Genomic DNA, 142,841 nt, shown 5'->3' on the forward strand with positions numbered 1-142,841 from the left:
TCAGCTAAGGAGGAAGGGATGGGGAGTAAGAGACAAAGAAAATGGGATATTAATTATGTTTCCAGATGGTACTGAGCCGTGAGATGCTGCAAAATTATGGATGATACTGGAACAGAAAAGTAATACAAAAATACCTAGTAAGGCTGAAATTACAGGCAAAACGAGATGCATTTGGGACAAATACACAGCTGCGTATATACAGAAAGACACACAGAAATATGAGTACTAAATGCGAAGCCAGAAAGGAATTGAATACAATTGCAGTTTGCGATACAGTGTGGCACCACAGGTACACATATGCTTGAGTCTGAATATGTCTTATATCACTGCAATTTTCTCATATACAACTGAAGCCTATGCCTAAGTATTTTATTAAATAGGAATAGTGTGTCTACTAACATAATTGAAATCTAGCACGGATTTAAACCGGTTTCTGAATGAGGGCTTTTGTCATTAAAAAAAAATAATAAAGCCATTGCCATAACAGCAAGAAATGCAGAGGCACTATCTCACAAAGCCCCACAAAGAGGTGTTGACAGGTTCGCTGCCCACAGTTTCTCAGGGCTCTGGCAAGACAATTGTTTTTATTCCAAGTTCTGAATGAACAGAAATAGTAGTGAAGCAGAAATGGGAAACAATAAATGAAATATAAGATGAAAAACCTGGCCTAGCTCTCTCAAGAAATCACCTTGAATGTTTTTCTATTGCTTTAGATTGCAATAATGAGTGCTATACTACTCCCTATGTGTGCAAACTCTGGAGATAACATTCTTAATCTGGCAAAACAAAGACTGTGTGAAATCATCTTGGGATGCAGGTAGGTACCCTCTTTCAATTAAAATAGGTGTAAGAGATGCAAATCTCCATCTTAAAGGCAAATGCAAGTTTCTGAAATACCTGAATTGTCTGCAGAGTGTCAGTTTGGTCGATACCATACTGGGTACAGTGTGCACAGAGCAGATGCAAGCTTCCACAAAGAAGAAGTGAGTGTGCAGAAGCAGGCTAGGAAGGAAGCTTCCCCACCACCAGACCGAGCCCCACTGTGTGGAACTGACGGAAGCTTTGGGGCCAAGTATTAGGATATGAATAACTGCACTGAGGTGGCTTCCTGTATTCCAGGAAGCAGAATTCTGTCCAATCTTGTAAAGGAATAGAGTTTCATGAAAGATATTTGCACAGTAGGTCTAGCAAAACGCAACCAAAGCCCTGGTGGGATGGAAGCGGTGGCATAACTGCAGTGTACGCAGTCAGGAAGGCCAGGGTCACTGAAGTGGGATGGGGCAGGGTGCATATTTCGGCCAGGAGCAACAACGCTGAAAAAGCAGTTGAGTCACAGCTGAAGAATAATGCCATACAGGCTAAGGTAGCAGGAATTCGGGGGAAGTTAAGCATATAAAGTGCTCTGTGCAGTCATGGTTAGTTTTCTTCTGGTAAATGCCCCATCACTGCAATGTTTTCTGCAGTGGAGCTGCACAAAGTGCCTCACTCCACTGTCACCATCGCTCCCTAACTGGAACAGCTGTGTGCAGCCATGCCAAATCCAAATTCTTGTGCAAATCCAAAATCATCTAAAAAGCTGCTACCGCAACACATTTAAAGTTCTGTACAAGTATTAACTAATTAGCCATCCTAATGTTCCTGTGAGACAAGCTGGTCAATTGATGATTCCAGTTTTCAAAGAGACAGTGCTGAGGTGATGGCATCTACCTGGGTCCCATAACAGGCTGGTAGGTTAAAGCGTGGAATCTTCTGTAATTTCAGCTTGCTGTTGAAGAATTAGGGTTTTGCTTCACTTACAGATACCCTCCCCTCCACAATGTAAATTTCTTGCTTTGTGTTTGTAAAGATCCAGGAATAATTTGAAAAGTACCTTCGGTGTATACATTTAGGAGTAGGGACAGTCAGAGATGACAAGTAGGGGTACAAATCTCTTAAAAGCGGGAAGAATGCTATTTTGCTGCGGCGTGAAAGACAACCGCAAATCCATACCGTCACCCGAGATCAATCACTCGTTACTGTGTGTAATTGTGACTACTACTAAAGACTGATAGAGCCATTAGCCAGCATCTCCAGGTGACTTTCCTCCCAGCTTAGCTGGTTTGAAGTGTTAGTGGCTCACTGCTTCGGTGTGGGAGGCCCCTCGGCATCTCTCCCTGCATCCCACCTCCCTCCTTGCGATGCTTCCCGGCTTTCCCCATCCTGCGCAGCCTGGCCCAGAGGAGGCAGGCAGGGTGGGGAAAACCTGGCAAACACCCCCTACCCCCCCTGGCAAAAACCCTCTTCCCCCAGCAGACGCGATGCCCCGCCGTGCTGCTGCTGCCCCCTCCCGGGGCGCCGCGATGCGCGGCCCCTTTAAGGCGGCGCGGGGCGCACTGTCCCTTTAAAAGGCGGCGGGCGGGAGGCGGTGGCGGCCGGGGCTATCGCCTGCCCGCCGGGTTTTCCCCCCCTTCCTGCCGGCTCGGCGTTCGCAGCCGCCCGTTAAAAAGAGGAGGCAAGATGGCCGAGCTGGGCAGCAAGGGGGTCACCGCCGGGAAGATCGCTAGTAACGTCCAGAAGAAGCTGACCCGGGCGCAGGAGAAGGTAGGGGAGAAATGGAGGGGGGGCACGGCCACCGCCTCCCCGGGATGCGGGTCCCGGGGCTGGTACCCCTCCCCGAAGCAGGGATGCGGGTCCCGGGGCTGGTACCCCTTCCCGAAGCAGGGATGCGCCTAGCAGCGGCGTCCCTGCACACCACCCCCCCACCCCCCCATACCCTCCTCTCTTCAGGGGCTGGCAGCTGCTGTCTCCGCCGGAGGATTTGGGAGCCCCTCGGCATCCCGAGGATGCCCCAGCTGTGGGGGTTTGCCATCCGCCTGCACGCTCGGGATCAGCAGGAACATGGCATCGCGTTCGGCTGGGAGAGGGGAGGGAGGACAGGGCGCCGCACGTTTGTTTTAAACGGGGAGATGCTGCGTTGTTTCGGCAGGAGGAGAACCTTCTTGCTGGGGTGGTTAAGGTTGCGCTTTATGCGGCAGTTCCGCGAGCAGCGCTGTGTTTTGCGGTAGCGCTAAATGCGTAACCTGGAAGAGGGTGAGGAAAAGGAGATGTTGCTTCCTTATCTTCTGACAGCACAGCATGGCAGTTGCTGCTTGTTTTACTGACCTTGAGCTCCAGGTTTTGGAACGATGGCGAAGCAAAAGCCATACGGTCTTTAAAGATCGTGCCCCTGTCTGCTGAGGGAGGGGTGGTTTCTGAATCCCGGGAGCCCGTTCGCGGCTCTCCACCCACCCCTGTGCCAGCAAAAGGTGCCAGGAATATGCAATGGATACTTTCTGTGTTCATCTCTCTGGCATGCTCCATCTGATGCCAGATGCCTGCTCTGCGTAGGGATTATCAGACATTTTACGAAGGGACATCGATCAGCTGCTTTTATCCCAGACACGCTCATCTTGGTTTTCAGTGATTTGCTGTGAGATGACATTGACTGAATAAGGACTGGTGCATCTTCGAGGGAGGGAGGGTGAACAGATCTGCCCACTGCTGTTCTCATGCCGTGGAAGTTATCTTTAGCAGATAGATTTAATCTGGGAGGTTTGGGATTGGATGCAGCGCTGGCCTGAGCCTTGTACCAATCACCGACGCTGTTGCAGAATGCTGCTGGGTCAGAATGGCAGCCCCAACCTGTTGGGCCCAGCATTGCACATGCTGCTTCCACTAATTTAAGCTCATTTACTGGACTGGGAGCATGATTTGAACTTGCCTGACTGCTTGAGGAAAAAACCAACAACCCACAAGTGAATAGCCGACGTAGTATGGAGCTGGCTGCAGCACCGAGGTCCTGGCCTCGCTCCCCGTGCCAGAGGGAGCGTGGCTGCGTCCGTGGTTTTCCCCCTTCCTGCAGTTCCAGGGGGGGACAGGACAGGGAAGCTGTCTCCTGGTATCTAGTTCACCCTGAACTCGTCACAGATGCTAAATCCATTCTGCCTTAACCACCAGATGGCAACCATATTTTTAGTTAATATGAAGGTAGGTGGTGAAGGCTGAGCTCCTTGGCCGGCTAATGGAGTTATTGTATTTATCGGTGCAGCCTGGAGCCAAGTGTGGCCTGCCAGGCCCTTCCCTGGCTTCTTATCGGAACGCACGCAGGTTCTTTTCCTAGGGAGAGTTTTCCACAAATTCCTCTCAACTGGAGATCCAGTTCACTTCCTTGCTTATTCCCTGGTGGTGACTGGGGATATGGGAACTATGACAACATTAATCATCAAGAGTTTAGCCGTGTTTTGCAGGTGATTTGCACAATCTGAAATCAGTGGTTTGTCTCTTAGCAGAGCTCCTTTCCCTCTAAGGAGCGAAGGAAAACAAACCCCAAAGCACTTGCTTAATAACACAGTTCTAGCTCCTTCGGCCATTGTTATCCTAGCGCAAACAAAACAGCTTTGCTCTCTGGCCTCTAAAAAAGAAAAAAATGGCATTGCTTGCTTCATCTTCTGACTTGCCCCTTCATACTGCTACAGCGTTATCTCCAGCAAGTCCTCTGTTGTGGAGTGTTAGCTGTTTCACCTGTGTGTCTAAGGGACAGACTTTCACTGAGGCAAACTTGCGGTAACTTTCAGCTGGTGAGGAAAGATACAGCTCAATAGAAAGTGACAAGGGAGGCACCAGTCGTCATGGCATTACACTGTTGTGTATATATACTGGTCTTGTGGTATTTAGTTTTAAACTGTGATACTACCTTTAGTAGGAAGAGTAAACCACAAGATAAAGATCAGGTATTTAAAAAAATAAACAAAAACATAAGCAAAAGCGTGCAGAGGTAGATCTGCATACATAACAGACCAGGCACTTTAAAAATGTATGAGGTTTTTGTGAAGGGATGCTGACTGAGGTTCAGCTTTCCTTTTTGAGGCTTAAACAAGCTGACAGTGTTCCTTTTACGTATCTTCTTTTGATTTGAATCTAGGATAAAAATTCTTCCCTTCAGAGTGGTATCTCCCTCCCAACTTGAGCCCTGAGGCTTTGACTTCAGCAGTTTCCTTCATGGTGAATTTAAGCCTTGTGTTAAGCAAAGAATGATGTCTTTTTGTTCAATGCAGAATTCACACTGAAACACTGTACACATCCTTTTTTCCCCTTCTGAGATGGCTATTATGTAAAGTATGCAAGATATTCCTTCAGAAGTACTGTTTGTTTTGAGCCTTTCAGCAAAACTGCTGGCTATTTTTGGAAGACACTTTCTGAATTCTACAGGAAACATGGGGCGGAATGGTTGACTATGCTGTTTGCGAATGGGCTCTGCACCCTTATAACCTCTCGCTCTATCCAGCGGTAGCCTCAAGTACAATACTTGGCAATAATTTGCCCATTGTCTGGTGAAATGTATCAATTAGTTGATGGCTCTGTCCAGCGGAACCCACCTCACAGAAGGAACCCATGCAACTATTGCTGACTAATATATTACCCTTTGCAACTAACAATTAGGAGATTCAGTCTGGAAATCACGCTTTGTTAATCCTGTAGTTAGCTGAAGGATTTTCAGACCAAGATGTTGAGGTCTGAGCCTTTCATAATTCTAAACTTCTTAAAATAGAGGAAAATTGTAATGCCTGCAGTGTCATGATGTCTTGGAGAGACCCTAATGTTTGCAAGCTCTTTCAAACTTTGCCAGTAATGATTTGAAGTTGTTGGTTTTTTTCCTCTATGTCTGTAATCCGTCATTTTGGTTAAAGTTTATGTTTCTGCTATGTGATCACTTTTTATCTTATATTTGACATTTTTAAAAAACCTCCCCGATTTCCACAGTTCCCATTTCTCTCAAAGAGTGCCCTGTTTCTGGATGTGTCAGCCTGCACATGCACAAACATTTCTGCTTTAAACAAATTGAGACAGTGTCTTGGTGACTTGATGGAATCCTGACGTGAGGGTAACTCCTCTGCAAAGCTGCAGGATGAGGTTGATCTTGGGGAGCAAGGGGAGCAAATGGATTTTTGTTATTTGGCTGGCAGTGAGGGTCCTTGTCAGAGAATCAAGCGCTTTGCTTTCCTCCGGCACATTAGGCAGAGATTCAGAGTGGAAAAGTGTTATTGGCTATGCGGGCACTGATTGACCATTTAAATTGCGTACAGATTAATAGGCGCATGAGATGAATTGTAAAGTTGACATTGGATAGTGACGTTTTTCCTTGGGAGCTTTTTTGTGTGGAGAGGAGTAGAAAGGGATGAACTCCCCTTTCTAGACTCAGTCTGAGTGTGGGAAGATGCTGTTCTGTAGGAGTGGTGGTGTCTTGCTTTCCTTTCATTACAAAGCTGGCCAAAATGAGGAGTCTGTTCTGTGACGTGAACAGGCTGTCATATTTTTTCATAGTTTTACTCTGATGTACCAACAAACCAAGGTATCCCTTTTTCTCCCTCTCTGTCCCTAACCAAAGGGGAAGGCTTTGTTCCAGGGCCTGGCAAAGTTTAGTTTGCCAAACTCCCTTGTGTTGGGGGATATCATTTCGGTTGTAGACTCTGCTACTGGCTTGCTGTGTTGCTGTGAGATGTCGCTTCTGCTTTCTGTTCTTGGCTTACTTTATCCCACCGATGTGTTACCCACATACATGCTTGCAAAGTCTCCCTGGTGAAATCTTCTGTCGGAGCACAGTTCTGTTTTCCTCTGGCTGTACAGCCCAAGGAGGCTGGGCTGTAGTCCTGGTTTCACAGGGCTAGTGTGACTGTAGCTGTTAGTAGCTGGGTTTGCTGGTGCTTATTCCCTGCCTGCTACAGTGCAAAAGAAGATGTACGTGCCAGTAAACTGGAGGCTTCACTAAAGAATTTGCAGTCCAGCAAGGAGAAATAACTGAGGACACTGCCCCTGAAAAGGAAGGTGCAGGACTGCTTTTGGCAGGCCAGTGTCCTGCAGTCCCGGTGCATTTTACAATTAATTTTTCTCGTGTAACAGTTGTAGTAGCACAGACTGTGTCCAGAAAGTATCTTTTTGTTTCCTAGAACCTTAGGCTTTGTGTCTTTCCCCTTGTAATCCCTTGCTGGACATGAAGCTGTGATTTAGGTGGAACAGGGTTTGCAGAAGGCATGGCTTGGGTTTTGAGTTTGCCCTGATAAGACTGTTGGGTTTTTTTTTTTTCCCCCTCATAAGACATGGTCCACACATGTCAGGCAAGAACACCTAGAATGAAGTCTCAGCTCTGTTGAAGCAGCTGGGAGTCTGTACCAGTGAGCAGCACCTAAGAACCTTAAACCAAATTTAAATAGCAGCTGTCTGCAGGATTCAGCTGTCAGAGGCTGCCTGATCTGTAGAACCTCTGCTGATGGGGGGAGTGGCTTTACTCAAAAAATGGTGGATGCAGAAAGCTCTTTTCCTGAGAAGTATTGCATCTACCTACTTGGGAGAGGTTCCTTACTGGTTTTCCTTCAGAATCCTTCTGTCTCTTCCAAGCTTGTGTGTTTTTTACTTGGCTTTGCCACCAAACCATCCTACCCTATGCAATCTGTCTTGTGCCAGTGACGTACAAATTGCCTGAAGAGCTACAAGAGTTCTCTTGCTGATCTGGCGTGAAACTTCATTTTTTTTCCTGGAGGACTCCCCAGCTGACAAGGAAAGGGCTTCTTACTTTATACCTGTTAGCTTGCTTTCTCAAGACTGCAGGGCTTAGGTGATGGGCAGAGTCTCAAAGGTACTTTGTGCCTCAAGGTTGCTGAAAAACAGGCACTGGTTAGAGGAGAGAGATCTGAATTAATGCCCCTAATGTACAGATGATTCCAGTATGAACTCAGACTGTATTACTGGGTGTCAGATAATCTGCATGGGGCAGGGAGGAGGTGAAATAGGAAACCAGGCTCCACATGTTTCCTTGCCCGGGGGATGTTTGGCAGGGGGCTTAGAGGGCCCTGCTGAAGGTGCTCCTCTGTCTGGGAGTTGGCAACAGATTTCTTTTAAGAAGCAGAATCTCACACAAGGGTGAATTTTCTGATTGGAAAAGGCCCAGCCCTGTTCTTGGTCACTTTATCTTGCCTGTAAGTTCTAGTGTTACAGCCAGCACCTCTTCAGTGCAGTTCTTGTGAGATCAGGTTCATAAAGCAGGATCTGGAAGGTCTCTCTTTCAGTGAAAAGACTTTTGATGAGGCTCTAGGCAGGATAGAGTTAGTGTTACAGAACTCATCTGCCAGGGGATGCCATCAAACTTGTCTGCCCTCTCCCTCCATCATGCATGCTGTTAAGCAAGGTTTTGTGTTTCCAGGCACAAATGTTTTTGCAGCATCGCAAATGCTTTTGGTATGTGACTAGCAAACGGCAGGTCTGGCCAAGCCGTTGAGGAAAGCTGTGGGCAGCCCGAGGTGTTCAGCATATAGCTGCGCTGGGGTCTTTAGGTATAATGCAAGTTTTCCTTTGTTCTGCACCCTTTGGACAGAGAGACGAGACCCTGTTGCTTGGGTCCCAGTGTGTCGTAAAACTCTGGTTTTGGGACCTTTTGGAGTGCCAAGAGGGTAGCTTAGGTTAACAGGTATTAGACTGGCTATTTTTTTCCACTGTTCTGATGGTGACCAGACACCTGAGCTGCCCACTGTGCGAGTTCTGCAGCTTTGCAAGGATCGTTTTACAGTCCCAGTGGCCTACCTGTATATGCAGGGATCAGACTGTCTTTCCAGAAGTGCTGTACTGGCAACTTGACATTAGTGTGAAAATAGACTCAGTGTGCCCAAGCGGAACAGACTTGTAGTTCTGTCTTCTTCACCTGGCCACAGCTCAACTCCCTCAGTCGGCTGGGAAATTCAGGGTCTGCAGACCAGCTGTTCTGTTGTGGGGTAAGACTCTAGTAATGTTGACCAGGAGACTGTGCATTCTCCACCTCAGAGCAATGAGATGGGAACAAACATTAAAATATTAATAAAGCCTCCTTGGAGAGCTGCTGGCAGGTGGAATGGTGCATCAAGGCTCATTTTGACATGAGCTTGTGGTTTAGCATTCTCTTGGGGGACACTATATTTGCTTTTCTCCAACAACTGCAATATGGAGTGTGTGAGTGTCAGCAAACCTGACATTCATACTGCTGAGTTAAAAGGGGTCATCTCTCACAGAAAGGGGTTGAAAGAGAAAGTAATTTATGTTGTCTTGATAGTTAAAATCAGTTTAAAATGTGGTATTAGTTGACTATTTAATACTGTCAGAACAGGAGTGAGGAACTTCTGCAGATCTGCCTGAACTGTTGGCAGTGATGCAAGGGATGAATAAATCCTGGCAGGTGTTTTTTCAGCAGGTGCGTGCAAGTGAGTGATGGACCTCAGACAGTTCAGGTTTCCCTTGGAACATCTCCTGGCTGTTATTTACTAGCCTCTGAAGCTGCTTGATCTTCACCAAGCTGGCAAGTGCTGCAGGGCAGGTCTTGTTCCACATTTCTGGAGAAACATTGGAAATACTGTTATTAGCAGAGAATAGGATTAATGAATCTTTTGTTTTAGGCTACACTTTCATTATGCTAACTTGCTTGCATAGTTTTGTTTCTTAGCTGCTACTCGGAAAGTAAGTACATCTTTAGATTTGTAGTTCTGTGGTCTGAAGGAGCATAAATAGAAACTGTCCAACCAGTGGGTTGTACAGTTGTTTAATTAACTTTTTTCCTTTTTCTGCTCCCCCCCCTCCCCTTTCCCCCCTCTCCTCCCCTAAGTTTCTCCTTCATTATGTTGGGAGCTTGCATTCAGGAAGGGTTTGGATGTTGGTTGTATTTTGAGGAAGACTTGGAAGCCAGAGCTTGGGGCATTACACAGACCTAGAGAGAAGTCCCACAGAATCACTATGAAGCAGCTTTATGAAAATGAGGAATAGGTACTGTGTTTGCTCAGACCTCTGCAAATACACTTTTTCTACCATTTAGGCTGTGCTGGAGTAAACTTTGCTGAGACCTGTGGCTGGCAGGTTGAAGTTTTGGAAAGTCAGCATTTCCAGGGGGTGCAGTTAGGAGAGTCATAAAAACCAGACAGTGTCGCCTTTCTTTTTGTCTCTTTCTTTAGAATAAAAAAGTCTGGGTGGCAGTTTGTTCTTAGTAAAGGCTGCCAGGCAGGATGGAGAGTGCAAACTTTACCAATAAGGAAGAACAACTAACCCCTCTGTGGAAACCACAGGCTGCATTAAGTCTCTTGATGATACACAGATATCAAAGTCTGAAGTACTGGTCTCTGCAAGGATTTGTCATGCAGATTCAGTAAGCTGGTAACCTGTCTGAAATGATTTATTTTTTTTTTAATTCTTCATTGATCACGTTTGGGTTGTTTATTTTAAGTGGTTTAGAACTTTTTGTTAAACTTGCTTTAAGAGCTACAGTAGTTACTCGGTTCTTTTCGAAGTTGCCTTTTCAGGAGGGAGTATAGAGCTGAAGTACAAATGTTTCTCACTGGACAATTGCTAATACTCTGCTTTGAAACTGTATTAGACATAACTGCAATGCTTGTTTGCCAACAGGGATGGAAAGGGAACTTCAATGGTACAGTAACTACAGTGTTTGAAAACACAGCTAAAAGTGTTTACACTTTTTTTTTTTTTCCTTTATGCTACGTGGCTTGATTGCACATTTTATCAGGCCAGAAACAATAATGCACACTTTAACCAACCCAGAGCTGAGTTTGAAGGTACTTGCAGAGTGAATTAGCAATTCTATCCCATTGAATTTATTTGGAATGGTGCCAGCGACAGACGTGAACATCTACCAAATAAGGTATAAAGACTGATGTTTGAAGAAAACTGAGATCTCTGCCTCTTTTACTATAACAGAAATGCTGGTTCTGTAGCTGTCTAGTACTCTTGTAGGTAGTATTACCCATTCCTCTAAGTTATAGTAAGTCTTTTGATCCTAGCAGCTCCAGGAGTCTTGAGTGTGGAGGGACCAGCCTGATTTCCATTCCTACTTCCTCAGCCATTGTAGGGGAAAAAATAGTGTATTTAAAAACTACAGGCAATTTCTTTCCTGGAATTTGAATGTTAATCTTGTTAATTTTGAATTTTCAAGCAGTTGAGCCCAGTGTCTTGGGGAGATACTTTCTTCCCCCTCTGTGGGTACAACATGGTCCCTCTGGTCTTAATGTTGATTCTAACACGAGAGACCAAAAAGGGGATTCAGTTTTTGTGGCAGGAGGCAGCATGTTCCAAAGGATGCTTTGGAAATATATTTTGGAGAAATTCTGGTAAGAGGAATGGCAGGCTCTATGAGTAAAACTGTGCTCAGGAAAAGTTTAAATGCATCCAGATGGAGAAATGTACTTGGATTCTGCGTCAAACACTCCTTAAAGTATAGGTTCCTAGGCAGTGGAGTGAAACAGCAATTCTTCTGTGTATTGAACTTTCTACAGTAGGAGAATACTAGAGATTTTTGTCTTTTCTGTTCAGACTGAACAGCCAGTGCAATACTCCAGGCCTAGCTGTGTGTTAGTAAACTTGAGCTGCTGAAGGAACATACCTACTCTGATAACATTTCCCTCGTCATGCATACAGGCAGCATCATTACTTGTCAATATCTGCAGTGTGATTGTATTATATATTACCAGAAAAATAATTCCCTATCATGAAACAATTCTAATATAAATATTGGACAGTCTCAGTTAATTAAGATAATTCTGGTTTGTTTCAGTAAAATTCTCTATTCCAGAAGACTTAAAAGCGTTTGGAGATGTTTTTGCAGAGGTTTGGTAGGGATGGTTTTGTAGGCAAAGGTGCAGGGGTATTTTTGAACAGTGAAATTTTAATGAAAGTACATAAGCTGAAGAAATTGGAAAAAGAGGTTGGCTTTCTTTGGGGAGGAAGAGTAGTTGTATGTGCAGGGCTGGGAGAGGAGAGTTTGGAGACTGACTGTAGTGTGATGGGAGGGATCAGAGAGGTGATGCAATCAGTTGATCGCAGAGCCCTGTAATGGTATGCTACATCTAACTGCTCATGGTTTGGGACTTGCCTGTGAATGGGTATCAAGAGTGAGTTGCTAGTCTGGAACTTTTTGCCAAGCTGAAGCCGCTTGCTGTCCTTACTCCGTGAGGTGTTCCCTTGGTGAACATAAACAGTTCAGGGAGGGAGTGTGCATTATCAGGGTCGGATACCTTGCGATGAGGCTGTGGGTATAATAGGTGAAAAGAGCTGTGTCGCTGTGCTGGATGAAGGTGATTTGACTTAGAGCTGCGATGGTTTTATCTGGATCATCTCTTAAGCTGTCAGTCTCAAGGGTCCAGCTGAGAGGAGGCTCTTTGGGGACCACACTGTAGAGCTTTTCCTCACCAGTGTGAGGCAATGTGGTCCAGATTCTCTGCAAGTACTCTGGCAAAGAGGTTGGTGGGCTTACACCCGTTCACAGCAGAACTTGGCCCATCAAGCCCAGTCCTAAAACCTGCTGTTACTCATCCTTCCATCTCTTTTGAAGTAGAAGCAGTCCTCTCGGTCGGGTGGAAAGGAGGAAGAGCTGTTTTCAAAAGCTGCTTGGGAAGACTCAGTAAGAGCTGATAATCTGTGTTGCTACATACATTCCCATTGCGATGGGACAAGCCACACTGTAACCCAAACTGGCTGTGGAGGGCACTGTCCCTAAATCTCACCATGTCTGATCCCTTGCAGCTGTTGCCCTCTGGCCCAGGGATTCCCAACAACTGATCCAAATGTCTGTGTCTTTTCCCTTTACTCCATCATGCCTGTTACGTGATCCAGATCCATCCTGCATTTGAGAAACTCCCGTCCCTGTTCAGCAAGGTGGTCATGAACCCATACAGGAGCTTTCCTAGCCTCTTAAGGGCTCTGCAGCCAGCCTGTCCCTTCAAGAGTCCCTCTCTCGCATCGTTCTGCCTTATAAGAGCTCCTCTGCCCCTCTCCCTCCCAGCACACACCTGCTCCTTTATCTCTTTCTCCAGCTGAGGCATGGCCCCAAATGCCTTTTGTGTTTGGTTGCTTCATTTTGCATTAGGTCCTGCGTAAAAATAAAAATACTTCTTGTAAATGTATAAACATTTAAAATTAGTGTTGCAGAGGAGGAGGTGGAGGACTTGAGAAGGGGGATTTGTGCAAACAGTACTATTCATGCTATCTATTCCTCTTACTAGTATTACTGTTGGCTATAGATAGAGTTTAATTAAGCTATGTTAAATGCTTATCCAAGTAATAGATGTTGATGTTGCTGAAGTCCTGTTGCCTGGAATGTCAGATTGATGCCAGCTAAATTAAGTGATGCCTTTTGGCCTTATTAACTACAGAGCTGCAATGTAGCTACTCTCCAGCTCCACAGTTGTGGCCACTCTTTTTTGGTCTCTGATTTGGTGCTGCTTAAGGCTGGGGCAGGCAGAAGGTAGGGTGGAAATTTACCTGTTTTCTTGCAGACTGTTTTTTACGTTCTGCTTCTTCGTTTTCAGGGTATTGATAGCTGAGTATTCTCCCCAGTCTCTAGTTTGCTGGAAAGCAGCAACTCTGGGGAATACAGTGTTTGCCTGCTTTGAATAAGAGCAAACCAAGTAGGGAAAAATATTGCTCAGGAAGTTATGAGTTAGGCATACAACCGCATATGGCCAAGATGGCTTGGTTGCACAAGCACACTTGACAGCTGTGTGTTCAGTGGTCTGATTCTTGGGCAGTTATGTGGTTGGGTGGGAGACGTGCAGCTCATGTACCCCAGACTTGACAAACCAAGGCTGAATGACCAAGATGACCCTAACAGCCTGTGTGTCTTCTGGTGAAGCTGTGAGCTTCCAGCACCTCCGGTATCAGGCCACCTGCTTAAGGTGTCAGGGTTGAAGCATCTGAAGTTTGAAAACTCTAGCTGAAGCTCTTCAGTTTCTTAATCTCTCACACTTCTCAAGGTAGGTGCCTGCTTCTGGCTTTGGGTTTGTTCTGGTGGAAGAAGCCACCACTTTGAATGGTTATCCCACTGCCTTGTTCCCGCTTGGCACACCAGCTGCTGGAGCACTTGGTGTGAGTCTCGTGTCTACTTGCCTGTAGGTAAAACCTATAGGCCAGCACTTTCAACTGACCCAGCTACTCCCACGGGGGCAGCAGTTTCACATCACTCTTAAACCACACCTACTACTGAGATGTGTCATCTCCAGCTGCTTCTTTCCCCTTCCTTTCTACATGCTGCTGCCCTCTTACCACCCTGCTGGTTGTGCTGCTTTACCTGTTTTCCAAGCCTCTCCTCACACATAAGTACATCTCACAGTAAGTTCTGGATGGGGGACTAGAGGGGCAGCAACAAGTACAGGGACAGGGGAAGGACTAGCAATCCAGGCCGCTCAAGAGCAGATCTGCCCCAAGGTAAGGGTAAAGTGGGAGTAAGCCCAAGTTTGACCTGGTGCAAGTATGGCTGAATTGGCAGGACTGTGGGGCACTGGTGTGGTGCCTGACCTGGGGCATTGACCTCTTCCCCAGCTCAGCTCGACTAGGCCTATAGCACTCAACTTCTTAATCTTGTGTTCTCTTTCCTTTGTATTCTGACTCCCTGAAACTCCCAACTGAAGGATATAAAGCAGATGAGATAAAAATTGAAAGTGAAGTCTAAATGGTATTTACCAGGGTTTGCTTTTGTTCTCAGAACCTTGGGTGGTGAAAAAGCAGAATATTTCCATCTTCTTCTTAACATAGTAACAATATAATTTTATTATATAGATTATATATATAGGCTCAAGAGTAAAGGGTAGGAGAGGGAGATATCTATACTTTATTCTTAACTGCTAAAATCTTTCATGCAAAGGAAGAGATACATAAAAACAAGTATGTCATCCTAATAAACTTCTGTAAACCAAGGTAAACTCATGTGTTTATAGAAGGGGAAAAAAAAAGTCCACGTAAGAACGCAGTGAGTTAGACCTGGAAAGTTGAATGTTTGGGGATGGGTGAGGGGGCAGGACCATAGATATATCTAGGGAAGAACAAAGCAAGAAGTAGTTCTTGTTGTATACTGTTGGTTATAGGTGAGAACCAACCCTTGAATTTGTGCTAGGGTACAAGCTTAGTGCACGGGCTATAGCTGTTCGACAGGGCAGGCGTAATGCAAAACTACCTAAAGAAGAGGGGGGGGGGGGGGCGGGGAGAGAGAGGGACAGAGAGGAGTAACGTAGCAGGACTAAATCAGCTAGTGTAGCAGGAGCCTTTAAAAGGAACCTGGTTTTGAAGGTGCTTGGCTAGCCTAGGGTAGGCAGACAGTGACGTGCAAGCATATGAGCGTAGCACAGTGACTGCAGAGACCAAGCTATGAAGTGTCAGTGAGAAAAGAAATTGCTTTTCTGTACCGTCTGTCACAGCACTAATGCTGCTGTGTTGTGACTTAATTTAGACTTGAATGATGCTAGAATCTAAACTGCAAAAACTGTGGGTGGAGAGGGAGGGAGAAAAAACCTAAAATGTTGAGAATAGTCAAGGGGCTAGGATCTTCATGTAAAAAAAAGTCCTGGAATGTCAGGATTTGGGTCAGTGCTGTATGCACACTGGGGACCTCAGCCACTTCACCAGCTCCTGTCATGTCCCTCTTCTAAGTGCCTTTCTGTGGGAAAGGAGATGGTTGGTTTGGAGCCTGTGATTCCTTATATAAGAGAATCTTTCTGCTTAACTGATTTGCCATGTGCAAAGGTGGTGAGAGATAATGCTTGCAAAACATCCGGAGAACTGAGGATTTATTTGTGTGTTCTGGTAAACATGCTGTAGAATTGCCTTGAGGAAAATAGCTCTTGCATCCTGGAGATGAACTGTGTATTTTCCTAAACTGCCAGTATGGCTGTTTTCTTTTGGAAAGCAGTCCTTCTAAAGACGGATGTTAGAAGTATGGGAGGTGCGTTAATTTTCTTTCGCAACAATGAATACAGATTTTTAAGTTCGATCTTTGCTTTTGCTCAGATTTCAGTTTAGATCAAACAACTAATATTCACTTATTTTCACGTCCAGCTTTTTGTTGCTGTGGTGTTGGGCCAGTCTCCCACATTCACTTATTTTCACGTCCAGCTTTTTGTTGCTGTGGTGTTGGGCCAGTCTCCCACTTGCACTAGCCTTTTCATTGCAGTGAGAGCAGTTTCAGAGAGGTTCATGCTACATCTCAGGTCATTTCTGAAAGCCATTTGAGGGATTTTTATCTGTATTTAAGTAAGCACATCCTTAGTGTCCTGTCTTAACAGGTAAGGCTCTCCCATCATCCCCATTTCATTTTGTTTTGGTTTTAACATAAGAGGCAGCAAAAATCAGTTGTTACTGTCAAATGAAAAAACTTTCTTTACCCTTGCTTCCTGGTTGAATTTATGGTGAATCTCAGAGCTCAGGCTGACAGGCAGGCATGAAAAATCTTCTCCCTTACCCCCTCCCAGCCTGCTCATGTGCATGGTAAGCTGACTGTGACTTACTGCACGTAAAGAGGAATGAGGAGTGAGGCTTCCGCTGCACAGATTAATGAAGTCTAACTGATTCTTTTTCTGGGGAAAAAAAGAAAGCAAACTGATACTGCAGTTCCTTGCCACCTTAATTTAATTCCATGGTATTTGATGGATGCTAACAGTAGCTTTCCTTTTCTGCTGGGTCATGTTGCACCAGTGTGATTTCTCTTGCAGTGGGTGCCAAAGCATCTTCTTCAGCTCTTGCTCAAAGGTGAGTGCTACCAGGGAGTGGTTAATGTTCAGAAAGGCAGTCTGTTGTGATGGAAAGAGTCTGAGTGACTTCTTCAGTGTCCCAATGTATCTTTGACAACTGCAGTACAGTATGGATGCCAATGACCTGAACAATTTACCAGGGAAGGAGGAGAAAATGATGCTGCTAGCACTTCTCAAGATGACTTTCTTGCACACAGGAATAAATGATTCATCCAAAATCACTCTTAAATTAGGTGAGAAGGTGCCAGGGTGTTGGGGGAGGGAACACTTAGATTCAGGACTGCAGTAAGCTGCTATCCAGCCAGGTATCCCCAGATATGCCAGGAAATATTTCAGTAAAAATGCCCTTTCTGCAGTGCTCATGTCCTGTTCTAGGGAACTGACTCCTTAAATGGACTATTTGGAAGCTCTGGCGCGTAATACTCCCGATTACATTACCTGCAGGGTCACTGTGCCCTCTAATGCAGCTCGCAGCCAGAGAGTGGCTTTGCCCTGTCATAGTTACGTGCTTAAAGAGCATTACTCTGATTATCCAGGAGGACAGATTAATGGGAGTTGATGGATAATTGGAGGAAGGGAGAGGTGCTCTGGAGGTGAATTAGAGTTGGCAGACTAGTTACGCAGAACAGTGCAGTCTGCTTGTGAAAAAGTAAACCCAAGAAACAGGTCTGGGGGAACTGTCCGGCCTTGAAGAGCTTGAAGAGGCAGATAGCAAAGTGCTGGTGTGGGAAACTGGGTTATTAAAATTGTTACTAGTGAGTTGTGGTGGTGTTTGAGGTGCTCCATAAAGTCTTCTGGAAAAAAATGTGGAAAAAATAAAAGATCCTTCTGTCCTGCCTGTTCTTGCCAGCTAAATCAGAATTGCTCTAAAATCTGTCTTCTAGCTCCAGCCCTCTGCCATGGTGTAAGAGGAGTGGGGTCCTGCCTGGTGGGACACTGGGATCACAAATGGGAGGCAGTTAGATGTTGCACAGCAGCCTGATCTCTGTACCAGCCATGAGTGGTCAGGGTTGGTGAGGAGCTGCCTGTCTCTGTGGAGGATAGAGGTGGCCACGTGGTGGCAGGGAATGAAGGAACGGCTTGAACATCAGAAACCTTTTGACGTTCAGTGTCTGATAACAGCAGTGTGTCAGGAGTTGTACAAACTGATGAGGGAGGGAATGGAAATGTTCTCCGGGTCACAGGAGAAGATCTGATCACGTAGAAGGAATAAATGTGTTTTAGGGAGCTGGACAGGAACAGGATCCAACTGCAGTAGGGATAATGAAGAAAGAGAAAGAGTGAGGGCTGGAGTGGGGCTTCCAGAGGAGGAAACAAGACTTTCTGCAGGGGAAGTAACACTAGTGCCAGTTCTTACCTGAAAAATGTGACTTTTTTAGTTAAGGAAGGACAGGAAAGAAAGGGATTGTCAAATAAATCCCTAGAGAGTGATGGTCTGCCTTGTCTTTCTGGAGATTGTATTTGTAGGGACTGAGTCCTGCCCTTGGGCAGGCTCTTAACACTACTGCTGACCTTGGCAGGGGCTGCATGTGCAGCACTAACCGTGTCTGTCCCCAAAGCGCTGGAGACACAGATACGAGTGCTCCCTGGTCCAGCGAAGCAGCGTAACACAAGTTGGTTTCCTGTGTGAGTTAAAGTTTCACCATTATGAATGGGGCTGTGAATGAAAACTAGGACGGGACAGTGGAGTGGCAGGCTTTGGAAATGAGGTCCTTCTTGAGAGCCTGCAGTACCTGTCTGCCAGCCTCCGGTGATGGGCAGCACGGGGCAAAGGAACAGCTGATGGCTCTGAGGCAGACACCCTGCAGCACGCTCTTCAAGCCCAGGATGGCATGAGTCTGAAGCCAGTCATGTTGCAGATGTGGAAGGGTATCAAAAACATCGATGGATATTTTTAGCCAGAATGAGTAGGGGCAAGGGTTGAAGGGGCCAGAAAAAAAAATAATAATTGGCTAGTCTTGTGTTTCCAGTCTCCTGATGCTGAGGAACCAGGTGTCCCCTTCAAGGGATGACTAATTCCTTGTTTCATGGAGTGAAGAACAGAAAGCAAAGCACTCTTTTCCCTCGTCAGATGAAACAAGTGCTTGTTTTTGGAAGTGAATTTCTCATGCTCTGGATCTTCTGCCTTCAGAGCTTCCTTCTCTGTTCCCCCTTGAGCTGTTAGTGGATCTGGGGCCCTAAGACTTGTCTTTTTAATGTAAACCTCAGTTCCCTTGCACACTGTAAAATGAAAGACTTGACTAATGTCCTTTTCTCTTTACTAAAAAAAAACAAAAACCGACCAAAACCAAACGAACAAGAACTGGGGAACCCTGCTCAGGCAGAGTCCATTTTCAGTTGCTCTGGTTTGTTATTGTTCAGTTGCTTATCAGCGCTGGGCTGTAAGCATTTATCTGAGCTTTTCCTGTTCCCTCCCTGCTCCCTGCCTCCCCCCTGTAAGATAAGATCTTTTCTGTGGTAAAGCAGCTGGGGAAGATGCAGGCTGGAGAAACTTGGGGTCTGAAAGGTGTGTATGCTCTTGTGACACGCTTAAGCACTCACCTGTGAAGAATCTCTGGGGGATGAAGGTAAAAATATGGAAAAGGGTGTATGTAGTGAGAGAACAAATCCTTCCTTCATTTCTTTCCCCTGCTGCCACCTTCCTTAATTTTCTGACTAGTAACCCTCTGGCAATATTTTTTATCATAGGACATTGTCCCCAGTGGTAACGGTAGCTCTTCTACTAACCCCATATACATGTACCCACCTGGATAGATTTTTAGCATGTTATCCTGAAGCTGTGGCCAGGATAAACAGAGATGTTAACGAATGGCTGTAAACTTGAGGAAGGTGTATGAAAACAGAGTCTGTTTTCATGGTGACAGGCTGAGAGATGAAAATTCATGTATAATGCTTTCTGCTGCCTTTGCTGTCTGGCTCTTCTGCTTCCTTACTAAAATCCCTTGATCTGCTTTCTGTTCATTTGCTGTCATTCTCGCTAGTGTTTCTTCTAGCTGTCAGTCAGGAATGGCTTGGATTGATTTTGCCATTCGTGTAAAGGGAAAAAAAAAAGGTGCAGTTCGGGATATCCTTTGCTGAAGTCAGCTGTGGATGCTCTGGGAGAGTCTTGCAGCTGGGGGAAGAGGAGGAGGAGATGATGTGAGGTCAGTCAGTTCCCCTGTCCTTGTGCTTTGCCCATGAGGCATGCTGGACTGATTTCTCTGGGCTTCAGAACTAGTTCTAGCTAGTAATACATGGATGACAAAAAAATGAGAGGCTTGGAGAAACTTTTGTGTATTTATCTGTGTTAGTGTATCTTGGGACTAATATCTGTGCATCCTGGATGCTTCAATCCTGTCTCTCTTAAGCAGTAAATTCCACTTTTTCTGAAAAAAATTCACGTGTGGGAATGTTCTTTTGAACCCTCTAGACTAGCTTTCACTGTGCAGTTGGTGTCCTTGCTTTTCAGAAGGAAAAGACACTGCGTAGCTCAGATTCAGCCTGTGCAAAGCTGACTCAGGGTTGCAAAAGCAAAGAGTTTTTCATCCCACCTTCGCTATTACCCAGTTCTTGAAACCTGGAAGGCTGAAAGAGAGCCAGGAACACAATCAACATTTTTATCTCCTCCAGCAATAACTGGGCTTGCCTATGTGTCAGAAATTTTGCAAGTGTGTGCTGATAACACAATGGTAAGGAACAATGTTCAGGAGTTGGGAAATCATGCACTTGATATTTATTGCCTCTTGTGGGCCATGTGAGAATACTAGCCCCACTACAATAGAAAGTAAAGGTAATGATATGGAAAGGCATGATGATTTGTACAAAACCAAACACAAAATTTGTGATAAAGGCAATTTTTCAGTGCAGTTTTTCATGGTTTTGAAGGGAACTGTGACAGTTTCGCCATTCCTTCGGTAATAAAGGTTAATGTTTAGTATTGACCTACATGTAATTTAGGGTTGCTTTTACCGCTATTGCAGACTCCTTGTACAGCCACAGGCAAGTTGTTCTCTAGAGGTCTCATTCTGACATCTGCACATGATAAAAGAGAAAGTGATTCTGTGTTGGGGTGAAAACAATAATCCTTGAATACATGCATACGTGCAACAAACCATTGCGCATAGCCTGCTCTCCTCCTGACAGTGCTGTTATAATGTGGGTGAGACTGCCCTGCTCTCTGTAGCAGAAATTTATTAGGCTTACATTGTCTGCACTGCTTGAAGATTGGCAAAGACCGACTGCCTGCTTTCAGCCAGCGTTTTTGGCTTATTTATGTCCCCACTCTGGAGTCTGAAATGAGAAAGCAAGTGTTTTGTTTTGTGCTTGCAGTGCACTGGGGCCGTACCAGTGCTTTTGTGTGATGCACCTGTGTCTTTTGATACAGAAAAAGGTTCTGTGTTTTGGAGGAAGATGCCCTGTCATTTCACACACGCCAGCAGGTGCATGTGGAAAAATAGGTGCAGCTGGATACTTGTGCTTCACAAGATATTGGTGATCCGCTCTGATTGTGTGCATTTCTCTCCTGTCATCTGCTTAGCAAAGCACCTAACTTCTGGATAGCATCAGCTGCACATTGTTAAAAGTTCCTCCTTCCAACTCATCTTCTTTTCAATCCCACACAGTAATCTCCAGCCATCACCGTACCTGGCAAGAAGCCAGGTGCTTAGCGGCCTGGATGCCCTCCTCAGAAGGGCTTTCCCAGTGAGATCCCAGGGAAGCCCTAGCAGCCTAGTCAAGTTGCTTCGCTCCTAGCTCATTTCTCTTGTAGGACAAGGCACCCTTGCTTTGGCTGTATTCAAACAACTTAGTTTTTGTATTTTCTGTCCTCTAATTCTAGAGCGGTGAAAACACAGGCAACCTTTCCTCTTCCAGGCTAAGGCTTACTTCTCAAGATCCATGTTACTCCACAAAAACATCTGTTTATTCATTGTTCTAGATCTTCTTGCTGTAATTTTTCTTTCTCTTCATGTCTTTAACATTTGTCTGTGGCAGCTGTGTGATCATACCAGGACGCAGACGAACCTGCCCCTTTGTTCCTAGCCTGCATTTAATAATAGAGCTGTGGTTGTTACTGAGGAAATCACATATCAACGTGCAGTGGCTCTTCTCTCATCCAAAAGTTTAGTTAAAGATTTGGGGAATATACAGTAGTCTCTGTGCTCTGGAGTGGTTGTATGGAATTAGGGACCCTGGATACTCAGGAGTGAATTTCCTGCTCAGTAATACCAGTTACTCCCAGTACTTGCTGTACCTAAATGAAAGGCAGGAGGTAGATATGACACTGAGTTCATGATACCCGTGAAATTTCTGGGTTCTGAGTTTTGCCTTCCTGTCAATTTTCCTGGGAGCATTTGATGCATTCTGGTACACAATCCAACCAGTTTTGGCTGCCCCAGAGCTGGATGATGTTTCTGTGGAGTGGCTAGGTAGAAGCTGGGCACACAGAAGTGGCTTGAAATTTTGCCATTACAGATTTGTCTCTGTAATTTTGCGTTGTACTGTATGTGGCTTAGAACAGGAGTTTCTACACCCTCCACCCCCCCCCCCCCCCCCGTGAATCTTGTTGAAGCACTATAGAAAGTGTGCAAAAGCAAGGTTTGGAAATTACTCTTGGTGAGTGAGGCCAAAGTTTTCAGTAAATAAACTAGCTCCTAAAACACTTTGAATAAGTTTGTCTGAAAATGTGGCTGACGTATCTGCATCTTCCTTTATAATTAAGAGTTGAAACAAATTTGAATTTACAAGACCAGAATTTACCAGTTTATCTCGAAATAGAAAAAGGCTTGGCTGTGAGTCTTCCTCTTTAGAAACGGGACTGAATTTTTAGTTCTGTTGAAATATAAGTTTGGCAAGTCTAAAACCTTGGTGTTTTCCAGGGACTTTGTGGATAGAAATGGGACACATTCTGTTTAAACTGCCCAGCCACTGAATGTGGTTCATTAGCCAAGGATCCACCCTCACAGCCATATGACTTAGTGAAAACAATGACCAAAGGCTTTGTAATGGGGCATAAGTAGGCACTGCTGCTGAGAAAATCAGTTCCACCCCTTGTGAGCCAGGCTGCGACATCAGGAACCACTGGTTAGTTTAAACCAATCTTTTAAATTGAGGTTTGTTTCTTAATCCTGTTAAGCGTATGGCCTCTCAAATTCTTGGGTTAGCACAAGGGGAAACAGTGATGTAGAAACAAGAAAGAGTAGGAAATGAGACTTTTTCAGTGGCCTTGTTGGGAAAGCTTTAACCATCATGAAACTGTGGCCTCTCCAAAGACTTCTCTGTGTTTTGTCAAATTCTCCAAATTTTCTTTTCATCTCCTGAGCAGAATAGTTCCATTCTGGAAATGAGCATGGAGAAGATGCTCTATCCCTCTGTGCTGGAGAATGTACTTCTAAGGAAGGTCCTGTTGTTTCTTGCAGGAGATGAATTGGATAGAGCAGAGCTTTCACCCTGGAAACTGAGCATCAGATCTCTCACCTGGAAGTGATTAGGTGGCAGAACTCTTGAATGCTTTGTGTATGTATAAGTTGTCTACAGAGTTTGGCTTCCACATCCCCTAGCCAGTGCCTGAAGGTTTTTAGGATGGTACCTTTCTTAAGAGCTGGGGTCCCTTTGACATGCAGCCCCCCTCGGTGCAAGTCAGAGGTGCACAGAAGGTAGGAGCAGCCCAGCCTGTTCTTTCCCATCCTGTCCTGTTTCCTAGCATTGCTGGAATCAATCCCTGTTGATTCTGGCATAGCCGTGCTGAAAGCCACCAGGGGACAAAGGCTCCTTTTGTTGGGAGCTGCAGCCAGGCGCATGGACGTGCTTCTCGGCACTTGCCTCTTCCTGGGGTATCATGCAGAGTTTTTACTGCCTCCTGGGATACGTGTCCCTCAGCTTGGTGTCGCTGCACTGGCTGGGGAGTGTTTCCTGTTGTTAAATTCTGGGAGAGTGAGGAGAGAAAAGGCGTGAGTAAAGTAACGGTTGCGGTTTGCACAAGAGGAAGCTAAATGCTGGGTGAACATGACCCTTTATAGCCAGATGCGGATAACAAACAGTGAACCAACAGGGACAAGTGGACTTTGTTCCCTGTTCTCTTCTACCTTCCTCTTAAAGACACTTTATGCAGCTAAATCTCAGCTGTATGGGTCTACCCCCTGCCCCAACCTGGCTTTGTGCAGGCAGTATGAGCACTTAATACTTTCAAAGCTCTGCCGGCTGCACATCAGTAATACTGGAGTGCCATGGTTGCTGGGGGGAGGAGTTGGAGGAGCAGGCTGGGATCGGAGGCATGCGATGGGGAACACCCAACTGGTACAAGAAGTTCTCCTTTCTCAGGTTTGTTTCCTCTCGATGGGAGCACTCCAGTTCCTGTCCTTGCTTCAGTATGGTCACCGAGCTGTTGAAGCAGGGGGAAGTGTAACTTGTGGCAGGATAGGATCTAGCAGGGAGGTTTTATTCTGTGCCCATGACTGGTGGGAAAGGGAGGTGTCAGAGCATGTCTCTTGCCAAAGAGATCTCAAAAGCTCATGTTTAAACTTTGAAACACTGTCTCATGCCCAGCAGGTATCCGCAGCATCGTCCCATGTGGTGGGGAACTGGGCAGCGGCTACAGCAACTGTTGATGGCAGCCTCCATGCCTACACCTCGTTATCACAGGTGATAGCAGAATTATTTAGGTGGTGGCACTTGCCTCATGGGAATGAAGGCACAGAGCAGTGTTCACATACCATGTTCATTTTCCTGAGCTATTAGTGTGGATAGCAGCAGCCGTGGAACACTTGCTGGTTGCTGTCATGATTCATTTTTATTAAAATCATGCCAAGCCAAAATTAGTACATAGGAGCTGCCCAGGAGGCTGATGTGACTGTACTGGGAAGACATCTGTGTGGGTTGGTACGCGTCACACTGACGCCTTCTGTACCACGGAGGGAGGTATGTCTCTGCCGGCTCCCAGCAGTTCCCTGCAGTCGAAACACATGTGTCGCTGAATGTGAGGGTTCGTGGTGGGTTGGGAGCCTTACTGGGTGTATAACATGGAATGCGCCGTGTTTGCACAGCTGTATTAGCAGACCTGGTGTGGCTCTGTGTTTAGGGATCAGGAAAGGGATGTTGCTGTGTTTCCCCAACTCTGCCTGGGAATTACAGAAAACGGAGAAACCTTTATAAGGTTTTTGTAAAGAAAACTCATCACTATAGTTCTTTTGGTTTTTACCCCAGTCACTCCAGGTTTAAGTCTTTATTCATGACTGGCGTAGATTGTCTTGTGTTAGTCTAATGAGCTGCTTGTTGTTTTGTCAGACACAGCAGGTACTGGCTCCTGTTGGAGGGGCTAGACCTGACAGACTGAGTTGTGTTGAAGGTACAGTTGTTTCTTCCATCCCCGTAGGTGCATGGTCTGGGAATGTGTTGGTGGGATTGAAGGAAGGTCCCTTAAAGCCATGAGGATTATACCTCATGAAAAAAAGTCTTATTCAGGCTCTGGATGAACTAGAGTAGGGCTTGAAATCCTTTCTTGAGTCACAGGGCCTTAATTTTCTTTTCCAGGGGTTTGGCCTTCTCTGTATATGCCAAATATACAGCTTGCTTTCCATGGTTGTTCTTCATGGGCCTTGAAGTCTGCAGACCATATGCTGAAAATCACACAATGTTCTGTTTATTGCCAGATCTGTAATTTCAACCCAGTATCTTCTGCCCTTGCTGTCTAACTCCCTGTGCTGTTTATGCTTTGAGGTTCTAAGCAGTGAGTAATACTCAGGCAGGCACCTATAGTCCTTCCACATGTACTTGAGTTGTCCTCAGCCAGCTTCTCTGAGCAGAGAGTTTTCAGCTTCTCCCTTTTGAAAAGGAATTTAATTTCAAAGCTGAAGACTGTGCATGTGGCGCTGATTCTGTGTGTGTCCACTTGAGCTCTCTTCCCCTCCCTACTCTGAGCCTGGATCTTGAGTTCATCTCTCTGTACACGAAGCTGTTCTTCCAATTCACGCAAGCTGGCTGGTAAATATGAGCTTTTCCTTTGTTTCACCTTGCTCCTCTCCCACCTCCCTTTGTTTCGGGTGGCCTGTCACCTTGTGATTAGGACTTGGTGGAAGCAGTAGCTTACCTCCCTTTGGTCAGTGTTACAGGTGATTCTTTTGAAAGTTACCGTGCTGGGAGCAGCAGGGATTGATGGCTTCTGCAGCACATACTGTGTCTGGTTACTCATTATGCAGGGGGATCTGAAGGACAGACTGCCTGTCTTTCCACTGCTGCTTCCACTGCCAATTTATTTTCCCCCTTGGAGATATCTCTTCCCTTCTTTTCCCTAAATTCTTCCCTCCTGGTTCAGGTAAAAAGGAAGGAGAGCGCAATGGAAGTACCAGCTCTGCTGGCCTCTCATTGGAAGGAGGTTTTGGGATACAGAGCTTGGCATGGCTTGAACCCTTGGCAGCAATAGCTCTGCAGAATAGCCTGGTCCCTGGGAAAGGGTGCTTCAGAGGTGCTATCCTGATGGAGCCATGGGTGCTAAGTCAGCCAGGGATCAGGGTGAAGGCAGGCATGGAGTGGGATGTGTGCGACAAGGGAGGACAAACTGACTTACATGTAATAATCTGGAATAAAAGTTCTTAAAAAGTTGACTTTACTATAAAGATTCAATTTGGTACTCCCTGTTCCAGAGGCAGAAGCTTTTAAAGAAGCTATTTGGGAGGCTGATTATTACCCAGAGACATGACTGTCTGGAGACGGTTAATGTTTAAGTGATGCAGGTTTTAAAATGGATAACTTGCCCTGTTAGTTGTAACAGCATTTACACGAATTCTGTTAGATAAAAGCACAAAAGCTTATCTGTTCCTTTCTTGCTGTCTGGCTTTCACATTAAACTTTGTGACGATGATGGTGCAGCAGAGTGAGTTGAATGGAGTGCTGGAATTTAATCATTCCACTGGTGAATATGCCTCAAGGTCACAGCTTGGTGCTTTTGTCACTGTGATGGTGAACTGGCTTTTCTTTTTCAGTACAGAAGATGAGCTGGTCTCTGAGCACAGCCTGACTGGTTAGTGAACGCGGTGGCAACGTATCAGATATGAGATAGAAAGTATACTACACCTTTTGCTCTTGTTCCAATGTATGTGATCAGATCTTTCTTTGCCCTACAGTGCCGTCATGTCTCGCAGCAGCACTGCACAGCCAGCGCCAGACTGAAATGAAGTCTGGCCACCTTCTCTTAGGGCTAGCTTGCTGCAAGGCTCTGTGGGTGGCTGGGACATCAGTGTCTATATCGCTGCAGAGTCTGGGACTAAAAATATATCAGCGGTTTCCTTGGTCTGACTTCAGTAGATTGCATACTTGAATCCTCCTTGGTCATCCAGTGTAGTGCAGGGTTGTCTATTGCATGTCAGTTTTAACATGTTGAATATGAAATGAAAGGTGAGAGGCTGTGAATGCTCTTTAGATATGGGGAGGAGCTTTTCTGGTTCAAGCACGGTTTCTATGTTTGAGAATTTTGGGTGGAGTTTTATGGCTGGCAGCTGCTGTGGTTTGTGTCCTAGGCAGGAGGCATGCTCATACACCAGCTCCCAGATAGTCGGACAAGTCGGTTCATCAGCATTGAGACAGTGTTCTAGCAGCCATTGGGCCAAATAATGTATGGCGATCCATTTGACATGGTAAATCATGAAGGTCTGTAGTTGTGAAAACACCCTCTTTGCTTGTAATGCAGAGCAAAGATGATTTACAGCCTGTGTAACCTCAGATAGTTGGATAGAAGCATTCAGATCCACCTTGAATCTATGATTTGCCCTAGTAAACACATGCCAAACTAAAACCTATGTGACTTAAGCTGTGTAAAGTGGAATTTCAAGGCACTGGCTCTTGGGGCTCTTGGGGCTGCAAAGGGAATCTAGAAGTTGTTCATGAAATACTGAAATCTTGGCATCAAAGACTGATTTAGTCACTGGATATAGATACCTTTCTGGTGGTGCTCTCACAGCCTGTGTTGAGTAACAGGGGGGGACTTCACCCAGCTGTGCAGGTGGTGGTGATACAACCAAGGGTGGGCAGCAGCGAATGGGCATGACATCCACTAAACAGCAGCGATGTGGTTCAAGAGTCTTGCTGTGACCCAGAGACTGATCTTGAGTTTTACCTGGACTTTGTCTCCACTGCTTCCTGGTAACCCTTTGCAAACAAACTCTTGGGCAAGAGGAGATGAAAGCAGCTAGATGCAGTTCTGGCCTTCTTTTCCCATGAGTGCTGCTAGCTATAAAATAAATGTGCTTTAACCACAGAAGGTTAGCAAAGCCTTTAGGCTCTGGACAGACATCTGATTTTATTGTTGGTCTGTATAACAAGATTAACACCAAATGACTCTAAGAACGAGTCAGGTTGTCTTTAACCTTCTGTGACTGGTTTATTATGAAGGCATTTTCGTTATCCTGACAGAATGTAGCTGAGAACTTTGACAAAATCAGGTCTTCAATGACAAGTGTTTTCTGTAGGAACTCTCAAATCAATTGAAACTGAACATTGAAAGGGTATTTTTATTTTTTGTTTACATTATTTTTTTTAAACAAAAAGCTGAAAATTCCCACAGAAGACCCATGAAAAGGATTTTGTTGAAGTTTTTTGTGGGAGAGAAAGCGATGCTTTCTCCTTAGCTCTGTGGTGAACCCAGAGGTGGTCCTGAACTTCCTGATTGAGGGGGCAATGGACATCACAGCTGAAACTACAAGTTATACCAGATTTTCTTCTGGAAGCCAAGTTCCTTTCTGACTCCTGGGCTGCTTTCACTCTTTTTATCTACATATACATATATTTCGCTATTTGTATCTACAGGTTGCAAGCTGCTAGCAGTTCCTCCTGTATGAGGACTTAGTGTTCATAGTATTAATAAGTATGTGAATCTACATAATTAAATTAAATATATGCTAAATAGCGTGTGTTACAGCACAGACATTGCTCTTTCTCTTAACTGCTTCTGTGATCATGGCTGGCCTTTATGCCACAAGTACACAGGGCACAACGGAGTTTGCTCCTATTGTAGGAGTGGGCTAGGGTTCAGACTAGAATACCTTTAATTTGTCTGCATTTCAGGCTTCCAGTAAACAATACAACTGGCACAGTCAAAGGAATAAAGTCGAAGCAACCCTGCAAATGTTAGTTTATATGTCACCTTATAAATGTTCTGGAGTTTTCCATATGTTGAAGGGAAACTAATGCTTTTTATTTTTTATTTTTTTTAATGAGAAATATTAACCTATGTAAATGCCAGGCGGCTTTAGCTTCTTAAGTACTTGTGTGATGGAGTGGGAAAGGAGGTTGTATTTTAAAAGTGGAGATCCTGGCTTGTTAATGAAAATGTGACTAGAGTTAATAATTTCTACAAGGTAACTTATCCTCCTTGTAACTTTGTCTCTCCCCTCTTGTTTATTATCTGACTGATAAGTTTATGGTTCTTCATTATAACAGCTCAAGATGTTTAAAGAGGACTTAGATTTGCAGAGCTTTTGCAGGAGGGAACAGAGAAGCCCAGACTCTGATCCCTGAATTTCCAAGAGGCCCCTTGACCACCTCTGGAAAAGTGCTAAAAGCGAGGTCAGCTGTGCAGGAAGGGTGAGAACTGTGGGCTTGACTCTTTTATGTAGGAGCTGGAACCACTTATAACTGTGGCACTACTTTCGTGTACCAGTTGTATAGTAAAAGTGTGCGAGGATGGATGAAGATCACAGAGCAAGAGGGAAGCCAGGAGAGAGAAGCTTGGGTGGCACCACTTGAGCACATGGGTATCTTAGCAACATTGATGGTTCTGGCTGATACTTGTATTGGTCTTATGATGACAGAGAAGGATTGAAGGAATTACTATGATGTCTATAGACATGCAAGTGCTTTTTAATGGATGATCGTTGGGTGCTGGCTAAACAGAAGGATAATGACTAATGTGGTGGGCAGGGAGTGCTCAGGTGTTGCTGGCTGTAGTTCCAGTGATACACATGCCTAGGGACCAGGGTGTGGGATATACTTCCCCTCCTTTAGGTACTACCCAGATTTGCTCCATGTAGGAAGCTAAAAATCACACCTCCTTTTCAGTTACCCTGCTTTTTCTGGAGGGGCTGTTTCTGCTTCGCCTTAAAAAGGTCTGTACTGGAATTTTATGTCCATGGTGTATAACGACCTCCCCTTTACTGGAAATTTATGTCCATGGTGTATAATGACCTCCCCTTTTCTACATCCTTTCATGTCTGCGGTGCAAACAGAAGTGAGTGGGCTGGGTTTTGTCCACAGCACTGCCAAAACTTGGAATCATTCATCCAGCAGCAATGGGGTCGCTCCCAGATCACCAAATCCACCTGTTTCCCAATAAATCTTACATTCTCAGGGAGAGATGTTGAAAGACTGCAGGTGCAAGGCTGCCTCCCTCTCACTCTGTAATAAGATGCAACTGGGGGGACAGGTTGTCGAAAAGCAAATGTTGTCCTTTGTGGCACACACCTGAGCGATGATGCAGGTAAGCTGAGCACTGGCTCAGCTCGGTCTATGTCTGCTGTTCTGCTGACCAGAAGCAGGCACATTGATTCATAGATAAAACATTTTTGTCTTCCATGAGTTATGCAGGTCCGCTTATAATTTCAAGCCTTTCTGAACGAGGCTGTAACATCAAGTTGTGGTGTGTGGAGCAGGGCCTTGGGAGAGCTGCAGATTGCTGACAGTTTCCCCGGTTATTAATGGTCAGAGCAAAGGCTTGCAGGTTCTGAGAATAGACGCTGCGTTTGCTTTAGAGGAGACAGCTGACAATGGTGTTTGATACAGCAATATGTCTCTCTTGACTGACAGTAACACAAACTTGCTCTCCTCCCAGCCATGGCTTAAACCTGGTGACATTTACAGCAGAGTTAACTTATCTGGTCTAAGTTTAGATGGTGATTTTGTGTTTGACTGCATGTGTGTGCTCAATAAGATAAGAAAGCAGAAGAGGGCTTCTGCAAATTGAAATGGAATGGGAATTTTGAACCACAGCTGGATGTGAAGGAGGAAGGCATTAAACATGCATGGACTGGTTGCTGTGGATCTTTGTTCAAATATCCAAGTGTGGAAGGGTTGCTATCTACTTTTGGCACTTTAGTTTTGTTCTCATGAAATATGCAGTAAATATTCATAACATGGTCTGTTTGATGGGGTGCTTTTGGTTGTTTTGGGGCAAGCTGCAGTTGGAATTGGCTGGTAGCCTTTGGTAGCCGTAGCCCCACCTGTGCACAGCTAATGACAAGTATTGTGGGTGTATGTTCATAAGCCATCTGGAAACAGCATGTGATGTTAACTGCTCTGACTTCATCTCTTGCCATGCATCTGTGTTACTCTTTCAAAAGCTTTTCCTGTTAATGAAACCCCTCGCAAGAGAAAAATCCTCCTCCCTCCCACAGCAGACAAGCCTGGGAGAACAGAGCTGGCAGCGTGCTTCTCAGCACTGCCGTGAAGGATGAGCAGTCAGGGAAGCCTGCCCCATTTGATCTTCAGGCAAGTAGTGCTGAAGCACGGTGGAGTGACAGAGCAGATTGTTGTCCAGTGATGGCTGAACCAGAGGTGTCCTGAGCTTATGCATAACTTCATGCTGTTAAATGGCAGTTGAGTGGGAAGAGCTTTTGGTCACTATCACTTAGAAGCCTACTTCAGATGAATGACCTAAAGGGGAATGGTTTTGTTTCCCATTACAGACCTTTGGTAAGCCTTCATGCTTTCAGGAACATGACTTTCTTCTGATACTGTCTTCTCTGAGGTCTGGCAGCAGGTCATATAACCTAAATAGAAACAGCTGCCTTTTAGACTCGGCCCTGAGGGCTAGACACTTGTATCCTCCACTAGATGTATGAAGGAATTGCACCTGTGTTCCCCTGGCATTACCATGAAAAATGGACTATGAAAGCTGGTGAACTCAACGCTTTGTGAACATCATGAAAAACTTCTTGGCCATGTCTTTCTGGAGAGTTAACATTTGACTTCAGACAGTGCTAACAATTACTCAGGCAGAAAGGTCTGATGGCAAAAGCAGTGTCCAGAGAGGCAATCTGTATGAACAAGATGAACCCATTTCAGAGCAGCACTGGTGTTTAGAAAGTGGGTTTAGCTATCCATTATAGGGAAGGAGAGCTCCTGGGGCTGGCTCCTTCTTCATCTAAAATGGAGGTGCAAATGTACAATATGAAGGCAGAGGGACTTGATTACATCAGCCCCTTCAGAACTGCTCCATCACGTCAGCAGTCCACATGTCTTTGCATCTACCTTACCTTGTTTCTGAGTTCCTTGTCAGGAACAATTGGCTACCTGTGATGGATGGGTGGAAAAAGATTTGCTAGGAAGGCTTTTCTTTTACCATTCCTTTGCCTTTCTGTTTCTACTTCCCTCACTCCCTGCTCTTCAAGTTTGCATAACTACACTTACATAAACTGTGCTAGCAGTGTTTTACACTGTCACTTGATATTTGTTGAGTGAGCTGTGTCTTTTGTCTGCAGGAGACTTGGGGATTTTCAGTTCCATGTACTTTGCAGCCCTTCTGCCCTTTGCTATGCTGGACACGTGGTCCAGAGTCATTCTTGTTAGTGTGATAACACATTAATACTACAGCAGTTCTGAAGGACAAAACCCCAGGATTGGGATCCTGTAATCAAACAGACCTGGAAGAAGAAAGGACACTTACCTTGAAGCTGCATAAAATGAGCGATGGTGCAAAGCAGACCAAGTTTGCAGCTGCACTGGTGCAGTAGTTGGCAATCCTGGTTGCCTGGATTTGGGATTTTCTAGGACATGGTGTACAGGTGCAGGTGAGAGGGAGGAGTAGGTTTATCAGGACTCCTGTGAATGAAAGGTGCCAAGCTCTGCTAATCTGATGAATCTTATTTCAGTAGCTACTTATGGGATAGTAGTAAAATCCCAAAGTATTCCATGCAACTTCTATAAAGATATGAGTGGTAGATTTGTACTGCCTTTCTTGGAGGAAGATGGAACAGGAAGCTTTTTTGTTTCCATACCCCATCAGATAAAAGAGGTGTTTTGAGCCATTTCACAGTAGCTGCCTAATGTTCTCCTTGAAGTCTTTTTCAGCACGTTTTAAACAATCACCCCTGTCTTGTTTCCTGGACCTGTTTTTAATGCTGATGAATGTATGGAGCATAGCAAGAATAAAAGAAGTCTGAAGATCTTTTAACAGATCCCCTTCCAATTGATTTACAAAGTTTCCTCAGTGTGCCTTTTCCCTTCTCCTTTGCAAGTGACAGCTCACGTCCACTTGTTTGTAATATATTCAGCATCTGTCGACACCCTTCCAGCCTGGAGCTTGAGCAGAGAGCCATCTTGTCCAAGGCTGGTAACTGAGCTTGGAGGCTGCTGTCAAAAATAAAACCTGCTGAGCTTGAATCAGATCTGGTTATCTGAGAACTGGAAACTGCATGAAGGACAGAAGTGACTGAATTGATGATTAGGAGCACTTAATGCTTTGCCTTGGCTAGGAGATCTTGATATGAAGGTTTGAGAGGAGAGGAAGAACATGAAAAATTGCTTCCTTGAAGTGCTGTGTTTAAGGATTTAGCAAACAACAACAAAAGCTGAGGCTGTAGCATACAAAGGAGCCCTCTCTTTTGTGTTCCCCCTGCCTCTTTTTTTTTTTTTTTTTTTTAAAAAAAAAAAAAAAAGGCAAAGCACCCTGAGATGCCTCTTGTACTCTCCAGCTTCATGTGCCAAATGATATACAGATGCAAGGCAACACAGGCGCACAGCAATCAATCCCTGTTGTCTGGTGCAAGTGTGGCAGAGCTGCAGCACAGCACCCTCTGCCCTGCGGTAACGTCAGCCTAGCTGGGCTCTCTGCTGGCCTTTACATCTTCTGCAGCTTAAGAAGAAGACACTTGAGAAGTCTGCACTGCCTTGTGTAGAGGACGCGGTTGTGATCAGCTGGGAAGATGGGGGCAGCTGAACTCATGTCATTGCCTCCTGTGGGAACACATACATGACTGGTAACATGGGGGTGGCATCCCCTTTCACACTGCTGGTAAATTCCTGCCTAATGCAGGCAGGACAGTGAAGTGTGGAAGGGCCCTTCCACAAATGGTGATACCAGGCAATGTGTCATTTGTAGTGTACCTGATACAGGTATGCTGGGGGTCCTTGTGCCCTTCACCTTTGATTTGTGCTTTTGTGAGAAGAGAGTGAAGCATTTTTGGTCTCACCTTTGGAGTGATGCTGCCAGGCCAACCAGGTGATCTTGGCTTAGTTTTTCCATGGTATCTTCCCCCTAAAGATCTCCAAGTTCAGTGTCCATCTTGCTGGTAGCTAATAGAGCAAACCTGCCTGATGCGGGTGTGTTCACAGTAGCTGTTGGAAGGACAAGGCTTGTGCTTGGCAGCCTGTTCTTAGACTCTGAAGAAAATCTGGGGACTGGTCATATGACTTAAAAAACTGCTGATTTGTTCAGTCTTTTCAATGTTGACCTTTGAGAGGGTGCTACTGTAGGGTCTCATGAAAGAAGGCTTCCATATTGCCCATTTTAACAATCCCTGCAAGCATATTTCGGACTTTTCCTGGGACAGCTAATAAAAAATAAAAAACTACAGAGGATAACAAATAACATAATAACAGGGGAGCAATTCTGTTTGTGACTTTTTTTTTTCCTTCCTAAAAAAGCCCCTGAAAAATAAACCAAAAAGCTTTATGTAACATTTTAGGTGGAACAATGTGCTTGTGAGTGTAACTTTTAAATATATCCCAGGGATATTGGGAAGACCTGAGTTTGTGGTTTGGGCGGTTTTGGTTTTGTATTGTTTTTCTGTTTGTTTGATTTTATTTATTTTCTTTAAAACTCAGCTGGATCCATTCAAAAGTACTATGAACAATTGTTTTCACTTAAAGTATTATCTGAAATAAAAGCAAGAGTATGCATATAGAGCTCACCTGTTTCTTCAAAGATCTTGTTATTTATAGACTTTTTGCCAAAGCTGGTGCCACAAAAAATTGACTGAGCCCCTGGGCTTAGTGTACACTTGAATATCATCTGTATCTCTTTCCTTAATGAGTCTGTATGAGGCTGGAATTAGCAGATCAGCTGCACCGTACTTCCTGTGCCTTTTGGTTGAAAAACTCTGATTTGCAGAACAATTCCACTGCTGTTTTGTGGAAAGCCAAGAATCAACCCCTGAAACTTGCTGAGTTTTAGATATTATTGCATGGAGGAAGTAGTGGTGAGCCTTTGGAACAAGGTTAAGGACTATGAATGTTTTTAAAAGCATCTCTACTGGCTGGATATCTGTATAGCACTCATTAAACTATCTGGATGCCATCATGCTATGAGTCCTATATAAGAGGTATAGAAATAAACAATCTGTTCAGTTTCCTGGTGATATCCTGGGAATTTGGAGAAAATACTGAAGAGGACTGGGTCACTAGATGACCTTTCTGCATCAAAGCAAAAAAAATGCTCCCAAAATACCAACACTACACTGCTCCTTTAACCCATATGTATTGAAATACAGGCAAATTTCAGAAGTCTTTGGATCGTTTCACAGTTCAGATCCTTCTAATCTATAATGCAAGACTGTTCATACGGTAGTAGCAGGAAGCTGCTGGGGTGTTGCAGGGAGTAGATGGCTTCTGGAGGCAGGACGGCTAGGTGATAGGTTTAACTGTGGTCTCCTTCCTACTTGTCTAATGCTAGTCAAACAGCATTGGATATGAAGTACTTGTATAGTCAGGTTGGGAGGATGAAAAGGACTGACTGTCTTATAGTAACCTGAGAGTTACTCCTGCTGAAAGTATGAAGTTTTCAGAGAAAAGTGAGATAGAAGCTGTTGGCTTGTTGCTCTTGGAGTGCTTCAGGCAGCGTGGTGATTAAAGAAGCAAAGGAGTACTCGGACCTTCACTCAGAAGAGAAGAGGATCATGGAAATCAGTCAGAACCACCCCAATTCCTAACAAAACCCCAGTTGTCTAGTGGGTATTAGCTAAAATGCAAGTTGCAGCTGTGTCTTGTTTTTTATTTTTAAATGCACAAGCTTTGGACAGTTCATTCTAGTGTTCAGACCTGCTCCCAGGCTTCCCCATAAGTAGTCCAGAGTTACATGCAAAAAGGGGGGGGGGGGGGGGGGGGGGGGAGGGAGAAAACTGAATACACTTGGAGACTGGAGACTTCAGGGCTCTCAGTGGGTTTTTAACTTACTGTTTTCACTATATGACCACTTATTTCTAGATCATGAGGATTTGCCTGGTTCTGCCTTTATTTGGAGGATCTGTCTTTCTGAAAACTGGCTGGATAAGTTCTGAAGACTGACTGCATAAAATAAGTAGAAACACTTTGGATGTTGTTGGTATTATTCTGTATAATGTGCCGGAATATTACGGCTTTGCCTTCCATAACAGTCAGTGCTTATTAACATTGAGGAACCCATGAAAGGTTTTTCATGGACTCACCAATGTTAATAAATGCCGACAAACCTTCAGTGCAGCTGGTATAGTCTGTGGACAGATGAAACTCAATGATAGTCTGTGCACAAGTGCGTTACTACAGGTCTCTGGACTGTCCCTTCTCCAGTGTCTTTTGTTAGCAGCCACCTGCAGTGGTTCAGGTTGGTTGGGGTCCTGAAGTCTGGGTGAGTCGTACAGAAATATACATGTGTGAATATATGCAAGTTTAGAAAACTTGAGTAATGTGGGTACCTGCTCAGTGACTGTCATAGCATATAGGATTTTGCCTTAAAGGGGATGAGAGTGCCTACATACAGAACGTCAGCTCCTATCTTTGTTTGAAGCAGTTAGATTTAACTGCTTGAAGAACATGACTTGAACTTGCACAAAGGTGCTGCCTGTCCTGTATGCAACAGGTGGAAAGGCTGTGTAGGCAGTATGTCGTGAATTTTGGTGGTGAAGGAGAAACCTCCAACCTGGGTAGGTATTCAAGAACAAGCTTTCTGGAATTACTTTCCTGACTCAGGGGAGCAGGAAACAGAATAAGGCTGGCAAAATTATTCTCTCAATCCTCTGAAGTGGTCATACTTGATTTCTGAATAAGGAAATTTCAGCTTTCGGAGGAAAATGCTCTGCTCAGGAGGTGGTAGTCCTCAACAGACTCCTTCCTCTAAGAGGGAGGGGTTTTGCAAAGAAGTTTGTGCCAGCCAGGTGTGGAGCTTTTAGCCTGTCCCATTGTGCTACTCCTTTTCTTTCCTCCTTCTGCTTACTTCAGTTTTCTTATTGACAATATACTATAGTTAGAGACAGTGTTAGCAGATCCTGGTAATGAAGGCTTCCCTGACTGAGTGGCATTAAGGCAGAGAAATGTCAAAGCCCAATTTAGAAAAGTGATTTGATCACAGGGTGGAAATGGAAAGCAAAGTACTTGGTACCTCCCTCAGTAAAAATTGAGTACGTCAGAAGGGTGGGAATGGACAGGGGGAATCTGCTGCAGGCTCTACTCCAGAAACAGAGGCTCTTTATGCTGGTCCTCAGATGCTGGTCTTGCTGAGACAGGGAGTGAGTTCAGCAGATATATTGCAGATGCTGAGAGCAGTAGAAACAGAGGAAGAAGTAAGCAGGGTAGTGAAAACCATCCTAGCCTTTTTCCTGGTGTAGAAGATTCTGTAGGGATTCTGGCCCCATATCTAGAAGGGCTCTTTATCTTGGGCACAAGGCTTTACTCATGGACACAGGAATTTTGACTTGCAAAGCAAGACAGCAGTTCTTTAACAACAGCCTAGGATAGAGTTTCTTGAGCTTCAGGTGCAGCCCAAGATTTGCTAGACTTGTGGAGTAGTATGAGAGGAATGTGAGTCTCTGGACCTTGGCCACTCCTTGCAATTTTGCTGCCTCTGTGTTGTGCCTCAACACCATTCCTTATCTTTAGGCTGTGGGGTGGACACGGGAGACTGACCAGTGTGCAGAGTTAAAATACCCAGAGCCTTCTCTCTCTCCACTTGTTGGCTGTCCTGGGCTGAACAAGTATGAAGGTTAGACCCAATTCTTCTCATTTCATTTACCTATGCTCTTAGGGCACTTGATAATGATATACTGTGTATAATGATGTAGTGTTTGATAACCAGTACTATGAGTGACGTGAATCCCTTGTTCGACAACCTGTAACTTGAGAAAAGCATCCTCAAAGGAAGCCAAGCACAGGAGGAAGCATCTTATGAGTAGAAGATTTCGCAAGCTTGCTCTGATTAGTCTTCATAGTGAATATCATTAAGTAATGTAAGTACCTTTACGGAACAGGGAACGCAAATACAAAAATTATGTCCTCCATGTCATAGTACTGATTAACATGTTTCTACATGTTTTTGTTTTTGAGATGTTTTAGTGCAGCAGCTAGCTGAGTCTTTGCATCCATTTATGGTGGATACTAGCTGCCTTGCCCCATGGAGAGAAACTGAACATGATAACTTAGATTTGCTTGAGGTCTTGGGTGAAGCACACAGCGCAGTTAGGCATAGCTTGTCCCCATAGGGCCATTGCTACGGGCTTGTATGCTGTAGTTGCTTCGAGGAAGGTCTCTGATTTCAGAACGGGGTTGGCAACTGCTGCAGCCAAACAATCCTCTTTTTATGCTTTGTAGAAAAAGGGGTGCAACATGCAGCTTCGAAAATGGGACAGGTCCTTTGTGTACTCCCTTCTTGGGGATATTACTTATTACTGGTGATTTAGCCTTATGGATAAACTGACCATTGTTCCAAGCCACCAGACTTGAAATCAAGTCCTGCACCTGCTGTACTAATTTCTACATCTTGTCCTGCACCTGGCATGATCAGAAATAGGGGTGTATTCTTAAGATGCTGACTTCAGTGTGGTGACACTTGTTGCCATGAACTTTCTCTGAGCCTATTATGGGGAAGCAGGTTTCTCCAGGAAATAATCCAGGATAAGAAAGTGAAGCTCCTTTCTACCCTGCCCCCCCCCCCCCCCCCCCCCCCCCTTGACTATAGAATGAGGGAGAAAGACGAACCTTGTAAGGCAACCCAGTGTGAGTAATGTTAAACTCAAGAGGTGTGTCCTGAAGGTGCAGATCATGGTGAGGCTGCTTTTTAGTAGCTGTCAGAATCAGCTGTTTGAGTTGAACCTTCAAGGCAATGCAGTGTGACTTTTGCTCTGACAGAAACTTTGCAATATAGTGCCATTTAGGGAAAGTGGCAGTGGCACATGTTTCTTTGACCATAGGCTATACATGCTGTTATTACCCAGTCATGCTTCAATGTATATTACACTTTGACTGTGGTATGGAGGAAGGAGTGAGGTCTTTTTGAGGAGGATGTTTATTCACAGACAAAGTAGTTGACCTCCTGTTGCTGTCCTCTTCAGGATCTGAGAAGAATAGCTTTGAAATGTGGACTAGGATCAGTCTGGCTTAAATTACACCTGAAATGCTTGTCTTAACTTTTTAAAGTCTTTCATTAGCAAGGGATCTCCATGCAATCTATTGTGATGATGTAAATTCTTCACTACCAGCATATTTTTTGGGGATGTTATGAGACTTCAACACCCCAATGTGACCAGAAAATTATATTTTTAGGTGTTTGGGTTTTTTTTCCTTTTCAGGTTGGGTTTTAGAATATGGCTAAGCATGCACATCTCACATACTTCAATTAGAGGAACACCTGTGAAAATCAAATTTAATGTGTCTTGAGCTGAGCACTCAAAATTTGTCATCTCATCTCTGTACTACTTTCACTGTTGCTAGCTGGAGGTGCCAGGGATAAATTTGTTAACTCTGTGACATGCTGAACAAACACTCCTCTTTACAGCTGGATGGATGTGACATTGGACATGGCTTTTCTAGGTCATTCAGGAAGTCTCTAACAAAATGCTGTATTGAACCCTGATTGCCCAGTGATGGAGGCAACGTCCTGTCTTTGCAGGATCTATTGAACCTTGTTAGCAAGTAAGAAGCAAACAAGAACTGCTCTGCGCCAAGTGTGACATTGCTTTTCCCATCTTCCAGTGATCTGAGGGTCTTGCTGATTGCTCAGCCACAGGAATAATTTCCTCAGTTTAAAATGAAGCGTTAATATGTTTGGAGTTTCTTCCTCTCCACCCCCATCCTCCTTTGTCCAATTCTTTCAAAGAAAGACTTAATTGTGCCAGGCTTGCATGAGGAAAGCCAGGCTGCCCCCAAAACCAGCTGAAAGGCAGGCATGGAGGGCAGGAGGATGTGCCCTGCTCCCAGAGAATGTCAGGAAGGAAGCAGGGCTCTCACTGCCACTCTTGCTTTTCTCCCCAAGCCTGAGTGCAAAACCCAAATTACTCCATGAGCATAAATCTACTTTGTTAAACAAGTCACAGTTCATTTGAGCAGAGAAGAAACCAGGCTTAATAAGATAAAAAAGCTTATGAAACTTCCTTTGTAAGTCAGGTGGCTTTGTGCTTTCTATCAGACTTGGACACTGTTTTCTTCTGCCCCTCTTCAGAGTACAACGTCTCCCGTGGAAGAACAGGCAGCAGCCTGAGATCAAAGGTTTATTTGTTCTGTTGCTAGTTGACCCATTGGCACATGCCAATTTGTTGCAATTCAAAATTAGTCACAGTATTTACTGGCTCTGTGCCCAGTTGGTAGTTGGAGATTATGCAGAGCTGGCAGACAAAGCAGAAGTCAGAGGCGTCGTTTACGAGGGGTGGAGAGGTCAGGAGATGGAGTGATTTAGGAGTATTGGGCTCGTATCAGTAAGATGTAACCACAGCCCCTTCTCCAGTACAGGGGGCAGTAAGATGTGGACCTGCAGGGCTCAGCTTCTCTGGCTGTGGGCTTAATGACTCCCTCTTCAGGGCTGGACCACCCTACCTTCAGATGTTTCTAACGCAGATTTAGCTCCTGTTTGGGATCCACAAGCTGCATTCATTTTTTGCCTTCCTACTTATCACTTATGTTCTATACACTGGTTGTTGGCCTGGGTGACCCATATTCTGTGAAAAGCAGAGTTTTATTAGGTTACTGGTTCACATAATGGGTCTATATGGGGTTTGCTGAGAATATTTGGGGTTTTAGGGCTTTTGTTGTGGCACTTAAATTTCAGAAGAGAGTAAGGGAAGGTGTTGAGCGATAACTGTGGATGCATTAAGCAACTGGCCTGTATTTCTCATATTACAAAGCATAAATGTGAGTCTGTTACAGTTGCTTTTTAGAGCAAAGCAGAACTGCTACTTGTCTGATACTGCTTCTTGATGCTAGCTGCTGCTGCACTGCTGACAAGTATTTGTCCTTGATGGTGACTGCTGTTCTATGTCAGTTTGGTGGTCACAGGACTGATCTCAATTTCCTTAACATCCGGTGCTCAAAGCAGAGCACTAGAGAGAGACACTAAGCTAAGCAGTGTGTGAGGTTTGCCTTTCCAGGAATGCTTCCTCCAGTACACCTGGAAAAAAAAAAGAAGGTAAACTGCAGCCAGATACGGTGCTTCCTTTTGAGTCCTACAAAGCTGTGGTATTTAGGTAATGCCCACTCACCCTGTGAATCTTATGGTCTTGCCTCTGAGAAAAATCTGCAGCTTGGATTTCCTTAAGTAAACATTCCATTTTGCTGGGAAAAGTTGCTGTTTTTTAAAGGCTGTTTCATGCCTTTACTTCTGACCATTGCTAGCAGAATGGCGGGTCTCTGGTACAGAGGATTTCTGGATTTTTCTGTTACTTCTGTGTTATCTCACTTCTTAAAGTATAGCAATTCAAAGCTGACTGCAGATGGTTCTGCCTGCAACAGCAGATTACAAATACATCAATGACATGAGAGGAATGTGGTAATTTACTTGTTTGTTAATAGCATCTTGCCTCATAGGATCTTAAAGTGCTTTTAAAACTTCAGTCAAACTCTAAATCTCCTTGTTCCTTGCTGCTTTAATTCAAATACAGGGAAAACTGAGGCTCCTTGAGTAGAATTTGGCTGTGTCTGGAGATGCTGCAGTAGCTGGTCACTTGCTTGTGGTCCTAGTTCATAATAAACACAGAGCACCTGAATATCTAGCTAATTGTTGAAAGAGACTTGCTTTCTGAGCGACACTGGAAAATGATGTCCAGTGCCTGAGGCCAAAAAACATTGGCTAGGATCATACCCTCACCCTGCCATGGTGAGTCCATAGCAAGCCAAGACTGGAACCCACAGCAGTGCTGGAGGTCCCTCTGAAATCCATCCCACAAAGTGTTTTGTGGGATTCATACAAAGTATTACCCGCTTCACCCTTGCTTGCACTATCTTGAAATGGTCCCTATCTTTACGCAGAGCCAGGACGTCTCAGGTCAAGGGCAGTCCAAGGATCCTAGCCATGGTTGCTTCTTAATCTTTTAAATGCCATATCCATGCCTGGTGTGGTTTGCCTCCAGACAGCAGCTGACAGATCACACCATCTCTGATCCGCCTGAGATTTGGGAGCTGCAGCAAGGTCCTGACTCCTACCCTGGTAAATCTGCTCCATTAATAGCTATCAAAGAGCCTGAAGTTTCCATCCGAACTTTATCTGGCTTTGCAGTGAGCTGGGGGATTAAAGACCATTGCAAGGGAAGGGAGGGAGCAGCCATGGCTCACTCGGAATAGCCTGACCTATGACGGCACATACCAGCCTGGGGAGGGGAGTTGTCCTGTGAGCTCATGGGTTATTAGCAGTGAGCACAGACGTGCCTGCAGTCAGCAGCACACCCAGGGCCATCTGCTCCGTCCCTGGCTGGTTTAGGGGGTCCAGAGGGATGTGGTAGCACAACATGCCTGTACAGGTCTTTGATGGAGAGCTGGGAGCCGGCTCGAGGGCCAGCCTTGTGGAGCCGTCGTTTTATGCTGCTCAAGTGGTTTAGGGTTTGACCTCTGGGCTGTTTGTGTGGGGCAGATGTGTTTTGGAGTGAAAGCTGTATGAGAAGTTGTCCCCTGCCCTGCTGCAGCCAAGGGCTGTTGTCTCTCCACTGTCATAGCAAGTAATAAAGGGATCAGAGAGGGCTGTGTGGCTGGGACTCGCCTACAGGGCCAGCAGGTGTGGGGCACGTGCCTTCACCTACCACATTGGGGAACAGTATAGGAAGCAAGAGCAGGTTTTTTTAATGTAGCCAAGGATTCACTTCTCACAGCCTCTGTCTTGTAACTGGTTTTGTTTTCCTTGCCTTGTTCCACTGCTGGCATCCTCAAATCCTCTGTTTCGCGCACCCCATGTCACCACTGTGGAAAAATGTAGGGTTTCTTCCTGCACCCTCCCCCCCCATTCAGAGCTGCTCCTCAGCTCAGCATCACTATTGCAGCAGGAGTTTTTTCCTGAGAGATAGGCTGAGAGCTGGAGCCCCTTCCAGTGCCCAGCATTTTGCAGGACTTGTACAGAGCACCTCAGTAAGTGAATGTTCCCAGCTGGCCGGATGATCCCAGATTCAGAGTTCATGTGCCTCAAGGAGCAGTGGAACTGCAGATTAAGTTCTTGGACATGTGGCAGCCACGCACCTGCTTCCCACAATGAGCAGTCTGTGGGTGCTGCTCAGTGTTTTACACCAGGAAGCACTGTGACTACTGAGGCTGTTCTAAACCTTTGACCCTGGCGACATATTCTGGATTCTTCAGAGTTAAATGGTCTCCTTCCCTCCCCTCCAGGCTTGAAAGCATCAAGTCTCCTGACTAGCCATAAAAAGCTCCTTTATATCCCCAATTATTCTATTAATCTGCACACTGGGAACATCATTCTGTTTTGGAATCTGCAGCTTGTGTACTTTATTGTTATTGGTGATGGGTGCTACTGGTGTGATGGCTCTTTGGGCATCTAGGAAGTTACCCAGCAGGTGGGAAAACCATGCTCCATGAATCTGGTAGCCTAGGGGAGTACAGCTGAACACCAGGACTTTGAGCAGTGTCCTTCTGGGAGAGGTTCACCATACCACCTGATGAGAAAGATGAGACCATACTGAATCCCCCTCTCCGGCTGGTGTGGCAGAGGGATGTGTAGCCCCAGCAGCAGTGTTGCTGTGGCATGTGCTCCCCTTCACTGCGGCAGATGAGCAAAGGAGGCACCAGTGGCTGGCATACAGGACTCTGCCTGTCCGAACATTATTGCTGCTTCTGCTCTCCTGCAAGCTGTTACGTACCAAAGGTTTGAGAGGAAGAAGGGACTATTTGTGCTATATCCTGCTGTGTAGACAGGTTTACCCAGCATGTTAAGTGCTTGTAGCTGCGGTGTTTGTTGCTGTTGTGTCACTTGAGTTGCAGAAAGTTGTGCTTCTAACTCTGGAGGTTTTTGGTTCCGTCCTTGGTCACAAAGAAGGCATTCTTCATCTGTATGTGTCCTTTCCCCTCCTTTTGCTGACACTTGAATACCTCGGCGATTCCTGGAGATGAAGAGAGGCTGTTGGAACAGAGGGATGTTGAAAACCAGTGATTCCCTCCTAGGCATTCAATCCTAGCCTAAATAAGGGGACTTACTAGCCGGGTGCTGAATGACTGCACTGATATCATGTCTAGTGCCGGAGTCAGTTATTGTGGTCGGGGTGAGCTGGGAATATCTGTGTTTGTGTGGGAGAGGGGAACTGAGAGTATCCAAATAGACATAACACAAATGTCCTCCACCTTGGCAGTGTAAAGGATAAGTGGGCCAGTAGGTGCATTGGGAGTTGGACTAGATGAGCGTTGTAGGTGACTTCCAACGGAAAATACTCTGTTCTGCATTATGTTGCATGGACCTTTTCAATGCTATTTTGGGGACCAGACATGATAGTCTGATCCCTGCCCTACAGGGGAAAAGTCCTCTTTACATCCTCTGGGAAGGTCTGTGGGAAGCAGAGGAAGCTGGTTTGGGTGGCTGTTCCGGCTAACCCGCAATCTTTCAGAGTGGCTGGTGTGGGGACGCTTAATAGTGGCCTTCCTCTAGACCTGATGGCAGCAGCATGCACCTGCTTTTCCATCTTGGCCATCTTCCCCCCAGGAGGGGCTGACCAGGATGGCTGACATCTGTGGCTAAAGGACTGCTGTGCTCAGAAGAGCATGAGAGACTTCAGCTTTCCAGTGCTTTCTGCCTCTTGGGCAGTCATACCCTTGCCAGCTAGAGCTGCCTTGCTTCTCAGGGGGCTCCCTCAGCATCCTTTCTAGCTCACCTCGTGTTCCCCAGAACTTTCTCTGACTGAGGACCGGGTGGGCTTTCCTCTGTTTTATTGGACCTGCAAGATGAGGCTTTTTTTGGCATGGTCAGGTTTTCTTTTTGATTAACAAAAGATGTTGTAATTGAGCTTAACCAGCTACAGTTTACACTGTTCTATCCATGCTGGAGTTGCTTGGGGCCTGACAAGTAACTGCTGCCCTCCTCCACAGCTGCAGTTTGCCCACCCTTCTTGTGAGGGACCTGCCTTCCCACCCAGGAGATGAAATGCTGCTTTGTTCAGAGCCTGGGAGTGATCCATTTAGCTGCATGGTCATTAAGAGAGAAGGGTGATAAGGGAAGTAGTCTGATAAGGATTCCCCGCCCCCCCACCCCCCCCCCCCACCCCCCCCCCCCACCCCCTCCAGGCTGTGCGGAGCTGTGCTGTGCAGGGAGGTGGTGAGAGGAACAGGACTGGCTGCTGACACTCTCAGATGTGACGCTTAGACTGAGTGTCACATAGATTCATGGTGTAAGGTCCTCAACTGCTGTCAACAGCCAGCTTCTGCCCAGCATGTGCATAGTCAGAAAAGGTGAAAGGAAGGTGGGACTCCAGCTGCTCTACCTTCTCCCTCTAAGAAGGTCTTTGCATGGCCTTCTGTGTTTGAGGACACTAGCTATTCTGGGAGCAAAACCCCTCACCCTGTCTAGACCAGAGACTACTGTTAAATCGGGATAAGCGTAACTCGGGCATATTAGGGATGTGGTTTGTTTCTTGCTGGCCCAGGAGATAAACAACTAGGTTGCTACTGCCTTGTCTGCAAGAAGCATTAGACCAGTGAAGGACAAACCTCAGTCATGCTCTTTGGTACAGTAAAGCGTAAGAGGTATGAGTTCATCCTGATTTGTCCTTAAGTCCTTTTTCAAATTACGAGTGTGTGGAGAAATATGCCAGATATTCTGATCGCAAGAACAAGGGAGAATTTTCAACTCTCCTTTCAGCCTCATGGGCAAGAACTTGAAAAAGTTTCTCTCTCTGCTTTGCTGCATCTGTGTTTGAAGTCTCCAATTTCTTTTCTTCTTTTTTCTGCAGGTCCTTCAGAAGCTTGGGAAAGCAGATGAAACAAAAGATGAGCAGTTTGAGCAGTGCGTGCAGAACTTCAACAAACAGCTGGTAAGATAACTGACGATACATAATTAATTACACCCTGGGTTTCAGTATTAGCTTCCAGTCATCTGCTACAGTATGCAATTGAAGCCCGTTAAATTAAATGATGCTGTAGGCCTGTTGAAGTGACCCACAACTTGTTCACTTATGAGAAATTACGCTGCGTCTTCCAGTGTCCCTGTCATGGAGTCGGTGAGAGTGTATGCTGGAAAATAATACTTGTTCTCGACCCAAGTTTAGGAAAAAGAATGGCTCAACCAGACACTTTCTTTAGTTAGCAGCTGCTTCGTAATGTAGTTTTTCCTGCTGGGCTGGAAGCAGAGATAGAGCAACATTGTGTCTCTGAAAGAATAGATAGGATGGGAAACGGGTTAGAAATCAAAAATAAAATGGAAAAAAGGCAGTTTCCGTTTCCTAAGCGCAGTGGAGGGCAAAAGACAGAGAAGGCAAATGGTGATAAGAGAACATCTGGCTAAGATCTAAATCTGATGTCCTCCCCATCCTTGCACAATCACGGTGTCAGGCCTCAGTCATTAGTATTCCTTGCGTCTGCTTCATCCCTGTATTTTTAGCGCACAAAAATATTTTAACAGTGTAGCAATTTTTCCCCACCCTCCTACTTAGACAGCACTAGGTTTATGTTTTGAATTGGGTGTGTGGTGGGTTTATTTTTGTTGGTGATTGTTTTTATTGTTTGTTTGTGTTTTTTTAGACCTGGAGCTTTCAGCCACCCAGGGGAGGGGAAAACATCAGTTGCCTCAGGGGATTTGCACCCCGGTGCTTGGTGTTGGGGGAAGTCTCGCTAGTTTTGTGGCAGGGAATGCATGCCACGCTCAAGTAGTGCTGAAGAGATCTTTTACCCACTTTGTGCCCTGACATATTTAGGAAGTTTTTCTGGAGCTGTTAGCGGCAGCTGCATTGTGGCTGTTAAGACTCAGCAGATGCGGGTATGTGTTGCAAAACCAGCTGAGAAGGGATTCGCTACAGCTGAATATAATGAAAATCTTTCAGTCTGACTTTGACTTATGTCTCACTGGAGCTGACTGCAGATTCCTGGAGACTAACACTCATTCTTTTGGCAGCAATAGTAGCTGTTACTCTAGAAGTTCATGCAACATCTCTATAGCACGTCCACCAATGATACTGTCTTGTACAAAGGAATACAGTTTGGCTGCTTTCTGACAATGTGATGTTACCAGATGTGATTTTTCTGTATCATTTTTAAGTATCAGCAGTCAGGGAATAACCTTTTTAAAGGAGAAATACTGAAAAACTGAAATCTAGACTTCTTGGTCTGGTTGTCTGGGATGGCTTTTCAATTTCCAAAGCCACAAGTTCCAGTGGTGCACCAAGAAGCCTGTTAAAGAAGCACTGCCTCTGTACCCCTAAAACTGAATTTCTTTTCCTGTGTTGCAGGGGCAGGCCATGAACTAAATTCTCCAAGTAATTTGTCAAAGGAGCTGGAGGCTGCTCTGCATTGGTTGCTTGGGGGCTGTTGGTTTTGCTTTGGCCCTCAGTGTCTGTATTACTAAAATAAATGCAAGAAATGGCTGTTTTACCAGGGTTAACCATTTATGTTATTTAGGGTTAATAACATAATATGTTATTTAGGGTTAGCCATAAATATGAGTTAGCTGGATTGTTAGGGTATCCAGGGCTGAGGAGTTGTTGTGCCAAGCAGACTAGGGAAAAAATGTCAGCTATAGGTGCGTATACATATACTTATAAATATATGTAAGTGTGTATATATATGTGTGATATCTGCGTGTATGATAGCTATGTATGAGATTTCTGTGGCCTTTCCTTAAAAAATTTGCTCCAGTGGGAAATGTAAGTCTGGAGGAAAGCTGATCTTTTGCTGCAGGCTTGTGACAGAACAGTTCTCCTGTGGAACTGGCTGGGCTGTGACCAGGCAGCAGCCTTGTTTGCTGCTTGATCAGAGGTTCCTCTGGCTCTTAAAGACTCTGTTGGGCAGCTTTGACACACGTGTCAGCTGCGTGTGGGCTGTCAGTGAGTGGAGAGCAAGTCTAAAACTCACTTATTTTCAGCCATGGCATCTTGTGGTTCTTTCAGACGGTGGTTGAGTGGGCATAAGGGAAAGCGTTGCACTTGCCAGCTCTCTGCCCATTCAGGTTCATTTACGAGCACTACTGAGGTCTCTGAATGGTAGGAGCTTTTTATCTCAAACAGATGGATTTGCTGTGTGACAAATGAGCTGGATGCAGCCATGCTTCTGCAGGGCTACAGGGCTCACCTGTGTCCCTTGAAGGTTGAACAAGCAGCACAACTGGACCTCAGACTCCCTCATGACAGATTATCTTTGGTAATTAACCTCCCAAAAAGTTCATTTGAAGGCTCCCCGCTCCTTCCCTTTCCTGGTGTCGCTTGTGTTCAGGCACCAGCACAAGGGTCTTGTCTTCGAAATTGTCCTCACAGACCAGGGAGCAAGAGGTCTGCTGCAAAGGTGCAACACAGCCCCTGCCTGAGGCATGCCAGGCTTTGGCATCTCTTCCCCTGCATCTGAAATACTCACTGGTGAGACAGAGAGTGGTAGGCTGGTGGCAGCCTTTACACCTGGCACAACGTTGTGTTTCTGCCTGGCAGAGTGGCTGGGTTTTGAATACCCTTCATGAGCTGTCACTCATGTGGAAGTTCTGGGTTGGTTTAAAGTGTTTCACACCAAACACATGAGAGGCAAGCTGCTGCTGGCACAGGCTGCATCCTTCTCTGCCCGTACCCCATGGTGTTCAGCACAGCCTCAGCCTGCAGGGCAGGCAGCGTGGACTTAATCTTTGCTCTTGTGGTGTCGGTTTGGCTGTGGACCATTACAGTCAGTAGCTCAGAGAGAGACTTCCTTTCTAGACAAGAACCCTTCATGCCCAGCAGTTCCCATTGCAGCCCAACGTAGCAAAACAAGTTGAACAGCTTGCCTGGTACCCTGGGGTGAGAGCTTCTCACCAGTTCATGGTTTGTGTCTTAATAGCTCTGAAGTTTTTCTGAGTAGGGGGCTTACCTGGAGCTGATGTTTCAGTTCTGGCCCCCTCAACCTGCTAATTCCACAGTCTGCTCTTCCAGCCTTATATTAATCTAATATGGAGCAGGACATTACCTGCCCCTCTCAGGTGCAGAACATCCTTCCTGATATTAAAAATCCTTCCCATCAGAACTCCAAAACCAGGGAGGTTATGTAAAGAAGGGATTGCAGTCTAATATTAGGATAAAATAATTTTTCTTGTAGACTGGGGGGAAAAAATGTTTTGGGAAACCTGTTTGCTACCAAGAAACGGCTCTATGGAAAGTCACATACTTAGCTAGGGCTCGGTGAAAGGTATTGTAAATAACAACCCCCCAACAAAACAAGAAAGTACAAAAAAAGATACAAAAGCACTCTTGTGTTTTTCTGTCACAGAACTATAAGTAATAGGTGGTTCTTTAGGTCTTCTGAAGGAGAGCTCTTCCACCCTCCCAAGCACAGCACATCTATTTTTAAAGGTGCATCTTCCTGTGCATAGTGTCCTTCGTATTACCCCTGCTTATGTTATAGGCTCACAGGGTTGAATTACACTGTGATTGCAAGTATGGCAATATCTGTTCAAACAAGATGACGCTTGTGTGTTTGAGTAGAACAACTTATTGTGGTCACTTCTATATTAGGACACAGTGCCATTGTCCCTGTGCAAAGGTTTTCATTCAGTTTGTTAGTGCAGGGATGAGAAATGCATGTGGGCTTCAGAACTGGCACTGATCTTTCATTTTTGTCCTAGTTTTACTTTCCTTCTGTGGAGGTTTTTTTTTTTTGTGTGTGTATATATATATACACACACACACACAATTTCTTCTTTATGTTCTTGCAATTTAAAAATTACTGTGTTATTAGGGTTTTTTTTTTAACATCTTTAGATTCAACCATACCTCTATAACTTCCCTCTGCACACCCTTAAACTCTTCAATAACTGGGAAGTGGATTAATTTTCCAGATTCCAGTTTAACTCTCTTCCTTACCTTTTTTACCTTTGAGTTCAGGAAGCATGTCTTAAATGTGCACTCAAGGGTGTTGAAAGCTTCTGTTTTGTATAGTGTTTGACAGCGTCTGACTGCATTGTGAGAGGTGTTTATACAGAATTGTGGCTGTGCTTGACAGCTTGCTGTAGCCTGCTTGAAGAAAGCAGGTGCTGCAGGCACAGAGAGAAGGCAGTTGCCAGAGTTTCTTGGGAAAGCATTAATGCTTAAAATAATAAAAAGAAATGCTTGTAGCAAGTGAGGGAGCTGCTTCACTAGTGGACAAGAAATAAAGCAATGGAAATGGCAAAGAAGGACTTGGATGGGAAGCCTAGGTGCCCAGGGGAGCTGAGGAAATGGGATTCATGGCAAAACTGTGCACATGGGCCTGTCTTTGAAAATCTTTCTGCCTGGAGATCTTGCAGGCTGTAAAGTCGATTCACTCTCCCTGGCAGGCTCGGTACTTTTAAGAGACTTGGGTAGTCCCATAGTCGTAGAGATCAGCTGTAACTCTGACTTTAAACATCAGAAAGATGTGACTGAGAGAGACCACTCCAGCTGCAGGATGCAGCGCTTCACGTCGGCTGACCACACGTTGCAGAGGGAGAGGTGTTGAGGTTGATTGTGCATTGCTGCAGTTGCACGCTTCAGTACTCAGGCCCTGACTTGCAGGTTTTTCAGGTGGTCTATCTAAAAGTCTTGTTTTGATGTTTAATTGCAATGCTGGTGTAGCTTTGAGGATACTTTTGTCCCCATGACTTTGGGACTGCATATCAAGACTTGAAGGGTTCATGTGTCCGGGTTGTCATGGGCTGCTTTGGCAGGACTCAGGCAAGTATAGGCACAATTTAATAGGTGGTTTCTGATTTTTAGGTGCTATAAATTTCAGAGTTACCATTCTAGATATAGCAGTGCCCCAGTGTGTGGTGGGGCAGGTTCTGCAGAGGACCTTCCCTGCTGATTAGTTTCTGATAACCTGGAAGTTGTGTTCAAATTTATTGTTTTTAGGAATGACTACAGCTGCAGAGTGACAATGTATTCATCGGAGGGATTTTGCATGGTATTGTCTTCTGTACCATTTTCTCTTGTGTTCTGACATCTCATCTTGCCTGTTCCAATCTGTGATTTCTAGCACAGACCAATTCTAGGCAGACAGCACTGCTTTCCTCTAAGACTTTCTTGCTTTCTGCATTGGGCATGAGCAAAGATATGTTACATCTTGACTGAACTGCTGCTTTTCAGCTCTGCCTCCCTGATGGTCCTCTGTGTGTGTGTGCGCGCTCTTTGATTACTCTTGTACCTCTTCCCTGGTGGTTTTTGATTGCGCTGTTAGGAAAGTCTGATCTGCCCAGGTTTCCACATTCACCTTAAGTCAACAAAAAGCTCTACATTTGTTTGCTCTGTGTTTTAAGAACTCCTAGGACTTTTGCAGCTGATGTGGTCATTATTTCTTCCCTCTTGTACTCGCTTTGGATCAGTTCCCAATGTTTCTCCAGACTAGGAGTCTGCTTTTCTTTTATAAAAGTAGCCAGCTCTTTCCCTTGTTTCCTTTGTTGATGGCAGGAAAAGAACAAGTGTGAACTTATCCAGAACTTTTGAGGCAAGGGAAACAAATTGGGCCATAGTATTGGAAGCAGATGTATTTCTCCACAAAGCTGTGCTAGCGCTGCCACTTCAACAGCTGGGCAGATTTAGCCTCTGCTTAGAGAGCGCAGCTGCACTGAAAGCACAAAGGATCACAGCGTGAGCCCAGTTGGGGAAAGAGGTGCTGGGGAGGGCTGATGGGAAGCATCTGCTTTTGAAGCTAGTAGCTCTGAGACAGCTGTCAGAGATGTCCTGCGAGCTCCTTGTCTCTGGAGTTGTCTTCAGCTGTCAAAATTCATTATGCTGGCCCCCCACCCCCAATGGGACTCAAACTGGGAAAGAGGAGGAGGAATTGCAGCAGGCTGTGAGGAAGGTGTGAGGTGTAGTTGTTGCTTTCCTGTGTTCTTGTTTTACAGCTAATTTGGGGGGTAGTGAGGATCCAGTGAGATTCTACAGAGTAAGAGAAACCCTCTTATAACAGAGGTCTTTGTCTCTCAACTTCTTTCTGTACTTGCATACTCCAGAGGTTATCTGCACAGACACCCTCAACGTTAGCTCCTTCCCTTGCTTTGATATGCTTTGCGATGGTGCTGGTCAGCTTCTCAAGCCTTGCTTTTCTCTTAATTTCATTTTTGTTTGTATAATGTCACTGCCTGGGTTTGGGAGTATTTCCCTGTCAGCTTCGCTCCACTGTCGATGATATATGGTATGGTAGAGGGGAGGTGTGCCTGAGTATGCTTATTCTAGTGCAGGAGACCGGTCATTTGGGGAGTGCATGTATGTGTGAATGTCTGGACCAACCTTGCTGTAAAAATCTCCACAACCCTTTCTAATCTAGGTTTTTGTATTGTGCTCAGCTGGGTCATATGAAGGCTCAAATTGGCAAGATTCCACCCATCTTCTGGTTTTAAGTCTTTGTTTCCTAGTGAGTGAGATCTGCTGCTGTCAGGCCACCTCCACGGTGAAACTAAAGAAAAAGATGACTAACTCTGTATTTGCAAGCCATGTTTGGGCAGGTCAGAGGTCCTTTGTACCTGCTTTGCACTGGGGTTTTGGTTTGCAGTGTAGCAGGAGAAACTGGTGAGTTAAACCAGTACAAAATAAAGCAATTGCTTCTATCTTCTATATCCTACAGACTCCCTTTAGTTACACTTGTTGCATAGACCCACTTGCCCATGGTTTATAAACTAACTGTTGCCCTTAAGATCCTCTCTAGCTGGGTCTGGGGTATCTGGTCTCTGGGAAGAGCAGATCAGTTTTACCCACATGGAGTTACTTGGTACTTTGGTGGTATTGTTGGCCAAACATGCCTGCAGGTGTCTGGCTGTGGGCTTACCAAGTCAGGGCTGTGTGGTCTCCCTGTTAATATTTGTTTCATGTGGCCATAGGTCTGGTGTGTAGCTCATCTGCAGGACCCTTTTTCTTTATTTAGAAATGCTTGATGACTCCTTCTTACATTCTCTTTATATGAGAGAATAACTGATGGTCTTCTCCCTGTGTTCACAGTCTGAAGGCACAAGGCTACAGAAGGACCTCCGAACTTACTTGGCTTCTGTAAAAGGTAAGGTCTGCATGAGCAGGGGATCGTTTCCCATGCTGTGAGGTTTCTGCAGCCATCCCCTTCCTGTGTTTCTGCAGGTGTAAGTTGTAGGAAAGGTCGGCCTCGTCTGGGTGGGTGATCTTTTGGAATCCTTCAGGTCCAGCTGGGACGGAAAGGGGTTGTGCTTGTATGCCAAATGAGTGGTACTGTTTTAGCATGTAGGCTCTTGCATGTTCTGCTAGGAGAGGATGAACACAAAGGGTTTGATGCGACTGCATCCTTGGTTCCTTTCTCCCTCTGGTGACCTTGGTGATCTCTGTTATCAAGGGTCAGGCATTCTGTAAGGAGCAACTTAGCATTTGTTATAACCCTTCTGTGTCTCCATTCCTCAGGATGAGAGTTAAACTATGAGGGACACACTATTTCATTCTTTCTGACATGGTTCTCTCTTCTTTCCTAGCCATGCATGAGGCCTCCAAGAAGCTGACGGAGTGTTTGCAGGAAGTTTATGAGCCGGATTGGCCTGGGAGAGATGACACAAATAAAATAGCAGAGGTAAGACTGTCCAGAATGTGGGGTCACCAGACTTGGTCTGTCGGTGGAAATGAGCTTTGGAAGCTGTGTCAGTGCACCACATTTCTTTAGGCATATGACTTTACAGAATAATTGGAAAGACAAACTCAGCATTGGGAAGAAGGGAAAGCTGACAGGATGTGTCCTGCATTTTTGTCTGTGTGGGATATGGTCCCCAGATGCTTGACTGCTACACAGAGCCCATATGCTTATGCCCACAACAGATTTGTTCCCCCAACAGTGGCTAAACAAGGGTGGAAGATGCCAAAAGAGAGTTAGTAGGGTCAACTGGATGTATTGCTTATGCTCTGTGCAAGAGAAAGGGCAAGCTAAATCTATGGCCAAAGCATGGTCAGAGCAGCCGCTGTGTAGCTGCAACAACTTCACAGCGGTACCACCAGCTGCCTTATTTTAATTGCCAACTTGTTTTGCTGAGCCATGTGTCACCCCAGCCTGCTTTTCTTCTCATCCCTGGGTGAGGTAATACCTGCCCAACTTGCCCAGATGTTTTCTGTGGAGCTTAGGGCACAGCCTGTCTTTTGACAGCTGGGATGCCCCATGGCATGTGTGTGTGGTGGGTCCAGCTGGATGCAGGCACCCTCTGCTCTCTTGCTCAGCTGTTCTGCTGAGCAGCAGCTGTGGCAGTTCAGTACTGTGGATCCATCCACCGTGAGGCTGCAGGACTGGGCTTATCTGCAGCTGTTGGTGGTGTTGGAGCAGTGGGGAAAGGGAGAGCAGGATTTTTCCTTCCCCTGCTTTCCCCTGCAGAAAATCTCACCTGAAATAACATCTGCATCTTACCCAGGAAATACTGACTTCAAAGCAGATAAATAATAATAAAAAAAATCTGAACATTTCCAGGTCAGTTCCTTCATTAACATGGAAACTTTCCATTAGGAAGTAATGTTGCAGTAAGTAATGGAATTGTAGATCAGCTGGTTGGGCTTCGTATTCTCTGTTGGCCTTGTTTCTTCCTGAGCCACTGTGGTGTGTCCTGGGAGACTGTCCCTCCAGAGGGTTTGAGCCAGAGGTGTCAAAGGGAGCATGAATCCCAAGAACTAACTGTAGCTGCTCTGAGGGTCTGCAGGAATATTTTCAGCCCTCCACCTCCCCCTTTTAATGCCTTTGTATTTTTCTCAATAAAAGACAAGTAGGAGAAAAGTGTTATTCCTGGGGGGGGGGGGAGGAATTCCCACATAAAACGGGAATTTGTCCCGAATATTTTAGCCAAAATTGTTTGCTCAAGTGGAAAAACAGGAGAGGGGGTAATTTCCACTTAATGCAAGGTGTTGATGGGAAGTTACTGTGCCTGAGATAAGATCAAGGATAAAATGTGCACAGGTTAGAGTGCAAGCCTTGGATGTGACCTCCATCAGGCTGTGGTGTGAGAGCTGAAGACTGCTGGAATAGCTTTCTGCTATTGTTCATTATCCTCCAGAAAGCTGTGATGTAAAGGAAAAGCAGAAAATGGTGCCAAGTAGCGTCAGGTGTCCCATTTTTGTGGCTGCTGGGAGAAGAAGGTAAAGCCAGCCTGATGTTCATCTTCCCTTCCACTGTATGGACTTGAGCACTGCAGGGGAAAGGACAGGCCTTCAAAGGAAGGTCCATGAAGGGTGCTGGAGAGGTCACCTGAATTAACAGCATCAGACTTCTCTGTTTCTGGCATGACAGAAATTAGTTTTCAACTAATTTCTCTGCTCCTTAGTTTTTCCAAATAAATTACTATTTTTTTTTTTAAGAGCTCTGGGGGACTGAAACTGTTTTCTGGAGCACTCATGGAGGAAAAAAAGAAACGTAGGGCTCTGTTCTTAATAGTGCATTACTTTTGTTTTTCAGAACAATGATCTCCTCTGGACGGATTTCCATCAGAAGCTGGTGGATCAGGCACTTCTGACCATGGATACATACCTTGGCCAATTTCCAGATATTAAAGTAAGATTATTTTAAAACCTTTTGATCTAGAGAGTCACAGCAGATGAAACCTCATAAGAATCAGCTTTGTGTATCCTCATCTTCTTTAGGGGGATGTGTGTGCTGTGCTGTGCTGCTTGCAAGCTCTCCTTTCTGAGCAGCCAAGATCTTTGCAGCTCTGTTGTGTGAAATGTTACGTTCTCCATTTGGGCTTAAAACGAGAGTGAAGAATCCAGTGGAAAGATGCTGAAGGGAAAGCATAAGTGTGAAAGAGGAGGATCCTTAAAATTCCCTATTGTATCGGAGTGCGGGAGGGCAGTGTCAGCAATAACTCAAACTCTCTTGTCTTTTTGGTGCTCTGTTTTTTTAACTTCCTTGTAAGCACAAAGCATTGAGGAAACAGTTAGTGGCAAATGTGCTTTGTAAGTAGAGGTTGGTGTGAAAGGCGGATTTCTGTGTGTTCCCTGAAGTCCTGTTGTGTATTTAACCAGCTTTTTACAGGGAATGGGGGGTGGGGTGGGGACGGGGGATGCTGGATAGGTGTCTTTTTGGGAGAGATTGTATCTGAGGGCCTGTGAGCTTCCCTTCCCCCACAGTGCTCTCCTCTCTATTAGTTCTGAGAAGGTTATGCAGGAAATGTCTTCACCATATGGAAGCACTAGTAATGATATCACCATATGGGAAGTATCAGCTTGGCTGCTTCCCAGTGAAAACAACCCTTTCCCACCACATGTCTCTTAAAACGTTTGTCAATATTTGTTGCTTCAGGAGGATCGTGCTGTATCAGAGGGGGGCAGGTCACAGGCTTGTAAAATGAGCCCTGAACAGCAATGGCCTTGCCTCCTGGGCTTCTTGTTTTTGCTTCATTTTTCCATCCTTTTCTGTCCCTGGAAGTCTGAAGTAGGGAAGTACAAAGAGGCTTGCTACTGCTTTCCAGCCATTCGAGGCTGTAGAGCTGGTAGCTCGCTGTGGTGTGATGCCATGCGCCTCAACTAGCAGTGCAGAGGCTCATGTCCTGGTTCCCAAGCTGAAGGCTTAATTTTGGGCTTGCTGCAGACACAGACTTCTGCACTGCTTCCAGCCAAATCGCATTTTACCAGCCTTGTTGGCTGTGCGCTGGGTCACCTCAGGGTGTTACTGGTTTCCATGCTGAGTATCTTTGGGGTTTCTTAACTCTGCTGGGGTTCTGCTGAGGTTTTGTGGTGACGTTTTAAAAGGAGTACAAGACCGGGACCACACAAATTCCACCAAAACTCAAGGTGTTAGGCACTGAGCTCCCATGGATCCTTTTTGGCTTCTGAATGGGCCACTGAGGTGTTTATTACTAATGTTCCTTTCTCAGTCTTCAGATGATGCTCTAGAAAATGGGAAGCCAAAGCAATTTAATGCAGAATTTAAGTAACATTTTGAAGAGATCTCTACTTGCCTTTGCTTCCCTTCCTATAATGAGTGAGAATTTGGCATTCTGTTGGTTCCTACGATAAAATATGGTTATATTTCACAAGACTTGGCTATTTTTTAAAAAAATTCACTTTCACTGGTATGAATTTAAATAGTTTGTTATGTTTTTACTGGTAATTCAGTTGGATGGATCATCCTTCTTACCCCAAAGCAACGAGAAGTGCTCAAATCAAGTATGTTTTCTTCAACTGGTAGAAACTCCTTGGACTGCTATTGTTGAAGGTTGCTACAGTTGTAAAGAAGTGTAGCTTCACATAACGAATTACAGTTCTTGAGGTTGGCAGGCAAAAAAACCCAATGTCTTACGTAATTTACAGAATATTTGAGTTGTTTTTTGTGGTTGTGGTAATAGTTTTCTGTGTGGTTTTTTTCTTTTCTGTAAAAACGCTTTTTCTGATATTCCTGGAACTCTGGCATTACTGTGATAATGAAAGATGATTTATGGAGAGAAGATGGTTTTAATTTAGTTGTGTCAAGACCTGCTTTTTGTTAACAACCCAGAAGTTCAGATGTGTGATGAGTTAGATCACGCATTCATTATTTTTTGTTAAATTCTGACATATTCTGAATCCTTCATTTGAGGGCCTGGAAAAATTCCCTTGAATTTTTTGGACTTGCAACAGGATCCATGGCAGGAATGTGAAAACATAGCATTCCTTTAGTGAGGAACTTTTATTAGTTAAAAGAGTGAGTGAATGTTAAATGTTGGGTGGGGAGGGGTGAACAAAGCCCTTTCTATCTTTTCTAACTTGAAAAACGGGAATGCAAGAAGTACTTTATCCTTTCTTTGCAGGTCAGTATCAGGTCAGTCCTTCTTGGAGTAGGAGTCTTGCATAATCTTGTAATATTTCTGAGAGTTTTTGGTTGACGTTGCAGAGTACGCAATGAGAGCACAGGTCTCTGCAGTAAGCCTAGAGGAGATAAATCATAACCAAGGTTCTGAATAGCTGTGGAATTGGTGATTTCATGCCTTGCATTGAAACTAGTGCCCTGTTCGTACTAGGGTTTAAAACCAAATATCAGTAAAAGGGGGGGGGGGGGGAGGGAATATGTTGTGTTCTGGCATTTTTTTGTTTGGTGGTGTTTGTTGGGTTTTTTTTTGGTTTTTTTGGTTTTTTTTTAAAGGAGGCTTAAATTAAGATGGATTTGTTGCAAAGCTGTAAACTCTGTTGGAGTTCAGGTTTTGCCTTCAGATAGCAGTGGGTAGCTGCAGCTATCCTGGAGTCATACAAGGAAGCTACCCTGCAGCCTCCCAGGACCAGGCTAAGTCCCATTACTGCCATCACAGGCAGCCCTGTGGCCAGTGGACTGTGGGGGAAGGAAAGCTCACAGGACATCACTCAAACCCAGGACCCTGCAGACAGATGAGGACTCCAGGAGGACTGGGACGCAGTGTATCTGTACCTTGCAGCACTTCCATGCACTCTAGTAGAAATGTGAGAGTGGGGCGTAGAAGACGAAGCAGCTAAAAAGGGCAGGAGTGACCTTGTTGGTGAGATGGGATGACGTGGAATCAAAGTCCCTGGAAGAGGGCAGGAAATCTTGAAGTGGCTGTTTGCCATGTCAGAGGGGGGCAAAACTCCAGCTATCTCTACCAGTCTGACCTAGGGGAAGAATTCTGTCTCTTAAATCCCAGATTTGGTCATGTGTTTTATCTCTGTGTGTGTGTAAAATGCATTAATTAGCATCTCAGAGATCGTCATGCTGCTGGAAGCCCCCTCCGACATCCTGTTTCTGTGCCTGGCTGGCAGCATGATGTCTGGGAGGTGCCTTCTAGTGATCTCGACTGTGGGGTGGCTCAGCTTCTTCATGGTTCTTGTCTTGGAGTGACCTGAGTGCTTTGAAATCAGTTTGGGTGTGCGTGTGGCTGAGATCCTGCAGATGCACTGTGACTCAGAGCTGCACCAGTGTTTGCTGAGTGCAGAGGAGTGTGTGTGGGAGACACGCGAACTGCTCCCAGCTGGTCTGGCAGAAGGGTCAGCCCTGAGTGCAGCTGTGCAGCTTATCTGCAGGAGCCTAAGGGGAGGAGACCGCACGTCCCTGCCAAGAGCAGTGGAGGGGGGGAATTTGCTTTTGCAAGTAAATTCCAATGCTGATTCTTTGTCTTGCACCTTCAATTTTCCTGGGGGCTGTGGTTGGTTAGAAACCCTCCGAGCTCCTTGCCGTGCCTTTTCACTCCAGTTCTCCAGCCTATCTCTAGACCGCTGATCACTGATGCTGGACCAGGCTCTCTGAGCTGGGGGGTGGGTCAGGCTGGGAAGACTTGTGCTCCAACCCGGATAGTTTGGGGTGTTTGTAGAGAGTGTGGGAGGCGAGGGTCTAAGGGGGACAGATCGTTCTTAAAACAGGGCAGCCCAAAGGGCCTGAGCCTTGCTGAGGTGAAACTCTGCTGGGGGAACAAGTCTGACACACCTCAGATGAAGGGTAATGGAGGATCAGGCCACAGGCATGACTGTCTGTCCCGGATTCTCACTCATGGACTTATCAGGCTCCATTCCTGAACACAAGTCTGGTACACAGTTGGCTTCCTCCGTATGTTTGTTATGGCTTCAGTGTGTCTTGCCTAATAGTGACACAGTACTACAGGTTTTCCCTCACACTTCTTTTGCTTAATATCTAGTTACAATGGACCACTGCCTGTGGCTGCAGTCGCTTCTGTCTGGACCTCCTGTTGCAGGGTCTAAAATGCTGTCCTAAGCATATCCTGAGCACATGGATGAGTGCTTTTGCTGTGCTGGCAACAGTAATGCCTTCTTTTGTTGAACTTTCCACATGAACTAGTGCTGTGAGCTGGTTAGAGTCTGGCTGCAGCCCTCAGGAAGCCCTGGAAATGATGGAGCAGGTGTCCATAGGATGTGGGCACATGGGGAGGCATAGGAAGCACTGGAGCTACGGTTCTGAAAACATTAATGTCATCCAGAAGTGAGGTCTGCTCTTGGTTGGATCCCTTTGCTTTCCCTGGCAATGTTTGCTCTGCTCCTGAGAAGCTCTCTCTAGAACGGTTGGTTGTCACAGGTGGCTCCCGGGGCTACCTCTCTGGGCAGCCTGTGTGGAGTATCCAGTGAGTGTCCTTGTGTGGACAGAGAATGAGGGGCTCTGGAATTTGGGTGAAGAGGTTTTGGTTTGTTTGTTTGTTTTTTCTGTGAGTCTTTGCAGTTTTGGCTGCTGTGGAAGATTGTCACAACTCCTTTTCTCTATCTTTCTTAGTCTCGTATAGCGAAGCGAGGAAGGAAGCTTGTGGATTATGACAGCGCCAGGCACCACTTTGAAGCCCTGCAGACTGCAAAGAAGAAGGATGAAACCAAAATTGCAAAGGTAAAGCGAGTAGAAGGACGTGCAGCCATCCTTTCATTTTAGGAGGTCTGCATTTGCCTACTGAGCAGTTCTTAAGTGTACCTGTACCTCTTCACTGGCTGTGTTTTCATAGAATCATTTCAGCTGGAAAGGACCTGTAAGACCATCGAGGTGTTGTGAACTGGTGAGGTTTTGCTAGGTCTTTCCTTCTCATCTGTTTAGTTCTCCTAGAAGGCAGGATGGTCCGTGTTGCGTTGGTTCAGACCCGCTATCATCACTGCATCCGTAGGTGGCCAAGACCTAGGCATGCATTTCCTCAGATGCTGCAGGACCAGTAGCCCGCATCAGAAAAACCCATGTGCCTCTGGGGGAAGCAAAACCTTGCAATGACCCAGGAAAGTTTTCCAGTTTGTCTCCTTGGGGCTCTGTCTCCTCACCTTAAAGCAGTGGCGAGAGTAAGGGTTTGAGTGTTGCTTGAGGTTGATTGTGTTTGTGAAGTCCTGGTATTCTAGGACAGAGACCCATAGGAGTGTGAGTTAAAATTAATCAGTGGAAATGCACCCTATGCACACTTGATGACTGTGTTGTCTATTGGTCACAATCACTGGATAATAAATATAGCCAAAAGCAGAAAACCAAGACTTTTCTCTTGTCAGGATGTGGTTGCTTTCATGCCTGTGAACAGCCTGATCCAGGGTTAACAGCAGAGCATGCCCAACAAGTGAAGGATTTTATTTTTAATTAAAGTAAGTTTCATTAAATATAAAATTTTAATTTTCTTTTAAATGTAGCTGAAGAAAGGTGATAGTGCAAACTTTGTTCTGGAGGAGGTGCATGGTTTGAATACCTGCCCACAAAATGAGCTGTGGATTACTCCTGTATCCTGAGGGAATCTGAGCCCACAAGCTCCACTCCACAGGACAGGTCTTAACACAACAGGATAGTCCAGGGCTGGAGCGACATCTTTAATTCTCTTGAATGTGGGCCATGGCACAGCAGGACTCTTCAGGCTAGAAGCAGTACAGGGAAGAGTGAGCATGGATCTGTATCTTCTAACCAGGCTGAGAAGGGTTGCCATCCTTTGCTTAGGGTTATTTCTGGTAGGGGGAAATATGGGCTGTGTGAGAGATGCTAGTGTTTCTCCGACATGGAAGAATAAAGGTGCATCTTCCCCCTGAATGAAAGATCTGCATTTAGTGGCCACAGTACTTTTGTTTTTAAGCTGCAGGTCATCAGTCATCTGCTCACCAGGTGCATGCACTGTGATTAACCCTGACAGACAAAAGGGGGAGAGATCAATGGCTCGGGTGTCATTACATCATTTGTGTGGCAAAGCAAGTCTTGGTTCTGTGTGCAAGGCGTGAGGCCCAGCTGGCTGTGCCTTCTGTTCAAAGCAGTACTTCACTGTGTGCGGGGATAAGAGCAGAATTTCCCTGGGGCATGGTATTATTATTGGTGTGTGCCTATGGGATTTCTGCTGCAGTGGAAATAGTTTTTGTAGGAATTAATCTATTCGGGTTGGTACCTGGTGAAGTGTGCCAAAAAGGCTGGCTGCCTTCATCATTGCTGCACTCGCTCGTGTTTTCCCAGATGCTCACACAAGATGTCATTAAGGGGGTTTGTTTGGTGCGCTTTTGTTAAGGTGTGAAGAACAGTGCAGTTTGACGAGTGAAATGTTGAGACTTAGGAGTTGGTGCTCTGTTCCTGATTCAGCCTGTGCAAGTGTCTCTTGGTACTTGATCAGACTCTTCTTAGCCAGGATGTGCACTGGATCAGATCATCAGGCCATAAGCTCTTGCGTGGGATAATACGTGACACAATGCACTGTCCTAATCCTGTAAAGATGGGAGCAGTGAGTCCCTGAAAGTTATGTATGTATGCTCTTCCCAGATGGGGGGGTTCACAGCCCAGCCTGCGATTCCACACATGCAGTCACGCAGCTCTGCAGGGCTGTGGGCAGCAGCCAGGGCTCAGTGAGCACTAGGCTGATGTAGGAAGTCCACCCCTCTGTTCTGTGGCGGTGATTTTGCTCGTGTGACCTTTTGAAGCAGGGCTGTTGCAGTGTAAGGTACTTCAGAATGTGATGACAGGCCCCTAGGAAAGAGAAATAATGTTTGTGACACAGCATACAGATGGGAACTGACTTGATCGATATTTCATGGTATATTAACAGAAAGAGCAATGCAAATACTTTTTGGAGCTATATGGTCTCTTTTTTTTCTTCTCTAATATATGGATGTTCTTTTCCCACCCAGGACTCCTGCCACATATTGCAAAACTCACAACCTGCCATTAAAATAAAGCACTGTGGAATTTCAGCTGTTGCATGCAAATAATTATGATGGTTAATTAATCCTGACCTCTCTTTAAGGAGCTCCCACTTCACAGCCATGACTCGGAGTAGGGTTTTCTGTGTGCTAGGTCACTAACAGCTATATCTGTTGCTCTTTGCAGCTGCCTGGCTGGTCTACAGTATCTCAGCCCACACTGGAGCATTAATTACTGCTAAACTTGGCATGCTTCAAAGGATTCATAACTGATTGGTCCTGGGATGTTTGTTTTTTCTCTCGCCTTGGTGATACTGGTTTGGCCCAGCCTCTAAATACACTGTTGTGATTTTAATTTTTTTATCCTAAAAGATATATGGTTGTGTCTCTTGTTCTCTGTTTATTTTTTTTTCTCTTTTCACTCAAACATGCTCCCTCCCCCCAGCCTGTTTCGCTGCTTGAGAAAGCTGCGCCTCAGTGGTGTCAAGGGAAGCTACAAGCTCACCTCGTTGCGCAAACTAATCTGCTCCGAAATCAGGTGACTGCTGATCTACCTGGCTGTAACCCTGCATGCGCTATTTTGGGCTCTAGATTGTACCATGCGACTAATCTCTAGGCAACGTTCACTCTAGTCCTCTCTGTTAAGTGTGTCCTTGATACTCCTGAGCTACAGTGGACATGTGGAAGTTGCTGACCAATGAACAAATCTGTGCCAGCCCTATTGATTTCTAATCAGGTGTGTTAATGCTGGACTATTGTTTTTTTCCCCTCAAATAAAACGTGGATGAAGAAAGGCTACAGAATAATGCCAAGGCGGAGAGTGATGTAGTGTTGTTCCTCCAATTATTGCTTGCTTTGTCTTCTAAGAGAAGCAGTCAATTCTTATTGTTGCTGTTTCAAAAGGAAAAGGAGGAAACACTGAAAAATTGGCTTCTGCGTTTGTGCTCTTGAGTAAAGCCAAAGCCCAAGAACGCTCAAACCATTGCTTCAGAAGCAATTTCTATGGCTGCCGAGTTAGGTGGTTGCAACATTCTCCTATGGAAAAACTAATTTTCCAAAATAGGCACTGTCCTGCCTCTTGTTGTCTCAGAGAGCCTTTTCCAGATATACGGAGTTTCAGTCTGCACAGAAAAGGTGGGCCCGGACCAGGGAATTTACACCCTGCGTAATATTATTCAGCAGCTCCAGGCTGAGGTCATGGTTGTGTCCTGTGGCAGAACTTGGCTGAACGTTTAGGTTATAGCATCTTGAGGGCTGTGAGACCAGCTTGGAGAAACCGCAGGGACTAAGAATTTCAATCCCACTTGCACAGGAGAAGCGCGGCTTCCTGATGAAATCTCCCTTGGTATTTACCTTGAACCCCTTCAGGGATAAGGGAGCTGACAGAAAATGGTCTGTGAGAGGAAAATGCTTTCAGTGGGCAAGGGGTAGTAAATCATGACCCAGAACAGGAGTGGCCAGAGTACCTGCTCACAGGTTCCTGGTGAGCTCATCTGTTCTCAACCAAATGTTCCTACATTTTTATGTTCCTTGTTGGTGAATGAATTTGAATGAATTGCAGCTGAGAAGCACTAAATCGCTCTCACCTTATAAAGCACCTGGGTTTTTCACAGTCAGTGTGTGACTGCCGATCAGGGAAAAGGCTAGATTACCACATCAGTAAAGCCTGGGGAAAGAACAGCTGTTAGCAGTCCTGCTTAAGATGCATAGTAAAAAGGGAGGAAATATGTACTCCTCCTTGATTGAAGGGAGAAGGACCTTTGGCAGCCTGCCAGGGGCTTTTCCTGTGCGGTGCTGGGAACATTCTGCAGGCTGTGGTTCCGGACTGGTCTGTTTTGCTGGTGGTATTTCTGAAGGGCTGGAAAGCAGGTATGGGAAGTTTGTGGAGCCACAAATAAATAAATATATCAGCCCACGGGCGTTTTTCCTCTTCTCAGCCTGGCTGGGGTGACTGGGAGTAGTACCACTGCCCACAGGTTGCCTAGAGATGCAGTACCTACGGGTGCTCCCTCATCCATTGCATTCGGGTCTTCGGCTGCTGAGAGTCATTCGGTAATTTCACTGTACTGGGTGGCTTCGTCCAAACGCATGTGAGAAGAGGGTATGTAGTCTTCCACCCACTGTGTGTGTGGGTGTTAACCTCCTGCTATGTGGCATTAATATATTCAGTTACCCCAAACATTTCAAATCAAGTCCTCCTGTAAGTTTTTCCTCTTTCAGTCTTGAACTAAGTAATACTATTGCCAACGTTAATTTTTGTTTCCAATTGTGCAAGTATTCATGTGGTGGGTTTTGTTTTTTTTTAATTTTTATTTTGATTGTGGACTAACAAAAATATCTCAGTGAAGATTAGTTTGTATTCTGAACCTGTAGGGTTTCCAGCTTTTCTTCACAAACGCAGCAGGCAGGAAAACAAAAGGCTTCAGTTTTTGTATTTGCATGACTTCAAGACCAAAGGTGTTAATGACAGTTCTAAATCTCATTAAGCTCTTGATAAAAGCAGGAGGGCTGATGACACTGCATTTATTGAGGAGCTTCAGAATATTAAGACTGGGGAAAAAGAAAAAAAAAAAAAAAAAAAGTCTTTCCTCTTACCAGCAGCTGTGTTGCTGTCTCTTCTTGCTTGATAATTTTACAACCCTCAAGCAAAATGGGGTCAGCAAGACCTATTATTTCTACTGTAAAGCCAAGTCCCTCCCTCCAGTGTACAAACTGCTGGCTTTTTAGGCCTTTAGCAGAGGCTAACAAAAACAATATAGTGGAGGGTTTCTGTAAAGTCTCCTGGGGGGGTTGCTATTGCATGCTGGTTACAAATCTTAGTGACTGTGCTTTTTGAAACAAAGGGGAGAATGGCTTAGAACAGCAAATTCTTGCCTTTTTGCTAAGCTCCTCTGAAATGCTGAATACAGACTAAAAAGCAACACACTTGGTGCTGCAGTGGTAACAGAACAATATCTCTATCTGTAGGAGAAAGCCAGCAAGTTGAGTCCTGGGCTGTGCTGCCCTTCTGAGAGGCAGGTCTGGCTGGTACCAGTTGGAGCTTGGGCCTAGGCTGAGGCACCCAGCTTTCCTCCTTACCCCCTGCCTCTCGGATATCCAAGCTATTTACTGAACAGTGCTGGAATGCATGATGGTAAGAAACATAATGTGGAATAATCGCCCCCATGTCGCAACTGAACTGGTTGTGCTTGGCACTCTGAATCTTGGCTATGTGGGCGGTCAGGAAAGCGTTTGTGTTGTCCAGCTCCTGCACAAACCTTCCCACCTTCAGGCAGGGAGAGGAGAGGAAGAACTTTCTGAGATCACATTTCATGGAACTGGGTATTATGTCCTTCTGCCTCAGTTCTCCATCAGGCTGGCAAGGATGACAGCTCAAATAGGAAGTGCACAGATACCGTAGCAATGGGGTCTGCACTGAGACCTACGTCTTTCCTCCTTTGCCCGCCTTACTGCATGAGCTGGCTTTTCCTCTAGCAGGGCTCATGACCAAGTTGAGTCTGTCTTTGGCTCTGGCTGGAAACAGTCAGGGCTATCCAGTGTCAGGACCAAATATAAATCCCACTGGTGAGGAGATCCCTGGGCTGACAAAGGAATGAAGAATTAATTCAATGCTGTACCTGGGAATGAGAGCACTAGTTGAGCCACAGTCACTAGACGGATCCCTAATTCCTACAGCTACTCTAGAGTGAACGTTGCCTGTTGCTGATTTTGCCTTTGCTTTGGGATGTCACAGTATTCACGTGTTGCTTTCTAGGCTCTTTGACCTTCTGAACAGGTAAACAAGAGAGGGAAAGATTGTTATTAATATTCACCGTATCTGAAAAACTAACAGCATTCAATTGGGCATCATCTCCTAGCTGTCCCATCTCTTGGATTGATTCTGGTTCCAGTCTACTTTGTAAATGAGAATAAGATAAAGCCAAAGGATAGAGTGGGATTTCTTTTCCCCTCTCTTTAAAACGATTACATTAGAAACATTCATTTGTAGAGGGATTTTAAGGCAGAATGAGTCTTTGTGATCATCGTCTCTGATCCAGCATAAACTGTGTCTTTGCTTAAATGGGCTTTTTGTTTGTTTTATGCAAACCCTCTCAAAATGCTGGGGTTTTCAGTTAGTGTAGCAGCGGAATACGGGGGTTTCTGGGTGGAGGCATCATGGCCCCTTCTCCCCCTACCTGTTCCTCACAAGGTCTGCTTAATTTTTGAATACCTCCCAGTTGTGTCTTTTTCCGGGGGAAATTTTCTCTTCTGATCTTGAGTGCAAAAGTCTTAGCCTTGCCCTTAGTAGCAATGAATGATGCTCTGAAAGGTGGAGGTAGCTGGAAAGTAGGCGCTTCTGCAGTTTTCTTGTAGGTCAGGAGAGAAATGGAGGGTGTAAGGATCCTTACATGATGTTGTGAGAAACAGGACTCTGAACAGCAAAATATTTTTAAGTCCTTTCTTCATCGATCCTATCTTTGCATGTACCTGTCCCTAAGGAGCAGTAAGCTGGCACAAAGAAGATGAAACTTGATTGCATAGAAGGGGTAGGAATCTGACTGCAGGCTTGTAGAGAGATCCAGTTCACCAGTGGGTTGTGGCCTCTTTGCAGAGCCCTGTGGCACTGTGACATTCCTGCTGTTGTCACATGTATAAGTAGGCACTTGTGCTGATCTTGCTCAGACCTGTCATCAAGTTGCTCATGCAAGGATTTTCCATCCTGCGTGCTACTGTACAGGGTTATGGGAGAATGCTGTGCTGTTGCAAATTACAGAATATAAATGTTTTTATTAGCAAGCTTTGAGGTTTAAGTCAGGGCACTGAAAAGAGGAAAAAATTGCCTGGGACAAATATAGGAAGGGGAATGTGCTTGTTGCTGGAGTCTGCTGTCCGCAACAGAAACCAGGATTGTTCTCCTCACTGAAACCTGACAGAATACATGTATCAGTGTTGGGGTCTGTCAGTGTCTAGGTCAAAAGAACAGATCAAATTTAAACTCTCAACTGGAAGAAGGAGGTCCTGTATGAGGTGTATTTCCTTTGGTGTTGGTGTCCAGCAGCCAGCCAGGGATTGCTTTTGTATGAGACCACTGAAACCAAGACCTGCTGCTCAAGCACTCAGCCTAGCCTCCTGCTGGCTCAGCTCATGCTCTGCGTACCCTTCCTTGCTTCTCCAGCTTTGTAGGAGCTGTGTCAGCCAAGGATGCAGACCTCCTCCCTTCCTCAGAAGAGATGGGGCTTCATCATGGCCTTACCTGAGCAGAGAGTCTCCACGAGGGAGGATTCTTCTTCAATGCCTTGTGGGATGGATTTCAACTTTTTCAGAGACCTGGCAAGGGGCAGGGGCCACTATTATCTTCATCTGTATCCAAGCTGCCTGACCAGCTCCTTTCAGTTTTTGAAGCCAGGGAAATTTATAGAACTTAAAAGACATTAGTGGATGTCTGAATTACTTCGAGTATCCAAACAGGGAAATCCATTGAGAGAAAGCCTGAGAGTAACACATGCAAGCTGAAGGTGTGTCAGGTCACCTGTGATGCAACCCTGGTTCCTGGGAGACTCGTTTATCATGGAGGTTACCCCATGCCAGAATTTTGCCTGGTCTCCCAAAGAAACCAAAAGTGCCACAGCTGTCCCTGCCCTGCAGGGGTACTTGTCTGCACTGGAGCTGACAATCTCCCTTCTCTGTTATTAAGGCTGAAGAAGAGTTAGTAAAGGCTCAGAAGGTGTTTGAAGAGATGAACGTTGATCTGCAGGAGGAGCTGCCTTCACTATGGAATAGGTGAGTGCTGGAGGTTTTCCCAAGGGCTGGTTGGAAGGAAGCAAAGATTAAAGTTTTGTACCACTGTTCTCCTTAGCTTGGGCTGGGTGCCTGCTTTTTTCTGGATCATCTCAGAGACTCTGTCTAGGATTCCCCCTAGCCAGCCTCACCCGGAGCTTTCTATGCTTTGCTTCGTGATCCTTATGAAAAAACTCAGTTTTACCACAGAGAGAAACTGTGTTTCTCTTAATAAGCTTTGTCTGATTAATCCCTTTGCCCCACCAACTCTGCCCAACTTTCCTGGGCAATAGCCCATCTTCGGCTGTGGACTGCAGACAGAGCAGGCTGGGTCACTAGGATTTTGGGTGCAGAGCTGGCTGGTTGGAAGGAACATCTGCAGCTGAGTGGGTATGTCAGCTGACTGATTAAGGGAAGATGAGATGTCAGAGGGGTTTATACAGTTGCTGAGGTTGGAGAGAACCCAGGAGGTGATGCCTTGATCACTGTGTCTTGCTTTGCAAGCTTATGAGCACCTGATGAAGCAGCAGGTTTAACACAAGAGAGGGGATGAGAGACCAGGCTCAGGTTTGGAGAGTTGGGTGAACAAAGGTGAGGGAAGGATCCTGGTATGGCTGCCTTCTCTTGCCCCTAAATTTGCTCCTGGCTATGTGACACAGGACCCAGTGAGGTACTAGTGATTATAACTGTCCTGTTGTACTCTGTTTAACAAAACATAGCCTGGGCAGAGGAAAATGGGCTGAGAAAACAGGAAGACTTGAAAGACCCGTTGATTTGCCATACCAGCGATTACAGTGACAAAAAGGGAGGAGAAAGAAACAGACCAACATTTAGCTTGAAGGATGAACTGAAGGGCAGCAGAAGCTGATATATGGGGAGGGCACAGTGGAAAGCAGACAAAATCCTCCTAGGAGTGCCTCAGTTTCTTATTTTTAAATGCAGTGATTGTGTCTGGGTTGGCAGTTCTGGTTTGTGGGGGATGAGAGAGTGGGTGGCAGCAGGGCGGGAAAGCAAAGTGCTGATGTCTGCCTTCACTGCCCTTTCCTCCCAGCCTGGGTCAGAACTCTGCTCAGAGCAGTGTGCGAGCCTGGCTGAGGAAGGAGCTGGGAGTGATACAGGCATTTGGGTGGTTCCATGTGCAGAACAGTGATGCTGCTGGTCTTGGAGAGAATCTTGCTCCTGCTGTTACCCCTCCAGCTGGGTGCTGGTACAGCACTCTGTTGGCAGCTGGCGGGCTGGCTAGAGGGAGGAGGGCAGCAGGCAGCTTCTGGGATTTTGAGATGCCATGGGTTGTTCACAGCGGCTGCTATCTAGCTGATCCTTCTGCTTTCCTGCTGCTCTCTGTGCCTGTCCTGTGCTTTCTTACTCTTCTGCCCCTGAAGCAAAAAGTTCATGCTTTTTCCTTCCCCTGATGCTGAGGATCTTCAGAATGAATTAATACCTGTCCTCTGGCCAATTTCCCCAGCTTTCCCACACTCCACCCGCATCACAGCCTCTATCCTTTTCCTTTCCATCACCCTACCACTGTCATTTTTTTTTCCTTTTGTCTTTTTTTTTTTTTTTTTTTTTTTAATCCCTGCAGCTCCCTTTCCCTTTAGCTAGCCTCTCCCTTTAGTGAGCACAAATTCAGATTCTATCCCACCTGGCCTTCTCCTCGCTGTAGATGTGTTTGCCCCACACCTGAACTTTGCTCCATCACCCGACCTTTGCTCCATCACCCCCTTCATGCTCTTCTGCTGCCCTTCTCTTCCAGCATGTGCCAGACCTGACAGAGTTGAGTTTGACTGGGAATGGTGGGTGGGAGGTAGGAGAAGGGGCAGAATTTTTAAAAAGTTTTTGGGAGAGCATTGTGTCCATTAAGTTCTTCTGTCTCATTTTCCATTTGGCAGTCGTGTTGGTTTCTACGTCAACACATTCCAGAGTATAGCAGGCCTAGAAGAGAACTTCCATAAAGAAATGAGCAAGGTAAGGCAACTAACAGCTTATACACCCTCTCCTCACTGTTTAAAAAAACCCCAACAACCACCTCCCCACCTCCCCTGCAAACCAACCAACCAACAAAACCCACCTGAAAAACCAGCTGGAGAAAACAGCATTTGCCCTATGTCAGAGGTAAGTGTTAACCCTGAGTTTTTTTCTGAGCCACTTGGGAGAAAAGCTGAGACCCCAGGGCCATGCAACAGTAGGGTTTGTGTCATTTGGCATGGCTCGTTTGCAGATCTGCAGAGGGAAGGAAGCCACTTTCAGGCCTATCTCTTGCTGCCTTTTATAGTTATCTACATTATGGATCTATAACCTGGGCACTCGCAGCCTGGTGTCTATTTTCTTCCTCCTCTGCTGCCTGGCAGCAAGCTGCCGTGAACCCCCATCCATCTAGCTGTGGGGATGGAAACAGGACAGAATCTGCCAACCTACAAGTCAGCTGAAGACTGAGACCTGCCTCACTCCGGTCCCACAAGGAGGCACTTCCCAACAGTACCTCTCTGCTTCAGCTTCTTCCCTGCCCTGTGACCCAAAAGAAGGCATTTGCGTGCTTAGCATGGCCCTTGCATGGGCTGCCAGTTGGCCATGAGTTGGGAATCGCAGCAGTACGCAGGATTGTAACCTGGTGGTGGCAGGCTGGACCCTGGTGCTGTGTGCCAGCACCCAGCAGGGACCTCAGTAACAGTCTGTGGGGAAGCCCCCCACTGCCGCTTCCATTTACAAATATGTTCTTGCTCTTTCACTTAAAAGCTAGAGAAGTCTTGAATTCCTTAGGTCTGTATGCTGCTCCTAAGGGTTGCACGCCCTCTGTAAATGTTGCACTAATCCTTGATTAGTGACTGAGAGCCCAGCTGGAAAACTCTTGTATTGCCTCCCCTCCCCAGTGTCATCCTGACAACAAGACAGCCGCTAAGCAACGAGCAAATGTTATAGCCCTTCAATTCCCAGCAGTCAGGGGCCCTCTGCCTTGGCGTAATGCATCAGTTCTGAGCTCTCTGACATTTCATGGGGACCTTTCCAATTAATAGCCTGCTCCTCTCCACTGAGTAATGAACTGATTGTTAAGAATAGGGGGCATTGTTATAATTTTCAGTTCATTGCTATTACCTTACACTCAACAAAACATTGGAAAGATGCTCGTTAGACAGGAATTATCTTCTTGTATCATGTCTTGGATTTCTCTTTCCTGAGGAGTTTCGTATGAGAGCAGGGCTTTTGCTTTGTTCCATAAGAACCATCTGTTTCTTATTATTGCTATAGCATCCAATTAACTGCTGGTGTTGCTGGCACAATGCCTCCAGCATTGATTGCATTGGATCCCTCCTCCTACCAGTGATAAATCTGGCATCTCATCTTGTTTATGAATTGGCTGTTTCAGAGTAGGAGTGTCTGGAGTGAATATTGCAGCCTTCAGTGCCAGGGAATGTTTAACCCCTAATTTTGAGTTTCTGCAAAGATCCCTGCAAAATTTCTGCAAGGTCCTGCCCAAACGTAGATGGCCCAGGCAGCCTGTGAAGTGAAGGTGTGTTGTTGACTGGAAGTCCAGTTGCCTTTGGCTCCACAGCTGAAATGGCCATATCCTAAGCTTTGATAAGCAAGTCTGAGGAACAGCTTTGGCAGCAAATCCAGAGTGAAGCTTCAGTTCTAGCACGTAGACCCTTAGGTAAACACTCCTCCTTCTGCAATGGTACCTGGCAGCACACCGGTGGGGGCAGGTGACAAAGCAAAGAGGATTATGTGTAAGGAAGACAGCGTTCCCACGAGGCACCAGCAGCTCTTCAACAGTTTGAGCGCTCTAGTATTTCATACCCTATGGAAGAGTGGAAACAGATGTCGGGCCGTCCTCTCTTGGGCTAGTTGAGTATGTGCACATGTCTGGGCACAAGCCTGGTTTTGGTCAGCCTGTGTGCAGTTCAGCCCAAACTCTCTTATGGCGCTTGGACTCTCTTTCTCATTCTTCTTTTTTTTGTTTTTGTATTTTGCAGTTGAACCAAAGCCTTCATGATGTCCTGCTGGGTCTTGACAAGCAGTACTCAGGCAATGCCTTCCCCGTTAAAGCACAGCCCAGGTCAGTAACTGTGGGAATAGTCTCGTCAATGGGGAAGTGATTTGACTACCTGCATATAGCCAGCCCGTGCCCTCCTGAGACTCCCTAGAGCGTGTCCAAGATTGCACGTGGGACTGGGTGACACAATGCAATACCTCTTACATTTCTTGAATGGCAACTAGAGGCCTAAACTTTCACTAGGTGCTGATACTTAGGCAACTGACTTCAGCTCTGTGTTTTTAAAATTGAATCCCATGCATAGCACCTGTCCTGTTCTTTTCCCTCAAAAGCTTCAACCATGTACCTACAGCTTGTGAGACTGAGCACCAAGAGACCTTTGTTTCCCCAGCCTCCTCTTTGTTCTTCCAAACTTGGAACCACCTGTTTGCCAAAGCCTTGTTTCTCCCCCTGTATTTAAGTGTATTTAAGATAAGGTGTATTTCCTCTGTGTGCGTTGCGGAAGTAGTTGCAGACTCACTAATCTGGGGCATCCTGATCTCAGAGCACTTCCAATCTGCACATTTTCAAGGACTGAGTGTCCTCCAGGCCTTTAATTTTCTTTCCTCAGCTGGGTTCAGTCCTGTTAAGTGCAAGTCTGCACATTCTCTAGCACTGAGAGGGGAGGGAGAGGTCAGGCTCTGGATGGGGTTGTCTGGCTCCCGTCCAAATGCATGAGTGATGAAACAGTGTCGGGCTCTGACTTCCAGCTGCTGCTAATCCCACGTGCTGGGTGAGCAGGAGCACAGCCCAAGTCCTCAACTGGTGTAGTGATGTTGGGAGGAGGTGAAGTCAGCATGAAGTAAGGGCAAGCTGCAGTCTGAGTGCATTGACTTGGAAGGACTAGATCAGCTGTTGAGACCTCTGTGCTCCTTTGTCTCTCCTCCCAGTTTAACCTCCTGTTGCAGGAGGTTGACTTGCCTCTCTTGTTCCAGCAGTGTGTGTGGTGTTTGCCAGCTCTGAAGGAAGATGACATCGGAGTTGAATTTGGCCCCTGAGTTTTTGGATTGCTAACACTAGACACAAGATGCTAATAGGAATGCTTCTTGTGAAAATAATATTTTTCTCCCAAGTTGGCTTCTGGTGTCTGTTGATCATCACAACCCAACAAGACCGAAAGCTTGGGAGGAGGCCATGGTGCCCATCCTCTTGCTGCCACGTGCTGTGTTTCTAATAGCAGCATCCTCCAGGGTGCTTGGAAGAGGATGAGGTAACGGGACAGATGAAGGTTGTAGCCATTGCTTTGTCCAGCTCTTTAATTCTTCTTAATTTCTTCCTCAAGGAAGTGATTATAGACTGTAGTGACAGCCTGGTCCAGACACGTTTGTTGTTGTGGCATGAGGTTTCTGGCCTGAAAAAGTTTCCAATGAATAAATTACCTGTCTTCACGCTTCCCAGCCCCACAAACTGCTAGCTTCATCTGGAGCTGTAGTGGGTCTCTTGACAGCAGTTCTGTGCCCTTTGGCTGGCGATGAGACCACATGGCCCTATAAGCCATGAACGAGTGCACGCAGAGGCCCCTGTGTGGCTAGCAGTCTGAGTGCTGCTGTTTCATCACTTCTTGTGTCTCGGCTGAGATGCCAGACCTGCCCCAGAGCACCTCTCTTCCTCCTGAGCACAGTGGAGCAGAGTGGTGTAGGAGGATGTAGCGAAGGTTGGCCAAGGCAGTAAATATGCAGTGACCAGGAAATGCTGTGAGGCACTTCTGTCTCTCCTGCACATTTGACCTCTCATGGTGGCGTAGGGCTGGAGCAAGAGTGTGCAGCAGGAAATGGCTCTCAATGATCTGATTGCTTTTTGTGGTCTGCAGTAGGAGCAGATGCTTCCCTAACTCTCCTCTACTGGGAAGGGGATTGGAGATGGATACAATGGCAGGAAATGAATGAGGTGTGAGAAGAGGCAGTTATCTGTGCACATCATTATGGCATTTACATGAGGCCTTACAGAAACATTACCGTGGCTGGATGAATCTGATGCTGGCTGTGTAGCACAGTAGCACAGAGCAGCTGATGTATTTCTGGGAACCTCAGGCGTGTGTTTGGGATTTGTTTCTGAAAGAATTTGAATGTTCAGAGCTCAGATGCCTAGTAGACCTAGGAGTTTGGTAGCATTACCCTACTATGATTGGACAAACTGGAAAAAGATACAGTAGGAAAGCTGCTGATTAGGTTCCACACATAAGACTGGGCACATATCATGTAAGTAAAGGAGAATGGGGAGCTTGTTTCTTGTGTATCAATATTTACAGGGGAGAGTGAGGAGCTGAGATTACCTGTGAAAAAAGGACATTTACAGTTCTCTGCCCGTCTGTACTATTTCCTTTCATCTCCATGTGCACCCTGGCCCCATATTCCAAAGAGCAGGGAAAACACTAGTTTGCTTACATACATGTAGATCTTTGACAGGCACAAAAAGCCTTCTCCTACCCTCTCCAAACAAGGCCATAGCTTTCTATGAACCAAGGGAAGTGTGTACGTGTTTCTCTGTGTGTGTGTGTGTATCTGTGTGTGAGAGAGAGGGAGGAGATCTTGTCATTGTGATTATAGTGAGCTTTGTGGCACTAAGCGAATGGGTGCTCAGAAGCTTAACTTTTCCTCCCTGGTTTGACTGTGCCATCCTGTAACTGAAATGATTTGCGTGCCATCCTCAACAGAAAGAAAACTAAACTGTTCGCCAGGCTGAGGAAAAAGATGAGCAGGTACCGGTACGGAGAGCAGCATTTCGATACGTGTTTGATTTAGTTCCTAAAACTGGAGAGGCTGTTGCTGGATTCTAACAGCCTGGCACGTGTTAACCCTGTGATGGGAGAGGGGTCCTTTGCATGATATGATGTGTTCATGGCCTGCTGGGTCCTGCTGAGATCTCTCTGTGTCTGGATAATCCCATTAACTGCTTGTGTGCCTGGTTTGAATCCTTGCTTCTTTTCCTACCTAAGAAGGCAACGTGAAAGCTCAGGCACTGTCTGTTCAGTTGTTTTTGTGTGACTAAAACCATGGTGGTGGGTTTTCCAAGGGAAATATGGGCAATTTTGGTGATTAACAACTTTTAGTTTTACTTAGTGGCACTTGCCCTTTCGAACAGGACTGAAATGCTACATTCTTATTCCCTGCCGGGCCAGGGAGGATCACAAGGCAGGTCTTTTATGCTCAGAAGTCCTGTGCTGTCTACCTGTTGCAGCTGGGAGGATGATGGGGTGGCAGAAAGACACTTCCACCTTTGCTCCTTACTTGCTCTGTTCTTGAGGATCCTCACTGTCTTGCTCCATTCATTTAAAATTGTGTTCAGGGCTGAAGGAAAAGGAAGTCTTTTGTGTTGTCTGAAGACTAAAATCAGCATCTTGCCTTTGAAGACAGTGATGGCATTGAATAACTGAATTGCTACAGTGCCTAGAGTTACCGTAGTCATGGTCAAGGACTCAGAAAAGGACATGCTCTGGAGCAAAGTGGGAATTCCTGCATAACAGCATGGAAATTTCCTTTTTGTTTTTCTTAGTCTTTGTGTTGGTACTCCCTCCATGGGTTCTTTATGGTGGGGGGAAATATTCTCAAGATGATGTCCTGCCAGCAATAAAAGCAAGTGCTGGTAGATTGGGATCCTTGCTTTTCTGATCCTGGCTCCCCACTGACTAGGGCAAGTCACACAACCCTTCTCTTTGCTATACATTCTTTGTAAAGTGAGTAACCGAGGGTGGAGAATGGTAATTTCACAGGGAAGCTGAAGGGCAAATCTTGACTTTATATCCTAAAATGAAAAGTAGTGAGGGAATATCTCGTGGTGTTACTGTTCTGAGGTTTTCTACTGTAGGAAAACAAGGATTCACAGGAGTACTACTTCTCTGGATGTCTGACTGTGGTCCTTGGTTGGACCAGTGTTGTACCTGCACGAGGCAGAAAGTCCAGTATTTCCAGTCACTGAGAACAGACGGATGCTACAGCAGAGGGAGAGCCAGTAGATCTCATCTTGACGAGCTCTAGCCACAGCATCTTCCTGCTCCGTCCTGATAAACTCCAGCTGGCCCAGCACTTCAGGTGCCTGACCTGGGCTGTGTTGGGGGTTTCCACCATCAGAACAGATGCTGGGGTCACAGAGAAATGTGCGACCCCTGGTGCAGGGAAGGAGAGTCTGGGACTCTGTCACTCTTTGATCTGTAGCAAGAATGTACATTTATGCTACCCTATGTTTGGGTATATAGATGCTTTTTCCTTCTTTCTCTTGCTCCCTTTTTTTTTTTTTTTTTTTTTTTTAAATACATAATTCTCCAGTCTGCTTTGGTGCTAAAAAATAAACTGCTTTTGGCTAAAAGGCCCTGTCTGAGCCTTAGCTGAGATGCTAACCTTTTTTTCTTTTTAACTTGAGAACTTGGCAAGAGGTGACTGGTCTGTTTTTACCATATCAGAGGGTGAAACCCACTTTCCAGTATAGGATTGTTACAAGCACACGGGAACTCCATCTGCAAATGTTACTCTGCTCTTCCAGAACAGATGAGGCAGTCCCATGAGAGGTCTGGAAGCTCAGCAGCACTAAAAGAGGCTGGGGATTTTAGCTTTCCCTTCAGCTGCATTAACTGCATTGGACCCTGTTCCCAGCTCTCTATTTGCAGAAGAAAATTGACACCCCCTTCCCTTAACTGCCTGATATTCCTGGATTTGGCATCTCTGCCCAATTGCTGATGGGAAGGGAAAAGAGAGAGCAGTGACCTTGTTGCTTTGACTTGTTTTTACTGTGGCACTCACATTTTGTCAGTGGGGACAGTCCCCACACTCTTGCTTTTTCCTGTGTTTCCTTGAGCAAGCGGTCAGTATGGAGACAGGGCTTTGCTCTGTGCGGGCAGCGCGTGCTCCCCCGGGAGCAATGAAGGATGGTGGATCCTGGCGACAGGCGTGCTTGATGCTGGTTGCACTGGCTAAATGAGTACAAAGCAACAAGTGCAGGAATGAAGATGCCGCTCGGGGGAGCTGGAAAAGGCTCAGCCAAAATTAGCACTGACATTTTCCTAGGGGGATCAGCCAACACATCAAACAAGCTGTAAATAGTAGTGACTTAGTGAAGGTTTTAGTGCGAGGCACTCTCAGCCCCTGTAGGATGAGGGCAAGAAAGTGGACTGCCTCTCATGTGGGAGCCTTTTACCAATATATCTCCAAATTAAGTCACTGTCAGGCACCAGAAATAAGTCACTAAAAAGCTGTTGCGTGGCCTTCAGAAAATAAGCCTGAATTCCTTTCTCAATGGGAGAAATAGGCTCATCAGGTCCCAAGAAGAAAAGCCTGCCCTTGTGTTGGTAGGCCAGCTGACAGCCAGGAGTCCAAATGTTCCCAGTGTAGCCTGGGCATTTGAGGAGCTCTGTCAGTCTAGCTGTACATCGCTGCACTCCACCACCCCCCCATCTTCTCCAAAGTGCTTTGAACTCTAGGGAAGGTAACGTATTCTTTTCTTCCCCCAACTCTAGCATCAGAGGACATTTTCTGTCATTTCCTGCTGTTCCCTGGTGACTCCAGTTTAGAACAGGACTTCTCCTTCACCCTCCAGCCGTTACTTCTTTTAATCTGTAGCACAAACTTGTCCATTTTGCCAAATCCTTCACACAACCCATGTTGTTTTGAAATGATTTCTGGGGACCTCTCAGGAAGGACACTATAGGCATATCCAGTCAAACAGAAGAACTGCAGGGGTTGGCATACATGTTCTTTAGTCTCTCCTCTTCCCTTTTCCCTCTTCCTTTCCCTCTTTTTCCCTTGGCGTGTGTGCCCCTGGTTGAGAGCTGCTGGCAGAGAACGTCATTGGATTTGTTGCATCATGTTGGTGTGCTGCTGGCATCAGTGTCATCAGAAACATCTGACCTGCATGCAGACCTGAGAACCAGTGCTTTGTGGGGAAAATGTGCGTGTGCGGAGGAGGTGGGGGCAATGGGTGAGGTCAAAGTGGGAATGGGATGGGGAGCTTGAAAGCTGGAATGCTGAGCAGGGGGAGATGCTTGCTTGGAAGGGGGAGGTTTGTTGAAATGCCTTGCTGTCCCTTCCTCCTCTTGCTGTCCCTTCCTCCTCTTGCTGTCCCCCTACTCGTGAGTGTTTAGGAAGGAGGCTGTCATGCACATTAGCCGATGGTCACCACACCTCAGGCATCCAGGTGTGAATGGATGTATACGTCTGGAGCCCTGGGCTTTCTCTTGAGACAGAGCAAAGAAATAATCGACTTCATGTCCCTGCAGAATCAGGTCTGCATTGCTCTAGTTCTGGCTCTATGCCAGGATTTGTTGTCTCCAGTTGTAGGAAAGGATCTGTTCCTTTTGGCCTCCTCCCAAGGCCTTTAACTTTGCAAGAACCATGACTTTATAAGTGGAGGCAAATATCATTCCCTGTAGATGGGATTGCACAGCCCTTTTGCAATATTCTGTAATACTGTTTTCTGCTATGTATAGTTTTGCCAAACTGTAACCACTTCTGCTGAAATATCCCCTACCAGTGTCTGTGCTTCTGCATGACTTGAGATAAATTGATTAGTTGCTTTTTGGGTAGCTGAATTTCAGCCAAGATGATTCAGCTGTTCCTGAGAATTAGATTGGGAAAATAGTTTTACCTTTATCCCTGTTGAAATTCTGTTAACCAACTTTTCACTAGATCTGTTGTGATTCTGTACTTTGAAGCACAGACTCGACACTTGGCCAGGAAAAGGCATGTGGCTCTTGCCATTCCTTTGAAAAATCTGTCCAAATCTGGCCACGTTGCGAACCAACAAATGCCATTGGCATACGCTTCTTGCATCTTAATTCCCTGAAGAATCCTTCTTGACTGTGTGTCAGGAACAGTCCTGGAATAAAGACCAGCTGGAAAGACAAGGATAGAAGGGGTTCATCATCATCAAAAACAAGGCTGGGGAGACTTTCCATAACAGAGAAGTCTTTATTAGTAGCTGGAATCTCACTGTTTCTTTGCTGTCTCATTCGATCTGTGAAACCTCTGGGTACTTTGCCCCTCTTCCAGCTTAGCCGGTTTGTACCTCATAGAGGAATATGATACCCTGTGATTACAGCTTTAGTTCAGATGTTATGAGTCTGTTAGTCATAACCCATGCAAGTGTCAGTACACTGCCACGCAGAAAAATTCTTATCTGTAGAGTTTAAAACTATATGAGCTACACGGAACTCCTTCCCCCGTCTGCTTCCCCGTTATTAAAAGACCATGACTTAACGTCAGGCACTTATGTTAGAATCTAGCAGGATTAAGGCTGCATGGTTGGTTTTGTGGTTTTGTTTTTCTGTGTGAGGACAGTAGGAATTTAGTGAGTAGTCTGCTGCACAGTAATGCTGCTGCAGTGTGTCGGACTGCAAGTGACTCAGCAAAGATGCTTCTCAGAGGCTTGTAGAGGCTTCAGATGTCTTTATCATGGTCTCGGCAGCGAAGCAAAGAGATAATGGAGGTTACTGATCTGTGCTGGTTATCACAACTCCTCCTAGACTTGGCTCAGACTTCTCTCTCTTTTTCCTTCCCCCTCTCTCCCTTTCTCTCTCTACTTCCTTCAGTGACAGCACCCCAGCGAAAGCAAATAAAAGCCCCTCGCCTCCACCAGATGGATCTCCCATCACCAGCCCTGAGACCAAGACTGTCAACCATGAGCTGGAACCGTCCACTTTGGAAGCACCTGGGGCAAGCATCCCAAAGTCACCATCTCAGGTAGTGTCCCCTTGACATTGATCATGTCTCTGCAGTATGACTGCTGATGGCAGAAGCTCCGTGATTCAAAGACATCCATCAGTTGCCTTTTTAGACCTCTTCCTGCTGCTGAGCCCAGAGAATATGACATGATGGTTGTTCTCCTTCACTGGTTCCTGAGAGGTTCCTGAGAAATACAAGTTGCTCGTTGGTCATCTCCATATCATATAGGGAAGAACTATGTTGTCCCTGAATGTCTCTGCAGGAGTAAGGCCAGTAATATATTTTCCTGTCTGGTAGGATGGCCAAGAAGATCTAGGGAGGATGGAGTTGTAGCTAGGTGGGGAAATTTGTTCTTTACATTTGAATTAACTTGTGGAATTCAATGGACCAGTTTCTTCTCAAGAACTTCCATAACTGAGGAAGGTTCAAAGCAAAAAGCTTAATGTTGATAAGGCTAAGAGAACATCTGTACTTTACATAATGTTTCACTTTAATCCTAAGATAAAATATTGTGGTGAAAATAAAGGCATTATATTCCTATGCTATGGAGAAATTGGATGAGTACCAGGAAGAAGATTGTCCACTACATGGAGTCTGATACCTTCCACGTGGCCTTTTGTTAGTCTCTTCCTTACACAGGAGATACCCAGCAGCATGTTTGAAAGAGCAGGTGTAGCTCTTGCTACTCAGCATATCATGTGATGTGTTTTACTTTGGGATTTAAGGAAAACAAAATATTTACTTCCTCTACCCATCCTTGTATTGCTGAGTTGGAGGAAAAGCTTAGTAGAGCAAAGTAGTAACTAGGCCAGATCTGTGCCTGGTGCCAATCCCTGCATTTCAGTAAGTGGGACACTGGGAACATTTTTCTAGGAAGAATTAAAGCTGAAAGGGGTTCTGGCTGAACTGACAAGAGAAAACCTATTGCTTCTGAAAAGAGATGGGGACAACCCAGAACTTCCTTGCCATCATAGCAGTGTGATTCCAAATAGGCGTAGGCTGTCTTCTGTTTCTGGATAGCCTCTCGCAATGTTTTCCTCTCCACTGCATTTTTGATTTTCAGGATTATCTAGGGACAAAAAGGGGATGTTTGTACATTGGCAAAAGGGTCCTTTCCAGGCCTGTGATACATGTGGATGCCTGGCAGCGTCCTTTCAGGACTTCTTCAGGGTCTCTACACCACTCAGCATTGCGCAGCCTAGGGTGGCTTCTCCACCACCCTGGCTAGGACCTTGGAGCAGGGTATGTGTACAGGGGAGAGGGCTCTGCATCCAGAATTGCCTGCCTGATTTTTTCAGAGGTTACCATAACTTGATTGAAATTTGGAAGAAGAAATCGAACAGATTTATTGAGCTGTTCACTGCAGACTGCACTCCCCATGCCTGTGGACTTGTCTTCCTGAGTTTGGCTTCTGCCTTTTCCTTTAAATAGCACACACAAGCCTTGTTTTTGCCAGCCTGCAAGTGCTTTCTCAGTCACTTGCTGCCTCCCTGCCCACAGGAATGGGTCTGGAGGCACCCCTTGTCGAGTAAGCAGAATATTCCAGCGCAGCCCTGGCTGGAACCTCAGCTGGGCCACAGGCAAGACTGAAATGGTGTTTGCAGCTAATGCTGCCATCGCCTGGCAGCTGTTTCCCAATCTATATTTTAATTCATTCTCCCAGGCCTCGATACAGTGAAGAGCAAGAGCCCCACTCCACATTGGTACTAGGCGCTAAGAGATGGAGCTGGCTCCAGAGGGAGGGTTTCTGGAGGGTTTCACATTCGGAGCCAAACCTGGTGTCTGTGTGGATAACGTCTAGAAACTGTGTGTCAGCTTGCCAGCCAGCAGGAAGCACAAGTGTCTGCTCTCTCAACAGTTGACTTTATACTGAAATCTTCACAGGTGTCATTCCTTTTGACCTATGGGTAAGTAATTTGTTCTAGGGTTCCTCCTGGGGAGGCTAGGGGCCTCATCCTCCGGGGAGGATGGAGCAAAAAGCAACAAGCGCAAGTACAGTTCTCTGGCCTCTTGGTGCCTGAAATACTAATGCAAACCATAAGCAAAGGCTGTGGAGGAAAAGACAGCAATACAGAAGAGACCAAATAAATACTAACTAAATTTTGAACTGTTCCCTATGCCAAGAAAATTACCTCTTTTATTCTCACTGTCCTTGAATTCTCAAAACCAGCTTATTTCCGTCTTTTGGAAGAAGCAACTATTAGCTCTCTGCACTGTGTAATCTGATGATGATGCAGGACTTCAGGGTCTATGAAATTTCAGAGGTCAGACTTCTGCTCTCAGTTACACCACTGAAACACCGTAGTGATACTTTTGAAATCAGCGCAACTATGTTGAATTTAGACAGGTAAAGCTCTGTGGGATCCAAGTCAGCAGAAGAAATTTAGTGGGTTTGTTTTATTCTAGGTGGCAGAGTTTGTGCTTGATGAGTTTCCAGGTAAGGCCCAAAATCAATATGCAATCCTGTTGTCTTTGAAATGTGAGTTTAGGCTGCTGTTGGAGGTAATGCTGGATGCTGTAAGTGGTGGTCTCCAAGGCACTAATGCATTGGAAGGAAGGAGACTGAGTATTTTAGAGAAATAAATAGCAAAAGAGCTGGAATCTTTTTGACTTTAGAGTTTGTAATTGGAGCCTCCCATTTCTGCATATGGTGGCTGTGTTCTGAGAATGGCTTTTCCCTGAAATTTCTCATCCCTTCTTGCAACTGGCAAGCAGGGGATTTCTGGGAAGGGATTCTTTTCAGGAAATATAGAAGCAACACCTTCTGCAAACAGTGAAAAGTTGGAAGTGAACACACTACTTTCATTATTTCCCCTAACCAGTTATTCAGGGGAAAATGTGTGTTCGCATACTCATAACCTAAAGTAGGTTAGCCCAGTAGAAAACTGGGCATATCCTCAGCAACCTAAATAAACGCCTAGCAGACTTCAGTTATATGCTGGAGTGGTGTGAACACAGGACTAAGAGTGTTGAATTGCTGTATTTCAGACCTGGGCCTGACGCTGATGCACTGGTTGCCCTTTGTCAGGTCTCTGATTCTCACTGCCTTGGGGTCCCGGGTACGATGAGAAGATCAACTGTAAGACATCACTGTAAGTGGAAAATACTGTCATTGCTGAGCGTTGCTGTGGTGCTGGGAACTTGTATGGCTGCTTTGTTCCAATGCAGCAGCAGCTCCTCAAAGTTAGATTTGACCTGGAAATGATCACTGAGACTTGGGCACGGGAAAATGTGAAAAGGATGTGGTTGGGTTGATCCTAGGAAGGGTCTACCACAGCTTCCCACAGGGTTTGTGGATGTTGTGTCAGGCAGAGTCTTGTAACACGGTGGTGTGTGTATTACGGTGGATTAAAGTTCAGGGTCAGACTTTGCTATGTGTTCTCGGGAGTCTTCAAATGGAGACATGACTTTATTGCGTCAATGCTCATTGGTGAAACTGAGAGCAGAGCTGGGCCCACAGCAGTCATGGCTTCTCAGGAGTCTGACTTGTTCTTGCCTAAAGCTGAGAAGTGGTAAGATGCCATCAAGAGCTCCTCCAGACCTTTTTTACAGTATACTGATAACCAGTGCAACAGGGAACCAGTACTGAGCGGATCAGAGCCTGTCCTCGTGGTCACCTACCCATAATAGGACAAACTGAGTCTGATCTCTCATTCCTTTAGGTATGGTAAGTACAGAAAAGGAGGCAGTGCTGGCCTGGTCTATTGAATCATGTTCTCAGTAATTGATCTGCTCCCTTCCCAGTGGTTCTTTTGAAGGTTGCACATGCTTTAATTATGTATGCATGTCCTGTCAATGCATATTAATTGTGTTACGCTTCTCTGCAGAAGGAAACTTGCCCATGGCTGAAGTGTAACTAATGATGCTGAACCTTCTCTGGAGGCGTGTGGTTGTTTTTTTTTGTTCTGTTTCAGTTCAGCCCTTCACCCTCCCTCCCTCTCTCTTCAGATGGAGTTGACTGGACCTTGCTCTGTGCCTGTGGTTGTGATTTCCCCCATCTTCAGTTTTTGTGGCTAACCTGGTTCCTGTCTCTGGTTTTTTTGGGTGTCGCCGTCTGTGCTGTGGCCGTGTGCTCACTTGCATGCAGTTGAGGAAAGGGCCTCCGGTGCCTCCGCCTCCAAAAGTCACCCCCTCCAAGGAGATCAAGCAGGAGAACATCATCAGTCTGTTTGATGACAATTTTGTCCCTGAGATAAGTGTGACAACCCCTTCGCAGGTTAGCTGCTATGCCCTGCCTTATATTTGTCTACCTCTGAACTTTTCCTTTTGACCTTTCTTCTCTTTGGAGGTGTCAAGCCATGAAACCTGGTCAGGTGAAGGAGGGAGGCAAGCTCAGCACTGGACCTTGGAAGGCAAAGAGTTAGGTGGGAGGGTGGCTAGAAGGCAGCTTTGACTAACACATTGCCTTTTGGGAGCTTTCGTTCATAGAAGAAATGGGAGAAATGCAGCCGGTGAAGATGCCAGAAAGTAATCGCTGCATTTGTTCAGCAGCAATGTACGTGGATTATGGCTCCCCTCATCCCGTGATACGCTCTCTCCAGACCCACTGATACTGGGTGTAGATGCAGCATGCGTTTTCTGCTCTTGTATATCCCCAAGTGCATCTATGTCTGTTCTGGGAGAAGGCGGTTTTGTGCCTTCACACATAGGCTTTGTGGTTTAAAGCCTGCACAGGAAAGGCCAGCCGGAGTTGCATGAAGTTCTCTTTGCAGAGAACAGGTGCCTGCAGTTTAGATAAGCAGGACTGTGGCTGCTGTGAATTCAGGACTGCTGACACAGTCTATCACTCTTTATCAGCAAGTGGTTCCCATCAGAGTATTTCTTTCTTGTCTCGTGGCACCTTTTGAAGCCCTGAAAAAGGAAAAAAAAAATTCAGATGATGTATTTTTCCTCTTCAGTTTTCTTTTGATTTACATCATTGCAAGAGATGATGCTTGGGTGGGGAATTCTGTCCTTATGGAATGAATGTATATATAAGAATAGCAGTCCTTATGTATATAGGAGCCTGACCAGATTTCTGGCTGTATCATGATATACCTGCATCTAAGTTTTTATATATCTGTATGTGTATATATATTTTTAATTTATTTTTTTTTCCTAAATAGCTTGTTAAAACACAAGTAATGTTTCTATCGGTGCTCATCTGTGACTCACTCCCTAACTTTTCCTTGTATCATTCTGCTCCATTGCCTCTGGTTTACCACCTTCCACCCAGCTGCTGAGGAGCAGAGGTGGAGTGGGGAGGGAAGGAAATCCATGTCAGGTTTTGCATTGCAGTCGATAAAGCTTACAGAGCAGAGACATGATTTGCCAGCAGTGTTGGAAGGTGGGAACTACAGGCAGCTGAACAACTCTGCCATTTTCTGTGCTTCCTTCTCCTGTATCATAATGGACAGCTCTGTCTGCCCCATGGTTTGTATCAGGTATTTCCATGTGAACGCCAGCTCTTAGTCAGGTGAACTCTTCTGCACCTGATCAGTGCTCTGACCCAGGATGGGATCTGCTGTGACTTTCAGTCAGATGGGAGTTCTGAGGGAGGACTGTGGTTGCCAGAGCAGTCTTCTCTGAAGCACCCAACCGCCACTAGCATTCAGTGTGTTGCCCAGGGCTGTTCCTCTCTGATGTCTTAGCTTCAATAGATGTCTTGTGGGAGATCTGGGTAAAGGCAAGGGGTGCTAGCCCTTGCATGTAAGTCTTGAACGGCAGGTAAGGTTATTATTCAATGGCTGGAGCCTTTGATGTCTCACTACTAAAGAAAATTAAAGATGGGGGTTGGAGCCTTTCTGATAATGGGTGGCCTGGATGTGCTGGAGGAGTGTGGTAGTATGCCAGTTGGTTTTTGATACTGGTCACCATTTATTACTGTGATACATTATAGCTTGGTTCCTTGTTGTCATCCCAGTGGATCTCAGAGATGCTCATAAGGAAAAGAAAAATCTATGAGAGGGTTGTGTTTCACTAGAGGGGGTCAAAACAATGATGTGGATTGTATTCAGAAGACTTTCTCTTAAATGGTGTCTCTTGCTGCTTGCCAGGAGGTTTTCCTTTGTGGGGCTGTGATGTAACACTGGAGACCAACCTGCCACACTTTGTGGTTGGAAAGGGAGCTGAAGCAGTAGGGCCAGTGAGCTGGGAGGTCAGTGGAAATAGGGGCAAATCTTCCTGGACTTCCTAGAGAGAGCAACTACTCTGTTGAGTAGAAAAGAGTGTCTTGTAGTGGTTAGGTTAAATTTGAACACCAAAAGTGATAGTTCAGTTTTGAATACTAATGACTCATGCCCTTTGTAGTGACTGTTTTATTAATGGTAATTAGCGAATATGCCATCATTGTCTTTAGCTAGAGCATTAATCAAAGCCAAATTCTGCTGACTTTGAAGAAAGTAGCAAAGCTTCTCAAATTTATGCTTTATTGGAAGACTTCTGTTGTGTGCATGTTTCTGGGATGTCCGGAAATGGAAATCATTCAAAACAGCGTTTTTGGAATGGGGAGTGATTCAAGCCCTTTAGCCTGGGTGAGCTGCCATATTCTGTGTTTCTGCCTCAGATAAAGCAGGAGGGAATTGGCAGGTTTGCAGGGTAGCTCTGAGGTCTCTCAGACTTGCCTTCCAGCAGTTTGAGTGGTTTTCTGCCTGCATCCAGGCTCCTGAGATAAGTTGTGTGGGTAGAAGCTCTTCTCTATGTGGCTGAGGGAGTCTGCCCTGGGCCATCAGTACAAAGGCAGCTGGGTGAGCTATGGGGGATATAAATAGAAGAGAAGCCCTTCTGAGTCATCAATGGGCAGTGATCCTTTTGACCACAGCAGGTCAGGCGCTTACACCATGTCAGCTCATTTGGCCAGGTGGGAAGATGAATGAGTCCTGTGGAAGAGGCTCAGGTTTGGTTTACAGTGGCACCCATGTGAACCACCCGTGATTATAGGCACCAAGAGTCAGGAGTCACATCAGGCGTTTGCATTGCCACCATGTCTTCTGCGCTTGCAGCTTTAGCTCCTGGATATCATATACCCTCCCTTTACTCTGTGTGTGTGTGTCTAATGCTCGTACTGCTTTTCTTCCTTACTGCTGCCAAGTTTGATGCCCCTGGGCCCTTCCAGGAGGGAGCCAGCCTGTTGGATCTGGATTTTGATCCCATTAAACCAGATGCCACTGTGGGGAAGACCCCCACACCCGCTTCCCAGGTTGGTTCATATCACTAATCCTTCTCCCTTCGTAACTGACTTGTTGCCAAGTGTGGCATGACCTGCACCTACATGAATGATAATGTGGACCTCAGCTGCGGGTGGCTGGGCTGGGTGATCAGCCCCGTGCCTTGCAGATGGGCACCTTGGTCTTCTGTGCTGGATGTGTAAGTCCGGTGAGAATCAGGTGGCAATTAGCCTGATCACAGTCTGGCACTAAGTGTTTGTGGGGTGCTTGTGCGTTGCTCTGATGATCTACTGATTGACAACTTATTCAATTTAACATATGCCCCTCCCTGGATTAGCATCCTCTGTATGCTATATGGATTTAAACTGTTCTTCTGTGGATGGGGATTCAACCTCGGTTCTGTGCTCCTGCTATAAATTGCTCTCAAAGGGATTTTTTTAGTAAACAGTCACTGATAATCTGCAGTTATTTAAGGTGGATATAGCTGTAGATGGATATTCCAGTGATGTGAAGCCTGCCTTTTTCTGGGTATAATATAGCCTCTGCTTATAGTTAAGTAGTAGGTTCCTCCCTGAGCATAATGCTGTGCAGTGCAGCATCAAAAAGGAAGATGTCTGGTTTTGGTCTGGACTGTACCTGGTCCTGTCTGCTGTCAGAGGCAGGTGGTCTGCATTTCATTTTATGTCTAAATGGCTCCTGAATTTGGCTGTTGTCCTCACCAGGACTTTCCATTTTGTATGTATGAAATGGTTATTTTTTCCCTGTGGTTGCCATCTAAATTTGTAATAAACATAATTGGGATGCTTACAGTATTTCTCTAGTATCATCATGTCAAGTATGCCTGTATGGCATAGATTTTTGTAGTAATAAGACTGCTTTTATTAGAGAGATCAAACATTAGGCATCCAATTCTTCTAAATTAGAATACTCTAACTACAAGATACTAGTGGTTATCATAGTTTGGTAACTGGCATAATATAATATGGCATGGATAATATGGCAAGGTACCGCTTTCTGGAAATTTAAGTGGGCAGGTTGGCATTTTGTATCTGCTTGCCCGACAGAACAAGCTGCATGTCAGGATAAGCTTTTTTTTTAAATTTATTTACTGGGATTTTTTTTCCTGAATCATGAATTATAACTTGGATAATTGGGTACCCTGGCATAGCATATGAGTTTGTCTTAAAATGGAATAATTTTTTACCCTTTCAGCAAGCAACAAATACTGCACTGAGTGGGTTTTTCAAAACTGCTCAGCAATTAGCATGTTTGGTGTTCTAATGTATTTATTATTAGTTTCAGAAGTCATTAAAAGAAAGAATCTGAAATCAGTATTCTCTAATGGTAACCACAGTACAAAACCTGGTGAAAACCAGCTAGTTGTCAAAGCGGTCAAATTTATTTCCTATAAGGTGGGTGCTATGGCAAAGAGGTTAAGATATTTCACTACTGATCCAAAGACAACAGTTGGTCTTGTTCTGAAATCATGCTAACTCTGTTGAGTATGGATATATGGGAGCATATTTAACCCTGACAGACTACAAACTCATGAGGTTTTTTTTCTGGCTATGTGATCTGCCACTGATAACTGAACGTGGCTTGGCTGTCTCCCTTCATACCAGAGGTAGAAAAAACACTTACTTAAATGCCTTGGTACTTCAATTTGAATATGCAGTGGGGAGGGGTGTATAAATTTAGGTACTCAAAAAGTATTTTTAAAACATGCAGAGATAAGTGCTGTTGAATGTATATGTCTGCTTCAGTCTGATCAGCATCTGTAATGTTTGTACTCACTGAAATAATCATGTATAAACATGTTCTATTTTTGTTGCTCTTTGACATGCTTAGTCTTTACCTTGGGATTTATGGGAGGTAAGAACTTCATATGGCTTTCGTCTCTCATCATGTACTGTGCATGTGCCGGTGCCATCTCTGTGTGCATACCTGTCTGCTTTCCCTCATTGCTTTTCATTTCTGCACACCCCAAACCAAAGTTGTGCCATGTGCTGCTGAACCCACTTTTGCACCTTCTGTGAAGCCCCAGGGGCAGCCACATGTTTGCAAGTCAGGTCTGGCACTCTGAAACTTATGCCTCCACCAATGCACAACCCCATTGTCTTTCCCTGCTAATTTACTCATCTTTCCTCCGGCATGATGCTGTGACATTCTCCTCAAACTTAGTCCCACTGTGGCATCATCCTCACCCTCCACTCCCCAGCATTTCCTAAACTCTGTACATTCTGTTGGTCTTGTGTGTGATGCATAAATGGCTCAGCTGCCCCCTGTCCTTACTGCCTGTATCACTGGGTATATACATGTGTTTGGAATTATCTGTGGTGTTTGTTCCTTATTGACCATTGTTTCCAGAAAGGCTGATTCACATCAGCCTCTGTCTGCACTGGAAGTTAAGTGCTGGCCCAAGTCTTACCTGGCATCTGCCTCAACCTCAGCTTTGGAGCTTGCTGACAAGGAAGACCCTACACATGTTCTGCATCTGAACCAAAACCAGACCTTCATTTGTGCCCTCTAGATATATTGGGCCTGGGAAGGTCTCAGATTGCTGCAGATCAGCAATATGGGAGATATTTCAGGCACAACTACTCTTGAGCCTCTCTAGACAAATGGCCGGGGGTGTGGACAGAAAACGCTTGGTCTCGGTACTCAAGCTTGCTACTTGAGCTGGCTGTATCCTATGGCGTGTCCTCAGGCACATGTCCTTGGCTTATGCTGGAGTCCTGCCAACCTTACCATTCTCGAGGTAGGATCACCACCTACAGTCAGTACTCAGAGGGCATGACTTACCCCTTGCTGAAAGCCTGGCCCATGGACTCAGTGGCCAGTGCCCTCCTTCACATGAGCTTGGGTCATGTCAAGAAAGAGATTTCCATTGTGTGTTTTATGGGCCATTAGTGTTTAACATCTGTCATTCCCCTGTATGAGCATTGTCAGTCTGTCTTGGTAAGAAAGAAAAGTAGCTTGTGTTTTTGCGAGGGACGATCTCATGTCTTTCAAGCGGATGGGTAGGAGTGAGGTATGACTGCATCTGATTGAGCTGTGCTTACAGTCTGGGGTGTAAAAAGTGTTTTGGGCCATTTCTCCCATCCTAGAAACTAATTTCACTCAAAGGACAATTTAATCAACTGGGGACTGCTACTAGACAAGATGTTCTCACCTCGCATACCATATACGGTTGAAGAGCAGAGCTCCTTGCAGCTGGGGAATCCTCCTTTTGCTCTTCAAGTCTTCTGAACTGTTTTTGCTCTAATGTAGTTCCTAGCTGTTGAGAGAAGACTTGTTGCATGGTTACATAGTCCTGTATGTCATCAGGTGAACAGCTGCGTAGGAACTTGGATGCAGCAGAACTTGTGTAGTTCTGCAGACAAGGAAACTTGCATTTGGTGTGTATGACGCTGCTGTTAGAATAGGCAAAGCTTTCAAACCTGGCAACAGCAGTGAGCAGTTCTCCCTCTTCTCCTTATAGTGTCTTTCCATGACTGTAAATGCTTTTATAGGCCTTGGGATGCCCACAGGTACATAAAATAGAAAAATAAGTAGCTGACGTGAAAATGCCCTTTAGGGATTAATTTAGATGTAGTTAATCTGGTTATTAAATACTGGTTTTGCAAATTAGCCACTTTTTAAAAAGAAGCTCACATTGTGCTCCTTGTCCACATAAAACCCATGCTTGGCCAGGTAGAGCTGGGCTGGCATCTGTCCCAGTTCCAGTTTCACTGAATGCAAATAAAAAGCAGCCTGGGAGGGAATCTATTTAGACAGGAGAAGCCTTTGTAGCATTTCCTGTGCATACATTTACCTTAGTGCTACCAAAGCTGCTGTGGGAATCCTCTGCAGGGTAGGGATAGCTCTGCTGCATGGAACGTCCTCTGGCAGCACAGGCCTGTGAACATGGTGATGGGGAGACGTGAGGAAAGGTGTGGTAAGAGAGGAAAGCATGGCATCATTGGAGAAGGTAAAGTCATGACTTTTTGTTAAATTAAGGTTTTATTTCATCATTATTGCTGCTGTTAGAAAACTGCTTGGAGGATTGTGCCAGTGCATGGCTAATAGCCAGGTGGGTGTAGAGTTAAGGGTTACTATGATTGTTGCTTTACGCTGGGCTTTTGTAGGGTTGGGACTATGAGAATTGCAACATTAAGAAATCTGGACAATGCCTTGCTTTGAACGTGGTTGTATTCAGGGGTGCGTGTGTCATGGTTTAGCTCCAGCTGACAAATAAGCACTGTGCAGCTGGCTGCTTGCTCCTCCCTGGCGGGATGGGGGAGACAACCGGAAAGGTAAATGTAAGAAAACTTGTGGGATGAGGTAAGAACAGTTTAATAATTGAAATAACAATAATAATAACAGTACTGAAGAGGAAAATAACAAAAAGAGAGAGAAATAAAACCCAAGAAAAACCAAAATGAAAAACAATTGCTCACCACCAACCAACCAATGCCCTGCCAGTTCCCAAGCAGCAGCCCCTGGCCAACTTTTCAGTTTATATACTGAGCATGACTTCACATAGTATGGAATATCCCTTTGGCCACTTTGGGTTAGCTGTCCTGGCTGTCCCCCCTCCCAGATTCTTGTGCCACCAGCCTCCTTGCTGGCAGGGCAGCATGAGAAGCTGAAAAGTCCTTGACTTGCTGCTGAGCAGTGCTTACACTAACTAAAACATCGGTCTGTTACTAACATTATTCTCATCCTAAATCCAAAACACAGCACTATACCAGCTATTAGGAAGAAAAATAACTGTCCCAGCCAAAACCAGGACACTATGTGTTTACCAAATGTATGAGGCATGTAGGCATACTAAAGCTAGTTTATTCGTATGTATTAAAAATGCGGAATCCCTGTAGCAATCTCTATTGTGCAAGTATAAAGTGGGTGTCTGGAGGTGCATGTGCTCTCTGGTATAGAGAACAAATGGCTATAGGCTGGCCATGATGGCACTCAGGCTGCAAATTAGACCTGTGAGATTCTTGTCAGTATTCCCAGGTGCTGCCTGGCCAGTCTCCCAAGGGACTCATCTGCAGCATTGTTGCTGCCAGATCCAACTTATTTCCCGTGTTGTTGCAGTTTCTGGGAGGGGCAAATGAATGTTTTTGATTTTGTGTTCAAACAAATTTAGCCTGATTTCAGGCAAGGGAGAATAAAAGCTTGAACTGCAGAAAGTGTATCAGAGGTGTTTGGTTGGTCTTTTGTTTTGCACAGAAATTCCTGTCCCAAGGCTTCCCAAAACAGTCTCTTCCAGGCAGTGATTTGTAGATGATGCTAAATATTTCTCCCTGTTGGTGGCAGTTTTTGTGCATTAGAAACTCTTCACCAACACAAACGTGTGCATGCACCATGCAGAATATTCGTAGCAAATATTCACAACAGAATCAAAATTCATATGACTCTGCGCCTATTGAGAATCAAATTGGGTGAAAGTTAGCACAGTTTTTAGTTCAGTTTGATTTAGTGCTGATGTCATGTAGATGCTGAGTCCAGACTAAGTTCTGTATCTGAACACCTTATTACCATGCTCTTCTGTTTCTGGCAGTATGCAAAGGCTTAAATATTCTTTGATCGTTGATCCTTGGAAGTAACTTGTTGAGAGATCCTTGTCCCTTGATGTGCAAGCCGACTTGTATTCCTGTACAAGTGGGCAATCTGTATGTAGTGATAGATACTGTGCATGTGTAAAGGAGGTCTGTTCTTTAGATGAAAAAAGAGGTGCACAGGATTTTTGGTGTTTCATCGATTTCCTCTGGAGTGTTACCTGTTGCGTGGCTGGAGCGAGAGAATGCGGAATGCAGGCTTTACTGTGATTTCGCGGGGTTGCAGAGAAAGAGGGAGATGGAAACCCAGCAAGACCCTGAGATTTCTCACCTGGCTGTCGGCAGATGGCAGCAGCCAACAGCATAGAGCGCTTGGACAGACTAAGATGCACTTTCCTGTGTAGCTGTACTGAGCATAACTTCCCACCTGAATCACTTTTGTATTGCAGCCTGCAGAAGCAGCCCATGCAGGAGCTGAAGCAGCTGGATCAGAAGCAGCAGCTGGAGCTGAAGCATCTAAAACCGAAGCCGATTCAGGATCGGTAAGCACCTCGAGGGACAGCATTCCCTTTTTTTCCTCGCATCTCTTTGTCATACAACAGATGTGGGAGGCTGAGCTGGGGAAAGAGGTGACTGCTTGGAAAAACACATCGTGCCACCCCAGCAGTTATAGTGCTCTTAGAGGCCAGTTGCAGCTGTGCATACACATTTTATCTGTGTAGAGCTTAAGGAGAAGCTCTGATGGAAGATCCACAAAAAAACCTGTCCCTTCACCCATGTTGTGAAGCCAGCCCACAGCCCGTGCCGTCCTAAGCTTGTGTTGTCTGCTGGATTCCTCCTTGCTCACCTTCTGCTTTACCTACCTTTCCTCTGGGTTTTGCCTCTGTCCCCTGAATATCCAGGGTTCCTCTTTTTCTCCTGGTACTGCCACCTTTTTAGGGGACTGGAGTAGATCCCATCTCGTGGCTGCTTTGTTCCTATAGGCTGTTGCATTTGAGTTGTTGGTTCCATGAGGGCTCTACACAAACTGCATTGTGACTGCAGCGAATGAGAAATGCCAGGCATTATGGTCCCAGAAAAACTCTAAATTCCCTCTGCCCTTCCACAGCCTTTAGCAAAGGAAGACAGTGGTCACCTCTCCTGCCTTTGCCGTCCTTTGGGGTGTTTCTGTCACTGGTGTGTTTGAAAAACCTGCTGAAGCCATGGATGGGGTAGAGATGTGGATCCTCCAGGGTGAACTTGGGCTGTAATTTTGGATTCTCTTTTCTCATTGGCTTTTTTTTCTTCCTTGGCTGCTGCTCCCTACCAGAGCTCTCTGCCTGCTGTCGTTGTGGAAACTTTCCCTGCTACCATCAATGGCACTGTGGAAGGAGGTGCTTCATCTGAAAGAGCTGACATGCCCCCAGGATTTCTGTTCAAGGTGAGTGTGTGTGGTGGTGGGGCACTGAGTTCCTGGTGATTTTTTTTCTTGTAATGAATTAACTACTTTTGCTCAGCATGGCGATGGGCTTTGCTGCATTGAAAAGGAGAAAAGAAGCTGAAGAAGAGATACACCTACCTTTCCACCATCCCAGCTTCATGCGGTTCTAGATGCTTCAAAGGGCTATACAAGCACATCAGTGTTTAAATGTCTGGCTGTGGTGTATAGCAAAACTCTTCCTTCTCTCTGCTGCAGTTATTTCTATCTCTGGTGGTGTGGTAGTGTCAGTCACAGATGCGGGATAGTAGATAAGAAGTTGTGCTTCAAACTGGAAAGGTTAAACTTTGATGCAAGTGGCAAATGAAGAGTTGAAAACACCTGTAGGGACAGAGGAGTTCCTGTTTATCCTGGCTTTCTAATTTCCCCCAAACATGAAAAAGTATAGGATTAGACAGGGAAGTCTGGTGGGTATTCTGAATATGCCAAAGGTCACTCACAGCTTGTTTTGAAGGTGCTGGAGGAAGGAGTGATTCTAGGTGACGATAGGCCACAAATTTAACCTGCATAATGGAATACTGTAGCAAGACAGCACAGATCCATAATACCCTGAGAGTGAGAAATTACAGTCTCCTGTAATAGGAATGCTTTTCTTCTGCTTTAGTCATGTCCAGGCATCATTTTGGTTTTTTTTTTTCAGGGAGTTCTACCAAAAGCAGAAGAATGACAACCCCCTGAAGAACAATAGGAGGTTCATCAGATTTAGATTGGTTGCAGGCAGCAATTTTAGGCTGTAGTGCTCAAAGCGAAGAGCTGTGGTTTGAAGTAAAAAAGCTGTAACACATATGATGATAGGAGTTAGACTGAATACCAGAGAGAGAACATGGCAGGATACAATCACTCAAAGATCTAAACTGATACTACTCTTTCCTGCGTTTCCTCTCCTTGCTTTCTGTGACAGAGATAGGAAGCTATAGTCTCTAATGCTCTTGCAGTCCAGCTGCAAAAAGAATAGAGAGCACCATTTGGGTGAATACAGGCTTTCTACCCTGTGAGGTTTTTAGACCCGTACCATGGGAATTCAGCTCTCCTAAGGAAGGACAGGGAGGTGCTGATGCATAACAAGTTGAATGAGATGCCCTGTGGCGAAGGTGAGCTGCATGCCAGGCTGTATGAGCAAGCATGTAGCCATTAGGTTAAGGGAAGTGGTTATTCCCGTAGAGAGGGCATTTGTGACCCAAGCTTGCCCTGCCTTGAGCAGCAGGTTGGATCAGATGGCCTCCAAAGGTGCCTTCCTACCGGAATCATCCAGTGAATCAGTGAAGAGGAAAGCCTTGCCACCCGTTATGGAGCTGTGTGAGAGAAGGCTGCCCTCACCCAAGCTCTCCTGTTCTCTCCCCGTAGGTCCAGGCCATGCATGACTACACGGCCACTGACAGCGACGAACTGCAGCTGAAGGCCGGGGATGTGGTGCTGGTGATTCCGTTTGAGAACCCTGAGGAGCAGGTGAGTGGGGAAGACAGGGTGTGAGCCTGGGCCGGGAGGAGCCAACGGGATTTCCAGAGCTGCTTCTTCCTCTGCTAACAGTTGGCTGGCTGGATGCAGAGCCATCAGTTTGTGGCTGGGAGCTGACCGGGATAGCCGGTTGTCCTTAAGCTTGAGATTGGCTTCCTGCAAGAGAGTGGAGGACTCTGCTTGTTATTGGAAAGTGGAGACATTATCCTGTATAAAGCACGTGAAATAGCTGTGGCTTCCTGTTCCTATCGGGGCATTTGAGCTAGTGCAATGACTTCCTTGATCAGAGAGCCTGACAGAGCCCATACTTCACCTCCTCACTGCTCCTAAACTTGATGCACGTTCCTTATGACCACTTCAGTGTGGACTGTGGCATTGGCAGGAGTGACCCACAGCTTCTGACAATATTTTCTCCCCTTTTGGGAAGTGCTGGAGCTCGGAGAAAGCAGCTCGCCATGGATGATGTCTTGCACTTCAGCGTAGCAATGGCAATTTCCAAAAGACAGGTTTGGTCAGGAGATGGCAGCAGACTCAAAGACTGGAGCAGATTTCTTATCCTCAGAGAACAGTCTTACTGCCCATCTCCAACTGAATTTAATTGGCAATGTTTTTCTTTAATCTGAGCTGTTTCTAGAAGCCTTGAGTAAATCCTTCTCACTTGCTGTGTTTGAGGGCTTCCAACTGATAGTCTGCAGTAGTTTTACTACTTTGGCTGAGGGAGGTGGTGATTTTATAAAATTCATGCTCACGTCTCCAGGATTCTGTTTGGAAAAGGAAGAGAATTCTTCAAAGTGATTAGGTAGTCATCAGCTCTTTGGGTTTGGCCAAGCCCAGACGCTATCGGGATTCCACAAGGGGTAAAGGGAAGCTGATGTAGCTCACTGGCCACAGAAGATGCGGATCTTCTTTGTGGCTCAGCTGTTGGCTTTGTGAATTATGGAGGCAGATCTTGCTGCTGCTTGTGAAATAGGAGCTATAACGTGCCGGCAGTTCCTGCAGAGCTAGGCGCTCTAGGGGGAAGGGTTGTATGGGGAAAAGGCAGTGATTCCTTGTAGAGACAAGACTCATCACTGAGTGGGACTGCCCTGCACGAGTATTTGTGAACATTTCTTTCTCAGAAAGCATTCTGGATGGGAAATGAGTGGCAGCTTCCCTAGTTTCTGTGGTAGGAGACAGCATGTGGAAAGCAGAGTTTCTCAATGCCCTATGTTTGCACTCTAGCTGGATGTGGGTGCAACAGCCATGAACTCGAGACTCTCCAAGCTGCAGAGGGTGAGCTCTGAGTGTTGCTAACATGATGCTGTAGCTGCACTGAAGCCCTCTAACCCTCCTACAGTGTATCCTGTGCTACAGCTCATTTTCCTAACCTTGACCATACCCAGCCACAAGATGTTGGCTGTTAACATGTGCATGAACTGTGCACGTGAGTGGAGGAAGTTTAGGGTAATAGACTGTGACCCATGTCCTTATCTTGCAGCTTGTTTGTGGGTCTGTCAGCCAGGCCTGGATTGATTTTTCTTGACAGAAGAAAGGGTTGAGGGCAGCAATGTTTCTAAGCTGGCACTTGGAGCGATGTGGTTCAAGATCAGCAGGGGTCAATCTGGGTCCTTGTGTCTAATCCCTACAGCTGAGGAGACACTTCATAGCAGGATGCAGCAGGATGCATGCTGTATGGCAGAGATGCTATGTGCAAATGGATGAGCTTTTGTGCTTGCTGTGCTGTGGGCTGGAAGCTGCCTTCCAGACACTTGGGCCCAGCATCTTCTACCTAGTCGTTTGTCTTCCTGATTTATGGCATGTCAGTCTTTCTGCAGCCCCTGCAGCTGGCTGCTGCAGATGGGCTCCTGCCTCATGCCGTTCCCATGACATCCCCTGAATGCTCAAATCTAAGGCAGCAGCAAGGGCTAACTGAGTCTACAGGCACCCAGTACAGCCTGCAAGGAGCAGGGAACTGGAATACAATGGCTGGTCTGTGCTGTTGCCACATGAAATGTGCAGAAAACAGGACAAGAGAGCAGAAGCTGCAAAATGGCAGTGGAAAGCAATATGTGCCCGCTGCATCACTCCTGCATTGTGCGGGCATGTTTTTAAAGAACATATTCTGTAAATACAAAGGGAGCCGTTGCTTGGCTTTGGGTAAATAACCTAGGTAACTCCTGCCAGTTCCAGGAAACCAGAAGTGTCAGAACAACTGTGTGAACCACACATATGCATGCCTCATTTCCCCACAGCTTAGAGCATCTGGTTGCCTGAGCACTTCTGCCCTGGCAAGTTATGTAGCTGAGTGTGATAACATATGTCTAAATGAGCCTGGTGCATGCTTTGCCCAGAGGAGTGGATGCAGAGCAGGCTGTTGAGTTTGGAAACGGCAGTCCTCTGTGCAGCTCTCTTGCCTCATGCTGCAGTCTTAACCCATAGGCTGCCCCACTGCAAATGACTCACATGAAGTGGGTATATTTGCGTGCTGAAGGAGTGCTTCCATGGTGGCATCTCCGCGGCGCGCAGAGAATGGGGTGGTTGCACACCAGAGCTGCAAACAGTGCAGCCTTCCCACCTTGAATATCTCATCTGCCTCATGTGCTTCAGATGGAGCAGAAACGTTGATGCTAGACACTCTGCAGGCAGAGCGGTGGGAAGTCTGTTCTCCTCCTGAGCAGGTTCTACTAAGCAGAACTCCGTTTGCCTCAGTGAAAATTCACCCCTGTTTATAGATGTATAGGTTTGGTGGCTAGGGATGGCTCTTGTGAGAGACCTTGAGTCTTACATAGTGTGTGGCACAAGTTTGGGAGCTTTGCCAAGATCGCCTTACATTAGGCCCAACAGACTGCTGGGTTTTGGGAAGATGCGTTGAGGTCCTTGGCTCCCTATCCTCTTAGACCAGAATTTCAGCATAGCAAACAAGACTCGTTTTGCCTACACCACCTCTCTAAAATCATCCGGGTGCCCTGACTGAAGCAGGGGATGAGCACCTCCAGGGGATGATTCATCCTTTTCAAAGACCCGTGCCCAAGATAAATGGGGTGAATGGCACTGTGGAGGTGCCCATCTTTTTTTATAACTATGGAGAATGTTAGACCCCTCGTGTTTAGGTTGTGAAAGGTGAGATTGGTGGTTGCTCCCATCCTATAGCTCTAGAAAGTTTGGCAGAATGTCTCCTGCTTCGGCAGGTATAAATTATGACATACTTCTATTACGCTTGCTACTTATTTACAATTTCAGTGCCTCTAGACACTCTGGGTCGGGTAGGAGTTTTGGTACTGATTCTGGGGGTGTGTGGCCTTCTCCCAGTTTAAAACGGAACATTTTTTCCTTCTCCCCCACCCTTTTCCTGGATTGTCTCCCAAGCCAAATACGAGCATGGCTTTGGTAATGCCTTGACACCTCCTTGGCCTGCAGTCTGTAAGAAAAGTCCCTGCTGACATTTATCTCTCAGCACCTGATCTTTTTCTTTTCCTCCAGGATGAAGGATGGCTGATGGGTGTGAAGGAGTCTGACTGGATCCAGCATAAGGAACTTGACCAATGCCGAGGGGTTTTCCCTGAGAATTTCACGGAGCGGGTGCAGTGAAAGCCCAAGCCCACCAGCTGCATTTCTGCTGCAAGAAAGCAAGTTTTCTGGTAGATAATTGAAAAAGAACAGCAAAATGAAAAGAAGAGAGAATTTTAAAGGCACAGAAGCCTGAAAAAAAGTCAACTTGAAGGATGTGTTCTTCTCAAAGGGCAAGATTTCAGAAGTAAATTGAAATTCAAAGTGTTATCAAAATATATAAGTATTAATAATAATAAGGCAAGTCAAATACCCTTTTTCCCCTTTGGTTTTAATAGCGTTTGGATTTGGAGGACTGATGCAGAAGTAACTCGGTGTGGTTCTCTAAATACTGCATTCACTGCATTGGTGAGATGCCAGTCTGATCCCTGGAAAGGCAGTAATTGTCTAATGGCTTGAGAGTAGAAGCTGCATTTGCTCTTGGGTGGGTTCATCTGTTTTGTCTTGAAGGTGGCTTGCATGGCAACCATAAAAGATCAGCCTTCCCTACATGTTCAACCTACAGTAGGCCAAACTTTCTGTTATGCTGTTGAAAAAAATATTTAGTGTATAGTGTTCACCAATACTTATGTGTGTGTGCGTGTGTGTATTTTATTTTCTTCCTTTAAAACGATGTTACACAAACTGTGATTTTGTACACGTAAAGATAGAAGAAACTACATGGAAAGGGCATAGAGAAGATGGAATGTGTGAAGCTGTGCTCAGTCCAAAGTTCTTTCAAATGCAGACACTTAAATTCTCGCAGTAGTATTGACCTGTGAAATGCTAAGGGGGACAGACAAATTCAAGAGGAGAAACAAGACAAAATAAGCAGATGCCATTTAGGTTGCTCTGAAATTCAGGTGAGGGAATCCTCGCCCCCCCCAACCCCATAGGCGGTTTCAGAAAAGCTTAGATTCATGTAGATGGAAGATAGCTCTAAAATCTGGGTGGTTAGAAAATTTGCTTTTAAAGAAAGAGATAAAGGAAGAAAGATTTTTTTTCTGAAAGAATATCTAAGAAAAGACACTGAGAAAAAAAAATACTTTCTTTGTTTTTAATTGGCATTGTTATTTGTGGAATTGTAGTTCTTATTTTCTTTTGAAGAGTTCTGTAATTGAAATATTGTTAGATCAGCTTTCTCCAGTGCTGTGCTGGCGATCGAGTTAATCTCTATGAAAACTATACTCATTTAAAGTGGCTGCATGACTTCATGGTCTTTTAATGCATTAGAAAGGAAGGCAAGAACATCAGAGTGTCAGTGTCAAGAAGATATTCTGCAGTCTAATACTGATGCCAAGACCTTTCCTATACCTTTCCTTTGCTCTTGTTTGTTTTTGAGTTTTGTTTTTTAGTTTAAACAAGCAGATGACAAGGCTGTTTCAAAGTGCATATTACACTTGTTAAAATAAGCCGGTCTGACCCTCCAAGACTCTAAAGTCCCACAAAGGTACTTTAAACTTTACTTGAATACTGATGCAGCTGGCAAGCAGATCGGGCTGTTACCTTTTTTTTTTTATGGCTTCCCCCCCTCCCACCTTTATGATCCTTTTGCCTTGAAGGGATTTTAACAGCGAGGTTACCTCCTGCTGTAAAAGGACAGGATCACTCTGAAATAATGTTCCTACCTGTTAGGAGCTGGCTTTTGTCAAAGAATGCTGACATGCACTACTGAAAACCCCACTTTTCCCAATCTTTTTGGGTTATTTGTAGGACAACAGAAAAAAACATGGTAGGACAAAAATGGATTTTTTATTTTTTTTTTAAATTTTAGTTCAGAGGGGCAGATCACATTTTGATTAGAAAGTATATTTTTATAAATGCAATGAATTGCTGGAGTTCCTTCTGCTTTCAGCTTGGGAGATGATCTGTGCTAGTTAATTACAGCAATGTAACAGGCATCAAAATCTGTCCTATATACCCCAAATCCCTTCTCCTTCTTTTCTTCTTAATTCTCTCTCTCTTCCCACCCCCCACCCCCCCCCCCCCCAATAAACATGCGGGAATTTGTTTTACATCACTGTTACAAACCCCCATAGTATTTAGGAGTAACTGCTCACAACACAGAAGGACTGGACTCCACAAATTATAGTATGGTGAGCTGTTGCTTTAGAATACTGCCCTGTTTGATCTTTTTTGTTTTCCTTTTTTCACTGGGGTTGTCTTTGTTATTACTCTTTTTCCAAAATATCTATTTTTATGCATTTGTGACTCCCATTACTCCTTTAAAGAATATTCATAGAAAAAAATATACATTTAAATATACATAGAAATATATATATAGAAAAGCGGGTTGATCCAATTAACATAATGCTGTCAGCTTAAAATGTTTATTTTTATGCAAAACCTGTGGATTATTGTTTTTTTTTTAAAAAAACCGCAAGATTCTAAGTACCAGAGCTGTGATTTTTGTCTTGCAAGTAATTGTTCTAGACCATTTAGAAAGCTGTGCTGATACCTAATTTATTGTGGGTTTTTTTGCTGTTGTTGTTGTTGTCTTCTGCTGTGTTTGAACCAGATGACTGTCCCAACAAAGATCCTCATAAGGCCTTTTCATTTTATTGAGCTTGCAAAGCAACTATCCAGTACTGTATTGTCCCTGCAGAAGTGGTAACACGCTGCAAATAAGGGATGTTGTTTTCAGGTCACATGAGTGATGCTCAAATATTGCTAGTGGGGAGGATGTTGTGTCTTTCTCCATTTGCTTACCCCCAACCCAAAAATCCCAGCCCCCAAACCCCCTTGCTTAGAGGAGGTAGAGTGGGTTACCCAGATCTTGCATTGCTTGCAAATAAGTAGTGTCAGCACATCTCGGTCAGATCCTGAACACGCAGGATCAGACCCACAGTTTATAAATTGCCTTATAGGAGAGTAGGATGGCATAGCAGGAAGCTTGCAGATAGCAATGTTTTTTGGAGCCAGGAGTTCTCTTATCTCTTGGGTCATGTTCAGCGCATTGTAAACAGCCACAACTCCTCCCATTTTCAGTATTTTTACATCTGCTAAATACCTTGATTCTGGTTGGTATTACCTGGTGGAATGAACTTTCCATTTTCTTTGGCTTAGGACTGATTCAAATAGAAAGAGGGACAGTAAACTCCCAAGTAGGCTGTGCCCACAGTGGTTTTTCAGTTTGCGGGCGGAACTGGAAAATCCTGGGAAAAAAGTCATAAGGGTGACCTGAGACAATTTTTCCCCCCCCCTTCATTTACTCAGTGAAATAAGAAAAGGAAAAATCAAAACATAAACAAACAAAAATATCCTTTCAAACTAAACTGAACTACACTTGTATGGTTGTGTTTCACTTTTTGAAAAACTTTATGACTTGGGCTATAACAAGTTGCTTTGAAGCAAAAATGTGAAGCCTTCTGTTTTGAAAATGCTGAAAGAAAATCTTTTAATGTTAATAGTCTTTTTGCCTTTGCCTTTTTTTTTCTTAATCTGATGACTGGTTTCAGTTAACCCTAAACTGCATTTTTGTTGGTGAATACATCATCCACTGAAGAGAACCCAAAGAAGCCTATTGCCCAGTTCTGCCCCACTGATAGGTACACTGGACACATTGCAGGGATTACCTGGTATCTGGTCCAGCAAAGCTGCTGTTTCCTCATCTAATAACTTCCACTTGTTTTACTGGGTGAACAATAAAAGCATTTCTCATCCCGTGCTATTGACTGGTTTTGTAGCCTGGCTTAGAAAGACATTCTTGCTCTATCAGTCTTAGTTTGGTCACAGATTTATTATTATAGATTTATGATGCTACTCCAGTTTGAGCCTAATCCCAGTGTTCAGTGGGAATTAACATTTGCCCAATTGATGAGAAAGAAATAAGGTATTACTTTTTCTCCTTTTTTCTGTCTTAGCAATGTCAGGAATATTAGATAGAATTAGGAAAAGGTCCCAGGGTAAAGATGAATGCGTTGTTCCAGGCGAGAGTCCTGCATACTCTGTGCTGCGTTCCATGGGAATTCCTCAACTGTCTGTGTTTACCACCTTTGTGTTTCCGGGCTGTGAAGGTTGTGCAGGCTTCGTCCCAGCTGCTCAGAGCTAGTCCTGCTTTGTGATCCGTTTGCCACGAACCTTGTTCACAGTTGCAGAACCCTTTTCTGTCCCACTATCTAAAGCCCATGGCCCAGGCACACACACACCCCCAAGTCAAGGGGGTCTCTCATGACCCAGAGCAGATGCGAGGACTCTATATTCTGCCTGGAATTGGGATGTCAGCTCAGTTAAATTTTGCAACGACCTCTTGAAGGGAAAAGGCCCAAGGCTAAGGAGGTGCTGGGGGAGGATGGAGGGATTATATGTTTTCTTTTTCATTTGGGGTTGATGCGCTGGCTGCCTCAGTTACAGGGAGGTCCAGAACCTCTTTATTTAGGGCTGAGAACAAAATGTGAGTGGTCTAGATGTGAATGGTCAATATGGTAACAGGTGTGTGTCTCCTGCAAAGGATGCTGAGCTCAGAGTTTCCCCTTTCCTCCTCTGCGCCAGACAGAGAGTGGCTCTCTGCCACTATTACATGTTTTGGATGCTGTGCAGTCCATACTGCAAAACAGCGAATGTGTCTTTTGCTGGAGAATGCAGGGATGTCTCTCTCAGCCCTTTCTAGGTGGAGCTACTGATCTTTCACAGACAAGGCCTGTGTGCTTCTAACACAGTAGCCTCTGATCTCAGTAGCCTCTGTGTCTTTCAGCATCTGACCTCGCTCTCCAGGTCCTCGTGTTTGCAGCCTCTCCCATGCTCTTTGAGGATGACAGTAGCATAGAGCACTTCCCTGTGTGCCTAAAGTGCAAAGCTAGAAGATGCACAAATATGTCCATCAGCAAATGCTACGCAGTGCAGCTTGACAATGCTGATAACCAGAAGAACAAGCAACAGCTTTTCTTCTCTGGGCTGCCAAAGGGGAGCTCTTCCTTGTCACACCTGGCGCTGGTCCAGACACCTCTCTGCTTGCATGCTTTGGCTTAGACACTTCGGAGTAGCAAACTCCTGTCAGAAAGGGGTCCTGTGTGGTGCCCAGAGCTGGACTGTGCCACCAGCCCTTGCAAAGCTTGGGGTCTGTAGCTGGTGCATGGGGGCTGAGAATTAGAAGACTGTTTCAGGAATTTTGTTTATGAAACTAAATGGAGAAGCTACAGCTGCGAAGACTGGTCTATATGAACTTGTACTTTGATGTGTCTTATGGCTGTAATTCCTTCACCTGTTTTTACAGTGTATTCTGCTAATCCTGTCCCTAGTCTGCATTTCATGTAGATGGTCCCTGCTTGAACTTGCCAGATGCAGTCCTGGGCTTATTGCTTCTCTGTAACTGAATCAAATGGCAACGACTTTGGCAATGTATTGGCAATCTCTTTTCCTTCTGTTAATTCAGTCTCTGAGTTTTACCACAATGACCTGAGAAATGTTTGGGTTTTTTAATTATTTTAATTTTTGTTTTGTTTAAACAAAGCTAAACAATCCCCATTGTATTCAGAGCTGTGACACCCAGTTCCAGTGACAAGTACTAGATGGATTTGTCCCGTTTTGTTTCTTGGCAATGTTCAGAAATATAATTTGTGTCATCCTAACTCCTGTGTCAGTCTCTCTCTCTCCCCCTTCCCCCCTCCCTGTCCCCCCCATCCCCCTGATTTTTGCCCCCCACCTTTGTATAAAGAAGTTGAAACAATTCAGGACGTTTTTCTCATCAAAGAGGTGAGTACCTTCAAGGAAGCTAGGTGCTATTAGTTCTAGAAGTTCTTTCAAACACATGGGATGGAGAGGGCGATGCTGCTCCTTTCCTGAATGAGTACAACTGCAGAATAAACTCTTCTAGCAGCCATCTCTGTTCTGTTGTAAGGACCTGACACCAAAGGAATGCAACGTGTGGAATGATTTGAGACCTTTGCTTTGTAATAGCTACTGACCCCAAAGTGATGTGGTCTTCATCCTCTAAGGCAATTTTTTTTTTTGGTGATGGCAGCATGACACCACGTGGGCACCCTACCCCATCTGGCCAAACATCTCCCAGCTCCCTTTGGCCTGTCGGCACACCTGCATGAGCTCTTGGTTTTCAGGCTGGCTTTTGGGTCTGGTCTTTAATGGGGCATTTTCTTCACCTGTAGAAAGGGGATGTTTCTGCCCTTCAACCAGTGCTTTAGGACCCATGAGGGACAGGATTAGTGGGATTCATGGTACTTTGTTGACTTTTGGGGCCACCCCCTTGGATGCCTTATTCCAGACAGGCTTGGTGCAGCTGCACATGGGACGTGGTGTGTAAATAGCAAGCACTGGCCAAAGGTTGGAACACGATCGGATGCAAGTTGGTGCCAGTTAGCGCTCTGATGAATGGACTGCCAGAGTCCTCTGCTTTAGCATGCAGGTGTGCAAGCCTCAGAGTCAGCGTGGGGAGCTGGCCAGACTGTGCTTGTATGGTTCCTTTATTTCCAAATGGCCTGGAGGGTTTAGTGCCTTTTAGCCTCACCTCTGTGGTACTGGGATGGACCTGAATCAAATCTTGCAGCAGAGGGAGGGAAAGAGGCAGGCTTGCCCCTGAAACTATTGCTGCAGTTGGTGACTTGGGCTCTGCCTCAGCTTGGCATGATGGCTCCTGCAAGGCTGAGCTGGGGCAGCTCTGCCAGGGCAGGGAGCTTGCAGGGCAGGAGCAAAACCCTGAGGCATGGAGGCTCTGTGCATGCCTTCTGTTTGCCCTTCCTCAAGCTGTTTTATTTCCATCACCCAGAAACATAAAGAAAATGGGAGGGGAGAAGGCAGCCGAGGGCGAGCAGTGTACATAATTCATTATCAGCCACCTCTGCTCAGCTGCATAATTCATTCTCAGTGATGTCTTCCTGCTCCAAACAAGCAGCACTTGGGCTTGCTGGCCGAGTGCAGGCTGTGGCCACGTGAGCCCTGGCGATGTATTTGGAGCAGGAGCAGGCTCATGGGCCCCTGGGTCCGTCCTCGAGAGCCCTTAGCATGCTGCAGGGAGAGCTGGGCTTCGCTCCGGGAGCACAGCTGGAGAAGGAAGCTTCTACAGGTGGAGGCGGCACATGTAGTACTAGGTGAGGCTGGGGTGCCTGGCAGTGGGCAAGGTAGAAGCCAGGGTCTTACATATTACATGCTGCAGGGGACTGGCATGGACTGGTGTCAGTTGCTCTGTGGCATCCCCACATGAAGGCAGAAGTTGGTGTCTGGGCTGTCCTTCAGTGGCAGCCCATGCTGCCTGGGAAGATACCATGGCAGGGAGTTTGAATTCCAGAGTGGAGCTGGGGAGCTGGGGGTCACTCTGCAATCCCGAGGAGGAGAAGGTGGAAGTCTGGGGCAGCTCTAAGCAATTTCTCCTGTGTGCTGGCTGGGTGAAGCTGGTGCCCTTTGCAGAGCAGGATTGCTGCTTCAGCAGGTGGAGGAGCCTCTGCTGCCCGTCTGCTGCACAGCTCAATCCACAGAGCCATTAATAACAGTGTGGGAACAGGAATTCAGCAAGTGCCCGTGATTAATTAGCTCATCACAGGCAGTTAATGGCCAGCCTGCTCTTCTTGGCCCTGTGGTGCAGGTAATGGAGTAGACCTCACTTCTCACTGGGCTAGGTGCAGCCCTCTCTACCAGGAACGATGGGCAGAATTTGCAAGCTGTTATGATGCACTGCTAATAGGTATTTGGTGAGATTATTTTTTCAGATGCTGGGGGAGTAGATCTGTAAGGGGACTTACTAGTTGTTGGAGCCAGGTACCCAACTCTCTGGCAGGGACCCAATCTAATGCCACCTTTTCTTTCCCTAGCAGTGGCATTATCCCACAGCTTTCCTGCATTTGGAGTGCTCCCTCTTACTGAGGTTGAGTGACTTCTTCACACATACTGTGCGTGTGTCAGCACTTTCTAATGAATTAACGTGTAGAAATTCAGGTACCATCTACGCTGCAGCAGGCACAGGGAGTGACAGAGCTGTGCAGTAACGAGGACGTGCAAGCAAGGCTGATTTTTTGAAATCTAAGTGGGATGAAATGACCCGTTGCACAGGCGGCTCTGCCAGGCAGGGGCTGAGCTCCACCAAGTGCAGAGCATCGCCTCTGTCCTAGCTGCTTTGCATTAAGGTAGGAGAAGGAAGAGCTTTAACGGGAGTGCAAGGTATTAAAATTAAATTGCGCACATTCATGTTGTTTGGTCAGCATGACACAGCCCAGGCTGTGGAGTTAACGTGATGGGACTGGGGCTGCTGCTGTGGCAGTAAGAGGAGCAGTGCAAGCCTGTTGTCCTGTGCCCTGAAGGGGAACATGATCCCCTTCAGGGACCTTCTGTGACTGCTGCAGTGTTGGCTATTGTGGCAGAAGTCAAGCGTGTTTGGAAACCCCTGTGCTCCAGACTGGAACTTCTATCTCCAATTTCAGAGACCAGTGAAAGCCTCCTGAACGACATCCCCTTTCTAATGTCCAGGATTGCCACCGTACATCTCTATTAAAGGCTTCCAGGAGAGGCCAGACTATTGATTTTGCAGAATGTGCTGTATCTGCTGTTGAAGGCAATGCTGTGGTTAGGTGTGCAGAGATCCAGCCACATGGAGGCACTCGTGAAATCTGTGAGTGCCTTACCTCAGCACAAAACATCCTGAATGTCTGATGAACACCTTATGTATGCCAGACTTGTGGCCTCTCTGAGGAAAGCTCATATTGAGAGCATCTGTGCTGGGAGCAAGCAGGGTGCTTTAGTGGCTGGGCCATGGCTTTGCTCTTGCTGATCACATGAAAGATCACATTAACCAGAGATGTTTTCAGCCCTCTAAGACCTTTTGCCAGACCCAGAGGCTGGCTTTAGTCTTCTGGGACAAGTGCCCACTCTCCTAAATCCTCAGCAGGTTGCTCCTGGAGCTGTCTTGTGAAGTCTCGTGCTCATATTCTGCCCCCCAATCCCTCTTTCCCAGAGGCAGGCACGTCAGGGAAGGCTGTGCACCCTGCCTTATGGAGGTAGTGGTGTACCAGATCAGGAGGACAGGTATTTTATCTTGGTTTTCCCTCCCCTATCTGGCAGCCCCTAGCATTGCTCACTGTTTGTGAAGCATTGTTGCTCTTTCCCATACAATACACGTGTTTTTGCAGGAGTGTAAATTACTCCTATCCAGTAAGCCTTTTATGAAACACTTTTCTTCCACACAGTGAAGAAAAATGCAACTCAAGTTGGTAATTAAATGTTTGCTGTTAAGTACTTTATATATTATATACTATAGATCATTCCATCCATTAAACAAACCATTTAACTCCCCTCAACAGCATTATTGTCTATTATTAGGTTAATCAGCATTCACATCCTGTAACTTTGCATTTCTATCTAATTAGCCTTTCTTTCTTACTTCATATTTCTATTTAATTAAGCTTAGCATCAGAGCTGAATTCCCTGTGCTCAGCACTAGGAGAGGACTTGGTCCTTTCAATGCCCAGAGGGGCTGAGAGGCCCAAGTTTTAAGTGATCTCCTTGGATATCTGCTAAGGTTTTCTTCCCTGAGTCAGTCCCTGGTTTAACTCTAGAGAAATTTGTGTCCGTGTAAGAAGCTGTAGTTTTGACACCTTCCTGATTATCTGAGATTACTGAAAAGGTCCCCTATGCGTGGTGGCTGCAGCTGGTGTAAGCGTGCTGCAATGACTGCGTGGAGCGTCATCGCTCCAGCAGAAGGACATGGTGGGTTTGCTGCTTTTGCCTTTGCCTCCAAGTCTGCCTGGCCCCATGGACATTCTGCTAACAGGTCACTGGCAAATTTAGCATCATACAAATGATTCTGTGTGTGGCAGCCCTGGGTAAAGGCGCTGAGAGTTCGCAGTGCTGGGAGTCTGATAGATGCCTGTTGAAAACTCACCTGTCCTGTCCCTGAACCAGTCTAACCTGCTGTTAATGCACTGTCTTAACCACTTTAACCTTAAGTTAATCTTGCTTAACAGTTAGTCGCTTTTCATTACTATCCACACTGGCATTTGGGTGAAACCTTTGTGAATCCATGGCAGTGTTAGTGACTGACCTGGTGTCCCCTCAGATGACGACCTCACACTGAGCCAGTTTGTGCTACTGCGTATAGCACCGATGTGACAGAGGGTTTTGGCACCTTTTTCCCTGCAGTGAAGGCAAGTTTTTTTTCACCAGAAAAGAAGAAACACTGAAAACAAGTCAAAAAGAGGTTCATGGGGTTTTAAATGTGGAGCATGTCATCTCACTGGAGGAGGTTTCATTCAGGTATGTGGTGGGTAAGGAGTTTATTTTCTTCCTGGCTGGAAAGCCAGGGAGTTTGTGTTGTGAGGGTCTCACACTTCACTCTGAATGTTGGGGTAAGCGTCAGCATCTGGGAATAGGTCGTATCTTGCCTGACCAGGGCAAAAAAGTACATGCTGGTGCTCTTCCACTTGCTCGCAGGCTCTGGCTGTGGGCGACAGCCTGGGGCTGGTGAGACAGGACATGATACTTGCCAGTGCATGGGGCTGTCAATGAGCATTGGTTTTATATGTAACTCTGTGGGCCTCATTTGACAAACCTTGCAGAATTGCTCAGGCTTTGATCTCCAGAGGGATGCACTTTTAACTGCTGTGTTAGCTAGCTGATGGCACTGACCCACGAAATGGTTGAATACGAGGAGGCTGTGATACTGTGCACCAAGCTGTGTGAGGCTAGGCTGGGTTTTGAGCGCTGTTGTGACACTGAAGCTCATATCATGCCTGCTGATAACATGCTCTTTTGGCATAAACGTGTGCTCTGTTCTCTCAATCCCTGAGCCCTGGGGCCTGCTACAGGAGGCTGTCAATTGTAATCTCTTCCCCTCAGACATTTATGGGGATACCCAAGGCACCCGATCTGACAGCATCACTGGAAAGCAGATTAAACAGCAGGCAGGGAACACCTTGCTTGTCACCACTTAGCATCCAAGCTGCAATGGCTTTGAGGAATTGTCTGGGCCCCTCCAGAGTCCCTGAGCAGCTCTTTTTGCTAGTACCAGTCCAGAACAATCAGCAAATTGAGTTCTTTTTATTAACTTTAAAAGAAGACATTAGCCTCAGCCAGGAGAATAAAACCAATTTATGAGGCAATTAGCTCTGCAAAAACATTTCAGTCTCCCCAGAGCAGCCATCTGAGGAGCATCTTATTCCAGCTGCACAGCTTCTTCCAGCCTTGGGTTTACAGCACACTCCATTTATCATAAATAATAATAATGTATAAAGAAATGGTTTCCTGATGTGTGTGTGAGACAGCCAGGAAGGTCTTCTCTGCCTGAAACTAGACTGTGTTGCTGGCTTCCTCCTTTCAGGTGCTGATCCTGTGGCCTGTTACTTGGTCATGATTCATTTTGATGCTCAAGCCCTTTATAGGCAGTATTACCTTACGTGGGCTTTTCATGGGATCTGCGACAGGGTTAGTTGCAATCCAAAGAACTTGAACTACATGAAGAGGCCACAGAAGTGGACTTAGAGAGCTCTGCATTTTCCAAGCCCCTTTACAGGAATTGCAGCTTTCTCAATCCACAGGAATTGCCTGTTAATGCTGGAAGTTTGGGCAAAACCCAAAAATGGGGTCTTCCTCTGCCATTATTGTCTTGATCATGTAAATTCTGGATGATGAATGTGGATTGGAGCTGACACAAAAGTTTGATTTGCTACTTGTGGGCTAGCCTGAGACTTCCAAATTTGCCTTAAAAGCAAATTGACATGAAAAGTTAAAATTCAGTTTCAATGAGCTGATGCAAAATATCATTCTGCCAAAGACAGAATTCCTGTTTTCTTATTTTGCTCTTTCAACTTTTCCATTTTATTATAAACATCTGTTTCCTGATTTTAATTACATGATGACGTTGTGGAAGTGAAAACAGTACTATCAAACCCAGAACACTAGACCATAACGTCTTTACGACAAATATTCTCAGCAAAGTTAGTGAAGTTCTACAAAACTTTATGATTCTGTTAAAGCAACATTTTTTGACATAAGGTGATGCAGCTGGAGAAGTGCTGACCAGCTTTTTTGGCTTATGAAAGGAGCACTCAGGAGAAGAGCCCCAGGCTCGCATGGTTTTCACCCCCATCAGCAGGAGGGAATCCTGTAGGGATTGGTGTGCTTCAGGAAACCTAAAGGGAAAGAAAGTGCCATTGCCTGCTCAATTAGATGTGTTCATATTAAAATAGCCAGAAAAAGTAAGGGCTAAACCCCAAGCTTTTCCATATGAATCAGGATACCTCAAAGACAGTTTCCTACGGAGACTTTTCAGGTGTTAAAATTGGGGCTGTCGTTACCCCTGTTTCTCTCTGAGCTCTGTTTCTGTATCTCAGGAAGGAGGTACTCAGCCCTGAAATGCAATAGTCTTTATATTTCTTAGGCTAAAGAGCATGAAAGGGCAGGGAAAAATTGATGAAGGCCAATGTTCAGTCACAACCAGCACCAGTCCTGTTGGTTGCTGTGACTCCTGGATACAGCCCTGGGTACAGCATAGGAAGCACAAATCCCAGGCAGACCTTCCCAGCCTTGAACGTCCACTGCTGCCTTTGGTCTCTGGATTAAAGACCTCACAAGACCACTAGCTCAGACGCAGTGGTGCAAGCCCTCAAGGAGCGAGCTGCCTGGCAGGGGACCATGTGAGGGACCTAGCACATTTTCACAGCACATTCCAGTACAATTTCCAGTTGTGCATTTGCCTCATACTCCACAGTGCAGATTAAGTGTGGGATTTACAGCTGCTTAAAAGTACTGCTATCAGTAGCTTGACCAGCCCAAGTCTATTAGTGGCTTTGAAGGGATTTTTTTCTTCTTTATTTTTTAAAATCCTCTCCTGCCCCACTTCCTTCTCCATCATTGAGCTAAAGGTCTGGTTAACATCTCCTTTGGAATAATTCTGCCTTTAAATTTTGATGACTCAGTGAGTGCAGCTGAGGCTTTTTAAAAGCTTTTAATTCTAAGCTTTGGGGGTTTTACACAGCTGGTTAAATCTGTAATGACTTTTCTTCATTCCCACTTGAACTTTCTACTGTTCTGGTGCTCTTTAACACCTGGAAGGCCTCATTTAGGTTCCATCAAAGCACTTGCACAAGGAGAGGAATGGTTCTTCTAATACCCCCTTTTTATTAATGCATGGATATATAAATGGTGTTGCCATTGAAGGGGTTGAGTATAGCCTGAAGAAGACACAACTTCCTAAAGTATTAGCTATCGTGACTGCATCATTCTGTATGGAGCCTGTAGCAACTGAAATGCTTTGTGTGTGTGTGTGATATACCACACAGATACAGCACTAAAGTCGTTCCTGCCTCTGCCTTCCCCAGGCCTGTGCATAGTATGGTTGATTTTACATCCAAGCGGTTTTCACATCTTAGTCTGTATGACCAGGGACGTGGATGCTTCAACAAGTTATTGCTAGCTGTAGAGGAAGGAGTGGACTCAGCCTAATTTTTAAAACTGAGGGCTTGGAAAATTTTAGGGTCAGGGCTGGTGCCAACCATCCCACTTGCTGAGCAGAAAGATCTTGAGCTGCAGAAAACAAAGTTATGCTCTTTATGGCTAAAGGTGAAGGGGTACATTGGCACAACAGGAGCAAAGAAAGGAATTTTTCAGCAGCTCTTCTCTGCAGGACAGATAGCCAGGGCAAGCCTCTGCAACATGCCGCTGCTGCTGACAGCCATGGGGTGTCTCACAGAAATGGCAGCCCTAAAGCACCTCTGCTTTGCCTGCCTTCAGGTGCAAGATAGTTACTAGGCTGTTGCTTGAATGGAAAAAAGGAAAAAAAAAAAAAAGCGAAGAAAATGGAAAGGAAGAGGGTGAATGAATACATTGTGTTGTACCTGGAAACCATCTTCTGTTATCTGTGTTGTAACATGCATCAGCTTTGATAGGTTGCTTAGTCTTCTTCTGGCCAGATATTCCTGTGCTGATGTACAAAAGCTGTCCCACTTTGATACTCATTCATACAAATGCTAGCACTGCTGTAGCGGAAGCAGCTGTCAGCTGGATAATTGCACAGAGGCTGCTGGGTTTTCATACCGATTATGAAATGATTCAGACATCCTAGTGGGAGGCTACAGTGCAATGTTTGGGCTGGATTTTCAAAGATGTTTAGGTGCTGGAAGATTCAGATAAGTGCCTGTGGGGATTGACAATGCCTCTGTGCCTAAATCTTACTGTAATCATGGGTGTTTTGGTGTCAGAGCTGCCCAGATGCTTCTGGAAAGTCCCATTTTTAAGAAGAAAAGTTGGTAACATAGCTTGTGTTGTGGTGAGCTGGCAGCTACAATAACACCCAGTGCCAAGGTAGAGTAAACAAGATGAATGTATAATTTGATGTCCTTGCCATTGAAAAGAGGTTCGGATCAGATGCCTTTGAAATATTATACATCATCTCTAAAGAAGGGTAGATGGGTCAGGAAAGAAAGTTCAGCTGGAGCAGGCTTTAGGAGAGCTGGCTTTGGTCCTTGCCCTGCCCCAGACTTGCTGCATGATCGCAGGAGGTCGTGGAGGCCCAGGCTCTTGAGAACATATTGTTGAGGCTGGTTTAGAGGTCTATCACCCCAAGTCCTATTTAGTTCATGAACAGGTTTTGATGGCCACTGGATCCAGTTTCCATTAAGAGTTCCTAACACGTTGATCTCTAGATGTTTGGATAAATTATGGTTTTCTGTTACAGAAGATTTTACATCTGCCCCATTGCCCTGGTGTGCAGGGGGAAGCCCAGCCCCATGCCTGGGCTCAGCCTGACTGGGCAGGCAGCAGCACGAGGAGCCGTTTTCATGTGCAAAACCTGCCCTCAGAGGCAACCTGTCTGCACAACAGCCCTCTGTAGGAAGCGGCTGCATGTGGCATCTCTCACCAGTGCATTCAGGGGTTTTGCATTGAAGTGGATGTGGTGTTCCCTATGCTGGCACCTTCTGCTGTGGGTGCCTGTTGTGGGCCGAGGGTGATGGTTATTCTCTCTGCTGGCTGGTATTAGGCAGTAGCCAGGGGCTCCCTGTGGGATGAGATGGGCTTCTCATCTCTCACAGTAATACTTTTCTTGTTTTCTCAGCAAGAAACCTGTTACAAAAAGCCCAGTATCAAGCTAGGCTGATGTGTGTCTCCTAGGAGTTCATCTTCCTTTAGGGACGGGCTGGAAGAAACGTGTGTCTCTTGTAAATGCCATTGCAGAAGGGATAAAAAGTCTTTCAGTGTTACCAGAGACAGCACTGTATGATTTTGCTTCTTCAGATATGAGGTCACAGGGTAACAGGCTATCTTTAGCTGTCAGACATGGAGAACAAGTGATGCCATCCTCCTCTGATTTCTTTCAGACTTAATTCTTCTTTATGACATTCGGCTCCTGCTCTCTTGCTACAACCAGGGCTGCAGCTGGCTCAGGAGTTGGGCTTTGACAGGGGTGAGTCCTTGCTTGCAAATGGTTCCTTTACAGCTCTTGTAGGACTTGCTGCTACAGCGTTTGGGGCTTTTGCTATGATCCTGCTGCTGCCATCATGTTGCAGTTGCCTGCCTTCAGCAGAAACACCTCATGCAGATCTTAGTTCTGCATTTTGGGGGAAAAAAATCAGAGTGGGAGGGAGGCTGTGGAGCCCCAGCAAGAGGCATGCTCCCTACATCCAGCCTCATGCTGTGGCTGGAAATTGTCTTGCAGGTGTCACTGGTCCGTGGGATGGGATGGAGGGAAGCTAACAGGCCTTATCTCAGCTGGGGAAAAGAGCTCTGTAATTAGGATAAAGCCCTACAGCTGCCAGCTTTGTAATTTCTCTTCTGCTTTCTTACTATGGGGAAGTGAGTTGTGTTGCCTGCTCCTCAGAGTACAAAAGTTTTCTTGTCTGAGGCTGGATTATACCCAGGAGTGTGGTCCAGCCAGCCGTCAGCTAGAGAAGGGCAGAAGATAATGACAGCTGGGCAGGTTTTTCAGCCAAAAATAGACAAGGCTACCTTTTCCAATGAAAAGGAGGGAGATGAGGAGCTGGGGAGTGTGTGTTAGTCATTAGCATGGAGTTTAAAAGAACTGGCAGAGCCCTGTGTTTTGAAGTCCAGTTGGTAGCACTTAATAGCCCTGGCTTTCCACAAAACTCCCTCAGCCTGTTTGCAGTCACTCCCGGCAATGAGATTGGTAGATTTATATGATTTTAAGGGGGTACAAAAGAGTTGCTTTGCAGCTTGGCACCGTTTCCCCTTCATGGACTCTGTGACAATACAAATTTTGGTTGTGTAAAAGCGCCCAGGCTGCTGGACCAAAGTAGTCCATTGACAACACCCTGCGGTGAGCGAAAGCCACAGGACTGGTTATAACCGTGCTGAAAGGTAGCAAAAATGCTGATCACACCAGGTACTTATAAAAGGACAGATTTATAGTACTGCTCTGTGCATTATAAAGAATATATATATATTATTTTTTTTCTCCTGAATTCAGCCTAATGTTAAAGAGCCAGCATGCTGATTGTTGCACAGGACAGGGTATCTCTGTGAACTGTTCAGGGTACGTGTGTGTGTTACTGACATGTTTGTGCAAGAGTGTATTTCTTCCTTCAGAATGGCTCAGCCCCTTTTGGGGAAGCAAAATAGTCCTCAGAAGGTAGCCAGGTCCCCTGGGAGCAGCGTGGCCTCTCAGCCATGGGGAAGTTGCAGGAGGCAGGCTGTGAGCAGGGACGGATGCATGAAGGGTGGCCCTGGCAGAAGGGGAATAGCACCCTGTGGGGAGGGAGAAGAGGTTTTATAGTGAAGGCTTAGATACAGCCACAGCTTGTAGATAAACACCCAGGTGTGGATAAGGACCTTTACGTCATGGTGTCAAGCAAAGCCTCCTTCCCTTAAACACTTTGTGTTACATCTTTTTTTGGAACTGCAGAATTTCTCCCTTTGAGGAAGGCTGGGAGGTTCAGCAATGGCTCTGTCAAATTTCCTTTTCACTTTCTGTCCATGCAGAAATGTGGATCTGGATTGATGGACTGGTGTTACAGCTGACACCTGACAGGCTTTTATCTAGACAGTGCAGATATGGGTGCAATGCCTGGTTGACATATTACTTGGATTTTAGGAATGAGATGGATCTGTTCCACTTCGATAACTTATTATAGAAGATGTCTATAGCTATGCTAACAGTATAGTACCTAGGAAGGGAGAGGAAAAGCACCTAAAGATTAACATATGTTTTATCTGGTGGTAGATACCTAACATAGACCAAAGTTGTCTCTGTTGACTAAAAAGAAACTGAGCTAGCTAGCTCAGATATAGATAGCGCCAGCAAGGTTGGCTGGGTTAGGTGTGGGGAGCTGAATCGCACCATGTTCAGGGCAAGCATGGTTTGAGTTCTCCCATGAGCCTAAAGGAGGATTGAAGTTTCCCCCGTTTAAATGGTGCCTCCACACTCTCTTAAGTACGTGCACTCTGACCGAGCAAGTGAAGAGTCATCCTAACTCTGTGGACACGTGACCAAAGCATGCCTGGTCTATCGAGATCTAAACCAATTTCAATCTGTTCTCCCTTCAGCCCTGTGGGTATCATTGGAGAAAGGTGACTTCTAATACTCCAGTTTACACTTTAATTCAGCCACCTGATATAAGACTAATGCTTGTTGATATTGAGCTGAAATTTGGTGTATGTCCCCACACATGAGTGATCACATCACAAGTACTGTCAGAGGACAAACTATCAGCCACGTGTGCGCTGGATTTGTGATACTGGATTGACTTTGCCTAAATGCAATATACATAGAGGGGCATCACCCCTGCTCAAGTCTCCAAAACAACCCAGTCCACAGACACAGATGTCAGATAGTCTTCAAACTATGAGCAGCCAGGCTGGGAGCATTGAGTATATCCATGCTGCTGCAAGTACGTGAGGACTGGAGTGTCATTCCCAGGGTCCCACACCATCTGTGGCTTTCACGGTGTAACTGAAAGGTGATGCAGAGAGAAAAGGAACTTGCTGAAGCCAGAAGAAATTTGAGAGCTTTTTTCGCACGGATACGGGAGCTGCTGCCTAAACCAGGTAACACGAAGATCCTGTTGCCTTATGCAGCAAAACCTCTTGCTCTGCCTTGCTGGGCTGCGTATCCGCAGGAACAGCTCAGGGTGGCAGTGCTGCCTTGTGGTTTGGACCGTTCCCTGCGTTGATTTCTTTTTCTTGCTGACACGCAGGGAGTTGTATCCCCAGAGTGAGCATCAAGAGTTTCATATGAAAAAAACCCACAGATGCAAACTGCAGAAGTCTGTGTCCCGCCATGCTGGGTTTAATTAAGGGCACGCTGAAGAAGTCCCTGTTTGGTTACACCTCTCCACAGTCACGCTGTGTTGGAATTCAAGTGGCTTTATGGTAAGACTGAGTTTGGGCTCACATCTGGCAATATTAAATGACTTCCCTGTAGGAAAAGAAGGTTATTTCTATTTTGTGTTTCAAGTGACTATGTGTGCCAAACCCACGTTTCTGCTACAACTGGTGGAAAGAAAAAAATGCATAACCTCCTTAAGAAGCATCAGAAAGTACCAATGCAAAATGCTACACTATTGTTGGTTAGCGCTGCCTCATCCCAAAGGAATGTGTAGCCTTTGAAGGACAGCACTTCATCTTGACATCATCTGGCTGGGAGGCAGCAGTGGCACATGGATCTGGTACAGACACAGCCTTGTCGTGTGCTGGTTGCTATTTCATTTGTGCTCTCAGCACTGACCTGTGTCCTGGGGATCATTGACAGTGTTTCATGCATTTGAAAAATGTCAAGCAGCTGATATATGGATGCAAAATCTGCCTTCTAAATAGGTTTCATTTATTTTATTTTCCTGTGCAATTCATTATCTATGAAATCTATTTATCTAATATAATCTACCTACCTGATTAGATACAGTTGTATAGAGGTGAAAGCAATGGGACATCCCGTTATTTCCTAGGCATGTCCACTTTATCCACCAAAAAATCTTTGTCCAGCTTGATTTTAAGAATTTCCCTTATTTTTCCTGGATTTCCAGTGTACTCTCACTTAAGGTACTTATGCTGTACAGTTATCTTTACCCTGAACAGTGGATCTGCTGTGTGGATGCCCTGTGCTTTTTATGTGGAACCTGTGGCCTGTGCGCTTTAAAGCATGTGTATTTGTCCAGAGGCTCCCAGACGGTGATAAGGTTGCCCTCAGTATATATATGGAGATATAGAAATACATTTATGTATCTATATATGAATCATAAACCCAAACACACACACACATTTACAGTGGCTGGCTGTCAGTTTGGTGGTGGGGAATTTCAGGAGACGTGGTGGGAAGGTGACCTGTCGCAGGCATCCTGCTGCATGGCAGGGCGTGTAAGCCAGTACGTATATACAGCTGTGTCCTTCCTCTCTGTAATGCCTCACTCAGGATTATTCCAGCCTCAGAGGTAATATCCCATCCTGGCTCAGTGGCAGATTTAAGGCCCGAAATACCCTTGAAGCTTTGTTGATTTGGGAAGAAAAGCGTCTCCACGTGTTCTAGGCAGCATTGGGGCTTTCCCCGACCTTTGGCAATGCCCAGGGCAGTTAGCTGGCTTTTGAATCATGACTTCTGCTGCTCATCCAGCCAGAGGCTTCCCTCGCCAGCTCCTTTCCCCTTGCTGTGCTTTGGATCTGCTCTTTGTGCAGTGAAATAATAACCCTGAGCCATAAGGGGGTTAATCGTTGCGCTTATAGAGCAGAGTGTCAGCAGTGCTTGGGCAGCAGAGGTTGTGGTGGTGGATGACCATTTCCACTTGTTTCCAGATCCGTTTTCTACAACAGTATGGCTGTGTGGAGTCAAACTTGACATTGCTCAAGGGGAAATGGCTCCATCAGAGAGATTTGCTTTCTGTTACTGTGCTTGCTTCCCCTAAGCATAAAACAGCAGGGATATTTTGCCAAGGCTTTGGAGGCTCTGGCTTGAACTAGAAAACAGGCAAAATAGAAAGAATGAGGAGAAGGACCAATGTGTAAAATGGAGCCAAATGTGGTTTTCTAGGATTTACAAACCCCACACAGTCCAGACAGGGTATTTTACCCCTCGGAGCACGGACAGCAGTTTCTTTTTCAGAGGATGAGACATTCTGTTGACTGCAGCATGAGTCTCCACTGCTGCGCTGCTCCTGTTGCTGCTACAAAAGGAGCACAAAGGCTGCTGTTTAGTAGACACAGCCAAGAATTTCTCCAAAGCATCAGATGTCAAATCAACATTTTCAATCTCTTTTCTCTGCCTGAGTTGCTTTTCCTTCATGTTTCTTTCACTGCTTTTCTCTTTCTAAATCCTCCCCCTCCTTCTCCCTGATCAAACCCCTTCTGTCATGGCAAACATCATTACTATAGCAGGCAAGATGAAATACGCCTCTGTCTACCTCAATCCCAGTGCAGACAGAAACCCAAGAGAGAAGGGCAAAGAACAGCAAATAAGGAGGTTTGCAGAATGCCAACACAGCAATGGCAGTGAGAAATACAAGACAGAGCTGTTAACCACACATGGAAATAAATGCTCCTGTGGGAAAAATCATACACTAATGCCTATTAGCTTAATAGTCCTGTGGTTTAGGCAGAGGGCTGAGAGACAGGGGGTCTGGGCTCTGCGCGCTGCTGTGCCACAGCCCAGCTGTCACTTGGGAGGCTGGATGCTCGCTCTGCCCTTGGTTGTCTTTGCTTTCAGCTTTGCCACTTTCCAGTGTAAAACAGGAACCAGTTTCTTTCAAGACCGTCTAAGGAACCTCAGGGCGCAAAAGTCCATGGAACCTGATAAGATGCATCCATGGGTCCTGAGGGAACTGGTGGATGAAAAGGCTAAGCCACTGTCCAACATACTTGAGAAGTCATGGCAGTCTGGTGGAGTGCCAGCTGAATGGAAAAGGGGAAAAGTAACCCCCATTTTTAAAAAGGGAAATAAGGAAGACCCGGAAAGCTCCAGGCTGGTTAGTCTTACTTCTGTGTCTGGCAAGACCATGGAGTAGGTCCTCCTGGACACTATGCTAAGGCACACAGAAAATAAGGAGGTGATTGGTGACAGCCAACATGGCTTCACCAAGAGAAAATCGTGCCTGAAAAATTTGGTGGCCTTCTATGATGGGGTTACAGCGCTGGTGGATGAGGAAAGGGAAACTGATGTCATCTACCTGGACTTGTGCAAAGCATTTGACACCACCCTGCACAACATCCTTGTCTCTAAACTGGAGACACGTGGATTTGATGGATGGACTACCTGGTGGATAAGGAATTGGCCGATAGTCTCACTCAGAGAGTTGTGGTCAACAGCTCGATGTCCAAGTGGAGACCAGTGATGAGTCGCCATTCCTCAGGGGTCAGTATTGGGACTGGTGCTCTTCAGCATCTTTGTTGGTGACATGGACAGTGGGATTGAGTGCACCCTCAGCAAGTTTGCTGATGACACCAAGCTGGATGGTGCAGTTGACACGCTGGAGGGAAGGGATGCCATCTAGAGAGACCTTGACAGGCTTGAGAGGTGGGCCTGTGTGAGCCTCATGAAGATCAACAAGGCCAAGTGCAAGATCCTGCACATGGGTCATGGCAATCCCAAGCACAAATACAGGCTGGGCAGAGAATGGATTGAGAGCAGCCCTGGGGAGAAGGACTTGGGGGTGTTGGTGGACAAGGAGCTGAACATGAGCTGGCAATGTGAGCCTGCAGCCCAGAAAGCCAACCAAATCCCGGGTTGCAACAGAAGAATTGTGACCAGCAGGTTGAGGGAGGTGATTCTCCCCCTCTTCTCTGCTCCTGTGAGACCCCACCTGGAGTACTGCATTCAGCTTGGGGGCTTCCAGCATAAGAAGGACATGGACCTGCTTGAGCGAGTCCAGAGGAGGACCGTGAAGGTGATCAGAGGGCTCCTCTCCTATGAAGACAGGCTGAGAGAGTTGGGGTTGTTCAGCCTGGAGAACAGAAGGTTCAGGGGAGACCTTATTGCAGCCTTCCAATGCCTAAAGGGGGCATACGAGGAAGTTGGAGAGTTTACAAGGGCGTGTAGTGATAGGACAAGGAGGTAATGGCTTTAAACTGAAAAAGGGTAGGTTTAGATGAGAGATTAGGAAGAAATTCTTTACTGTAGTGAAACACTGGAGCAGGTTGCCCAGAGTAGTTGTGGATGCCCCATCCCTGGAAGGGATGTTCAAGGGGAGGTTGGATGGAGCTTTGAGCAACCTGATCTAGTGGAAGGTGTCCCTGCCCACGGCCAGAGGGTCGGAACGAGGTGATCTTTAAGGTCCTTTCCAACAAAAAACATTCTATGATTCTTCTGGTCTGTTAGACACCAGCAGGGTCCAGTAACACCTAGAGGAACCCACACTGTTGGATGAAGTTCACTACGAGTATGCATGCATTTGTGCAAGGGTCAGATCTCTCCTCATGTATAGTTCCTCCTCCTCCATCCAATTCTCTGTCCAGAGGTTGGAGCTGAGTGAAAGTCTTCAGCACTTCTCTTCAGAAAGAGATTGCACGCAGTGTGCCCAGTGCAAAACCAAAGTGCTCTGTAGGTGTTTTGTTGTTGGGAGTTTGGGAACTGAACCTCAAAGCAAAAAGACCATGCAAAACCCGAAGTAAATGGAAGCAAATGGCAAAACCAGTCCCAGATAATCAACAGTACCGGTTTACCAGGAAGGTTTATAAGGGAAGAAGAGCAAAGCTTCCCTTGGAGAAAAGATAGAGAAGCAGATTATGATATACTTTATTTCATAGTGCTTCCTGAAAAAGAGCCAAGGGCATTGTTTTCTGCTTTAATATTTTGTGTTAAACATTAAAGGGATGAAGACAAGGAGCCTGAGTAGCTACAAGTTAATCCAAAAAGCAGACTTTTAGTCTGGGGAGTAGAGAAACTTTATTGGTTATTATTAGACTTTTCAGCTCACAATGGAGAAGTCAATATTTTTTTCTTTTGACTGCTGACATTTCCTCCTCCAATTGTTAATCCCCTCTCTGCCTAGAAATGCCCTACTTTGAACAGAGTCTGCTTGTACCTAGTGAATGGCCTAAGGACGCTGAGCATTGAGTCACTGGGGCCACAGCACGTAACTCACCCAGTCGTAGCACTGCAAAGGGTAGATAGATTAGGGGAGGTGTGGGGTTAGTAAGAGATAAACACCCTGCTCTAGCTGTTAACACCAGGATTTGGGGTAAGAATGTACCAGTTTCTAGCATCCTTTTGCTGTGGGAAGGATGATATGGAAGAGAGATAAGGGTGTGAAATTCTGTGTTTATGGGCTATGAATGTTCTGGGCAAGGAATTTTAAAAAGGAGTGGCTGAATGGAGGTCCTGCTAGTAACTCAATGTATGAGACCTTTCTCACTTTGGATTTAGCCTTCTAAAGCTGCCAGGAGTTAACACACAAGTAGTTGTCAGTGTGTAGATGGTGATGTGATGAACAGGCTTAGGCACCCTAGGGGAAAAGAGGGGTCTCTAATGATGAGGGTGTTGCCAAATACTGCAAAAAGCTTCATCAGGCCAAATATTACAAGTAGCTGTTCACTACTGCTCCTTATGTTGCTTAAAAAGGAAGGGCAAGGTTCCCTACACCTGGAAACTTCTGCAAGCATGGGGCTGAATTTTGAACAGGCATAAAAAAAAAAGGTGAAATTTAATATTTTTCCTCTTATGACCATGTCGTGTCAGATTTACTGCCTTGCAGAGGCTGGCAAGAAACTTATTAGGAAATAATACTGCCACCTCAGAGCTGGGGTATTAATTTTTAATTGATTATTTCTTTGTGATGATGATGGAAGTGGAATATCAAAGATGCGCAAATAGTGTAGCACATGCCCTTGCTGTTGTGGAAGCTTTTCAGTTCTCAAGGCTTTTCTTTCCCAGCTGACTGAAATAAGCCTGTGCCACCCTTCTGCACTCTGCTAGTGTGTTAACATCTCCCAGTCTCTAATGCATTATCACCGTGCCATCACAGGGTGATAGATAAGGAAGTGAAGACAGGAGAGAGACATAAACACTTTGGTTCTAGCGGGAAGGAATCACCAAAAGATGGTTTATGGAGTTGATGAAAATGAATAGAAATCCCCTGGCAGAGGAAGGGAGCTGGATCTGCATCGCTTCATGATCTGAAAGGGTCAATCAAAGCACAGCACAGGACAGCCAGTGTATATAGGGATGTGTTGGGAGAGGACTGCAGTGTGCAACTACTATCAGAGAGGCATGAACAGGCATCCCTGGCTCCTGCAAATGTCTCACTGTGACTGCTGCACTGACAGCCCAATGCCATTCGCTTGTGTGTATCACCAGGATCCAGCGCTGCCATTGGAGTCTCTCTGGGCTTTCCCATAAGGTGGGTACCCAAGGCTCCAGCCTGCCCTGAACGGTCCCTGAGGGCTCTGATTGGAAAAAGGAGCTGCTTTTTCCCCCCAGGCTGCCCTCTCTACCTGCCATACTTGTTCTTCACGGCAGAGTGAAGTGTCTGTTGCCTACGCACAGTAAGACTGAAAAGCCAGCATCTGAGGATAAAATATGAAGGGGAAAAAATTGCTTTGGTTGCAGCTGCCGGTGAGGAGCAGCATGTAGTCAAGGAGGCTGAGAGCCAGTCAGAGGAATACCAGCCCTCAGGCCCTCGCTGGGTAATGGCTCTGGCAAGCTATGCTTGCCATGAATGGTCAAAGATCTTGCTTTTTAATATCCCATCTGAGGAAACAGTCCCTCCATATCGCCGTCCCCTCAAGTTGAACCAATTTTGCCACTAATGTGAATCACAAATGCCATTTTCCTGCAGTGAGCTGTGTTTCTCCTTAGAAATGTCCACTGCAGTTGTGAAGCCACACACTTTGGCTTTCAAAGAGCAGGTATGATCAGAGCTTCTAGTAGTGGGAAGATATTCATGCGCATACATATATGCACAGGTGTTATTTACAAATAAAGTAGGGTTTGTTTTCCAAAAGGATGGAAATAATGCCTGATTTTGTTGTGTTTGGCTTTGTAAACTTAACAAATCTTTGTAATGTAACAAATTCACAAAGAAGTTTTCAGTCCCCCTTAGTGTGAATCTGTTATTTCAGTTACATCACTGTTTATTTACTTCAGTGTGTGCTGAGAAGCATGGTCCCCAGTCTTCTCAAAAAACTGAAGGAGAAAAGAGCCCACTGCAGCTGACAGATGCAATGGACTGATACTTGGTGGGTGTGCTTGTGTGTGTATGTGCACCTCACCCTCAGAAAACACAGATCTGCAGCCTATTTGATGAAAGAACTTTGAAGCTCAACTAGCAAAGAAGCAATGGGGTGTGTAAAACAGTTTTTCCCCCTTGTTTTCTTTTGGCCTTTCTGATTCATAAAAAAAAAAAAAAAATCTCCAGTCAATCCTAGTGCATTTTTAGAAGCTTAGCTGGCAAGGAAAGCACAAGTTCAAAGTAATGCAGTGAGTTGCCGTCTGAAGCTTGTTTCATTCATAACGATTGTTTGCAATATATTGGTTTGTACAAATGCAGTGTGTTTTACACAGGGTCACATTGCAGCCTTTCTCCCTCGAAGGCAATCTCAGAGCTCAAAGAAATCACAAAGCCAACTTTGCTCCCTTCTTGCAGATGTGCTTTTAGGGGTCAGAGGTAGAGGGGAAAGTTAGAGGTAAGTGTGCTTTCAGTCTCTTCTTCCACCTGGCTTATAGCAAGCACCAACAAGGCTGTGACTCCTTGCCTGTTATGCAAAGCAAGTACTAGTGCATCTTAAAACAAATCACATGCAGTCACAGACTTCAGCTGTAAAAAGTTCCCAATGGGGTTTGTGACTTAGCAGAGGCAAAAGGCCAGAGCTGGGCAATGCAGGGGGACAGTCCTCTGGGAAGGGGCTGCCAGAGCTGGTTGCACCTGAAAAGGGACCCTGTGAGAAGAGGAGGCAACATGTTGCCTTCTGTTTTCAAGCAATGGAGAGATGGAAAAGGCTTCCCAGTTCTCACCAGTCTTACCTCCTTGCCTGACTGCTTTGTGCCTGTTGAGGGACCGAAACCAGCATGTGGAGCACCTGACTCCAGCGGGAGCTGGATTTGACCACTCTGATTTACTCGAATTAGAATTTGTCTCCTAGAAACTGGCTGAGGGCATTGTCCATTAGTCACATCTGAAGTCTTCTGTGATTTCAGGGAAAGACATGTCTACTGGCTGGACACTAAGTGTGCTAGGCTCTTCAAAAAGTGGCCTCTTTTTACCTATGTTTTTCACTGAAGGATCAAAAGCAATTCAAGAACACAGAAAAGAGGGAAAATAGAACTGGGACTTAAAAGCAAAAAGATTATTGTGTATCAGGACTGAACCTATCCCCTGATTTACGTTTCACTACTTGGGAGAAAATTCAGTCCTGAGGTTTGCCTTCTCCTCTGCATTGAACGCAGCAATTATGTTCATTCTATTCAGATTCCAGACTTAATTTTTCTTCCTTTTTCTAAGGCCTGTGCTGTTATTTTCCATCCATCCACACTTACAGTTAGAAAATGTGCATTTGAGAGGCTGATTTGATTTGCTCTTTGCCTTGGGGAATAATAGATGTCATGGTGTTTAGAAAAATGAAATTAAAACCCCCACCTTTCCATGCACCATAGTGTGTAGGGAGAAAAAACATATAAAAAAATCTGCATCCTAAATACTGTAGTCTAGAGCTGGCAAAGATAGACACAGACTTAATTTCTTCTGGCTCAACCTTCCTTTAGCCAATACAAAAATTTCTCCTAACTCCTGTCTCTCCTGGAAGTTTGACCAGCATTGGCTCAAGCTGTGTGCTTTCCCCATTATTAATTTGTACCATTTGTGAAAGTTCTGACTTTTTTTTTTTAATATGCTAGCAAAAAAGATTTTTCAACCAATCATGATTTTTTTTGTCTCTTTTCAGTGCTGTCTGCTGCCTCACTGTAGGTGTCCATGAAAGGCAAATAGACATCTGTGGAGTCTAAAGAGGAGCTCTGGCAATTTTACACAGCTCTCCTGCTCACCCCCACTGCCTGCCGCTGTAATCTGACAATAAAATTGGATTTTTGGTATCTCTTTAACACTCCAAAAAGTAAACCCCTTTCATAACATGTATCATTTTCTAAGGTAATTTGAAGAGAATACCTTTCACTTTCAAATTGCCCTTTGGCAGATTTGAAACTGCTGTTGTTTTGTTGAAAGCTCTTGGCATTTAAAACTGCTTTGTAAGGAGGAGGCGGAATAAAAAAAAAAAAAATAAAGCTTCTAACCCCGGCTACTTCATGTTCCTTCTGATCTGTCCAGAGCTTTTCAAGTAAGTGGGAACACGCCGACAAATGCATTCTGAAGAAAATCTCATTTCAACCCTAAATGGTGCTTCACAATTTCCAATTCATGCTGTTGCCATTTTTACAGGAATTGATGGCTGCCATTGTTATCAAAGCTGACAGGCTTCTGGTAGGTTGCACAATCAGCGCAACCTGCTCTAGCCTTTCATTATTCCCAAGTGGCAGATTCTCATGATATCTCTCTTTTATAGGCATTGCTCATTTTTATTTCGCATTTGGCATGGCTCCTCCACTCGTTTGCTGCTGGGGTGCTGAGATAAAACAGCTCCTCTGAAGTTAAAGGAACAACAGCTCCGACGCATGTTGAAAGTGGTTGGTGGCTTCTGTCCTGCCAGTGCTTTTCAGATTGGACGCTACTCTGTTTATTGATATTAGCAGTTGGGTAATTGCCCAACACGCAGGTCCATTCTGCTCAGCCCTGGCATTCAGGCAGTGTTTTGCAGACATGCAAATTTCCTCTGAAAGCAAATCCAAATCAAAGGTTTTGGGGGCTTTTGCACTTGAAAAAACAAAGAGGACAGTGTTTTCATTGAGCTGGTTTTTTTAAAAAGTCTTTCTTATCTCAGCTGGAAGAACCTGGAAGGGTGCTGAAAAATCCCCAAATAACCAAACTGATCATCAGGCTGAGAAACAGGATGGGTGGAGGGAAGGGTGACCAGCTCTCCAGGAACATGAAGGAACTGAATGAATGGTTAAACTCCCTGCAGCTAAGAGGTCTTTCCCTGCACCGAGTACAATTTAGGCAACCTCAAAGGTTGATATCCCTTTCCTCCCACATTTTCTTATCTATAAAAGCCCAGCTAGACACTCTGCTCAAGCCTGTACGGGGCCTATGAATGTTCCATGAGTTCCTTCTATGACACAGACAGCACTGAAGGGTGAAAAAGAAGGAAGACCTTTTGACTAAACTCTATAAACCTCATTTTTCAGGAGTTTAGGGTGTAAGATTTGCATAATATCAAATGGGGAATCCTGGTAGGCTTGGGAAGGGATCTTCCAAATTCTTCAATGTCATCCCAAAAGCTTTGTGGATGTTCCTACCCGATTCCTGTAGGATTCTCACCGTGCCTTTGCCTTCAAACTCTGCTTTCAGCATGTTTTTTTCCCCCCTATTATTTAGCCTGGAATTGCTTTGAAGTTGTTCTTTATGAAGATAACTTGTCTATGAGGAAACTGCTGTGGTTGCAGGCTGTGCCTGTCCTGCTCAGAAGGTGATCTGCAGTGGGTTTCTCCCAGCCACTGGACTGGTGACAGCTTTCTGAAGGTATTTAAACACCTAAAGGCATCAACTGGGATGCGAGACCAGCTGTATAAACATAGCTCTGTGGCTGTTATGTGCTTGTACTTAGAAACTTTAGAAGGAATGTGAGGGAGGAGGGATCTGTGCTTCTGTACCAAACCTGGTTTCTCTAGATTTAGTTCAAGTTTAACTGGCCTCTGCTAAGTGTTACAAATTGAAGTCCTGGCAAAGTCAAGTTTCCCCATAGGCAGAGTGCCCAGTGAGAGAGCTGGGTAGGTGCAGCAGTCAGTGAACACCATAGGCACAGGGATGCAAAGGAAAGTGGGGCACAAACCCACAAAAACTACAGTACTAGAACAGGAAAAAGAAACATCTCCCCCATCACGAAGGCAGCCAAAACCAGGGGCTTTCACGGTGTAAGCCTTCTTTCCTCCTTCTGGTGCTTGGAATCATTGTCATAAGGGAAGATCAGTTGCTTAATAGAAAAAAAGGAGGAGGAAAAAACAGCATTGCAGGTAAATTAAGAAAAATATTCTGAACAAATAAATTATTGAGCAGATACTGATAAATAAGTAACTCTGCAGACCCTAGCAGCATTAATTGCCACAAACACTGAAGACAAGATTGACAGACAGGGATAATATCTTTTATTCAAGAGCCATACCTAGGAACTTATGGGCCCAACAGCCTTTCTTTGGATCTGAAACAGAAGCATCAGACTTCCAGGTAAATAGACATTAGGGACAATTGTCCTACTTTGATTTAATTACATGAACCAGTTAAACAATTAGAGAGGAAAGGGTTGCTAAAATCTCAGAAGCAGGTGGGAACATTCAGGTTTGATTTCCCAAGACAAGCTTTCATGATGATACTGAGTCAGGTATTCAGTCCCTCCCTCCCCCTTGCTATTTGTTCCTGGTCTTATCATCATTGTGCAAGGAACCACTGCTTGTGGAAACGTGCTATGAACAGGGTCAGGGAACTGAGAGAATTAAAAAATAATTCATGGAAAAAATTATCTTTTAAGTGTTTTTCTTTAGGTCATGTGACAACTGTAGGTGTAGGAGGAGAGGGCAGTCACTGCTAAGAATTTTTATGGCCTCAGTGCTTCTAGAGCTAATGCTATGAATAGCTGATGTCCATATGGTTCAGCTGGACTTAGTATCACTGGAAATTAGCAGAAAGTGAGAAAGCTGGCTGGCCACTGTCATGCCACATAGGACAAGCAGTCTTGTATCAAGGGAATGATGTCCAAAGATTGTTTGTCATGTAAGCTGGAACCTAAGATGTGACATAGAAAGAGCCTGAGGACAGGAGGACTTTTTATGGTAGATGGCAAAGAAATAGATATATTTGATATCTTCGGGTAGGGTTTAGGATGGACTGTTACTCCTTGCTTTATTAGATTTGAGAGTTAGATTTGAAGAATAATGGTTGTCCATGTAATTGGGAGAAACTCTGTTTCCATAAATGGCTTTGCTATCACTGGAGGCCAGATGTGCTATGAGGGTAATGTGTTCTTACCACCATGGTACCTTGCAGCAGCTTTGATAAACCAGATCTTGCTCTCCTGATAAAACTCAGAAGAAGCCACGCTGCTGACCAAGGAAGACTTTGTATATACCTCCTTATTAAGCACAGGTGAAAGACCCAGCATGAGAGAGCTTCATACTATTTCTCACCTGACAAGGAGGCATGGACGTACCAGCAATAAACACAGACTAAGAGCCTACAAATAAACCAGGTGAACAGACAAACCTACACTTGTATCCCCTGCCTGTTTCTCATAGATGGAAATTCTTGCTTGTAAACTTCCAAAGGACGTGCTGGAGTCTCATACAGAAAACGGGTAGAGGATGCTGGTTTGCAGATTCCTGCTACCCAGGACACTCTGCTCACATCCATGTTCCCCATGGTTCCTGCTGGGAGGTATCACAAGAGATGAATTTCCCACTGTTCACTGTCACAGAGCAAAGTGGCAGCTTCTTGTTTGTTGTATAGATTATCCTCTTTCATTATGTTGGATGCTTAAACACACTATCTGAAGACACATTCTCCTTTGTAATAAGATATAAGAGGTTTGACTGTTTTTAATGTGATGAAGGAGCTTGTTAAGAGGATGAATCCCCTGCAGTGCATACTTAGACTCATAGAATCGTTTAGGTTGGAAAAGATCTTTAAGGTCATCAAGTCCAACTGTAAACCTAAAGCAAGACAGAAAATATTTTTTCATATTAAGTTATCCAAAAGCAAGTCCCTAAAAGGTTGTGGACACACATCCATTATGTGGTTCCGTCCACGCATCATGAGCAAAACACAGCGGCCAGAAATCTAGTTCTTTCATGGACTTCTCACAACAGCTGCAGCAGTCACATGGCTGTTGTTTACTCCACGTGTTTTGGGGGAAGGATGCTCTGTGCTTTGTGTTTTTGTCACACCCTGAAGTAAAGCCCTGTCCTGCTTTCAGCTGGGATAGAGTTAATTTAGTAGCTGGTGCAGTGCTGTGCTTTGGATTTGGTGTGAGAATAATGTTGATAGCTCACTGATGGTTTTAGTTGTTGCTTAAGTAGTGTTTACAGTTAAGTCAAGGACTTCTCAGTTTCTCAGGCCCTGCTAGCAAGAGGGCTGGAGGGGCACAAGAAATTGGGACGCAGCCAGGACAGCTGACCCGAACTAGCCAAAGGGATATTTCATATCATAGAACATCATGCTCAGCATACAAACCGTGGGGAGTAGGCTGGCACCTTGTGATCACTGCTTGGGGAATGGCTCGGCATTGGCCAGCGGGTGGTGAGCAAAAAATCACTTATTTTCTCCCTTGATGTTGGATTTTATTCTTCTTCCCTCCTCTCTTTTCATCATCATTGTTATTATTATTATTGCAATTTTCCTATTTTATTTTAATTATTAAATTGTTCTTGTCTCAACCCTAAAGTTTTCATTCCTTCCTGATTTTCCTAGTCATCGCTCTTGGGGAAATGGTGAGGGGTGAGCAAGCAGCTGCATAGTACTTAGTTACTTGTTTGGGGTTAAACCACAACAAGCCCTGACCCAAATTTTATTTTTAATTATTTTTATTGTGCTGCTGAGATGGGGGAAGGCTTTAATGTCAAATTGTAGTTCTTCCTGTCTTGCTGAAGCCTTCTGCTTTATGGGAAGCATTATTTAGATGAGCGACCAAAAGCTGATTCAATTGCAGTTTATCAGCTGTTAGAGATAAGGACTCAAACAAGCTGGTGCCATGCATTCTTCCTCCTGTGCTGCTGGTCCTTGCATCATTGCCGGGGATTTGCTGTCATTCCTCCCTGTCTTTTCTGCTTATTCTCTCACTGTTAATATGAATGATGGGCCATATACGGAGCCTGTTATCTCTTCCTGTGGTTTAAGCAACATAATATCTAGGTTGAAATCACCATTAGGTGAATTTTTGAAGGAGTGTAATTTATATTGGGCTAGAGGCAGTGTGTACCATGGCCTGCTGTCTGCCCTTTCCCTGCTCTGTAGAACAGCTCCTGAACCAAAACGATTCCTGATTTACCCTCTAATACCAGAGATTTAATAGCACCTGCTGAAAAGAGACTTTTTGTGAGATGTAACAGGTAGCGACTTCACCAGCCTTCTCAGCACATTGTCCCCATGAGTCTGTTTTTTTTCCAAATCAAACTGGAATACATTTAGATCATTTCCAGTGTGATTCTGTGATGTCCTTTATAGCTCTCTGGGATTTTACCTTTGCCCTTTCCTACTGCTGGAAGTTCCTACTGCTGATTGTAGCTATATGAGAAATCCTGCCTGTCAAAGGCAGGTCCAGCAGAAGATCTCACTGTGATGATACCAAATGTCTGTGACATCTTGTTTTTAAGATTAGAAGGTACTGATTTTCTTCTACAGCCCTTCCTGTCAGTAACAGTGAAAAAGTAAAACGGTAAGAGACGTCTGTCTGTCTGTCCATCCATCTATCTATCCATTACCTTACTATCCTTTAACATCTAGGTAATGCCTACCAGCCCATAAATATCCTATAAACCTTAAAGTTTGGAGAAGGTACATTTAAGATATTTTGGCCTTGAACACAGCCCTTAAAGCTGCATCCCTTTGATCATGCAGCCAGTCAGGCTGACAAGGGGGCTGTACTTCGTGTGAAATCCAAGATGGGGGGTGTTAACCCATGTAAACCTGTTCCATACCCTGCCTGATTTGTTGTTTTGGGGGAACATCTGAACGGGAAGGGGTTTTTAAGTTTCCTTCAGGTACTTTTAGACAAACCCAGGAGGTGTTTTTGGAAGATGCTAAATAACATACTTTAGCTGTACTCCTGTGTTGGCAGATTACAAATATTAGCCCTTTGTAGTTACTGCCTTCAAAGTGACAATGAAAGAGCCAAATTGGTGCATCTGTAAGTCATTTGCATTTTGTGTTATTTTTGTACAATTATGTGTTTGAAGAGAGAATGCTTTTTTTTGTCTCCCCCCACCCCCCCTTCCAAAGCTCCCTTAATTACTTTCAGTTCAGGTTGACTTACCATCTTATTCTAGGTAATGAAAGTCAGACGGGAAATAGTGAAATTTAGTCTAAAGTCAATCAGTCTGTTAAGTTGAATACAAAAAGCACTCGTGGTTCATTCACTCTTGGTAGGGAAACAGAGATATAGATGATTCCCACTGAACACCCAAAGAAGAAATGAAAAAAGATCATTAAAGCAAATATCAATGCTGCAGATAGGAGAGGGAATGAACACAATGTGCACTCTGTCTCTGAAGTGCTGCTGTGTTACAAAAGCACAGGAAATAGTTCACATGATTTTCAGAAGTTTTTATCTCTTTTTTTCCTGCCTCCCTCCCCAAGAGACCCAAAAAGATTATGAATGATGGAGTGACACAAAGCAATGGTACTTTTATAGCAGTTTTCATATTAATGTGGGTGAGACTAAAGTGAAGTTCCCATGAGTTAAACTTTCTAGAGCTGGTGAGCATCCCTGTGAGGGAAATGCTTGTGCAGAGGGGACTCAGAACTATCCCCTCTAGTTCAGAGGCTGGTGCAGAGCTGGGAGAGGCTGCAATGCTGTGGGCTGTTGCAAATGCCTCTCTCAATAAAGCTCTCATGCTTTCAGGCTCTCTTCCATACTCGGAAGGCTGTAGTTGATCAATAGAGGTCTCCAGCACAGGTTGGCAGCTGCAACTGGACCTCAGCAGCTTGGCAGGTCATTCTCACCACAAGCATGTGCCTGCTTTTGGCAGCCAGGTTTCTTGGTTATTTCTGTCTCCCAGCTCCCTGACGAAGCAGCACGGACTAGTGGGACTGCAGACTTTGTCTTCTTGTCCAACCCTGATCAGGTAACAACTGTGTGCATGCCCCGCCTCGAGTGGGACTCAGAAGAGACCACTTCTAGTGCCATTGTGCCTTTCCTTCTGTGCTTCACTTTCTCTGGCTGTAAGATGAGGCAAAGGTTTCTGAACTCCCCCAGGCAGATACTTGTGAACCAGCTTGTGCAGTGTGCCACAAAGAGGTTAACTGGGCACTGGCTTCTCAAATCTCATTGACTCCCTAGCCAGGAAGATCTGTCTGAGCAGACAAATACTCATTTTCAGTTCACATCCTGCACATTAAAGCTTCAGCAAAATTTCCAAGGTGGTGTGGCATATGTAAAGTATTGTAATTGCTGATTTCTCTCTGACTTGCAGGTGTTGGGTTTGTTTTCAGCTCATTGCCATTAATTGGAATGAATTTTAATGATTTCATGTGGCTTAGAGTGGAAGCAGTTATAACTAATTCCATGTGTACATGCCAGATATATGTGTATGAGAAATCTCTTGATCAAAGAATTGTTTCCTTGGAGGAACAAAAGGTGGCAGTACCAGCAGTTACCCAGCACCAGCCTGGACTATGTAGCCTGAATTACTCTATGGCTACAAAACCAGCTCCAGCTATTTCTAACCTCTGAGAACCCAAGGAAGGTCCCTTACCATGATATGCCTCAGTTCCCCCTCTCTGCAAGGATGTCAGTGCTGGAAGTCACCTTTCAAAAAGGTTTTTGAGATTACTTAAATAAGCATGCAATGTGACCAAAACCAGCCGTGTAGGCAAAGCAACTGGAAATCACTCCAGGAAAGCAAAGGCAGCTTAGCGTTCTGGTACTATCATTTAGTGTTATGAGTGCAAGACAAGAGCATGGGGAACAATTGCTCACCTTGACATCCCTCACAAAAGAAGGGCTTCCTTTAAAGCCCTGATCAGAGCATCCTTTCCTCATATGACAAGAAGGGTGGGAAGGTGGCCCTGTTTTAATTTTTTCAGACTTCTCCTGTCCTTTCCTAGTGTTCAATTTTTCCCTTTCTGATGCAGCTCTCTGCTAATGAAGATAATTTCTGTCTGTCCTTCCTTGATGCAGGCACAGAGCAAGTCAGTTGGTGTCAATATGTCTGGTTTTCCTCAGCCCCCTGTTGCAGTCAGCCCATGGTCTCACAGTGAAGAAGGTGGGTGGCTAGTGGGAATGACCCATTTGTCTCAGCAGGCAGAAGGTGTCTAAGAGGCTCCCGGATAGCTATGGTGCATGCTATCCTTCTTCTAGGAGCTCAGAGTTAAACGTCCCTTTTAATAAGGATGAGACACTTACATTTGCATAAGTGTCAGCCTTAATGGGACTTTAAAATGGATAAAACGGCATAGGGATCACTGCTGTACAATTGGAAAGGCTGGCAAGATGGCCTGAGAAGGAGCGGTGGTTGTCTTCCCAGCGTGGAGGGCAATGCCTGTGATCCTCCCCAGCACCTGCACAAGGCGCTGTCATGACACAGTAAACTGGCCTCCGTAAGAGACCACAGAAGAGCCCTAAGCTACATGGCCTAACATCAGAAACAGCCTCCAGCATGCATATTAAAAGAGATTCTATAAAATACAGTTTTCTAAATTGAGGCAGCTCAGTGTTTTACTGAGAGGTGGTTGGGCTCTGGTGGCTGCCCCTCTGTTCATGTGTTTTTACTCTGCAACTGGTGCAGCACAATGCAACTTGGATTTTTTTTTCCCTAGGGATAAGTTATGCTGTATTACCTGGGGTGTTGCCACAGGTTAATTGGAGGAGGACAATTGTCAACCTTGAGCTCAGCAAGGCTTCTGACAGTCTCCCACAGCCCTCCCGGGCAGGCGCAGGCAGAGCGGTGGCTGCGCGGGCAGCCAGGTGGGCTGAGCGCCTGCTGCGTGGCGGAGCTCAGGGGGCTGTGACCAGCAGCGCAGGGTCGAGCTGGAGGCCTAGAGCCAACGGTGTTCCCCAGGGGTCTGTGCTGGGCCCAGTCCTGTGCAACTTATCTATCGGTGACCCGGGTGAAGGCACAGTGTCCTCTCAGCACGTTTGCTGATGACACAGAGCTGGGAGGAGCGGGTGACACACCAGAGGCTGCGCTGCCATCCAGCGAGGCCTGGGCAGGCCGCAGAGTTGGGCAGGGGGGGACCTGGTGGAGTTTAACACAGGCCAGTGCAGGGTCCTGCCCTGGGGAGGGACAGCCCCAGGCACCAGCACAGGCTGGGGGTGACCTGCTGGGAGAAGGCCCTGGGAGTGCTGGGGGACAGTAAGTTGCCCACGTAAGTTGCCCACAGGCCAGCGGTGTGCCCTGTGGCCAAGGCGGCCAGTGGGATCCTGGGGTGCATGAGGAGGACCGTGGCCGGCAGGCGGAGGGAGGTGACCCTGCCCCTCTGCTCTGCCCTGGTGAGGCCACATCTGGAGCGCTGTGTCCAGTGCTGGGCTCCCCGGTTCAAGAGAGACAGGGAACTACTGGAAAGGGTCCAGTGGAGGATGATGAGGGGACTGGAGCAGGTTTGTGATAAGGAAAGGCTGAGGGAGCTGGGCTTGTTTAGCCTGGAGAAGAGAAGACAGAGGGGATCTTATCAACGTTTACAAATATCTTAAGGGTGAATGTTAGGAAGACAGGATGAGGCTCTTTTCAGTGGTGCCCAACCACAGGACAAGGGGCAACAGGAACAAACTGAAACTCAAGAAGTTCCATTTGAATATGAGGAAGAACTTTAATTTGAGGGTGACAGAGCACTGGAACAGGCTGCCCGGAGTGGCTGTGGAGTCTTCTTTTTTGGAGACTTTCAAAACCTGCCTGGATGTGGCTCTGTACAATCTGCTCTAGGAGAACCTGCTTTAGCAGGGGATTGGAATAGATGATCTCCAGATGACCCTTCCAACCCTGACCACTCTGTGATTCTGTGACAGTTACTGTAGCCCAGCTGCTGTGTAATAATGTGATCAGCAACTTAATGTTCTGCTCCAAACTGATTTTGAGCCTGAGCTTTGAGTGTGATTTGGTTTGAGTGTCCCTTGGGTGGGTTCACAGCTCACTGAATTTTAGCTAAGCTTGTGGAGGACTTTCCATGAAGTATCTTTTATCTTGCTGTCCTGACTCTGTGCTGTCATTTTTCAGATTGGAAAAGAGCCTGCAGCAGGGTCAGTGTGACTTTGACATACTGAACCAAGACAGGTCTCTGCAGGGACACTGTAGCTGAACACTATGTCAGTCGTTTGGTAGTCCAGTATAGGATTTTCTCTGAGCAGCTGAGAAAGTGAGTATCCACTGCTGGCCAAGAAGAAAGGATCTTAATTCAGCTACAAAACTCTTCTTTGCAACTATTTACATGCAATTCCAAGTGATGGCGTTCTTGGGCAGGTGCTCAATCAGCCTTAGAGGCATGACATCTTTACCCAGATTGTTTTAGGAAAAAGTTCCCACAGAGCTGCCATAATCCCTCTAACTGGACACTGACAGAAACCTGCCATTTTCTCCCCACAGCTACTGCTGCCCTGACCTACTCCAACCCTTCATTGGCGATCTCAGCAGGGCATGGTAATTCTGTCACACCACTGTGCTAAAGCACAGATGTGGTTGCTAAAAGGCTCTGGTAAATCGGAGGGTGGCCAGGAGGCCTGGATCCAATCCAGCCGTCAGGGTAGACACAGCAAATAATACATTGACGGAGCTTGTCCATGTCCCCTTGCAGGGATCAGATCCTGGTTCCCACTTCACAACAGCTAAAGCTGCTCTGACAGGAGTGACTGATGCCTTTAGATCCAAGAGTCACAGTTCAGTTCATGTGCATGACCCAGCCAATGGACTGTGGCATGTTTTTTCAGAAAACTATTTCTTTGCAGTCTAGATTTGGTTTCAGGCTCTTACATGGGAATGCTAGTGCCTCAGAAAGGTTATTTTGTAGTTGCTTTTATTTCTGTCAAAGCAGTTCTATTTTTTTTTTTTTTAATTGGGCCTGCTCTGTAACAGCTATGGTTATAAATCATATTTGATATAACTTTCCAATGCCTTAAAATTCCACTCATCTGGCCCTTGGTTTAGAACAAGCTGATCGCACAACACCCCTTATCCTGTTTCTTGATGTCAGCAGAAGCCCTATTAGGACTGGAGTTTGAAGGGTTAATTGACAAAACCATGACTAGTGAGAGTTTCATCTCCCTGGTGCAATCTGGGGATATCCCATGCCAGTGATGAGAAGTGAGCCCTCAAGAAAGCAAGCTGGATAGCAGCAACACAGATTGCTCATCAGCCTGTGTAAGCTGATAGATTCCTGGTTATGTATGTTTTTGGGTTCTGTGCCTGATCAGGTGCTGCAGCCAAATCCAGACCTGCCCAAAATCCAGTGGCCTGCACATGACTTGGTTTTACAACCTCATTTCTTCTGCAAACCTGTGAGAAATTTCATGTTGATACCCTCAGGCAAGACCTGGTAGGACTGTCTGTCCTAGGAGTGTAGGTAGTCACTGTGCTCACTTAGCCCTGGGTGTTTCTTTGAAGCATTTTTGCAAGAGGACGTGTACTTGTGGTTTGGATCAGGATGTATGGATAAGGAGCCCCAGCCACCATGCTTTTTCAAGTGGATTTCCAAAGACCTGACAGCAGCTGTTCCTGATGCACAGTGCACTTGGCTTTGTGACCTGGAAATGAAAGTACCCTCATAACCGCTCTTTCTTCAGTGACAAGGAGTAACATGGTGTGATGCTGCTCTGGAATGTGCCCCTACTAGTGCAGGGAGGATAGAGAGAAACAAAGGTAATGCCTTAAGCTCAACAGCCTTTCCCCATGGAACAGTGAGACTTGAAGACAGTGGGGGAGAGCTGCTTTTCTGCTGTGAAAGTTTGGTCAGAAGTGGAAACACATGTGGCTTTTTAAAGGAGAGTCTGTAAGGTGGAAAAAAAGGAGCAGAAAGACTCTCTTTCACTCTCCCACCCCTCCAACCCCTTTTATTTTTTCTTTTCCCTCTTTTCCTTTCCTCTTTTTTCTTTTTCCTAAAAAGGGAAAAACAGCTGTCCCAGCCCAGTGGAGTACATTTCAAATGTGTTTAAAGGCACTATGAGGAGCTGGACTTCTCTTTAACCATTTTCTGCAGCTAAATAAGGAAAAGTAAGAAACCTGAAGTAGCAGTGAGGAAGTCCAGAGGACTCTCACAGTTTTCTGCTAAAATACAAGCTTTCCCTTGTGGTGAGGGAGGCATTTTCTATATATACATGTATACCTTTATACATAAGTTCGCAGCAACTTTACATATGTATGTAGTCCTACATGTATACACGCATGCATCAGAAATCCTAGACCTTTTTAGCTGTTTCACTTTGATCATATCTTTCCCTCTGCCTTTTTATTCTCTTTTTTATGATTCTGCTGCCCACTAACACATTTCCCATCTTTTTCCCAAATGAGAACCTGTGTGGCAGGGCCCTGTCTTTCTGCAAGTGGCGTGCTCATAGCCAGAAAAAAAGAAATACTGGGCTTTGTGTGTGTGAAAGATTTTCTCTTTTCCCCAGATAACTGAAAATGAATGGTGATTAGATTAAAACAAACAACCATGTGCAACTACACTCCACTACTGAGCCTGGACCTAAGAAATGGAAGAGATTGCTGGTGTGGGGCTGTAGTAATCATAGCTTGGCATGATGGAGCACCCTTCAGGCTGAGGAAATAGACCCCCAGCTTGCTTCGTGTTTTATTTGTCTGATCCTGTGGAGCTGTGTTGATTTACCACAGTAGAAAAACCGATGTTTGTAGACGTGTGTTAGTGAAATCAATTCACCCACTCCGGAGCACAGGCTGGTGGAGGCTGAGCACAGCAGGGGCTCTGTGCCTGTGGCAGCAGACAAATGCTCAGGACAGAAAAAGAGGGATGGAGGAGGCAAATGACATGTGGGTGGTGGGGCTCAGGGTGTAACCAGGCAAGTAGGAAACCTCTGCAGTGATTCATGGTGATGGCCATTGCTCTGGCCCCTTACCCACCAGCTCCATGCAGACACTGTGGCAGGGCTTTCCAAGCCTGCATCGCTGCTGTGTTGAGCAGCTCCCACTTGCTGTAACACCACCGGGGTCGGGGTGTGGTGCAATGTGTGCACATCTGTGTCTGCTTCATCCTGACATATGAAAGACTTGCATGGATTTATTTCCTCTGTGGCCTCATGCTGTGCTCTTTGGTGTCCAGATGCCTCCTCCTCTGGTGGCCAGGGCACTGGTGATGTGGGCTCCCTGCTGAAAAGGGGGGCTGTTGAAACTTGGTCATTTTTCATGCTTGGTTTCCTCTTGGTCATTGGGACAGTTTTAAAATGCTCCACTCCACTAACCCAGCTGTGGTGGGGTGGCACAGCTCAAGGCTATGCCATACATTTTGCTCAACCTTTCTGGCTTGGTAGCACTAGTGGCTCTTTGTCCACCTTCCTTGACCTCTGATGAAAATCAAGAACTGCCTTCTACGTGGACATTTCTGTCCCCTCAGTGTGCCTACCATGACAGACTTCCTGTGGGGAGCATGCTATGACCTTATGGACATGAATATTGAAGCCTGATGTTGTAATGAATGTGCTAATGAACACATTCAGAGTCATTTGATGTGAAGGGTGCTCAGCTCCTGTCTCATGAAGGAGTGGCAGGAAAGGCATCCGGAGTCAAGGTGATTGGAGGAAACCAGGAGTGGAAAATCTGAATAATAAGCAATTTCTTGAGCAATGGATTGTCTAAAATGTTTTTGATCATCTCTTTCCCCCTTTCTTGTTAACATCTGCAGCCTGGGCAGACTTTCAAGTATCTCCTTAAACACAACAGTGCTATGGGGCAAGGAAAAATTCAGTGTATTACTGGAAATCTTAGCAAGTGCCACGCTTTGGAAAGCTTTCCTGAGATGGGGCCAGTGGATTCTGCACGTTAGCTGAGAGAACAATGAAAATGCACCACTTAGTGAATATATAAATAATTCCATACATTTTTCTATAGCACATCAAAACACAGAGCCAGTCTCACAGGCTTCAGCAATTTTTGCTTCTGAGTGTTTTAAATGAGCTTGAAACCCTCTCAGACGCTTTTCTTCATAGGTGAATGGCTATCCAATGTACCAAAAGCAAAAATGTAATTAAACTTTAAACTCTTAAAATGCCAAGTACCGCTGGGATAACACATGGGTAAAACACAGTAATTGTTTATATTTACTCTATGTCTAGTTACCATTTCTTTTCAAGTGCCTGCCAGAAATGCTGGCTTGGGAAAGGCAAAAACTGTAAGAATTAGTTTGTCTTTGTGAATTCAGAGCTTCAAAGTCTTAATTGACTTTCGATATAGTGTGATCTCATTACCTGCGTGCTGAGAACAGTGCTCAACTTGATGCTGGTAATGCAGTGGGGCTTCTCTCCTATACAGATCACAGCCCTCCCCACAAAGGTACAGCCTTCCTCTAAAGCCTGGCTAGCATTACATCCCACCTCAGAGGATACGAGCATGCTGTGTCCAAGGCCTTAAGGCTTCCATTTAAAATGGAAGACCAAGTTTCTGTTCTCTTTCCCTCGAGACCTTTCCCCATCTTCCTGGGGCCATGGCCATTTCAGAGGCACTGGAAATTTGCATGTCCTGGGCAACAGACTAACATCTGTGTGCCGTGTTGTCTTCTTAGTAGGAAGTAAGGAATTATAAGAATAAAGATAGAGGAAAGGATGTCTAAATTGCTGTATCAAGAAAGTTTTTTGCTGCCAGGTCATATGGCAAATCATGTTAAACCTGTTATATACAAGTGTGGGGCCCTGTGTCTCAAGTGTGCTGATACATACGCACATGCAGCACCTAAATAATCATACTAAAAAAAAAAGGGATTTATTGACTGTATGAGCAGACTTCGACAATGTGCTCGAATCCCTGCTGTGTTTGAGAGGAAAAGTTTGTTACATTTCCAATTCTGATTTTAATGTGGTAACTGTAAAAAAAGTATGGGAGAGAAAAGCAAATGCGAACTAAACCCCACCTTTCTTGAGCATTGCAGATGATTCATGGGAGAAGGTATGAACTTGTTCTTTGATCTCTGAAGCAGTTCCTGTGTGTGTAGCTGGCAGAGGCTGTGTAGAGACTCTGAGGTTAGTAAACACTGCAGGGAATTTTTCTTTTTACAGTTCTTGCCTTTTGCAAAATGGAGTTGTCCACCACCAATAAACTATGGTTTCCAAGCAGAGGTGTTATGCACAGGATGTTTTTTTAACTTGGCCCCAGCTTGCTTTTGAAAGCAGATGAGAGTCCAGTTTTCATACTAATGGGTGTGTTGAGCTTATAAAACATTCAAAAGAAAACTGTGATAAAACATCTTAGTGGCATTTGTGAATTTGTGTTTTGCCAGACTGCTCCAGTTTACTGATAGTTCAGGTGGTTCCATGAGTTCCCGAAAGGGTATGCATTTGCAAAGCACGTTCTTCTGCTAGTGTGCAGGTATTTTGCATTAAGTACATTGTAGACTGTTAGAGGATTGTATCTTTGTTTTGGGGCGCTGAAAGGATTGTATACCAATCCACTTTAAAGAGCAGACTTCCAGTGTGATGCTGTAAACAAGATCCCTGGAGTGATCAAAAAATCGGAAAAAGCTTTTGGAAAGTTTCTGAACTTCTGTGGAGGTTTGATTAATTCTCAAGGCAGAGGATTCCCTTCTACATCTAGACACTCTCTCCACTTGATATTTGCTCTATTTCATCTCGAATAGCTGAACACCTTGGTAAGGCAATTAAAACAAAAACAATCCCTTAACTTCTGCCCCCTCTTTTAAAAAATATCTATGGTAAAGCCTTGCAGTAAAGACCAGTGGAATTAGTGCTATAATGATCATGAGAGACTAGTCCCAGTTTTGTGTGGTTTTTTTTGTTTTGTTTGTTTGCTTGTTTGTTTTATTGTTTGGGGGTTTTGTTTTGGTTTGTTGCTGTTGTTTTGGTTTTGGGTTTTTTTGTGTGTCTTTCTTCATTTTGCAGTCTCTGGAGCTCATCCACCTGCAATGCAGATACCTACATCAAACTGTCTGTTTAGACTTCTGTAGTGGGGAGAGGGAGAGAGATGCTTCCAAAGGGCCATTCTTACTTTAGAGGGTGCTGTCTGCCAGGAGGGATTAAACCAAGCCCTGTTCCCTCAGCAGCTTCTGTAGGAAATATAAATGATAAAATCACAAGGTATCCAGCTGTGTGGTCTGGGGAACTTAGTTTAAAATGCTATTTGGTATTAGTTTAGCTCTAGACTCAATCTATACATACTGCAAAGCCTAGAGAATGTGAATCCGTAATCCCTTTGCTTGATATTAACAAACCCATGGCAATTACTCTTTCCTGGTGTGATCTCAGGCTATCCAAGGGGAATGGGAAGCCAATCCTTTTAGAAATCTTAGTTGACTGTTGTGGCCCAGTCTTCTATTTGCACCTTTCCTAGGTAACAGGTGAAAGCCTTGTGTGCAAGAACAGGCTGGTCCATCTCCTGAACACTGTGCTCCAGGGTAGCCAAAAAGTTGATTGAAAACCAGCCTGCAGAAAGGCAGTCAGACAAGCCAGAGAGATCTTTCCTTTTAGCACCAGGGAGTCTGCAGGCTTTCCAAATCAATGCCTCCTGTTATTAATAGCCAAGCAACAAGGCAGAGGTAGTTTCTGCCCTCTCTCCAGGCTGGGAGGTGTTAATGGATGGGTGTGAGAGGTTTCGGTCAGGGTGGAGGTGAAAGGCGAGCAATCTGAACACATCCATCAGGCTTGTTCCTGCCAGCTGCTCTAAGCCAAGTAAAGTGATAAAATCACAGAGAAGGCAAACCAAGCAGATCTGAGGAGTAGTGGGTTTGGTAGCCAGCAGTGTGTACTCCCTATTGTAGAGAGCTGCCAGGGCTGTGGGCTTTGGCCTTTATGAATGGAGAAGGTACCTGTCCAAGTCAGAGGTCACCACTAGCTTCTCCCTAAGAACAAGTTTCTTGCTCTTCTGTCCTAAAGGAAGTAAGTGTGGAAAATATGTCACTTCTTAACAACTGTTTTCACTTTTTCCCTAGGGTCATTGATGCATAAGCAGAACCTCTTGTCAAAAGCCAGAACCAACAATGAACTAGGTTCTGAGTGCCTGAATATAAATTAATCCCTTGACATTCCCAAAAGATCACATCTCCTGGGTTTTAATCTATTTTTCTTTGCACCCATTTCTTCGTTTCTTTCATCTCTTCTCTCCCTTTCTACTAGGAGTGCTTTCCCCTGTCTCTTTTCAACTCAAGTTTCTCAATCCTGTT

General features: G+C 45.5%; 1 protein-coding gene across 7 annotated transcripts; it reads left to right on the forward strand.

Moving 5' to 3' along the window:
* The first annotated feature begins 2,311 nt into the window (after positions 1–2,311).
* On the forward strand, positions 2,312–104,468 carry BIN1 (bridging integrator 1). Of its 7 annotated transcripts, XM_055718318.1 has the most exons (18): positions 2,313–2,580; positions 45,620–45,700; positions 52,784–52,838; positions 53,278–53,372; positions 55,227–55,322; positions 59,970–60,077; positions 62,769–62,861; positions 67,998–68,083; positions 69,970–70,045; positions 72,049–72,131; positions 79,624–79,774; positions 83,844–83,972; positions 86,826–86,933; positions 88,750–88,773; positions 92,894–92,986; positions 93,754–93,864; positions 95,266–95,367; positions 98,836–104,468. In XM_055718318.1, the coding sequence occupies exons 1-18, from the start codon at positions 2,497–2,499 to the stop codon at positions 98,941–98,943; spliced, it is 1,683 nt and encodes a 560-aa protein (XP_055574293.1). In that variant the 5' UTR covers positions 2,313–2,496; the 3' UTR covers positions 98,944–104,468. The 7 variants fall into 7 exon arrangements, with proteins under 7 accessions (XP_055574294.1, XP_055574293.1, XP_055574296.1 ...); XM_055718319.1 differs by lacking the exon at positions 88,750–88,773 and having other exon boundaries at positions 2,312–2,580; XM_055718320.1 differs by lacking the exon at positions 62,769–62,861 and having other exon boundaries at positions 2,318–2,580.
* The last annotated feature ends 38,373 nt before the right edge of the window (positions 104,469–142,841 follow it).

This window comes from Falco cherrug, chromosome 8 (genome assembly GCF_023634085.1).
Source record: "Falco cherrug isolate bFalChe1 chromosome 8, bFalChe1.pri, whole genome shotgun sequence".
NCBI classification, from domain to species: Eukaryota; Metazoa; Chordata; class Aves; order Falconiformes; family Falconidae; genus Falco; species Falco cherrug.

Bases quoted from the DNA above. Each gene is read 5' to 3' on its own strand.
- BIN1 (XM_055718318.1), top strand. From the start codon at position 2,497: ATGGCCGAGCTGGGCAGCAAGGGGGTCACCGCCGGGAAGATCGCTAGT. The intron at 53,373-55,226 runs GTAAGACTGTCC...TTTGTTTTTCAG, and splicing joins ACACAAATAAAATAGCAGAG to AACAATGATCTCCTCTGGAC. The intron at 70,046-72,048 runs GTAAGGCAACTA...TGTATTTTGCAG, and splicing joins TCCATAAAGAAATGAGCAAG to TTGAACCAAAGCCTTCATGA.